A 133,767-nucleotide genomic window follows, 5' to 3' on the forward strand; every position below is an offset into this window, starting at 1 on the left:
AACGTGGCATGATTGTTGGTGCCAGAAGGGCTGGTCTGAGAATTTCAGAAACTGCTGATCTACTGGGATTTTCACGCACAACCATCTCTAGGGTTTACAGAGAATGGTCCGAAAAAGAAAAAAAATCCAGTGAGCGGCAGTTCTGTGGCCGGAAATGCCATGTTGATGCCAGAGGTCAGAGGAGAATGGGCAGACTGGTTCGAGCTGATAGAAAGGCAACAGTGACTCAAATTGCCACCCGTTACAACCAAGGTAGGCAGAAGAGCATCTCTGAACGCACAGTGCGTCGAACTTTGAGGCAGATGGGCTACAGCAGCAGAAGACCACACTGGGTACCACTCCTCTCAGCTAAGAACAGGAAACTGAGGCTACAATTTGCACAAGCTCATCGAAATTGGACAGTAGAAGATTGGAAAAACGTTGCCTGGTCTGATGAGTCTCGATTTCTGCTGCGACATTCGGATGGTAGGGTCAGAATTTGGCGTAAACAACATGAAAGCATGGATCCATCCTGCCTTGTATCAACGGTTCAGGCTGGTGGTGGTGGTGTCATGGTGTGGGGAATTTTTTCTGGGCACTCTTTGGGCCCCTTGGTACCAATTGAGCATCGTTGCAACGCCACAGCCTACCTGAGTATTGTTGCTGACCATGTCCATCCCTTTATGACCACAATGTACCCAACATCTGATGGCTACTTTCAGCAGGATAATGCGCCATGTCATAAAGCTCGAATCATCTCAGATTGGTTTCTTGAACATGACAATGAGTTTACTGTACTCAAATGGCCTCCTCAGTCACCAGATCTCAATCCAATAGAGCATCTTTGGGATGTGGTGGAACGGGAGATTCGCATCAGGGATGTGCAGCCGACAAATCTGCGCCAACTGTGTGATGCCATCATGTCAATATGGTCCAAAATCTCTGAGGAATGCTTCCAGCACCTTGTTGAATCTCTGCCACGAAGAATTGAGGCAGTTCTGAAGGCAAAAGGGGGTCCAACCCCTTACTAGCATGGTGTACCTAATAAAGTGGCCAGTGAGTGTATACATGTCAGTGACAAATACAATTAGTATAGTGTGTGTGCAAAATACTGGACATGTATTTAATTAATAAAAGATTATTTTATGGAAAAAAATGGCATGTCCATGTGCACACCTGCATTCCCATAAACTGTAATGCATTGTTTTGACACATTCCGTGAGCAAACGTGCGCATGAATTTTTTTTGACTCCTTTTTTGCGGACCCAAAAATGCAACATGTTGTGTCTGGCATGCCTAGACGCACACCTGGAAAAAATGCAAGCGCACGAAAGCGCAGACGAACACATGCAAACGCAAGACCATGCGTACGCCATGTTAAACATAGGTACGCATGACGCATGCGCACGGATGCGCACGATGCGCTGCGCACAAAAACACTAATGTGAAACCAGTCTAAGATGCACCAATTTCGGCACATAGCCTTTCTCTTCCCACTGCCCTGTAGCGGTGGCATATGGGGTAATAGTTGGGGGGGTTGATGTCACCTTTCAGATGACATCAATCCCCGAGGTTAGTAATGGAGAGGCGTCAATAAGACACCCCTATTACTAACCCAATAGTCAAATTGTAAAGAAAACACAGACACCCATTAAAAAATCCTTTAAATAAAATAAAGACACATACTACTTTATTATTCTTAATTAAACCATACTTACAACCACACCTAATCCATGCAAATCCCTCGATCTCCTGTAATAAATATAAAATAAAAAAGCAACAATATACCATACCTGTCCGTCGTTGTGTCCCACGCCATTATCCATATCTGGGGGATATACATTTTTCCTGACATTTTTCCACGGTACAGAGGTCATCACAGTTCAGACTATGAGGGAGCGCAGTGACGTCACCGCTAGTCACTGGGTCTGCGCTGGCAACATCTCCTCATTCACCAGTGTTTTTCAGCCGGGACGGTCGCTTCTTAGCACCGTCCAGGTTGAAAAATGTATATCCCATTAAACCTAAATTAAAAAAGTCAATTCTCACATCTGATAGATTAATCCTGTCTATAGAAGCCACTCTCAAAGCCCTCTAAATTAGTGTGTTTATAAGAGACAAAACCAACCAAACTAAAACTTCGATAAACCTCTATTAATGCGTTTCTGAATCCAGTCCATAAATGTGTACTATGAACTAGATCAAAACCACAAAAAGAGGACTTGAAAATCCTCCAAAAATCTATAAAAAGCACCAGGAAAAAGGTAGAGAGGCTTACCTGCCCAGGCCTCAAAACAAATGCACTATCAGGGTGCAGTGGACCCAATTAAAGCTGGCGGCTACACAGGTGCAGTAATACCGATGAGACAGCCAGCCTACAATCAGGGAGTGGCTGTTTGGTACACCAGTGGACAAATGCATTTGTTTTGAGGCATCTCTGCCTTTTTCCTGGTGTTTTTTACTATGAACTAGACCAACATAAACAGGGAACAATTTCCGAAAAACATACTGAGGGAACAGGTGTCACGTCCCCCTGTAAAACTTGGAGGCAATGAATTGCAGTCCTCTTAAAAGATAGTGTGATTCATGTCCTAATTTAAATGGATTTCCTTTTTCTTCAGTTCTGAGACTGTTTCCATGCTGGCTGAGATCATACAGCCTGTTTGTTCTCAGCTGCAACTGCTTACCCTTTATTCCCTCTATATATACTAGTCCCTGCCAGTGAAAGGTTTGTCTTCCTGTGCTGTGTGCTAAAGCTACCGTATATACTCGTGTATAAGCTGACCCGTGTATAAGCCGACCCCCCCTTAAATTTTGCCACAAAAAACTGGGAAAACTTATTGACTCACGTATAAGCCTAGGGTGGAAAATGCAGCAGCTACTGGTAAATTTCAAAAATAAAAATAGATACCAATAAAAGTAAAATTAATTAAGACACCAGTAGGTTAAATGTTTTTGAATATCCATATTGAATCAGGAGCCCCATATAATGTTCCATACAGTTCATGATGGGCCCCATAAGATGCTCCATGCAAAATACACCCCATATTATGCTGCACAAAGGTTAATAATGCCCCCATAAGATGTTCCATAGAATAATATGCCCCATATAATGCTCCATAAAGGTTATGGCCCCATAAGATGCTCCATAGATTATGCCCCATAAAATGCTCCATAGATTATGCCCCCATTAGATGCTTCATAGATTATGTCCCAATAAGATGCTCCATAGATTATGCCCCCATAAGATGCTCCATAGATTATGCCCCAATAAAATGCTCCATAGATTATGCCCCATATAATGCTCATGCTCCATAGATTATGCCCTCATATGCTGCTCCATAGAATATGCCCCCATATGCTGCTCCATAGATTATGCCCCCATATGCTGCCCCATAGAATATGCCCCCATATGCTGCTCCATAGACTATGCCCCATATGCTGCCCCATACACTATGCCCCTATATGCTGCCCCATAGGATATGCCCCCATATGCTGCCCCATAGAATATACTGCCCCATAGAATATGCCCCCATATGCTGCTCCATAGACTATGCCCCCATATGCTGCTCCATAGACTATGCCCCCATATGCTGCTCCATAGACTATGCCCCCATAAGCTGCCCCATAGAATATGCCCCCATATGCTTCTCCATAGAATATGCCCCCATAAGATGCGCCATATATTATGCCCCCATATGCTGCTGCAAAAAAAAATGCCATAGTCACCTCTCCTGCTCAGGACCCGGCACCTGAGATATTCACCTGTCTGGGTTCCATCGCTGCTCACCGCTGTCTACCGCTTCCTGTGTCAGTGACTGTTCATCCAGCAGAGGGCACAGCGCGCACTAACCACGTCACCGTGCCCTCTGCTGCCTATACGTCCCTGACACAGGAAGCAGCAGACAGCGGTGAGCAGCAATGGACCCCGAACAGGTGAATATCGCTATACTTACCCCCCTTCCTGGCACGGTCTCTGCAACCCCACTTCTCCATGGTCTCCCTTCCTGCTTTCAGCGGTCACGTGATACCGCTCATTACACTCATGAATATGCGCATATTCATGAGTTTAATGAGTGGTACCACGTGACTGCTGAAGGCAGGAAGGGAAACCGTGGGAGAAGCGGGGCGCTGTAGGGACCGCGCCAGGAGGGGGTAAGTATGATCTCTGACACCCCCGCTCCCCGCCGACTGCCAGGTATATGACTCGTGTATAAGCCGAGAGGTAGACTTTCAGCCCAAAAAAATGGGCTGAGAATCTCGGCTTATACACGAGTATATACGGTAAGTAGTTGAAGTTTGGAGTTGGAGTTGTAGTGTTCTGTAGTTTGCTGTTATACGTGTGTGTTATCTCCTATTCCCTTTTCCCATTCAGGTTATTCCTCCCTGTCCCTATCCTCCTCCTCCTTATTGTTGTTGGTTAGTGCTTTTGTATGACAGAGGTTTTCTGTTATCCCTGTCTTGTCTTTGTGTCTGGTTAACCTTTTTATTTCTGTCCAATGCCTCATGGGGTGTGGGAGGGGATAGAATAGGATTTTTACAGGAGCATCGTAAGGTCGGAGACTCGGGCCTCTTTACCTTTAAGTGTACCCCCGTGATAGGGATAGTTAAGATCCCCGTTTCAGGGATAGCTTGAGGGCCCTCTTCCTTACTGAATACCATCACAGCGTGACAACAGGCTTCTTGAAATCAGAAAACTCTTTTTCATTTTTGAAATTAAGGCTACTGTATGCACACGACCAATGTTGTTACCTCCCAAATGAATGATCAAAATATCTGGTTTGTCCTGCATTCACATACGCTCCCAAAGCACTTAACCTAAGTGGCTCCATCTTAACCCTCTAATACCCAACCACAGTACTCAAAATAATTCACCATCCAAAGACAAGTTCTCACTATAGGATCTGAAAGCAACTCATCTATGGGCCCAAAAAATGGAGTGTCTGATAATCCAGGCCACTTTCCTCTTCAAACCTGAAAAACAATCAAATAGACAAATTAAGTCTTATATGCAGCCAATAACATTTTGAACCCCATCTTCCAAAATCTTTTATAATCTTTGATAAACTAGTAGGAAAGAAAGGCAGCACTCATCAGATTCTTTGCAACGTCTGCCGGCGTCTCCCCATGGTTCCCATCCTCCCACCATGCGGAGGGTCTTTAAAATTGCTTATACAAGATTGTCCCAATGCTAACCCCAGTACCATCTGCTTTGCAGGCTTGGAAAAAGTTAAACATTCCAAACATGGGGGAGAATATAGCCGATTGTTATTAAAAAGGATAGCCAAATGGACCTGTCGATTATACATACAAAACATCGACAGTCAACAGGTCCTGTTGAAGCGCATTCAGCGCGAAATGGCTGTTGTCCGTCTATCGGCACATTGTTCCCGTGCCAATGCCTAAGCCTGATGTATTTGAAATAAAGTGATTTGATGAACGGTGAGTGCCATCCTAATTTTTCCTCTTTTCGTTATAAAGATTGCTGTTTTTTCAATATGGGATTGAGCACCCGTTCGAAGAGGATTTAAGGTGTTGCATGTATCTGTGGACCTCAGATTATACGTGCAAACTTCAGGGTAACTCTTTGTCATAACGGTGCCGGATATCTATTTTCTTCTTTTTTGTGGACGGATTCTAGATAAAGATGCCCCGATCCTTTACTGCTTAATGATAAGCTAGTAATGTCTGTGTTTTTCACTGTCGATGTTTTGTATGTATAATGATGTGTAAAAAGTTACCTCCCATAAAAGGAAGTCAAGACACGTCACTTTTAGTATGGACCCATAGAAGCACAATATAGCAGCGAAACGGCCATCGTCCACCTCCCCCCCCACACACACCTCCCTCATTTACCTGTATGACGCCGAAAATGTCCTAGAGTTTGGATTAAAGGACTTTTACTTCAAGGATCTGGTGAGTGCTGCCTTTCCTTCTTTCCTACTAATTTATTATGCATTCAAGTCTTGGCACATGTACCACTGTAATAAATCCAGCAGAAGTTGCTTCATACTGTTGAAAGGTATACGTATTGAAGCGTGACGATTGGTGCCTGAATACTTCTAGTCTCCATTCCTTTAATTTTATAGTCTTTTCCTTTACGGGGAATCTGTCACCAGGTTTGGTCGATACAAGTTACAGCCACTGCCTTTCAGGGCTTATGTACAGCATTCTATAATGCTGTATATCTGCCCCCAACCCGACCTGGAAGAGAAGAAAAATAGCTTTTATTATACTCACCTGTGGGGTGGTCCTGTCCGAGGGGTGTTGCAGGTCCGGGTCTGGCACCTCCCATCTTCATGTGATGCCGGCCTCCTACTTGCTTCGTGTCACGCTCCTGCGTGTTGAGGGCAGAGGAAAGTACTGCAGTGTACAGGTGCCGGGAAAGGTCAGCGAGCCCCAGCACCTGCGCGCTGCAGTACTACTTTGTTCTGCCCTCAACAGGGCAGATAAGTGCTCCTGTGCAGGAGCGCGATGCCGGGGAGCATGTGTGGTTAATGCAGGGTCGCGTCATCCACACGAAGCAAGGAGGAGGACGGCATTGCATGAAGATGGGAGGCACTGGACCAGGACCAGCAACACCTATCAGACCCGACCGCCCTGCAGGTGAGTATAATAAATATTATTTTTCTTCTCTTCCAGGTCGGGTTGGGGGCAGATATACAGCACTGTAGAATGCTGTAGATAAGCCCTAAAAAGTGATGGCCGTAACTTATATTGGCCAATCCTGGTGACAGGTTCCCTTTAAGCCTAGGCCAGAATTTTCCGTGGCAGTGACAATCCTAAACGAATGGGCTGAAAATCTCAAGTGATCCAAACGTAAATGTGCTAAGCAATTCTTAAGGACCTTAGTGAATTGATATGTAGTAAGAGGAAATCCGTACAAATGCACAAGGAATCTGGAAAACCAGGCTTACACTCTAAAAACCGTCTCATCTGAAACATAGGGCAATACTGACAGTCATTTAAAAGAACCAAAGGTCATTTACCCAACTGATTAGCTTTGGGTTGCTGATTCTAAAAACCACACAAGAATCAGACAACTGTACATCGATCAATATGTTGAACATCTTAACTTTGCTAGGGGAAACAAGCTCCCAGATTCTAAAAGCACAAAAGAAAATATAAGGAAAACTGTGCCAAACAACTGGCATTCATAAGCAGAGGTACACGCCATAGATGAAGCCTCCACCAAACACTGAACCAACGCAAAAGAGATAGGGCAGCAGTTATACACAAGAGAATTATCATTCCTAAAACCTTTAACCCCTTAACCCCCAGAGGTATTTTCGTTTTTCCCCATATTCTCAGGTATTTTCATTTTCCCCTTCTTCCTAGAGCCATAACTTTTTCTTTTCTGTCTATATGGCCATGTGAGGGCTTGTTTTTTTGTGGGATGAGTTGTACTTTTGAACAACACCATTGGTTTTACCATGTCGTGTACTAGAAAACGGGAAAAAAATTCCAAGTGCGGTGAAATTGCAAAAAAAGTGCAATTCCCCACTTGTTTTTTGCTTGGCTTTTTTACCATGTTCACTAAATGCTAAAACTGACCTGCCATTATGATTCTCCAGGTCATTACGAGTTCATAGACACCAAACATATCTAGGTTCTTTTTTATCTAAGTAGTGAAAAAAAATTCTAAACTTTGTTACAAAAAAAAATTGCACCATATTCCAACACATGTAGCGTCTCCATTTTTCGTGATCTTGGGTTGGGTGAGGGCTTATTTGTTGCGTGCCGAGCTGACATTTTTAATGATACCATTTTGATGTAGATACGATCTTTTGATCGTCCGTTATTGCATTTTAATTCAATGTCACGGCAACCAAAAAAATCAAATTCTGGCGTTTTGACTTTTATTATGCTACACCGTTTAGCGATCAGGTTAATCTTTTATTGATAGATCGGGCAATTCTGAATGCGGCGATACCAAATATGTGTGTTTGATTTTTTTATTGCTTTATTTTGAATGGGGCGAAAGGGGGGTGATTTGAACTTTCATATATTTTTTATATTTTTAAAAACATTTTCTTTTTACTTATGGCATGCTTCAATAGTCTCCATGGGAGACTAGAGGCTGCCATAACGCGATCGGCTCTGCCACATACAGGCGATGATCAGTTCACCTGTGTGCAGAATTACTCACTTGCTATGAGCGCCGACCACTGGCCGGCGCTCACAGCAAGCTGGCAGTGACAACCTAAGAGGTCTCCAGGAGACCTCTCGTTGTCATGTCAACCCACCGGTGACCCGCAATCACGTGAAGTGAGTCACCGGTGAGCGGATTTCCGGCGCGATTGCCGGGTTTGTTAAATGCCGCTGTCAGCGTTTGACAGCGGCATTTAACGGGTTAATAGCCGCGGATGGATCATGATTCCACCCACGGCTGCTCCAGGCACATGTCAGGAAAAGATGTGGGTTCACGGTCGGAGCCTACATCAAAGGAAGGGTGTCCGTCGTCAGCGTACTATTACGCCTGATGTCGGAAAGGGGTTGTTGTGTTGTTCATACAGTTCCTCTGTATAAACACACTACAGATGCATGTGCGGATTTTACCTGTGAATTTTCCGCATCTAATGCAGTTTCTATGGGGAAAATCTGCACATAAAACTCCACGTACCCACAAGAGAAATTGACATGCTGCGGATTTGAAACATGAACCGCGGGTCAGTTTACACAGTGTTAAGAATAATCACAGTGGGCAGGAGATCTCTGTAAATCCCATCCACTTTGCTGGAACTGTGAGACGCTGAAAAAATTAACAGTGTCAAAAACTCACCAAAAATCATCATGTTACACCACTGGTCACTCGTGTAATGTAATCTGTTCATTGATGCCATTCCTGCAGCTCCAACCTTTCCTAAATCCCAAGCAGATTACTGCTGATCATTTTCCTATCGGAGCAGGGCCGGTAGTTCCCTGTACTATAGATTTGTTTTTTATTCCATGCTTCAATTTCTGAAAATCATTCCTGATTTTTTCCAATTCCCCTTGTGGCAAAGTGAGTGTCATGTCCCACGACTTGGGAAATCATTTAATATTTGCATTGTTTGTGTTGCATCATCTGTTGCTAGGCAGAAGTTTGCCTTTCCCTGTATTTTGTTCCAACTCTCTCCCTGTAGTCCTGTGATGTATGTTTGTTCCCTCCTTCATTCTCCATTTTGTGATCGTCCCTCCATCTGTATGCATCCTGTTGCATTTCCTCTGAAGAATATTCCTTTTTACCTGCTGCTTTCATCATAATACAAGAATTTCAGTTAAAGCATCCCTCTTTTCCTGGAGTCTTCTTACATGAGATCGTGGCTGAGTTAAGCTGTCTGATTAATCGGTATGAACGTGAGTACAGGTCGATACGGAAGGGGCCCAGAAAGAGAGGTCTATCCAGGCACCATACATTCTACATATCCATGAGTCAGAATAGTAAAAAGGAATAACCTGCCTTCAGAGACAGTAACTCAAGGTCTGTGCTGAATCTCAGTGGAAAAGGACATTTTCCAGATAGACTGTAACCCAGTTCCAGCCAGACCCCAGCGCGCATAGAAGCCACACACTGCAGCTGAACAGAGAGGAATATAACTCCCATTATTACACAGGACCCTACAGCTGCTCCAGCATTAGATACAAAGTATCAACTCCGTGCAGAGTCTCTGTGTATGTCCTGTTGCTGAACAGTGAGAAGTATAACCCTCATCATCCACTCTTCCTGCCTGCAATCTAATCATGTCTGAAGCAAGGAATACAATGTCCCTACCAGACTTACAAGCACAGGAAAGAGACCTAGACCCCCATCCACCATCTAGCGAAAGGGGAAAACGTACAGTCAAACCCACATGGAAAGTCATGGAGAATTTAGAGACTGCAAAATGTGAATTATATAGTGATGTGTCTTCAGTATGGAAGAAAGTGCTGAGTCATATAGACACTGCATCAAGGCCTGCTTATCATGAGTTACCACCAGAGGGAGTTCTAGAACAATTATGCACAGCATACCAAATGTACATGCAGAAGAGTGACCAATATATTATTCTCCTGAAGAAACTGAATCTCCCAGAGACTTTAAACGAATTGCAAGGTTTCCAGCAGCTTAATTCTGAAAGAGACTGCACTGTACGTGACATTAAAGCCAAGATAGAGGCTAGAATCGCACGAACACCAGATGCATCAACTCGCTCATCCAAATCATGTAAGCACTCAAAACGTTCATCTAGGTCAAGTTCATCAAAATATTCTACTCTTACTGAGCAGCTTATAAGAGCACGTGCTAAGGCTGAAACTACTAAGGTACAAGCTGCCTTTGCACAAAAGAGAGCAGAAATGGATGCAGCTGCTGCACAAAAGAGCAGAAATGGATGCAGCTGCTGCACAAAAGAGAGCAGAAATGGATGCAGCTGCTGCACAAAAGAGAGCAGAAATGGATGCAGCTGCTGCACAAAATAGAGCAGAAATGGACGCTGAAGCGGCACGCATGGAAGCTCTAGAGAAGGAATGTGAGCATGCAACAGCCATGGCAGAATTAAAGGTACTCGAGCAGGCTATGAGTGGGAGTCAAAGAGACAGCGTCAGTTTGTGTGAAATGGAGGCAGAAGACCCTATTGAACGCACAAGAGACTATGTGCTAAGCCAAGATGGCGAACCGCAGATCATCACCAACACTTCTCCAGAGTACCAGGATGCCGATCCACTTACAGAATCCTGCATTCAAGGTCAGTACAATGCTCCCAAACTTGAACTTCCTTCATATTCCAGTATGCGCCAAAACCCTGCATCTCACCAAAATCCACAGGCTAATACCTACATGCAACCCAATATGCCGGCAGGTCATTATACCCTCGACAACCGCACAGTGCCACCTCCGCAGGTAGCAGAAACTATACCCACCAAACCAGTTGCTGGACTAAATGCATATGCCACTCCATACTTCCCCATGTTTCAAGGCCAAGACGTCTCCACCCCTATGTACAACACCGCTCAGCCTACAATTGTGCATCCTAAGTCAGAAAGAACAGACATGTCCGACTTCGCAAGGTACATGATTCGCCGTGAACTTACTAAAACCGGTCTCACAAGGTTCGACGACCAACCTGAAAATTACAGAGGTTGGAAAAGTGCCTTTAGAACCGTAACTAGTGACCTCGGCATCACTGCTGCGGAAGAGCTGGACCTGCTGATCAGATGGTTAGGACCACAATCCACAGAGCGTGTCAAGAGACTCAGGTCTGTACATATCAGTAATCCAACGGCTGGTCTCATTGCTGCATGGGAAAGACTAGAGAGAAACTTTGGCAGTCCAGAAGCCATAGAGGATGCACTCTTCAAGCGACTACAGAGTTTTCCAAAGATATCAAGCAAGGACAGTTCAAAGTTCCTAGAGCTCAGTGACCTGCTGTTAGAGCTCCAGCTGGCCAAGGCAGACACCCACCTACCTGGCCTCAGCTACCTGGACACTGCTCGTGGAGTAAACCCCATTATCTCCAAGCTACCATACAATGTACAAGAGAAGTGGACTGCAATAGGGTCAAAATACAAGAAAGACCATCAAGTGTCATTTCCTCCGTTCTCCTACTTCTGTGAGTTTATAAAAGACATTGCAGAGCGTAAGAACGACCCAAGCTTTTCCTACGGAGAATCCAGTGGCCCAGCTTCACCTAATTCTAAATACGTGAGCACACGCTCGAATGACCGAAACCGCAGGGGTCCAGTATCAGTGAAGAAGACGGATATTCTTACCAACATCAGCCCCAGGCAAGAACAAGGGTGAAAAGATAGAGAACCCAAATCGTGAGTGTCCCATCCACAAGAAGCCACATCCCTTAAAAAAGTGCATCGGCTTCAGGAAGAAACCGCTCCAAGAACGCAAGGAACTTCTAAAGAAGTTCGGGGTATGCTACAGATGTTGTGCTTCTACTGAACACCTTGCTAAAGACTGTAAAACTACAATTAAGTGTATGGAGTGTGACAGTGAGGATCACGTACAAGCACTCCACCCATACCGTCCTGACTCTACACGTACTCCTTCCCCCACCACGAGCCATGGCGGGGAGGACGCAGCTGAAACTGCAAGTCATACCACAATATCTTCTTCATGCACAGAAGTCTGCGGAGAAGGTCTCTGGGACAAGTCCTGTGCGAAGATTTGTCTGGTGAACGTATATCCCAACGGTCACCCAGAGAAAGCCGTGAAGGTGTACGTCCTCTTGGATGATCAGAGCAACCGATCACTTGCAAGGTCAGAACTCTTTGATATGTTTAACTTAAAGGGAAATGCTTACCCTTACACCTTAAGTACCTGCAGCCGTGTTACAGAAGTCTCTGGGAGAAGGGCCAGTGGTCTTATAGCGACATCCCTCGAAAACGCCGTAGAGATACCCTTACCTACACTTGTCGAGTGCAACCAGATTCCATCCAATCGAGAAGAGATCCCAACGCCAGAGGCTGCTCTTCATCACCCACATCTCAAGGGGATAGCAAACAAGATACCAGCCCTCAACAACAGCGCAGATATCCTGATTCTGCTTGGCAGAGACATTCTCCGGCTGCACAAGGTACGTCAGCAAATTAACGGACCACACGAAGCACCATTTGCCCAACGCTTTGATCTAGGCTGGGTAATTATAGGCGATGTTTGCATACACAAGATGATGAGACCTAATAACATCTCCTCTTACAAAACACACATCTTGCCAAATGGTCGCAGCACTCATTTTCAGCCATGCCCACATCATTACTGGGTGAAAGAGAAAGTGAGCAACACCAAGAGGCAACAGGAATCCTTCAACAACATGAACATGCTCCAGCCCTGGGATGAAAACCTCGGGTCAACAGTGTTCGATTCCACAAGTGAAGACAACAAGTTAGCACCCATAAGGGAAGATAAAGAATTCATAAAGGTTATGGACAAAGAATTTGTTCAAGATGACTCCAACAGTTGGGTAGCTCCTTTACCCTTTCGTTTCCCAAGAGCGAGGTTGCCAAACAACCTGCAGCAAGCAACTGCAAGGTTCTCATCCTTAAAACATACCCTAAAGAGGAAACCAGAGATGGAGAAGCATTTCATTGACTTTATGCAGAACATCTTTGACAAAGATCATGCTGAACCTGCGCCACCACTGAAGGAAGGAGAAGAATGTTGGTACCTTCCATCCTTTGGTGTCTATCACCCTCGCAAGCCTAACCAGATCAGAGTGGTGTTTGACTCCAGTGCTCAGTATGAAGGCCTCTCTCTCAACAACCTGCTACTAACTGGACCCAACCTGAACAACAGCCTCCTTGGAGTATTGATCCGCTTCAGACAAGAACCTGTTGCTATAATGGCCGACATCCAGCAGATGTTTCATTGCTTCATCATGAAGGAAGACAGCAGAAACTATCTTAGGTTCCTATGGCACAAAGACAACAATGTCAACAATCAAGTCATAGACTACTGGATGAAGGTCCATGTCTTCGGCAACAGTCCTTCACCTGCTGTGGCGATCTACGGACTGAGACGGACAGCCCAGGAAGGTGAGAGAGAGTACGGATCCGATGCTCGTCAATTCGTAGAGAAGAACTTCTATGTAGACGACGGGCTCAAGTCCTTGCCCACAAGTGAAGAGGCAATTGACCTACTCTCCAGGACACAGGAAATGCTATCCACATCAAACCTCAGACTCCACAAGATCATCTCTAACAGTCAAGAAGTAATGAGCGCGTTTCCATCTGAGGACCATGCCACGAACCTAAAGGACCTCAACCTAGGTTCTGATGTTCCTCCCACACAGCGCAGCCTTGGTCTACTGTGGGATATCAAACAGGACACCTTCACCTTCCAAGTGTCGCCCTGTGACAAACCCTTTACCAAACGAGGAGTCCTATCTGTCATAAACAGCATCTACGATCCTCTCGGGTTTGTAGCATCCATCACTATTCAAGGCAAGATACTGTTAAGACAGCTCACTGCCGAGAACACTGATTGGGACACCCCGCTTCCGACTCAGAAACAGCAAAGGTGGGAGACATGAAAGAAGTCCTTGAAGTTCTTAGAACAACTCCAAGTCCCACGTTGTTATTCTCCAATGATTCTTACCCCAGCTACACTTCTTACACAGAAGATTGGAGCTGCTACAGTTCCTTCCGGGAATTTCGATAACAAGGACATTTACAAACGTCAGTGGAAGCAAGTACAACACATAGCTAACGTGTTTTGGCACCGTTGGAAGACCGAATACTTGCACCTGCTTCAAAACCGTCACAAATGGCAGACACCCAGTCCCAATCTCCAAGAAGGAGACCTTGTCCTCTTAAAAGACAAAGAGGCACATCGTAACGACTGGCCAATGGGTCTTATCACCAAGGTCATGCCCAGCGAGGACGGAAAGACTCGTAAGACAGAAGTTAAGGTGACAAAAGGGGGCTCTACCCAAACCTTCTTCCGTCCGGTCACTGAACTCGTGCTGCTTCTACCAAAGGAGGACGTCACATGAACTGAACATTGCTCCTGGACGTTGCTCACGGCGGGGAGCATACCTACTCATTCCCCAGTTTTATTGAACATTGACATTCTCCATTGGATTGAACTTTGAACATTGCCATTGGATTGCTGGGTTGGTGGAAGAGTTGGCATGTTTGCGGCTTCCCCAATCCGAAGATGGGTTTAATAGACTTGGACTTATCTTCCGGTGTGATCTACGGGTCAACAACAACGAGTTGGACTTTAAAAATGTTTGATGTTTATTATTGCATACATGTTTTTCTCTTTTCTCTTGTTTTTCAGGTTCGAACGACTTCGAAGAATTACGGACATCGTGAAATCCAAGGATTTCAGACGGGGAGTGTCATGTCCCACGACTTGGGAAATCATTTAATATTTGCATTGTTTGTGTTGCATCAACTGTTGCTAGGCAGAAGTTTGCCTTTCCCTGTATTTTGTTCCAACTCTCTCCCTGTAGTCCTGTGATGTATGTTTGTTCCCTCCTTCATTCTCCATTTTGTGATCGTCCCTCCATCTGTATGCATCCTGTTGCATTTCCTCTGAAGAATATTCCTTTTTACCTGCTGCTTTCATCATAATACAAGAATTTCAGTTAAAGCATCCCTCTTTTCCTGGAGTCTTCTTACATGAGATCGTGGCTGAGTTAAGCTGTCTGATTAATCGGTATGAACGTGAATACAGGTCGATACGGAAGGGGCCCAGAAAGAGAGGTCTATCCAGGCACCATACGTTCTACATATCCATGAGTCAGAACAGTGAGACTGATTCTTAGCACAAACCTCTTCTAGTGTGATGATCTTGTGACAGGAAAGATTACAGTCTATGATCAATTTGCTTTGGAGCATCGTACGCCGTGCCTTACGTTAGTCACAGACAGGCCGGAAATGTGAAAAGTTGCTATTTTGAAAGTAAAAAAAACAAAACTATTAGTACTAATCTCCAAATGATAGCTCGGTCCTGGTCAATGGGCCACATGCCCTGATGAGGGGCCCAGCGACTCTTCCCCATCTTCATCACCGCTGTAGGAATGGTGGGCTGCAGGACACTACAGCCAGGGTCCCATCCCTTGCCTGCGGACATGTAGGGCATGGGAAAAGCGCGAGTCTGTCCGATTCCTGCCACTTTGGGAAAGTGGTAAAAGCTATAACCCATAAAATGGTTTAATCATAGAATCATAGAATCGTAGAGTTGGAAGGGACCTCCTGGGCCATCTGGTCCAACCCCCTGCTCAAAGCAGGATTTGCTAAATCATCCCAGTCAGATGTCTGTCCAGCCTCTGTTTGAAGACTTCCATTGAAGGAGAACTCACCACTTCTCGTGGCAGCCTGTTCCACTCATTGATCACTCTGTCAAAAAGTTTTTTCTAATATCTAATCTGTGTCTCTTCCCATTCAGTTTCATCCCATTGCTTCTAGTCTTTCCTTGTGCAAATGAGAATAAAGTTGATCCTTCTACAATGTGACAGCCCTTTAGATATTTGTAGACAGCTATTAAGTCTCCTCTCAGTCTTCTCTTTTGCAAACTAAACATTCCCAAATCCTGCAACCTTTCCTCATAAGACAGGGTTTGCAGACCGGTCACCATTCTGGTCGCTCTTTTCTGAACTTGCTCCACTTTGTTGATGTCTTTTTTAAAATGTGGTGCCCAAAACTGGACACAATATTCCAGATGAGGTCTGACCAAAGAGGAGTAGAGGGAAATAATGACTTCACGTGATCTAGACTGTATGCTTCTGTTAATACATCCTAGAATTGCATTTGCCTTTTTTGCTGCTGCATCACACTGTTGACTCATATTCAGTCTGTGATCTATTAGTATACCCAAGTCTTTTTCACATGTGCTGTCACTTAGCCCTATTCCTCCCATTCTATATATGCTTTTTTCATTTTTATTGCCCAGATGTAGTACTTTGCATTTCTCCCTGTTAAAAACCATTCTGTTAGTTGCTGCCCACTTCTCCAGTTTATTTAAATCTTTTTGAATCCTCTCTCTCTCTTCTCTAGTATTAGCTATCCCTCCTAGCTTTGTGTCATCAGCAAATTTAATCAGTTTACCCTCAATTCCTTCATCTAAATCGTTGATAAAGATGTTGAACAATACAGGGCCCAGGACAGAGCCCTGTGGTACCCCACTTGAGACATTCTTCCAACTGGATGTGCAGCCATTTACGACCACTCTTTGGGTCCGATCACTAAGCCAGTTATGAATCCACCTAACAGTTGCCTTGTCCATTCCATACTTAGTCATTTTTTCAATAAGGATTGTATGAGAGACTTTGTCAAATGCTTTGCTGAAGTCAAGATATACTATATCTACAGCATTTCCTTGATCCACCCAATCAGTGATACCGTCATAGAAGGAAATTAAGTTAGTCTGACATGACTTATTAGTTAGAAACCCATGCTGACTCTGTTTAATCACTTCATTCTTATCCAGGTATTGACATACATGTTGTTTAATAATTTGTTCAAAGATCTTTCCTGGTATAGAAGTCAGACTCACCGGCCTATAGTTGCCTGGGTCCACCTTCTTCCCCTTTTTGAAGATAGGAACAACATTTGCTCTTCTCCAGTCTTCTGGCACTTCTCCTGTTCTCCAAGAATTTTCAAAGATTATGGAGAGGGGTTCAAAAATTTCTTCTGCTATCTCCTTCAGTACTCTGGGGTGTAATTCATCTGGACCTGGAGACTTGAATTCATTTAGGTTAGCTAAGTGTTTCCTTACTATCTTTCTGTTTATAGATATCCTGGATTCTTCTATTCCCTTAATAGGACAGTGAATAACAGTTGATGTTGCATTTCCTTTCTGAGAGAAAACAGATGCAAAATAGGAATTTAAAAGTTCAGCCTTCTCAACATCCTGTCTTACCATTTCATCATTTTCATCCTGTAAAAATCCTATAGCATCTTTGACTTTTCTTTTACTTTTGACATATCCCCAAAATCCTTTATTATTGCTTTTGACATCTCTTGCAAGCCTCAGTTCATTTTCAGCTTTAGCTAATCTGATTTGTGCCCTGCAGGTTCTGCAGACAGCATTATATTCTTCTTTAGATATGCCTCCCTCTTTCCATTTTATAAACATTTTTTTCTTCCTTTTTAGCATGTGCTTAAGTTCTGTGTTCATCCATCCTGGTTTCCTTAAATGCTTCCTATTCTTCCCTCTTTTCGGAATTGTTAACAACTGTGCTTTGAGAATTTCATTTTTCAAGATTTCCCATCCTTCCTGGACATTTTTGTCTTTAAGGATATCCAGCCATTGGATCCCTCCAATTCTCTTTCTGAATCCCTTAAAATCTGCCTTTCTGAAATCTAACCTTGACGTCTGAGTCTTCACAGGTCTTCCGCCTCTAGTTATCCAAAATTCTAAAATAGCATGGTCGCTACCTCCTAGGGTCCCAGCCACTTTTACCTCCTCAACCATTTCCTCCCTGTTTATAAGGATTAGATCCAAGGTAGCAGTTCCCCTTGTTTTCTCCCCTACCTTTTGGAAGATAAAGTTGTCAGCAAGGGAGGATAAGAATTTCCTTGACCTGTTAGTTTTGCCTGAGAGAGATTCCCAACAAATGTCTGGATAGTTGAAATCTCCCATGACAACTATGTCATATTTTTTGGAGAACTTGGCCATCTGATGCATAAAGAGTTCATCTATATCTTCGGCTTGCACAGGCGGCCTGTAGTAAATGCCTACAATGGTGTCCTTTCCATTGTTCTGTCCTTGTATTCTTACCCAAACAGTTTCCACAGAACTCCCAGTCTCTGAAGCTTCAATCTCTGTGCAGATATACGCGTTTCTAACATACAATGCGACACCCCCTCCTCGTTTATCAAGTCTGTTTCTTGTAAATAAGTTGTATCCTTCTAGTCTTGTATTCCAATCATGTGTATTGTCCCACCAAGTTTCAGTGATTCCAATGACATCATATTTCTTTTCCTGTGTTAGTAGTTCCAATTCTCCTTGTTTGTTGCCCATGCTTTGTGCATTAGTATAGAAACATTTTAGTTTGTGATTGGTTTCTCTTTCTCCAATATTGTTATTAATTAGATTCTTTCGTCTTTGTTCTTCCTTTCCACTTCTATTAGCAGAGTTCTCAATAGCATTTGTCAGGTGTATGGCTTTTTCTGGTCTTTTGCTTCCCTTCCCATGTTGTTCTAGTTTAAAGCTCTCCTTACAAGTGTAGCAAGGCGACTTCCAAATACATGCTTTTCAGTCTTCGTAAGGTGCACCCCATCTCTAGCAAGTAGTCCATCGTATAAGTAGTTCACTCCGTGATCCAGAAATCCAAATCGTTGCTGACGGCACCATCGACGTAGCCAGTTGTTCACCTGCAGAATCTTATTCCACCTCCTTGTTCCATGGCCATCCACTGGGAGGATGGAAGAGAAGACCACCTGCGCTCCCAGTTCTTTCACTTTCTTGCCTAAGTCTTCAAAGTCTCTGCAGATGATTTCCAGGTCGTTTCTTGCGGTGTCATTTGTCCCCACATGTAGTAGCAGGAATGGGTAGTCATCTGTAGGTCTGAAGAGTCCTGATATCCTGTCAGACACATCTTTAATTTTTGCACCTGGAAGACAGCACATTTCTCTTGTAGTTATATCCGGTCTGCAGATAGCGGCCTCTGTTCCTCTCAACAGGGAATCCCCCATGACCACCACTCTCCGTTTCTTCTTCACAACATTTTTCTTTCTCCATCCAGGAGGACTCTGAAGGCGTACAAGGTTGCTGTTTGTTGGCAAAGTCTTATCCTGATGTATTTCTTCATCGTTTTCCTGCGTGAGAGCCTGGTACTGGTTCCTGAGCAGTATGGGTGCTGACTGCCTCCCGATCCTCCTGCTTCTCTGGGTCACATGTCTCCCTTCCTCTGTTTCTTCAGGTGCACTTCGAATTTCTTCTCTTCCTGTAACATGAAGAGATAATTCTGCTCTGTCCAAGAACTCTTCACCTTCCTTAATGATCTTCAACGTAGCTAACATCTCTTCGAGATTTTGCAACTTTTCCTCCAACAGGGACACAAGCTTGCATTTGTGGCATGTGAAGTTTGGCTTTTCCACTGGTAAATCTGTGAACATGTAGCAAGAAATGCAGCTCACCAAATGGCTCCTGGCCTCTTCCATATTGAGATTTCTTAAAAACGATGAAAGATGAGCCAAATCGGCGCGCGGTTTTTCCAATTTCCTCTTTTCAGCTGCAACGGCCAAAACCCAGTGATCGTTGAGCTCGCGGAGACTCTTCACTTATCCCAGAAGGCACTGGGAATATGCAAATGATCTCCTCAAGACTCTTCCCCTGGTTTATGATTAGACTGCGGTGAATTGTGTGTTCTGTAATATATAGGCCTGTGGACGTTTTACCATCAGTACATTAGTGGGTGCTCCTGTGTCGATAGCAGAGTTTTCTAGGGTATTATACAACATTTTTCACATCTACATCAATTTCCATCTACTTCGGCTCTTTGTGAATTAATTCTGCTGCAGTTCTAAAACTAAGGCTATGTTCACATTATATTTCTGTATGGCGTCTTGATTTTCCATCTAAAGAACTAAAAGGATGGAACCAAAGAGTGCAACAACACAAAGGTCAAGTGGACTTTTTTTTTTTTTTTTAGGGGGTGGGGGGTTGTTTACCATCTGCGTCCATTTTGTCAAGCAGGCAGAGAAATGTAGTAGACTTAATTTTTGGGACCATCTGAAGAAAGCACAAATGGATTCAACTTGAATTCCATTTGTTTAATTGCACTCTATGGCTCAGTCGGAATCCAATTTTTTGGGGGAGTTCATATGGAAGCTCTGCATAAATGTAGTGTGAACAGGGGCTCACATTGCTGTCAGAGCAGTACATAATTTTAAGCTAATTTCCCACCATTAGAAGTCATATATTAGGATACGCCATCACTTCCTCAATTGTTGGGAGATTTGCCCATCGAAACCCAAGTCAATTAATTCAAGACAGGAACGCAAGTGCTCATTAAAGTGTTTGCACCAAGATATCATGTTATCACCCATTCATAAGCTAGATGATTACTGGGGCCCCACCATTGGGACTCCCAATGATCCTGAGACTAGGGCTCTACGGAGTCCAGTCTGAATGGTGCTGAGATCAAGCATGGACACCACTGCTCCACTCATTGACTATGGGACTGCTGGAGATGCATAAATGGAGCAGTGCTGCACATGGTCAGGGCTCTCAGGAGCCCCATGCTATGGAGGATCTCAGCAATACATTGCTATCTTGTTGCAAACCTTTGCTGCTGCTCATTCACAGCCACATGCAGCCCCTATTACCTAAGGAGATGGAGATGAGTTGCCATTTCCTACATGGTGTGTGGTTGGGAGTCTTCCTGCACAGAAAAGATGTCAAAATCATTTTGGTTTCAGAATTAAAACACCTCCTCTGATAGACATGCTGTAGCATACTCTACCATAAGGAGATGGGAATATCCCTTTAAAGAGAGATCGCCTATCAACAGGATGGGTGATATATTCCTGATCTGTGTGGGTCTCACGGATGGTCCCCCACTCATCCCAAGTATGGGGCTCTGTAGATGTCTGACATTTGTACCACTACTCCTTTCATTGTCTACGATACAGCCGGAGACAGCTGATTACAGCACCCTATGCCCTGACTGACAGCAGCTCAGCATTAGGGCCGGCTGTCAGTCAGTGCCGGGTGCCAGTACAGATGCCACTCACTATGTACTGAGCGGAGACTGAAGCCGCGTCAGCCGCACTGCTGGGAAGAATAATGTTCATTTCCTCCCGGAAGCGGGGCTCTCAGTGCAGGCACCGGGCAGCTTCAGAACACAATATCTGCAGGTTAATGGTGATTTTTTTAACATAAAAGATTAACTTAAAAGGAGTTGTCCACCGCTTGGGACAGTTTTTGTTAAATTTAAACTCATGTATTTGGGGCTAATAGTTACTGTTACCAGACACAATTTATCACGGGACACAGCTTAATGAAACTTGTACAAAAGTTGTTGGCAGTTAAGGGGGTTTACCCACTAGATACATTCACCGCAGGATAAATATGATCGCTGGAGGTCCGTAAGCTGGCCTCCACCAATCCCCTATGTGATGTTGTACATGCTCAACCATTGCACCTGGGACAGCGATCTCCATAAGGTCGCGTTCACACGTTCAGTATTTGGTGAGTTTTTTACCTCAATATTTGTAAGTCAAAAGCAGTAGTGGAACAATCAGAGGAAAAGTCTAATAGAAACCTGTCACCACTTCTGGATTTATCACCCACTCCTGGTTTTGGCTTACACATACTGAGGTAAAAAACTCACCAAATACTCAACATGTGCAGTTGTGCACGTGTCCTTAGGTACTCTCCCACTGGACTGTGAGGATAAGCTCGCTGACAGATCCTCATTTAACTCATTCAATAGCCAGTGCAACACAAAGTAAGAAAAGCCTTTTAGTTAAACATTGTAATACGGAGCAACGTAAACCTTATTATATAACATCTTGAAATACAGTATATCCTGAAACCGTTCCTACATTCTACGTAGATGAACTGATAGAAAATAAGTTCTAAAATAAGGAATTTTCATGTTTCTTCTAGAAACTGTGTATGAGGAAGTCCATGTGCCAGTGCCTGTGGGAACACATATATACATTATATACATATCTGGACCTTTCCTACAACATTTTCTTCCACTGATGACTACCTACATTTGCTGACACATGACAGATTTATACTTTATCAGCAAGACCGACAAATCATCGCTTTCACAAGGCAAACTGAGCTCAAAAACAGACGCCAACTGTTCTATAACTGCAGCAAATTGGGAAATTGTGACTTTCACATCCAAATCTGTGAAAGGCTCAGAGTGTTTTGTATAAAGTGCTGTTCCGAGCCTTGTGGAGTCGGTAGAAGGATCTTACGCTCATCCCACCAAGATGGCACGACTGGTCCTATCCTTACTGATGGTGCTGATGACCTGCAGCACAATATCGTTCTCCTATCCCTCTGGGGCCCCAATATCTGCATGTGAGACAATGAAGCCTGGCCATAATGGTGTCTATCCACAGCCAAACCCTGCACCTTACACCATGAAAATCAACGCTAGCTCCTACCAATATGGCAGACCCATAGCATGTAAGAGTGCTGATCAATTACCCATTGTTACGCCCACAGGGCGTGAAGGTGTTTAGTGGACTCACTGGACCACTGATGGTGCAGTGGTAGTTGTATACCCAATACACAAGAGACAGGAGAGTGAGCTTCCAAAAACCAAGGATGTTTATTAACGGAAGCAAACGGAAAAGGTGCCTGAGGGAGCTGTGAGACAGGCGCCGGTCTCCCTGAGCAGCAGAGACCGGGCCTGCAGCTGAGGGCATGACACCCATTGCCGGAGTATTCAGAAGAAATGTAGTGTATGAGGCCAACTATGATAGAACATGTATGGGGCAGTATAGGACGGATATATGGCGCAGAGTCTGCACTACATGAACCTCATCGTGTCGTTTTCTAGGTTCAGCATAACGTATGATCACAGTCTTTTGGATGCTAATGTAATTTATTGGAGTAGACTGCACTTGACTTACAGAAAGAACCATAAAGATGAGGACTATGGGATGTCACCTTATAGAAATATCCATCTTTGTAGTCATTTGCCCCCAAAATAGGGCTGTTCCTGCACCATTTGCATTGATTTTTGCAAATCCTATTCAGGTATACAGAAAGTAGCAGAAATGTTTATGACAAACATATAAGGTTAAGTTCACATTTATACGGTGCTGTACTCCAAGCATTGCATAGGGGTATCCATCTACATTCCCCAAAAGGGGCATCCAGTGTAATCCCCAATGGAGCCATTCACTATGAGACTGACAGGTATTCTGTATTCCCGTCTTTCCTCCTTTCTGGCTCGGTCTCTCTTTTATGACCCCTTTGTGTTTGCCTAAAAAAAAAAAAGGAACCACCTGTTATTAGCACAAAGTGTCTCTTCTGCCTCATTATATTGAATAGCTGGACATACATTATATGTTTTAACGCAACCTAAGGGGGGAAAAGAATTTTACAGGAAGGAATAGAAATTGCCTCAATATGAAGGAAGTTATCATATTTACAACTGCAAAGAAGTGTCTCTGTATAAATATATTTATTGATGTAATAACAGAGAATTAGGGATAATATGCAGAAATTAGCCTGATTCTAATTTTGGGTACATCATTTTATTATTAGGCATAAGTGCTATGATTGGCGTTTATGCTACTGTAGCTTTGCCAGTAGGTGGAACTTGGGTGCGACCTAAATTAAAATATTCAGATTATGAAAGGGGTTATCCGGGACTTACTATGGGCATATGTACTAACAGACAGGTAGTTGGCAGAGAGCGGTCACAGATTCAGCAGCTTCCACTGACGTCACATCAACAGAACAGCAGTTTCACTTCCGCTCTGCTCTGTAGACAGGGCATGACTGCCGATGTCATGCTGATGGACAGCTGGCTCCCAACTGCCTAACTGCGGGGAGCTGGCTGGCAAGCAGCATGATGCTGGCAGTCACACCCTGTCTACAGAGCATCCTGAAAGAGGAAGACCTGCTCTATTAACCTGGAGCAGCTGAATTACCGCCAGGAGTGGTCAATGACCGTTATGTGGCAGTACAGCGTAGAACAGGGAGGAAGATGACAACTACTTGCTTGTTAGTTTTTAGGCCCAAAAATAATCCAGAATAAACTCTTTAAGCAAGATGTATCATTTATTGAAAGATGTTCATTAAGTATGGAGGTTCATTTGCAATTTTCTTAATGGAAAGTATTGTCTATTTGTAGTTCAAATATTGGGCCCGGCGTATAGAGGAATCTTACTGCAAGCCTGGACACATTCAAGCAATACGCTATACGGGACATGGCTTCAACCTCCAAGTAACACCAAGATATTGGCGGTAAAGTAATAGTTATGTAATCCTAACAGATTTAATCCTGGTCCATTTCACCTTCAGTGCAGTGTAACTGAGCCAAACCAAAGGCAGAATGGTAAGGATTATCCCTTATCCTTAAAGGGTCAGCAAAGTCTTTATTTAGAGCAATAAAACAATGGACACTTAGGCTGAGTGCAGACGTACTTTTTGGCCCTGCGGATTTTTCCGCGCAGAATGTAAGAAATCCGCAGGTCAAATGACCTGCATTTTTCCTGCGGATTTCTTCCATTTTTCCTGCGGTTTTCCACCCTGCGGATTTGGAGACGGGAGGTGGAAAACCGCACAAAAGTAGTAACATGCTGCGGATTTTGTACCGCGGGAAAAATCCGCAGCGTCTGCACAGCGGTTTTTTTTTTCCATTGATTTTAAGGCTACTGTACATCACAATGCGGATATGCAACATTTCTGCGCGGTAAAATCCGCTGCAGAACCGCAGCAAATCTGCATCGTGTGCACACAGCCTTACAGAAAATTTGAGGACTAGCGCAACAGTTTTGCATGGAAAAATAGAAGAGACAGCAATATTGCAGGTCTTAACCCCTTAATGACTGAGCCAATAACTCTGGAATGTTTCAACATAACTCAGTGATTTTGAGAATGATTTTTCAGGACGCATTGTACTTTGTGCTAGTAGTAGATTTAGGTTGATATTATTTGCATTGATATATGAAAATATCTGAAATTTGACAAAAATGTACACAATACATTTTCAACCTTTGAATGTTTATACCAATAATTCAGATATTCACACCACACAAAAAAGTTAAATAACATTTATGGTACCTTATGTCTGTTTTACATCAGCTCCATATGTCAAATATCTTTTCACTTTGTTAGGATGTTAGAAGGTTCAAAAATTTAGCAGTAATTTTTAATTTTTGCAATAAAATTTCCAAAATAAGTCTTTAGAAGTTTATTCCATTCTGAAGTGGCTTTGGGGGTCCTATATATTGGAAATCCCCTAAAAGTGAGACTATTTTAAAAACAGCATAGCTCAGTATATTCAAAACTGCTGTCACGTAGTTTATTAACCCTTCAAGTGTTTTTAAGGAATTACTGCAAAGTGGAATAACAAGAATGAAAAATGATATTTTTACTGCTAAAATGTTGCCAACATCTGAACAGGCCCGTATAGCTGGCAAACTCCACGCCATTACTCGGGTTTGGATTACCAAATCAACAATCAAGACCAGAAAAGATCTCGGGGTACTTATGGGGTTAAAGAAGGAGCCCCCATGCTCTGCTATCCTTTTAGATGCTGTTTTCAACCATTGCAATCTTGGCAATCCAACGATTTTGCAGCAAGTCGCCGTGTAGCTCAAATTTTCATGAGTTGTTTAAAGATGCAAATTTTTTATTAAGTGCAAGTCTCATCTTCAAGCATTAAACTGGGTTTACACTGAAAAAGTGCAACCCAATAATGTAGATTTTGATGTTTCCCGGTAGTCTCAGTTCACACGAGTGTAAAACGGAAAAAGAAACGGACAGTTTTTCATCTGTATTGTTTGTAATCCATGTTTATACATCAGCAGTAAATAAAATGTACAAGACCCAAAAGAGTTTCATATGTTAATAATGTAACATTACAATTGCATCCAATTTTTTTGCGCACCCATATAGACGAGTATCATCCGAAATATGGAAAAAACTAGTGAATGTTGGGATTGTTTTCACATGGACATTCCATCTGTGAAGGAAAAAAAAAGTAATCTGACCTATTGAATCACGTAGATCCTACTCCTGTCCATGGACAGTATTCGGACCGAAAACACGGCCATGTGAACATCGTCCTAACCTAATCTCACATTTTTAGGTCACGGTGACAGTCATATCGCACATAATAAGTATAACCGCTACTGATCATTATCACATCATGGGGAGAACTTAATTTTGGAAGCAAATTTGCCATTTAATATCTTTAAACAAAAAAAAAAATTGTTTGGGGTCCATGCGGTGGATTGCTTACAATAGTGAGTTTTCACATAGCCCCAAGTGTCATATCCCAGTGAGGATATATTGTCAGTCATATGGTTTATATGCAAGTCTTATTGTCGGACCTACTACATGTACTAAAAGTTAACATCTATTTTTTTTATTGCAGTGCCCTGAAAATCCGTTTGGTTCCATTACCCACTCAAACACCAACCTAAAAGACAAGCACACTACATATATCTGGATGCCCCCAAATTCATCTTGTTCACATAACCTGTTCTTCATGTAAGTAAGGAGCGCTGGAGGGCAGAATTAGGAGACTGATAATTGTATTACCTAGAAATCTTTTTTTATTAAGCACATGATCACTAATGGTGAGTGGAGTAAACTATTGACAGATTACATAGGAAAGGGTAAGAAATTGCTAACTTACCGATGACTTGTTATAAAACCGTAGATCTTGATGGAATAAGCAACGTTTTTGCTTTGAAGTGACAAGTATCACTTTATGCCACTGCCACATTGCAGCATAATGCAAGTCAATGAGTCGCATTACAACCCACAGGGCGCCGCATCTGCAAAAGGTCCATGTGAAATAAAATCAGAGCATACACTAGTCGGAAGCTGTTTTTCACAGATCCATTGTAATTATTGACAATCATATTTGCTGCAGATTTTCAGGGCAGATTTGTAGGTAGAAATACAGCACTAAAATACTACTGTATACCAGCTGAGTAGATGAGATTTACACAAATTATCTATACACTGTGGAACTATCTGCTGATAAGCGCTTAGACCCATAGGGAAAAAAAAGGCCCGGATTTACCCCTGTAAATATCAATTGACAGCAGCAAGATTGCATTTAACTCAATGTACTATGGCTGGTGTTGAGCAATAGATTTTGCAGGCGTTTGCTCCTTTGCGACCTGCCAGCATCCTCAGTTCCTCTTCTCTTTGTAGACCTGTTAACATTCGTCACATCACCCAAAAGACCCTGCTGGCAGGCAGTAGGAAGAAGGTCACAGTGTGCAGGTCCTGCTATCGCGGAGCACCAGCATGGCTGCTGGCCCACGTTCCTGCAAATTGTAACTGTGTAGCCAAGGCCTTGTGGAATATTCACAAGTTCTTCTAGAAAAGATGGGCTCCTGCTTTTATGTATTCTGCGAGCAGAACGTAGAGGAGGCCTCGTGTTCTTGGTTTGGTCATGAAGCAATAATGTGTTCATGTGGATATATGTATGCACCATCGATGGGACCACTATTGACTCATTTGGTCATAGATATTGGCATGTTGTTCAATGTCCGCATTGAACAAGAGATGAATGAAAACGTAACCCCTTAGGTGAAGTGATTTCTAATTGTAATACTATTGTAGCAAAACGTACATATAAATGATTATAGATGAATTATGACCAACTCATTTTTCATCAGAGCCACAATAGCAGAGGCATTTGACATCTATTGGCTCGGAGTAAAGCCCCCGTTACACACTGCGATATCGCTAGCAATATCGCTGTAAAGTCACCGATTTTGTGACATTGCAGCGATATCGCTGCATGTGATACTTACCTCCGACCGGCTCCCCCGCTGGTTATCGCTGATCGCGCGAGAAGCTCCTGGACCATTCCTCGTCTGCCACTTCCTGCTGGGGCTTCCTGTGGCGCCGACGAGCGACGCATGGAGCCGGGCGGGAGGACGCAGGATCGCCGCATCTGACAGGTAAGTAGCGATCCCCGTCCCCAGCGATGTCGCTGGTGAGATCTGCCTGAGTGGCAGGCTTGTACTATACTACACTGCTCAAAAAATAAAGGGAACACTTAAACAACAAAATATAACTCCAAGTAAATCAAACTTCTGTGAAATCAAACTGTCCACTTAGGAAGCAACACTGATTGACAATCAATTTCACATGCTGTTGTGCAAATGGAATAGACAACAGATGGAAATTATTGGCAATTACCAAGACACCCTCAATAAAGGAGTGGTTCTGCAGGTGGGGCCCACAGACCACATCTCAGTACCAATGCTTTCTGGCTGATGTTTTGGTGACTTTTGAATGTTGGTTGTGCTTTCACACTCGTGGTAGCACGAGACGGACTCTACAGCCCACACAAGTGGCTCAGGTAGTGCAGCTCATCCAGGATGGCACATCAATGCGAGCTGTGGCAAGGTTTGCTGTCTGTCAGCGTAGTGTCCAGAGGCGCTACCAGGAGACAGGCCAGTACACCAGGAGACGTGGAGTGGGCCGTAGGAGGGCAACAACCCAGCAGCAGGACCGCTACCTTCGCCTTTGTGCAAGGAGGAACACTGCCAGAGCCCTGCAAAATTACCTCGAGCAGGCCACAAATGTGCATGTGTCTGCACAAACAGTTAGAAACTGACTCCATGGGGATGGTCTGAGGGCCCGACCTCCACAGATGGGGGTTGTGCTCACAGCCCGACACCGTGCAGGGCCACAGAACACCAGGATTGGCAAATTCGCCACTGGCACCCTGTGCTCTTCACAGATGAAAGCAGGTTCACATTGAGCACATGTGACAGAGTCTGGAGGCACTGTGGAGAGCGATCTGCTGCCTGCAACATCCTTCAGCATGACCGGTTTGGCAGTGGGTCAGTAATGATGTGGGGTGGAATTTCTTTGGAGGGCCGCACAGCCCTCCATGTGCTCGCCAGAGGTAGCCTGACTGCCATTAGGTACCGAGATGAGATCCTCAGACCCCTTGTGAGACCATATGCTGGTGCGGTTGGCCCTGGGTTCCTCTTAATGCAGGACAATGCCAGACCTCATGTGGCTGGAGTGTGTCAGCAGTTCCTGCAAGATGAAAGCATTGAAGCTATGGACTGGCCCACCCGTTCCCCAGACCTGAATCCGATTCAGCACATCTGGGACATCATGTCTCGCTCCATACACCAATGTCACGTTGCACCACAGATTGTCCAGGAGCTGGCGGATGCTTTAGTCCAGGTCTGGGAGGCGATACCTCAGGAGACCATCCGCCTCATCAGGAGCATGCCCAGGCATTGTAGGAAGGTCATACAGGCACGAGGAGGTCACACACAATACTGAGCATCTTTTCCTCATCATGAGGCATTTCCACTGAAGTTGGATCAGCCTGTAATTTGATTTTCCACTTTGATTTTGAGTATCATTCCAAATCCAGACCTCCATGGGATATTCATTTTGATTTACATTGATAATTGTTGTTTTATTGTTCTGAACACATTCCACTATGCAATGAATAAAAATTTGCAACTGGATTATTTAATTCAGAGATATCTAGGATGTGGTATTTTAGTGTTCCCTTTATTTTTTTGAGCAGTGTATATATTGCAGTATATGGTAAAATCACTCATCTCCTATAAAGTCCAGCCTGTGCTTCATAAAAGAACCAAGATGGAAGCACATGGGGCCCTGTGAAAACCCTTGGCAACCCACTGAGGGATGATGGGTGTGGGAATTATTGCACCGTGCAATCACACTATTTAAATGCCACTGACAAAGATCTTTAAAATGGCTTCAAAGCAGCAATTGAAGTTTGCTCCAGTTGCTGCTTTTAGCAGTAGGTGCCAGCTGTATAATGCATCTGGCACCTGCCCTATATGGATTGAGCTCGGACTATAGAGCTGCTCTCAGCACAGGACATACTGGGACATCCTATGTCAGGAAGGGTTAAAACCAGTTTGACACAATCATAAGGGCACATTTCTGGACACATATTATAGCTGCAGATGGGTACAGCCATGTAGTAGCCTGACTGCTTTATAGGACAGGTCACTGACAGATTTTTCCCCTTTGTCTCTACTGTCACTTGCAGTTTCCCCACACAGGCATGGCACCGGTCTGGTATCAGCGACGTGTATCGTTAATTTTGGGGTGAGGAAGAGAAGCTCGTTGTCACATGACTAAGTGTGCAAATGAACTTCGCATATGAGTGAAGTGTCCATGTGATGACTACTGGAACCTGCAGAGCTGAATCCTGACATTGCAGCTTCTGAATTCTCACAATTAATGCACTGCACACTTTTAGGATTCTCCCATACCGGTGACAAGAGTACATGGTCATGTCAGCACAAGCATGTGATTAGTATACTTCTGGCCACATTCCACCTAGACGTGCCCAGCCTCGCTCCGTTCATTTTCATTGAGTGAGGCCACACATGTCTAGTCAGCATGTGACCGCATGTATGTAAATTACCGGCACAAGAGAATCCTAACAGCGTTCAGTGAGCAATGAGAGAATTCAGAAGTCTGCAGTCACATGGAATGTCTGCAGACTCAGCACAAACCTGGACAACCCCTTTAATGCTCCTAACAAATAAAAACATGAGAATTAGTCAGTATCACAAATAATATTTACATCCAGGTACTTTATAGATGATGTCGTCTCTGGAGTCGTTCTCCTTTTCTTCTTCTTGTCCAGACCCCATGATGAGTTTTCTCATCCACAGCCGTCTCTGCAGACTTCCATCTTCTCCGGTCTTCTGCAGCAAATCTCCACATGATCCCCTTAAAGATAGAAGTGTCATTATAATGCCCCTAAATACAAATATCTGCAATACACTGTCGCCTCACACTATTCCCCTTCCTCCTCATACTGTCTCCTCTAACATCCCACCTGTTCACCATACTGTCTCCTCATATATTTACCCCTTCACTCTCTATACTGTCTGCTCACACATATCCCTGACTCCCCATACTGTGTCTGCACACATCCCATCACCCTCACTCCCCATACTGTGTCCACTTACATTTTTCCCATCGCTACTCATACTGTATCCACATACATTTACCGGTTCGCACCCCTTACTGTCTGCACCCATCCCCCATACTGTGTCTGCACCCATCCCCCTCACTCACCCCCCATACTGTTTCCTCATACTTTTCATTGTGTCCTCAAATCTACCCACACATTAAGTACCCCCATCCCCATGCCAATTCCCCTCACACATTAAATAACCCCCCATCCCCACGCCAATTCCCCTCACACATAAAGTGCCCCCCTCCCTTAATCTTCGGTGATTCTTCAACTCCAGAGTGGAGCACACTTACCACCAGCGTCCTGGGCACCGGCGAGTGACGTCAGCAGCTTGATCACATGACCTGATCACGCTGCTGACGTTGCTCTGACCCGGGAGGTCAGAGCTTCAATTGTACTGGAGTTTGTATAGACGCCAGCACAATTGATCCCTGGGAGCCGGCACGTGCAGATTCTGTGTGCAAGCTGTCAGCCAGCGCAGAGATCTGCCGACTCCCAGGCCGGAGGACGGTAGAATGCTGCCGCCGGGGGGAGACAGTGCGGACCGCTGCATTAGTCAGCCCGACTGCGCCCCCCGCCGGCTGCGCCCGGGGCAAATGCCCCGGCTGCCCCCCCCCCGGATACGCCTCTGTGGACAGTCAGATCTTTGCTCAGAGAGAAAAAAAAAAAAAAAAAAAAAAAGAAGAAGGACATGCCATGTTTCACGCAAGTCATATAAACCATTTCAGAAGCACAACTGACAATTGCTGGCCTGTGACCATATCACCATTTAGCCCCCCGGTCTAATAAGCCAGTCATCTCGGACAGCTAAGAGTGCTGAGAGGAATGGATCATGGAAACATTTTATTATTACATGTAATAAATACAGGCCCATGAGAAATCAGCGGGAAACTTGGAATAGGTTTCTTGTGTATATGCATTTTATTGGAAGCAGGTATAAGATATCCACGGTTAACAAGTCATCTCAGTGGATATTCTCCAGACCCTGAAGAAAAAAAAACCAAACAAATGAAAGAACAAATGGTTAAACCACAATCCCATTTTAACAGGTTTGTAAAGTCTACAATGTATCTGCAGCTTCCTCTGTAATATATATATATATATATATATATATATATATATATATATATATATATATATATATATATATATTTCACTTATTTTAATATGTCAGTACAGTGTGAATGCTGCACCCTCAGGTTTTTCCCCCAATCAAAAATGGTGTTCACCAAGTCCCTCATGTTATTTATAGGCATTATTGCCTTTATTTACAGCAGGGAATATGCTCATTTTGTTTCTGTCTTGGGTTTTGTCTGTTTAATGGCCAGTGTGAATATGCTCCTATTTTGCATGCACACCAACTTATACTCCAGTTAGGTTTCTGCATTTAGTGCAGGAAAGGGTGCAGCCTCCCTTCCCTGAGCTGGACATTACTTTTATATAGTTTCCTATTTGCTGCATATCCATATTTGGGAACCGATCCTCCTCAGCCCTTATTCACACCGACATCACTATGGCACAGGATAAGGCTTTAATAGTAGAGGTTAGGACCATCCTGAATTTGGGTACACCTTGTCACAGTGGGATGGCTTTTATTATTATTTATATAACACCACTAATTCCATGGTGCTGTACATGAGAAGGGGGGGGGGTACATACAAAGTAAGCTTTTAAGCTTTTTTTTTAATCAAAAACGGTATTTACCAAGTGTCCTATTTACATATATGCACTATTGCTTTTACTTATGGCAGGGTAGATGTTCATTTTTTAGTCTTCCTTTGTTTTTTTTTGATGCACAAGAAAAACGGACAGTTTAATCAGTTTGGGTTTTTTTTTTTACTGATGTGCAAAAAAAAATAAAAAATTCAGCACCTTCTATCAGTGAAAGACAGCACACTGGTGGCATCCAAATGCACTGACCATAGACTTTCATTATGTATTTTGATCCAACACTCTAATCAATATCGGAAAGGTCTCTGCAATTTTGCACCCCGAAGAAAATAAACTGACATGTGAACAGCCCTATCCGCCATAGGTATGAGTGCGAAAACCTGGATAACACTCATAAGTGAAAACCTGACATGTGAATGAGCCACTAGACCCATGAACATAAAAAGCAGGTCACCTCAGGTGAACTCAATGGGAGACAGGGAAGCGTATGCAGTGCTGGGAGCACCTAGCCCCCTGATCGTGAAGTCACGTCTTAGTGGCATAATTCTAGGAGACCACCGCTCTCCCCTCCTGTGATATTTTATTGTTTCATCAGCTTTTAGAAACAGCCTATCGTAATTGCACCATTCAGATCCAGTCCCGGGACACAGTCCCGTCAATCCATTTGCTTAACACATGGACAGAAACTATTATAACTCGCTGCCCTCCCAGTCCCTGTGCATTAGGGATATAGACAATTGTCTTGTTTTTAACACACTTCTATATGCATTTTTTTTTTCTAAAAATCATTTTGTACAATTGGATTTCATACATCTCAGAGTTTGCCTTTTATAGCCTCTGTGCTGAAAAGTTTATAGCTGGCTTCACAATGATTTAACGGAGAATCCATCAGTGAACTTGTTCTGATGGGAGAGTTTATTACGCTTATCTTCCTATTTCTCAACTCCTTTCAGCTGTTTAATGATTACATGAAATTGACTCGAGTTGAACTTTTGGTGGCACCCAAAAAAAACAAAATATATATATATTCCATTGTGTCAACTGAAACAGACATCCCAAAGATAATTCTGAAACATAATGCAGGCCATTATCACCAATATTCCGACTAAAGTTGTTTTAAAACCGGGTTACGATATTACTTACTTTTGATTTATAGTAAAGCTGCTCCCCAGAAACCCTCTTGTCTCTTTGTAAAAGGTACCACTGGTAGGGGAGCCGGGCAATCCGCTTGTCCTGTGTACGGAAACAAGTGATACAAGAGAAATGTCTTACATGTACCTTTAACATAGGAAATATTGTAATACCTGCATTATAGAAATTGTAACTCAACGTGATCTCCATCTTGCATTGTGCCTGGAATAGGACACTTCAAAATGTAAAACTATGGCTCCATCCACACTGGAGAATACTCCAAACCTGCATGAATGAGATTTTTCCTCACCATCACATACACTATTTTTTAATTACTTGCTAAATGCAAATATTAAGGAGTTATAACAAAAAATAAAAAAAGTGCTTGTTATCTGAGGTTTGGATGCTATAAAAACAACAAATCATAGTCTCCTGCTGTCAAACTACTGGATCCAGCGCAAGCGGCTCTGTGGCCTGCAGAGAATTGCCGAAATACATCCAATAACATCAGGCTCAGATTTACCTGACTGTTGCAACCTATTACAAGCGGGGGTCAAGTGGCTGGTCGAATAGTGAGGAGATAGAAGCCTGATGCAGATCATAGAGCGGTGCACAATGGATCCATGAGGGTAACAGCAAGTGTTATTCATTTTCTTAACACCCCCCCAAAGATAGCAAGCATCTCTTGCCCGGACAACCCCTTTTAGCAACCTTCTAAATCTTTATTACGAATGCTTCTGCAGAATTTAAGACCTTTAGCTGAGTGACCTGCACCAAATTTGACAGAGCTCTACTGCTCGTCATGACACTGCTGCCCCCGTGCAAAAGCAAGTGTTTAACATATATATTTACAAATACCAATGTGAATTACATTGGTGTATCACTTATTCTTATTGAATGGGGGAAAAACACAATGGCTTTCCAAGTTTCTTCTAGTATTAGTCAGTGAAAAACGGACATCACACAGATGCAACTCGGATAGGTCCGGGTGCAGTCTTTTTTGTGAACTGATTCACTGAATGGTTAAGTTTGATCCAGAAATCGAATCGAAATCCGAGCTGTCCGTATGAAGGCTCAGACTACAATAGGTACCTTCGTATCATGCGAACAAGAAGAAAAACGGATAGAACAATACGCAGGGATGTATGGATGGGGCCGAAGAGACAGCAGCAGGGAGGGGAGAAGGTAGTGCACAGATCAGCCTGCAGAGGGGAGAAATCATCTTGTGACCAATCAAATGGTCTGAGGCGGTGGACACTTGGGAGGATTTGTTTTGCAGAGCTGCTCCAAAATCCTCTACAAAAAAAAACAAAAAAAACACCTCGAAAACTGTATTCATTCCTTTGAGAAACAAGGAGTTTCCTAGCTTTTTTTCTTTAACTGAAAAATTTCTAAAAACACCCGGTGGAAGTAAAACAAAAAAGAAAAGGTAACTTCTTTGAATCAGGTTGTGGAAGAATCTGCACCAAACTAGGCACAGTCCAATCAAAAAATAAAAAAAGACTTTCATAAATGCAGCATTTTCTTAAGCAGTCTCCATTTGAAAAACTTGAAGTTTTTGATCCCTTCAAAGAAAATCCATGTGAACACAGAACATAGCCCAATAGCACTAAGGATAAGGCTGTGTTCACACACAGCGTTTTTTTCGCGGTTTTTCCCGCGGATTTGCCAAAATATCCACGGGAAAAACCGCGAAAAAGCTTCCCATTCATTTCTATGCATTTTGCACTTTTTGTGCACATTGATGCGTTTTTTACCGTGAAAAAACTGCATCGCGGTAAAAAACGCAGCATGCTCATTAATTTTGCGTTTTTTTCCGCGTTTCTGGCTTTTTCCATGTCTAGAAACCACGCAAAAATCGCGGTAAAAACGTGCAAAGAAAAAGCGTGCGGTTTCTGGGAAGGGAGTCCTGTTTTTCAGCAGACAATTTCTGCTAGGTGTGCACTTAGCCTCAGGCAGCAGTTGCTCGCAGCCCAGGGGCTATAACCCTAAGGAGATGACCGAAATGAAAAGGAATCGGTGTCCAATGTCTCCCCGACACAGCTGACAGTGTTATACCTAAAGGGAATTGCCATCTATAGACGTCCTCACTGAAAAGGGTCTTACAGGGGTTGTCCAGGCTTGGGGTGCAAGTCTACAGTGCCAGTGTTGGGCAGTCATACGACTGCCGGTATGTGAAGTGAATACATTTCCGGACACCTTCCAACTAGACTGTATCCGGCCTCGCTCAGCAAGGCCATGCACGTCTAGTGGGCACATGACTGCAGTCGCAAGCCCGCCTGCAAATCCTGAGGATTCACAAGTCTGCAGTCACAGTAAAAGACTGCAGACTTGTACCCCAAGCCTGGACAACCAATTTAAAAGGGACCTGTCACCAGGGCAGACACTACTAAAGAGGTGTTAGGCCTGTTTCACACTTTCGTTTGTGACCATCAGTCAAGATCCGCCGATTTGAAAAAAAAAAAAGGATCCGCCATTTTTCTTGGCGGATCCGTTTTTTTCCTCATAGACTTGCATTGTTCCCACATGCTTTATGCATCCATTAGCCCTCTGTGTCTGTACTGTTACACACTTAACATTATGGCTGGTCCATACAATCAGGGCAACTGTTACCACCCACCTTTGGTGTCTACCTCTTTCCTCATAGACTGTAAGCTTGCGAGCAGGACCCTCTTTCCTCTTGGTATTTGTTATAATCTACTGTATGTGATTATTGTTATGCTGTAATGTCTATTGTCTGTACAAATCCCCTCTGAAATGTAAAGTGCTGCGGAATATGTCGGCGCTATAAAAATAAAATTTATTATTATTATTATTAACGGCGGAACTTGACGGATGGTCGTCCGTTCGATCCGCTTTTGTACGGATCCGCCAAGATTTTGGCGTCCGCTCAGCGGCCCGGACGGAGCTTGTAACATTTTTTGGTGTCCGGATCCGCTATTTCCGGCTTTAACCCGCATTTCTGTCTGGCTGCTGGATAAAAATTCTCTCTCGGACTGCTTGTCCACTACATCGCTGCTGCTGTTTTTTTTTCCTCTTTCTTTACAGGCGCGGTTCCTTTAAATTTTCCCCTTCGGCGGATCCGTCCATCCGCCGCTCCGATGCCATCCGTTCCTGTCAGTCCGCCTGCAGATCAGTTTTCCGCTATTTTGGTGGATTCAGACTGACAGGAAAAACTGAAGTGTGAAACAGGCCTTACCTGTTTAAAAAGGACTTGCTGATCAGTGGCGGTCAGACTACTAGGACTTGCACCGATCGGCAGAACACGCAACTATAACCTAATCACAAAACGACAACAGGTCGGACGCACGACCACTAGTGTATCCTCTGTGGGAAAAGGTCATAATGCGCAGCTCTGCGCCAAATTATTCCGTCTTCTACAGCTTGGGACCCGCACAGATCTGTATGCTGCCACCTGCCCAGAGAACAGGAGTGGTATGAGAACTGCAGCAAGCAGCTCAGTGACACAATGCTGGAATCAGGGTCTCTGGCTCTACATCCTGCTGCTCGCAGATTAGGGGGAAAACCTGGTGACACATCTGTTACGTGACGGATTCTCTCCAGATACATCTCACAGTACAGATGACGCCTCTGCGGTGAGAGAACGGTGATTGCTTGTCAGTAGGAGGATAGAATACAGCCGCAGCCTGGTGTGAACAGTGCTCAGCACTCACCTTGCCCCCGTTCGTCCAGCGGTTAATATATATGGTGGACAGCCCGGGTACCATGAGGCAGCCGGCCATAAGCGCTAGCCCGGGCAGAATTTCATACCACATGGCGCCGCTTCTCCGCTCTTCCAGGGAGAGTCACTGCCAGAAACAGGGAGCCAGCAGCTCAGGGTCACTGTGCTCGCCCAGCATGCACTGCGCTATAGTGATGTGTCGTTCGTGAACGATCCGATACAAAGAGCCGGCTCCCTGCTGTGAACGAAATGAGCCGACTCTGCAGGGTGAAGGAGCCGGGTTTTTTTTTGCTGGCGCCTGGAAGCAGTGAATCCTGACTGTGACTCATCTGGGGGAGGAGCAGTCAGGAGAGGAGGAGATGTGGATAAATGTAGTGACTTAACCCTTCAGTCCCAAATCTATCCTGCCAGTTCCTCCATGGCATATAGGCTGTGTGCACACGCTGCGGATTAGGTGCGGATTCATCCGCGCGGATTTTGTAAAATCCGCAGGTGAAACCGCAGGTCAAAAGACCTGCGGTTTTACCTGCGGATTGCTCTGCGGTTTTGTCCTGCGGTTTTTCATCTCAATAGAGGAGATGGCAAACCGCAGGGGAATCCGCAGAAAGAATTGACATGTCAATTCTTTCTGCGGATTGAAAACCGCAGATAATCCGCGCGGAAAATTCCGCACCGTCTGCACTGCGGTTTTTGATTCCCATAGGGAATCATGGTACTGTACACCGCAGCAAAAACTGCTGCTGGTCCGCAGCGGCCAAAACCGCTGCGGAACCGCAGCAAAATCCGCAGCGTGTGCACACAGCCTTATAGTGTGTGACTGTGTGTAAGAGGAGGGACGCAGCGCATTGTCATCATCATCTGCAATGACCTGTGCGTTACCTTTAGTCCCGAATAAAGCTCCACTTTCCTGGCCCCTCCTCCCTGGCGTATACATACAGTATATGGTGTGTGCAGGAGGAGAGGCTCCGCACATTGGTATATCATCATTTCATAGTGTTAGGCCGGGTTCACATTGCGTTAATGGCCCTGCGTTCAACGGGATCCGTTACATAGCGGCACTAACGCTGTAACGGATGAGGTAACGTCCCCAATGGCCGCAATGATACTAGCGCATCCAAAATCGGCCTGATGCGTTACTTCATGGCGCCCCCTGGAGCGCGGTCTGCAGCATTTGTGCCGCTATGTAACGATCCCGTTGATCGCAGGGCCAGGGGGATTCAGGACAACACTACAGGGAGGAGGATAGACGGCGGCAGTTGTTGCTGCGAACGGCTCACACTCACTTGTGAGAGACGCACGTGATTCTCCTGCAAGTCTCACGCATGGAAACCCGGCACTGCCACCAGCACTCGGACCGGCGCGTGCGGATACATGTATTTCTATGCAGCTGCACGCTCTGGTCCCAGTGTCTGCCGGGTTTCCATGCGTGAGACTCACACAAGAATTGTCCGAGTCTCTCGCTAGTGAGTGTGAGCCCTAAGGGTGGGGGAAGGAATATAAAGTGATTTTAGGCAAAACCTGTGGAGATCTCGTGCCAGCCCCAATCATTATATAGGGTTAAGCTGGTTTCACACTTGCATATTTTGGATGCACACGGATCTGTTTTCGTCTCCATTGACTTTCAGTGGTGACGGATGGGACTGTGCATCCAGGTGTCACCGTTTTCCCACAGATCCGCATGTCTGCATATTTTATCAGATGCACAAAAACGCAACTTGTTGCAGTTTTGTGTCATCTGAAAAACACACAGGCACAGGGAGACGCACGGATCCGCGGCTACACGTCTGGAATTAACATGGAGCTCTATGGAGCACGGATCCAGGACAACACGGATCCATGTGCTTCCGTGTGCAGGGATCCATTCTGCGGCACTGAGCATGCTTAGAAGCGAGGGATGTGCTGTATGGGACCAGTATGCAGGCATACTATAGACTATAGACAGCCCACCTCCCCACAGAATATAATGTAGTCCCTCCATATTATATAACACAGCCTCCCCTTATAGAATATAATGTAAAATGTACCCCCATGGTATATAACTGTAAAAAAATATATATATATATCTTCTTGCACGGTTGAGAATCAAAAGTAAAGGCAATGTTGAATTGAGGATAAAATAAATCTTGTTTTAATTATTCATTTCAAAAAGTGATTACAAAAATGAAGAAAAGTAAGTTCATGACATGCAGTAATTATTTGAAGAGAAAACGAGCATTATCTTACATATAGTCATGAGCAGCTGTCCGGGTGTTCGAGAGTCTCAAGGGATATGAGATCTCCTGAACAAGAGTTAGACCGGCTTTATATACTATAAACTACAACCACATATGGTGGCTTGCCACTATGTTCAGAAGTTCTTCCATATTAAGTGAACCGTAGTTATTTTAACAATATGCATACAGTTATTTATGCATTACCTTAGTCTGAGATATTTAAGCCTAAAGTCTGAGATCTTTAGAACCATTCATTATCTCTAAATAGTCACATTTTGACAGCTTTGACTATCTTGACCTATACATTTGACAAGAGAGACAGCTGTGTGAGCCAAGGAACTCAGAATAGCTCAGTCACACTCTAACGTAAGCAAAGCCTGTTAGCTAGATTCTGTATGAGAGAATTAATCCATATATTTTTTATTATAGAAATACTGATATTTTACAGTCCCCCCTGATTATGATTTGAGAAATATCATAATCAATCCTAACTCATTCTCTCACCATTCGTATCACATTCATTCTTTATTCTGAAAACCTTGTATCAACATCTGCCCTGAATGTCATCTGAATTTTCAAACCTATTGTAAAAACAAAAATTAGATCAGAGAGTTATATTTTTTCGTTTTAACATCTCTCTTAAAATATCATCTTCCTTTTTCATTTCTACCTTTATATTCTTATAAATTCTCCTAATTTTACACATAATAATTATTTGATATATTATACACAGCAAAACTATGATAAATAAAATAACGATCGGATTAGACAATACATTCCCTGCTGCCATTTTCGCTGAAGACTGTGACCAACTAGTTACAGATTTTCCTAAATTTCTCCACCAAGATGAGCCTGACATACTCGTCCATTCATGTTCAATATCATTTAGATTACCTTGTTCATGTCTAAATACAATTTCAGCTTCTTTTAATTGTTTTGTCAGCAGATTTAATAAACCCTTGTCTTTCTTTATTTCATTTGTCCACAAATCCCAAGGGAATTTATTAACTTGTGACAAATTGAACTGGATCGGAAGGATTTTCAGACGTCTTGAGCTTATTGACGTAATATTAATACTTCCTTCCTTCTTTGTGAGAGTTTTAACATTTCCCTCAATACAATATAAACCCATTGTCAGATTTTCGACATGTACACAAGATGAGAAGAATGCAGAAACTGCTTCTCTTCCTGACATGACTTGGAAACAAGTTTTGTTAGCGCTTACTGGTGTCACCAAGTCATGTATCGTGTGGACATTCTCAACTCTGGCATGACATGAGGTATGATTATGGAAACATGAATGATAAATGACTTTATCCTGTCCAGGTAGGCACATTACCTTGGAAACAAAATTTAAGCATGACGAAATGTCTAATTGTTCAATGTTTGTACCATCAAATGCAAAATCTGTGTACTGTAATTGATAATATAACAATTGTGTAGGGCTGACAGGAATCCCCAGAACACCTATAGGAACCAGGGTTTCTTCTCTTCCTGACACTGGAATCAGTGATGTTCCTACACAAATGTTCTGTTCACATCCTAACCACTTATTTACCCACAAATCTGTATGGTTTAACGCAAAGTTATATTCTATGGGCAAATTTCTTATTAGCCCTAAAGGGGTAATTCCACTTTGTAAGGCTTGTGCAATCATTTTCAGATTGGTGGAATATTCAATCTGAATTTCTAGACATGTTTTGGCCACTTGAGATTCCTGTTCACTTTCCATTAAAGCTAAAGTAGCATCCTGAAGATGTGATACAGAAGATCCCAATACAGTAGCAGTGTTCAAAACCATCTTTTCAAGGACTTGATTCAAGCTTTTCTGAATCTTTACCCCTTTTCCTCCAATATACCCAATATTTTCCAGATCTGATTTAAGTGTATGAATGTCCATAGTGTTAATTAAACTTCCTACTGTTCCTAATCCCCCCAAAATACCTTCTAACACTCCCCTCTTACTTCTAACCTGTGTTGAAGTTCTTTTCCCAAACCATTGTTCTATTCCCATCTCCATGTTAGTGAGATGTGGTTGACACTGGGGATATCTAGAAGAGATTTTCCAGTTAGACATGTTAAAGGTCCATACCATGGTCAGAAACACTCCATCTCGTAACAGAGGTTTAGTTTGGAACTGATTGATCTGAAAAGGAGTAGATGGTTGAAATCTTGTCTGTGTGCATACATTATCTACTGCTGACCATATATTTACCTTTACATCTCTACATTGTTTGTAGTTATACTTCGTTAAAATGCAACATTGGTAAAGTCCAGAATCCTTAGGAGATGGATTATCTACAGAAAAAATAAAATCCTTATTTAACCATCTCACGTTACCGGATTGACCTTTGTGTATAACATTTGTTGGACCATTTGAAAAACTTCCCAAAAATGATTTATCTTTGGTCCATATTAACAAAGATTCTGAAGGTAGCTCTAACCTCGTGCTGCATTTTAGTAATAAAGGAGACATATTTTCTTGACTATATACTGCTTGTGGTGTAACCCTCACTTCTGGAGTTATAGTATTTGAAACTGTAAAAACTACAGATACCTGTACTTGTACTGGTTCTCTGGTTATCTGAAAATTCCATGTTTTTACCCAATCCTCGTCTCCTTCTGTAATAGAAAGAAATGAAGGATCTAAAACTTTCCCAAATAGTTGTGTCCTTAACCAAGCATCTGTCTTGGATGTTTCAACTTTCCCTTTTGCGATCATATCATTTGTAATGTCTCCTGACCACACAGCTTTCTCTTCACCTCTTATCTCTATATTCCAGAATAACACATCTGTAGGACTACATTCCCATGTGCCTGTCTTATTATTGTGTATATAATCTCCTTGTAACTGTGTGAACTTCGTCTTAGGTCCTGTGGCTGCGTGTAATATTATGTCAGTGTCATGTATGAAGTGTAGCTCAATACAGCATTTTGCACCAAAACCCATGCAAATGTTTCCAGTAATATCTACTGAATCGTCCGGTATGTCCTCATCTATTAAGCTTTGTAGATTCGTTCCTCTTGGTTTCCTTGGATGTAAAGTTCCTTTGAAAAGTTCCTTCACTTCACTAGTATTTGTTCCATGGTGTGAAATATCTTCAGCGTAGATCACAGTTGAAACAGTACAAAACAGCAGAAATGTGATTCCCATCAGATAGTAGCTTTTCCTGGGAAATTTCTTTTTCTCCTGAAGGATTGGTGTTGAATCTCTTTCGTCAAAGACGTGGAGTTTCATATTCCAGTTCTTATTGGAATCCATTTCTTCCTAAAAGAAATGCAGTATCATTATTTTGCAATATACAGTTTGCATTGATCAACATGTACCCACAATTTTTGTTGTCTGCGGGTATTTTTAACCACCTTAGATGCTCGTTGCACAAGTATCATCACTTGTCCCATGGTTTCGATAATTTCAAAGGGACCTTCCCAATTACTTTCCCAAGGTCCATTCTTCCTGAAAGTTTTAATCATCACTAGAGCCCCTTTCTTGAATTTGGATACATATGGTGGCTCCATTCTCTGCATTCTTGATGCAGCATGTGGAAGAATCGTTTTCAAATTTTCCTGTAACAATTGCAACCATTTGGACCTTGCAACAGCATCTTTTTGTGGTGTAGACAAAAATGGTTCATGAGGAAAAATCAATGGCATTTTTCTTCCTGTCATCAGTTCAAAAGGAGTAAACTGAGTTGTGGCAGAGGTTGTTCCTCTTACACTCAACAGTACAAAAGGTACTGCATCAACCCAAGTATTGCCTTTGTCCAATAACATCTTGGCAATTCTGGATTTTATTGTTCTATTCATCCTTTCCACAATACCAGCAGACTGTGGATGGTAGGGTACATGAAACTGTTGTCGTACCCCTAGAATAGCACAAACGGCTTGCATGATTTTTCCTGTAAAGTGACTTCCTCGATCAGAGGTGATCATTCTTGGGATCCCCCAAGTACAAAAGACATGATTAACTAATGCTCTAGCTGTAGACAAAGCATCATCTTTCCTGACAGGTAAAATTTCAACCCACTTAGAAAAAACATCTACCACAACCAATGCATACCTGAGACCATTTTTACCTGATGGTAACGGTCCAATGTAGTCGATTTGCAACGTAGACCATGGACCATCTGCAGGTGCGATTCGGAGTAGTGGCGGTTTCTGTCCTTTTGGTCTTGGATTAATTTGGGCACAAATGAGACATGATTGAACAACACTTTGCACTGTCTCTTCCATCTTTTCCCAGTAAAATTTCTCTCTGAGAATGCCTAACAATTTTTGTTGGCCCAAATGACCCAAACTTTCATGATTGTATTTTGTGAACTCAACCTGTAGATGTCTTGGGACAACAGGACGCAACTCCCCGTTTAAGTCATGACACAAAACCCCGTTTTCACAAACAAAGGGAGGTTTTGGATCAACCCGGGAAGCAACAAGAGATGAGTCTTTTTCTTGTTCTTCCGCAAAAGAAGGGATATGCGTGTCTGTTCTTTGAACTGCTGAAACCTCGAGAGGTTCAGGTTCAAACACCTCTTCTCCTGTCAGGGCTGCCTCTTTGGCTAGCATATCTGCGGTTGCATTTCCAACAGATAATTCATCATCAGATTTTTTATGGGCCGGAACCTTGACAATAGCAAAACCATTAGGGTTTTTTGATGCTATCCTGAAAATTGTCTTCAGTGTGTCACTGTGAACAAGAGTCTTATTAGATGAATCTACATAGCCTCTTTTTTCCCAAACTGACAAGTAATCTGTCAGTGATCTTACAACATAAGAGCTATCGCTGTAGATCACAATGGGACACTGATCATCTGCTTCATTCAGCTGTAGTACCATTTTTACTGCTTCTAGCTCTGCTCTTTGAGCTGAAAAATGACTCGGTAATTTGTGCTTCACAACCTGTCCTCTTTTGGGATAAAAAATGGCATATCCTGAATAATAGTGCCCATCTGAATAGAATCTGGAACCATCTACAAAAATTGGTTCGTCTGTTACCTCTGCTTTCCGTCTGAAAAGTGATGGACTTGGATCCTGAAAAGACTGTAAACAATCATGAGTTTGTCCTTCATATTGCATCAGCTGAGGAAGAACATATTTGGCCTTGTAATCTACCTCAATTTGTTTGGGAGACAATGACAATAACCAATGAGCAAATCTCTGATGTGACACACCTGGGATATTATTCTCAAAGAGAAGTTTTAGTGTAGAGTGAGGAGTTTGCAAAATGATTTTGTTGAACCCGACAATATGTTCGGTTGCTTTGACTGCAAAGTACACACCTACCAAGTGTCTTGCACAGGTCTCAAAACCTTTTTCAACAGGTGAGAGAAGTTTTGAAAAATAGCCCAAAATTCTCCACTCTTCTCCCTGTAATTGCAGTAATACAGCAGAAACAGATGTTCCTGATGTATGCACTTGCAAAGCAAATGGAGCCGAAGGATCTACTGTGGACAAAGCAGGTGCATTTTGTAAATTCATTTTCAATTGTTCAAATGAGGTTTGCTGTTCATCACCCCAAGGACCAAAGTAATCACTGTTTTCACCTTTCAAAAGATCATATAAAGATCTGGCCTTATCTGCAAAATTCTCAATGAAATCCCTTGAATAATTCATAAGACCTAAAAAATGTCTCAATGCCTTGTGTGATGTCGGAATTGGTAGGGAAGCAATTGCCTCAATTCTTTCCTGCAGTGGCTGTCTTTTTCCTGGACTCAACAGCACTCCTAAAAATCTGACCTCAGTCTGCATCAATTTGACCTTTTTGGTGTTCAATTTCAACCCTGCATCATGCAGCAACTCAAACAATTCTGTCAGAAGAGAAACATGTGTCTCTTTATCCTCTGTAGACAATAAAATATCATCCACATATTGCAGAATGCAATCAGGCCTCGAAAATCTGGATAATACCTTTGCCAATGCCTGATGAAAAACACTAGGTGACAAATGTGCTCCTTGAGGTAACCTGCAAAACAGATATTGCTCGTCCAAGAAAGTAAATGCAAACTTATACTGACAACTCTTTTCAAGAGGTATACTGAAAAAACCATTGCTAATGTCCAGTACAGAGAAGTATTTGGCCTTTGCATTTAACCTTGCCATCATGTCATGAGTATCTGCCACAATTGGTGCGACATTGGGTGTATGCTTATTGAACATCCGTAAATCCAATATCATTCGATAAGAACCATCAGATTTCAAAACACACCACAAAGGATTGTTACTTACAGAATTAGCCTTTCGGATAACACCTTGATCTAACAATTCCTGTATGATCTTTGACATAGAGTCAATTGATTCTGGAGGCAATTTATACTGACGCTGTGGCGGGGGATCACGCCCCTCTACATTCACGATAACGTCTTTCATTGTTCCAACCTGATTCCTGAACTGAGCCCAAAGAGAAGGAAAAAGCTGTACAATTTCTGTCAATACCTTGTCATCATTAGTGTCAGGCCACAAATGGTCAGATGACACCACATCATTCAAGCAAATACTTCCAACATGGCTATAATCATTAGGATCAATGACTACCGGTTTACAACCATTGGAATCTTTCCAGATCACTTGATTTCCTAGGTCAACTACCCATCCGAATTTCTGCATAAAATCTGTGCCAAGTATATTTTCAGAATCACGACAATACCAGATGTCAATTTCTGTTTTGAAAGAACTAGGTATTTCCAAAATCACATTGGGAACTAAGGTCGCTTTAGTTCCACCTTTTCCACTGAAACCGACAATTGTACAAACTGGTGAATCTGGGTTTAGCTTCAAATCAAGGTTTGTAACACTTAACTGAGCTCCTGTGTCAATAAGAAATACAACATTCTGGCCTGCTAAACTTACTTTGATAAATGGTCTTCCACAGTCATCCAATGTAACTCGAGTCACAAATTCCAATGGATGTGGTACAGGAATAGTCTGTGATTGTCAGAAAGATGAAGGAGATGGGAGAAGACCAGTGTCCTTTTTAAAAGACCTTGGAATTCTATCCCTTGACTCTGTTTCCTTTACTGTCATTTCTCTGATCTGTCTGATTAATGGTGCATATGGTGACTGTGTTTGTCTGTTGGCAGTATGAGCAGGTGCAGATAATTGTAATGCAGGTGCGGAAGGTGTGTTGTATGATTTTGGCATGAGTCCGTTTTCCCTTCCAAGCTTACCTGTTCCTTGTGTACCCATCTCTGATTCTGCTCTCAAAAATTTCCTGCACTGCCACTTCAAGTGTCCAGGTATACCACAAAAATAACAATGGATATTGTTCCTTTGTGTAGTATTTTTACCTCTATGCTCAATGTAATCCCTGCTCTTGGAGAATACTGTGGCTCTAGGTTTCAGTTGACTGTCTTCCTTCTCATGAACTACCGCTATTTTAGCCTTGACCTGATTTTGTTTCATGGATCTCCTTATTCTGTCAATAAAAACTGTTGCTTCTTGCAATGATGGCTGAGTGTTAGCCAATTGCACTGAGGCAGGATCTAAGTACTTGAACTTCTTTACAAAAAATTTGATCATGGATGCTGGCTCTTCGTGAGGCCTGAGATCCATTACCATCCTATAGGCCTGTTCAAACTTTACCAAAAAAGAGAATGGGTCTTCAGAAATATTTGTTTGTAAACTCCCTAAAATATCAACTGTAGGCATGTCTTCTCCAGTTGTAAACAATACTAATTGTCTAAGTCTGTCTTCTTTTGTACTATGTGCCATTTCATTCTCATCATTTAATCTGGGTGTGGTCTGTAATCTTTTTCCCATATGTGAAGGTAACCAAACTTTGAATATTTTATTCTTTTGCTCATCATTCAGATTGTATTTGTCTGTGTTTGATTCAAAAGTGTCCGCATTATAAAAGGCATCCATTTTATCATTGTAATTTGGAATGTCTTTTACAATTTTCATTAGCTGATCGTGTATTTTCAGATTAATGCGTGCTGCTCTGTCATGTAATTTTTTCCGTTGTAATTCTACTGCCTCTAATTCCTCTACTGAAGCATCTGGATCCTGCATGTTTGGTACAAATGATGACGCAGCATCGTCCTCCTGTTTACCTGTTGATCTTGTGTTAACAGAAACCCTCTTTATATCTTGTCGTAATTTAGACAATAACTCTGTCCTGGTATCTATTTGATCTTCCAATTGTTCTATATGTTCTGACAAAATCAAACAATTTGGACAATCAAAGTAATCCCCGTCAGACTCTTGTGTGTCACCTGGTGTGTCAGTGTGATTAATGTCTTGTGTGACAATGCATGTTTTATAGGTGTTAGGTTCAGTTTTCTCAAAGACTAGGCTATTATACACATGAACTAGCTGCATAACATTTTGAAATTTCCTTTGTAATTTTCTAACTGAGAAAAACCTTTTGTCAATTTTAACATTTTCTGCCTCACATTGATTATACAAACTAGACCATAATTGGGCATCCGTATGATTATGAACAAACTTGAAATCTATGTTACTTTTCTTAGCATAATCATGTATAAAATCCATTATATTTTTTCTCACCTATTGAGAGTCTTTCCCGTCAATGGATGGTCCTCTGTGTCCTTATGCAATCCTCAGATCTCCGTCTGGATGAGACGCATGCAGCTCTTTACGATCCTCACCCGTCGTCTTCAGGTTCAGTGTGATCTTTGTGCCGTGAAATAGTAGAATTCCTGAGGAAGCTTGTACAACAGGTGGTTTTTTAGCAGAGTTCGTGCTCCCCCCTTGTACAATCGAGGAAGGAATGCCAACCAAAATTAGCACAAAAGATCAGGCTGGCTACGGCTCGCCAAAATGTAAAAAAATATATATATATATCTTCTTGCACGGTTGAGAATCAAAAGTAAAGGCAATGTTGAATTGAGGATAAAATAAATCTTGTTTTAATTATTCATTTCAAAAAGTGATTACAAAAATGAAGAAAAGTAAGTTCATGACATGCAGTAATTATTTGAAGAGAAAACGAGCATTATCTTACATATAGTCATGAGCAGCTGTCCGGGTGTTCGAGAGTCTCAAGGGATATGAGATCTCCTGAACAAGAGTTAGACCGGCTTTATATACTATAAACTACAACCACATATGGTGGCTTGCCACTATGTTCAGAAGTTCTTCCATATTAAGTGAACCGTAGTTATTTTAACAATATGCATACAGTTATTTATGCATTACCTTAGTCTGAGATATTTAAGCCTAAAGTCTGAGATCTTTAGAACCATTCATTATCTCTAAATAGTCACATTTTGACAGCTTTGACTATCTTGACCTATACATTTGACAAGAGAGACAGCTGTGTGAGCCAAGGAACTCAGAATAGCTCAGTCACACTCTAACGTAAGCAAAGCCTGTTAGCTAGATTCTGTATGAGAGAATTAATCCATATATTTTTTATTATAGAAATACTGATATTTTACAATAACACAGCCACATAGTGTATAGCCCAGCAACACATGGTATACAACCCACCATGGTATATAGCCCACCATGGTATAATACTGTCCAGCATGGTATATGCCCGCCCAGAATGGTATAATACAACCCAGCATGGTATAATACAGCCCAGCATGTTATATATCCCACAGCATGGTATAATACAGTCCAGCATGGTATATGCCCCCCCAGAATGGTATAATACAACCCAGCATGGTATAATACAGCCCAGCATGGTATATATCCCACAGCATGGTATAATACAGCCCAGCATGGTATATAGCCCCCCCAGCATGGTACAATACAGCCCAGCATGGTATATAGCCCCCCAGCATGGTATAATACAGCCCAGCATGGTATATAGCACCCCCAGCATGGTACAATACAGCCCAGCATAGTATATAGCCCCCCAGCATGGTATAATACAGCCCAGCATGGTATATAGCCCCCCAGCATGGTATAATACAGCCCAGCATGGTATATAGCCCCCCAGCATGGTATAATACAGCCCAGCATGGTATATAGCCCCCCCAGCATGGTATAATACAGCCCAGCATGGTATATAGCCCACCTAGCATGGTATAATACAGCCCAGCATGGTATATAGCCCCTCCAGCATGGTATAATACAGCCCAGCATGGCATATAGCCCCCCAGCATGGCATAATACAGCCCAGCATGGTATAATACAGCTCAGCATGGTATATAGCCCCCCCAGCATGGTATGATACAGCCCAGCATGGTATATAGTCCCCCCCAGCATGGTATAATACAGCCCAGCATGGTAAATAGCCCCCCCAGCATGGTATAATACAGCCCAGCATGGTATAGAGCCCCCCGAGCATGGTATAATACAGCACAGCTTGGTATATAGCCCCCCAGCATGGTATAATACAGCCCAGCATGGTATATATCCCCCCCAGCATGGTATAATACAGCTCAGCATGGTATATAGCCCCCCCAGCATGGTATGATACAGCCCAGCATGGTATATAGTCCCCCCCAGCATGGTATGATATAGCCCAGCATAGTATATAGCCCCCCCCAGCATGGTATAATACAGCCCAGCGTGGTATATAGCTCCCCCAGCATGGTATAATACAGCACAGCTTGGTATATAGCCCCCTAGCATGGTATGATACAGCCCAGCATGGTATATATCCCCCCCAGCATGGTATAATACAGCCCAGCATGGTATATAGCCCCCCAGCATGGTATAATACAGCCCAGCATGGTATATAGCCCCTCCAGCATGGTATAATACAGCCCAGCATGGCATATAGCCCCCCAGCATGGCATAATACAGCCCAGCATGGTATAATACAGCCCAGCATGGTATATAGCCCCCCAGCATGGTATGATACAGCCCAGCATGGTATATAGTCCCCCCCAGCATGGTATGATACAGCCCAGCATGGTATATAGCCCCCCAGCATGGTATAATACAGCCCAGCATGGTATAATACTTCCCAGCATGGTATATAGCCCCCCCAGCATGGTATAATACAGCCCAGCATGGTATATAGCCCCTCAGCATGGTATAATACAGCCCAGCATGGTATATAGCCCCCCCAGCATGGTATAATACAGCCCAGCATGCTATATAGCCCCCCAACATGGTATAATACAGCCCAGCATGGTATATAACCCCCCCAGCATGGTATGATACATCCCAGCATGGTATGATACAGCCCAGCATGGTATATAGCCCCCCAGCATGGTATAATACAGCCCAGCATGGTATATAGCCCCCCCAGCATGGTATGATACAGCCCAGCATGGTATGATACAGCCCAGCATGGTATATAGCCCCCCAGCATGGTATAATACAGCCCAGCATGGTATATAGCCCCCCAGCATCATATAATACAGCCCAGCATGGTATATAGCCCCCCAGCATGGTATATAGCCCCCCAGCATGGTATACAGCCCCCCCCAGCATGGTATAATACAGCCCAGCATGGTATATAGCCCCCCAGCATGGTATAATACAGCCCAGCATGGTATATAGCCCCCCAGCATGGTATAATGCAGCCCAGCATGGTATATAGCCCCCCCAGCATGGTATAATACAGCCCAGCATGGTATATAGCCCCCCCAGCATAGTATAATAACAATGGCGGATCTTAATAGGGGCGGATGGGGCGGTCGCCCCGGGCCCAAGGTTTTTTTGGGGGCCCAGGGGCAAGGGCAGGGGCGGGCTGGGCCGGGTGGCAGAGAGGCAAATGCCACCCGGACCGCTCCCCCAGCACCTGTACAGGGCCGGCCGTGCCCTGCGCTGTGACGCCGCCGGCAGCAGACAGCCGCCCGCGTCACATTCTATGAGGGGTCGGGAGCTGTGCACGGCCGTCACCTTGACGGCTGCTCAGCTCCGGCTCCCTCCGGCTGTACTTCCGGGTCAGATGTCGGGCGTGCGCGATGACGTCATCGTGCACGCGCCGACATGTCCCGGAGGATGCTGAAAGCAGAGGCGCTGCTGGGGAGCGAGCCGGCTGTGAGGTAAGTATGGGGAACTTTTTTTATTTTTTTTTATTTATAAAATGAATTAAATTGGGGAGGGGGTGAGTGGGGGCTGTACACAATGAAGGGGGGTGACTGGGGCCTGTATATGATGACGGGGGGGTGACTGGGGGCTGTATATGATGAAGGGGGGTGAGTGGGGGCTGTATATGATGAAGGGGGGTGACTGGGGGCTGTATATGATGAAGGGGGGTGACTGGGGGCTGTATATGATGAAGGGGGGTGACTGGGGGCTGTATATGATGAAGGGGGGGTGACTGGGGGCTGTATATGATGAAGGGGGGGTGACTGGGGGCTGTATATGATGACGGGGGGGTGACTGGGGGCTGTATATGATGAAGGGGGGTGACTGGGGTTGTACAGGATGAAGGGGGTGAGTGGGGGCTTCACAGGATGAAGGGGGGATGAGTGGGGGCTTCACATGATGAAGGGGGGTGAGTGGGGCTGCATATGATGAAGAGGGGTGAGTGGAGCTGCACATGATGAAGTGGGGGGTGAGTGGGGCTGCACATGATGAAGTGGGGGATAAGTGGGGATGTACATGATGAATTAAGGGGTAAGTGGGACTGCACATGATGAATTAAGGGGTAAGTGGGACTGCACATGATGAATTGGGGGTAAGGGGAACTGCACATGATGAATTAAGGGGTAAGTGGGACTGAACATGATGAATTGGGGGTAAGAGGGACTGAACATGATGAATTGGGGGTAAGGGGGACTGCACATGAATTGGGGGTAAGGGGCAATGCACATGAAGTGGGGGTAAGGGGGACTGCACATGATGTGGGGGTAAAATTAACTGCACATGATGATGGGGGAGTGGGGCTGCACATGAAGTTGGGGGGGAAGGGGACTGCACATGATGAAATGGAAGGGAGGATAAGGGGCTGCAAATGATGAAGCGGCACTGCAGATGAAGTGAGTGGGTGATAGGGGACTGCAATGGATGAAGTAAGGGGACTTCAAATTAAAGTGGGGACATTAAAGTGGATCCCCTATGGCCAGGATCACGTTGGGCGATTTTGTGCGTATTGGCCGTAGGCCTACAGCTTATGTGCAACGTCTTTTTAGGCCATGTCCACACGTGGTGGAATGGTGGCGGGTTTTCCGTATGGACCCGCAGCAAACCAAGTGCTGCGGTCCGTACGGCTGTCAATTCCCGCACGGGGACCGCAGCGCTCAGGTGGGAAGGGGGGTACAGGGGCCCAGGTTTTATGAACAGCCCCGGGCCCATAGTCCACTTAATCCGCCACTATACAGACCAGCATGGTATATAGCCCCCCAGCATGGTATGATACAGCCCAGCATGGTATAATACAGCACAGCTTGGTATATAGCCCCCCAGCATGGTATATAACCCCCCCAGCATGGTATATAGCCCCCCCAGCATGGTATGATACAGCCCAGCATGGTATATAGCCCCCCCAGCATGGTATAATACAGCACAGCTTGGTATATAGCCCCCCAGCATGGTATATAGCCCCCCCAGCATGGTATATAGCCCCCCCAGCATGGTATGATACAGCCCAGCATGGTATATAGCCCCCCCAGCATGGTATGATACAGCCCACTAGTGTTTTGGTACGGTGCGTTGTGATGTGTAGCAATCCTGATGCATCCTGACCCAGATTAGATTCCTATACTTAACATAGGGACGCAGGACCTGCGTTTGCATCAGGATCAGGATGCATCAGGTGCACCAACACATATCACAGCACTTACTAATTCACAAAGGACATTAAGAAAAAATGCCACAATACATGGTAAGACTACAACCGAGGTGGAGCCGGGGCCTGATCACAAGAGCTGACAATCTGAGGAAGCAGCAATGCTGAATAACAGTCTACACTGCGTCCCTATGTATATAGGGATCTAATCTGGATCAGGATGCATCAGGATTGCTACACATCACAACGCACCGTACCAAAACACTAGTGAGTTGTATCATACCATGCTGGGGGGGCTATATACCATGCTGGGGGGGCTACATACCAACCTGGGGGGCTATATACCAAGCTGGGGGGCTATATACCAAGCTGTGCTGTATTATACCATACTGGGGGGGCTATATACCATGCTGGGCTGTATTATACCATGCTGGGGAAGCTATATACCATGCTGGGCTGTATTATACCATGCTGAGGGGCTATATACCATGCTGGGCTGTATTATACCATGCTGGGGGGGCTATATACCATGCTGGGCTGTATTATACCATGCTGGGGAGCTATATACCATGCTGGGGGGCTATATACCATGCTGGGCTGTATTATACCATGCTGGGGGGCTATATACCATGCTGGGCTGTATTATACCATGCTGGGGGGGTTATATACCATGCTGGGCTGTATTACACCATGCTGGGGGGCTAAATACCATGCTGGGCTGTATTACACCATGCTGGGGGGCTATATACCTTGCTGGGCTGTATTATACCATGCTGGGGGGGATATATACCATGCTGGGCTGTATTATACCATGCTGGGGAAGCTATATACCATGCTGGGCTGTATTATACCATGCTGGGGGGGCTATATACCATGCTGGGCTGTATTATACCATTTTGGGGGGCTATATATCATGCTGGGCTGTATTATACCATGCTGGGGGGCTATATACCATGCTGGGCTGTATTATACCATGCTGAGGGGCTATATACCATGCTGGGCTGTATTATACCATGCTGGGGGGGCTATATATCATGCTGGGCTGTATTATACCATGCTGGGGGGCTATATACCATGCTGGGCTGTATTATACCATGCTGGGGGGGCTATATACCAAGCTGGGGGGTTATATACCAAGCTGTGCTGTATTATACCATGCTGGGGGGGCTATATACCATGCTGGGCTGTATTATACCATGCTGGGGAAGCTATATATCATGCTGGGCTGTATTATACCATGCTGGGGGGCTATATACCATTGCTGGGCTGTATTATACCATGCTAGGGGGGGCTATATACCCTGCTGGGCTGTATCATACCATGCTGGGGGGGCTATATACCATGCTGGGCTGTATTATACCATGCTGGGGGGGGCTATATACCATGCTGGGCTGTATTATACCATGCTGGGGGGATATATACCATGCTGGGCTGTATTGTACCATGCTGGGGGGGCTATATACCATGCTGGGCTGTATTATACCATGCTGGGGGGCTATATACCATGCCGGGCTGTATTATACCATGCTGGGGGGGCTATATACCATGCTGGGCTGTATTATACCATGCTGGGTTGTATTATACCATTCTGGGGGGGCCATATACCATGCTGGGCTGTATTATACCATGCTGGGGGGCTATATACCATGCTGGGCTGTATTATACCATGCTGGGGGGCTATATACCATGCTGGGCTGTATTATACCATGCTGGGGGGGGCTATATACCATGCTGGGCTGTATTATACCATGCTGGGTTGTATTATACCATTCTGGGGGGGCCATATACCATGCTGAACTGTATTATACCATGGTGGGCTATATACCATGGTGGGTTGTATAACATGTGTTGCTGGGCTATACACTATGCGGCTGTGTTATATACAATGGGGGTACATTTTACATTATATTCTATAAGGGGAGGCTGTGTTATATAATATGGGGGGGCTACATTATATTCTATGGGGAGGTGGGCTGTATTATATTCTATTTGGGGCTACATTATATTCTATAGGGGGGCTGTATTATATTTATTATATTCTATGGGGGCTGCATTATATTCTATGGAGGGGCTACATTATACTATATAAGGGGCTGCATTATATCCTATGAGGGGGTTGCCATATATTCTATGGAAGGGCTGCATTATACTATATGGGGGTGTACTGCATTATATTCTATGAAGGGTTACATTATATTCTATACGGATATTATATCCAGCCCTGCATAGACTCAATATTAGATAACGAATAACTTTGTTGCCCTATGAAGGGGGGGGGGGCACTACAGTCTATGTCCGCCCCTGCACTAGTGTGAATGCAGCCCCACTCATGCAGCCCCTAACCAGGAGCCCCATACATGCTCCCAATACATTTTATTATCATTACTACACTGTAACACAGGGCACAAGCCCTTCTAGTGAGGCGGGAAAGATCCCTGTATGACAGAGCAGCATGCGGACATAGTCTATAGTATGCCTGCATACTGGTCCCATACAGCACATCCCTCGCTTCTAAGCATGCTCAGTGCCGCAGAATGGATCCCTGCACACGGAAGCACATGGATCCGTGTTGTCCTGGATCCGTGCTCCATAGAGCTCCATGTTAATTCCAGACGTGTAGCCGCGGATCCGTGCGTCTCCCTGTGCCTGTGTGCTTTTCAGATGACACAAAACTGCAACAAGTTGCGTTTTTGTGCATCTGATAAAATATGCAGACACACGGATCTGTGGGAAAACGGTGACATCTGGATGCACACGCAAGTCCCATCCGTCACCACTGAAAGTCAATGGAGACGAAAACGGATCCATGTGCATCCAAAATATGCAAGTGTGAGACCAGCTTAACCCTATATAATGATTGGGGCTGGCACGAGATCTCCACAGGTTTTACCTAAAATCACTTTATATTCCTTCCCCCACCCTTAGGGCTCACACTCACTAGCGAGAGACTCGGACAATTCTTGTGTGAGTCTCACGCATGGAAACCCGGCACTGCTGCCGGCACTGGGACCAGAGCGTGCAGCTGCATAGAAATACATGTATCCGCACGCGCCGGTCCGAGTGCTGGTGGCAGTGCCGGGTTTCCATGCGTGAGACTTGCAGGAGAATCACGTGCGTCTCTCACAAGTGAGTGTGAGCCGTTCGCAGCAACAACTGCCGCCGTCTATCCTCCTCCCTGTAGTGTTGTCCTGAATCCCCCTGGCCCTGCGATCAACGGGATCGTTACATAGCGGCACAAATGCTGCAGACCGCGCTCCAGGGGGCGCCATGAAGTAACGCATCAGGCCGATTTTGGATGCGTTAGCAGCATTGCGGCCAATGGGGACGTTACCTCATCCGTTACAGCGTTAGTGCCGCTATGTAACAGATCCCATTGAACGCAGGGCCATTAACGCAATGTGAACCCGGCCTAACACTATGAAATGATGATATACCAATGTGCGGAGCCTCTCCTCCTGCACACACCATATACTGTATGTATACGCCAGGGAGGAGGGGCCAGGAAAGTGGAGCTTTATTCGGGACTAAAGGTAACGCACAGGTCATTGCAGATCATGATGACAATGCGCTGCGTCCCTCCTCTTACACACAGTCACACACTATATATGCCATGGAGGAACTGGCAGGATAGATTTGGGACTGAAGGGTTAACTCACTACATTTATCCACATCTCCTCCCCCCAGATGAGTCACAGTCAGGATTCACCGCTTACAGACGCTGGAAAAAAACCCAAAACGGCTCATTCACCCTGCAGAGCCGGCTCATTTCGTTCACAGCAGGGAGCCGGCTCTTTGTATCGGATCGTTCACGAACGACACATCACTAGTCGGCTAGTTGACTGTGTGGCCGTTAGCGTTGGTGTCCGCCTGTACGAATAGGAGCATGAAGGAGGACAAGGAGAACACGAAGCCCAGGGAGAAGAGAGGGGAGCAGGAAGAAGGAGACCGGCCCGAGAGGGGGAAGGAGAAGAAGGAGGTCATGAGCAAGGTGAGGACGAGGCCTCCTGCACACATGGAGCCATAGTGTCACTTGTCAGCAGGGTACATCTGTCACCCGTGACCCTGCGGGCTGTGTGTGTGCAGCAGTGGGTCTGTGTATATAGTATGTAGGCCGTGCGCGCGCAGTCGTTGGGGAGCCTGCGGGCCGTGCGCGCGCAGTCGTTGGGGAGCCTGCGGGCCGTGCGCGCGCAGTCGTTGGGGAGCCTGCGGGCCGTGCGCGCGCAGTCGTTGGGGAGCCTGGGGGCCGTGCGCGCGCAGTCGTTGGGGAGCCTGGGGGCCGTGCGCGCGCAGTCGTTGGGGAGCCTGGGGGCCGTGCGCGCGCAGTCGTTGGGGAGCCTGCGGGCCGTGCGCGCGCAGTCGTTGGGGAGCCTGCGGGCCGTGCGCGCGCAGTCGTTGGGGAGCCTGCGGGCCGTGCGCGCAGTCGCCGGGGAGCCTGCGGGCGCGCAGTCGCCGGGGAGCCTGCGGGCCGTGCCCACAGTCGTTGGGGAGCCTGTGGGTGCGCAGTCGTTGGGGAGCCTGCAGGCCGTGTGCGCGCAGTCGTTGGGGAGCCTGCGGGCCGTGTACGTGTGTTGTAATTGGCAAGCACCCCCCACCCGTGGGTGGGTATTGCGCATATTAAGAGCATTGCTTGCCTATAGATGCTACTGCGCATGCACCAGCGCCATTTTTTTTGGAGCAAAAAAAAAATGTGCAGGAACTTTTGTGTATCCATGGTTATGACCACTAGCAACTAATGAACTGTCACTTTATCAGTGGATGTAACCATGCGAATGTATCCTACATTTCTAATTGGAGGTATTTGTAATATTATTATTACGCCCACTGCATATTGGGATAGGATCTTGGCGATGGGAATATATATTGGAGGGAAGCATGGTGGGCGCTGTGTACCACTGCTAATATGGTGTGATACTTTCTATTTACTCCCTTTTAAGTCAGTAAAATGTTGGAAAGGCCGTTCTTACCTTATTGCTTATGAATAGCATGTACCATAATATTTAGACTATTATGACTAGAGGCACCAGGGTCCCTTTGGCTTTTTTCTTGCACAGCCTCGCTCCTAACAGCTGCTGTACCCCCTTTCATTCTGAAGGTATTTGCCTCCTAGTAAGTGGAGCAGGAAGTGATAGCATTGCCAATGAAATTCTTATTGTGGAAAGGCCATGTTGATCAGTTTCAGCATGGGCCATTTACCTCCATTGCTGACCAGGCACGTTTTTTTTCTTGATACATGCAGTCTAAAGAGTTGTGAAGTGGTTTTTTTTTTTTTTAATTTAGATGTTCAAGTAATTTTTGCATCTTTTTTCTTGATTATGTAGAGTTTCATTTTTATTCGCAGTGCATGGAGTGGCATAGCACCTCTCCTGAGCATGACAGCGTGGGGTATTTCTATGTAGCTATCGCGCTCAGGTCTGTCAGTCTGAGGATTCCAATGCGATCCTTGCATGAGAAATACTGCCGTCTGTCTGCCGTGTGTTCAGTGGCAGAGGGGGCACATATGGTAATAAACCCTCTGTGCCTTCTCTATGGGGACTGCAGCTGGCTCGATGGTCGTGTGTGGCTGTGGTCCAATGCAGTGACATTTTAGAACATCACTGCAGCCGGAGTGCCTGGGTGTTTATAGTCTATAGGCAGTTGGGAAGCTGGTAAAATAAAATAAGCATTATTTTTCAGATATTTTAATAGTCTTCTTCGGTTTGTTGGAGGGCTAAGGATTGTCCTACGTCACAAATAAAGCTTTATTTACCTAGAAGTTTTTGTTTTTAAAGGTTGTGATCCGTCGTTTGCCTCCAAGTCTTACCAAAGAACAGCTGGAAGAGCATCTTCAGCCTCTGCCAGAACATGATTATTTTGAGTTTTTTGCAAATGACACCAGGTAATCCTCATTAATTTCAGCACAGTGGTCTCTGCTTATCTGTAAATCTTCACCTTTGCAGACTATTCCTTTTTGTAACTTGTAGTTCTGTCTAATTCTGATGTCGTCTTGTTCCTTAGCTTATTTCCTCATATGTTCTCACGGGCATATATCAATTTCAAAAGTCCAGATGACATCATGTTATTCAGAGATCGCTTCGATGGTTATGTGTTCATTGATCATAGAGGTATGTTGTTTATGTTATCTCCGCTGACTTTAGTATTCGAGAAGATCAACAATTCAATGAGGGTTTGTAGCACTCAGGCTCCCAGTCAAAACCTATCATGACACACAGAAGGTTTATTAGGAGAATAATATTAAACGTCATATGCGTCTCACCCGTACTTATATTGTTTAACTGCCGCATCATTCGCTAAAAATTATTACAGGACACCCTACTCTCCCGTGTCTTCATCCTGAAGAGGAATGCTTTGAAGCTTCGTGTAAGCGTTCACATTGCTGCTTAATAGAGCTCCATGGGAACAATGCAAGCAACTGCTGTCTTGCTCTTGAGAGTAAACCGAGAACTGTGTGCCAGCAGCAGTGTATGGACTCAGTAATACAACTTTGTGTCCATACATTGCTCTGCGAAGAGTGAAAGTAAGCTCCCCCAGACCTACTATTGATGCCTCACATCACTGTTCGTGTAGCTCATGCAAGATCTGTGCACTTCTGGACTTGGACCTTTACCGATCAGCAAAACTATACAACGCATGCAATATATAAAATAATTTTATTTGTAAAATAATAGTTACATTTTAAGTGAGTTTGCCTTCAGATAGAATATAAATTGGGTCTTAATGGAAACTTTAATTGTATTCCTTTTTATCATAGGTCAAGAATACCCAGCTATTGTGGAATTTGCACCTTTTCAAAAAGTGGCAAAAAGGAAAAGCAAGAAGAAGGATTCGAAGACTGGGACTATTGATGATGGTAAGCATGAGTGATATCAACCTATAAAAAAAAATCTCTGCATTATTTCCCCTTTTTACCACTTTTTAAGGACTTTAACTATAATTAAATCAGGTTTTACAATTTAGTTTCTGTATTTTTTACATTCAGATATTCAGTGTTTTCGAATGGAAAGTTGTCTAAAATTTTGTACATAACTTTCTGTGAGAGTTGAAATCATGGTGGCGCAAATGAATATACTAAAAACCTTTTTGGTTCATCATGGCAGGGCTAAATGCTATGTAAACTGTAAGGAGGGCTTCATCATAAGTGGCTCAGGCTGCTGCTACCACTCCCTCATCCTTTACATTGCAGTTCTGCTTGTTCAGATTGGCTGCTTTGTTTCAAAGGGCTTTCTACTACCGATTACCCCTCTTAAAGGGAACCTATGAGCAGGATTGTGTTCAGTAACCTACAGACAGTGTCAAATTGGCGCCGTTATACTCTTTAGGCTGGAGTCACACTAAACGATAAAAAAATCGGTCCAATTTTGACGGACCGAAATCGCACAAAGGTTTCTTCACCAGGGATCCGTCTGTCAGCCGAATTTCATGTGATGATGCGATTTTACTCGCATCTAAGCATCCGTCTGGCGAGATTTTCTCGCAGGCTAGCAAAATGGACATATAATGGAGCCCAATGACAGGTTTTCCAACACAAACTAAAGAATAGATCTAGACACATAGAATATATGAATATATATACATATGTGTCATATAGACACATTTATTTTTATATATATATATATATATATATATATATACACATATATATTTCTAATTCATGCAGTTCTTCATAGCAGAATAGCCGCTGAAACATTTGCCGGCTTTTGGAAAATCATTCTCCTACCCGACATGAAATGACACATGGTTTACATACAGTTAACCATTTCATTTTATGTTTTTTTTTTTTTTTAGATTTCTATCACTAGTAATTAGATGAGGGTTTGTGGGTTAAATTTTTATATATATAAAATGTGTGTGTGTGTATGTATGTATGTGTATATATATATATATATATATATATATATATATATATATATATATAGTGTGTGTGTGTGTCTAGATCTATTCTTTCGTTTCTGTATTTAACCGGTCTCTGTGATTTTACTGTATTGTAAAAAGAATTGCCGGCTTTTGGTAAAGGACACCGGGTGCGATTTTATAGCAAGTCACACATCTGGTCCGTTTGTCATCCGATTTTTTTTCTCGCCCCCATAGACTTGCATTGGCGAGTCCGATCCGAAAATCGGTGACAATAGCGGCATGCTGCGATTGTCTCAGTCCGAGGAACGGATCCAACAAAAAAAGCATGATGGGAGCAGCACCATAGAATAACATTGGGACGAATGCAATGAGATTTTTTTATCGCATTGCGTTTGTCCGATTTAATCGCTAGTGTGACTCCGGCCTTAAAATGATACCTTGGCTGATGCTGATGAAATCCGTATTGTGGTTGTTGTTTAATCTTTATTTTCAGTTTTGAGTTAATGAGATTCTCGTGCTTTGGGGTGGCCTGGAGGGGGGGTCTTTACAGTGCTCAGCTTTTATATTCATCATTATGGGCTTATGTCGGGTCACTGATACTTCAGTGACCTGCCCCCTATTTTACATACTGCATAGACTACCCCACCAAAAAAAACAAACAAACAAACAAAAAAAAAACATAAAATCATATTCATCAGGCAGTCGGCAGGTGGATAATATGGCCTTTTTTATGTTAGTTAGAAATATAGTTGGAATAATATACTTTTGTTTATCGCCTTATTGGGGGACACAGATTACCATGGGTGTATGCTGCTGCTGCTAGGAGGCTGACACTATGCAAAAAACAAGAAAATCGGCTCCTCCCCGGCAGTATACACCCACCGACCGTTATCAAGTACCTCAGTTTGTGCTTAGTGTCTGTAGGAGGCGGACCGGGATCTCCCCAGATCCGCAACTAACCATTTTCTTTTAGGTTTTGTGTGTGTATTAATCTTTTCCCATTTATTTTCCAGATTCTACACCGGGAAACAGGGGGTAAATGTTCACCCTGCTTTCCCATATCATGCAGCTGAGCGAGCAATGTGGTGTTACCCACATCGCAACTCTCAGGACCGCAGGCAGGACCCTTCCCCTATCACCCTCGGGTGTTACGGGCTGACTTCAGGTGGCGGGTCCTAGCCAATTTCCCTCCTCACCCCTCTCCCGGGACAGGGCTGAGAGGAAGACGGCGGTCACCGGCGGTGACTATCCCTTGCAGGCAGAAAGGTTTGGCGCTGTCTTCTGCACTATTCAGAGAGAGTGCGGGGCAGAGGACTTTCATTCCCAACGGCACCCCCTCATCTCGGGCCCCTGTGGTCATCCTCTTCAGGAAGCATGTGGACATCAGGTAAGCAGCCAAAAGGGCTACCATCAGTCCCATGCACGCTCCTTACAGTCTGGTAGCAGAGTCTCCTTTGAATTTCCCGCCCATTCTCTGCAGCCGCGCGCCTCTCTGCAGCCGCGCGCCTCTCTGCAGCCGCGCGCCTCTCTGCAGCCGCGCGCCTCTCTGCAGCCGCGCGCCTCTCTGCAGCCGCGCGCCTCTCTGCAGCCGCGCGCCTCTCTGCAGCCGCGAGCCTCTCTGCAGCCGCGAGCCTCTCTGCAGCCGCGAGCCTCTCTGCAGCCGCGAGCCTCTCTGCTCCCACGCCGGGTGCCCGTCCCTGAAGCAGCAGGCAGCGGGGCCTCTCTCCCTTACCTCCCTCATCCACCGCGGCGTCACGGGCACATCGCGCCAGGATCAGGGCTGCGGGGGCAGAAACCGGCGCGGCGGTGATTTTACTTTCACTTTCTGTTCTGCTCCGGTGCGCGCCCACTGCAGAGCGCGCACTTTGTTGGCGCCATTCCTCAGCCCGTCACAGGAATGCACTCTGTTCATGGATCCTCTCTCTCCTTATGACCCCCCCCCCCCCCCCACAGGTCTCAGCCAATCGCGCAGCGCTGCCGCCCATCTGCAAGGTCCTGCGCCTCCCTGATTCCTCGTGTGACATACGCCAGGGATCTCAGCTTGGGGGACTCTTCTGCTGTTCTGCTGCACATCAGATAACGGTGCTGGTGAGTAGGCTCTTATTTTTTATTTTTTTTATTTATTTTTTTTTCTGAGCCCCTAATTTTAGCCCCCGCGGCAGTACTCCCTATTCAGATACTGGCCGCAGTAATCCTGCAGTCCTTGCATATGTCCTACTGTGCAGGGGCTCCTTACCCTAGACCCACCGCTACCCACTACGCCTGCGCACACTGCAAAAAGTGGGCGTCAAGGCAGTAGTCTCCCTTCTGCCCGTCCTGCAGTCCTTCCGCGATGTCTGCCCCACCGGAGCACCCAGAGTCCCGGGATGAGCGCACCCCCCCCCCTCCTCCAGAGTGGGCTGCTGCAATGTCTCTCAGTCTCTGGTCCAGGTCTCGGAACGTCTTACGCAACTATCTTCAACCACCTGTGCTCCGACCGCCTCTCACGGTGAGTCGTCTGCACCTGACCGCGACCTCCACAGGGACAGGACGGGTAGGATTGCTAGGAAGTGCGTTTATCTCTAGCTCGTCTTCCTGCTCGCAAGGTCCGTTTTCTCCACCCAGGCTGCTTTCCTCGTCTCCCTCGTCAAAACGACGGGATCTGACTCAGACGCAGATAACATGTCCAAGTCTCAGGACATGGTGGATAGTCTCATATCGGCCATTTTCAAAACGCTCGAAATAAAGGAAGATAAAGCTCCTCTTCAGGACGGCTCTGTCCCCTTTAAACAAGGGAAACCTTCCTCCCGAACCTTTCCTAACCACAAGGAGTTCGAGACCACTTTATCCAAACACTGGGAGCCCCCTGAGAAGCGCTTCTCAGGCCGCAGGTACTTAGACGTCCTGTATCCATTCGATGCAGACCTTCTTACAAAATGGACGAAAGCTCCCGAAGTGGACCCACCAGTTTCTCGTCTATCCTCTTTGAAGCATCAGGTGCCTCTTTCTGCCCTATTTTTTGCTTCTGCCTGGGTGGCAAAAGTCATTTCAGCTTTGGCAAAAATTCTTCGCAGGGGCATTCTGTCGGCTGCCTCATAGGACGAGTTGGCAGATCTGGCAGACCAAATTAAATATGCGGGTAAATACCTTTTGGCCGCCGCCTTACAGGCGGCCGGGTGTGTAGCAAGAGCTAACAGCAACATAGTAGCTATACGCCGTATTCTTTGGTTGAAGTATTGGAGTGCGGTTACCACCTCCAAGAAGTCGCTCACTAACCTGGCATCTCACGGCTCTAGGCTCTTTGTCGCCATGCTGGAACAGAATAATCTCCGATACCACGGGGAGTTTCCCTCCAGGTCCTCAGGCTCCCGTTTCGGTAGATTTTCCTCAAAGTGACGGGTCACCCCCACCTGGAAATTCTTCCATGGTGGGAGGCAGACTTTCCTCTTTCAAGGACGCATGGCCGTCTGTTGTCGACGTCACTTGGGTCAGGGAAGTCATCATGTCCGGATACAAATCAAATTCCCCCCCCCCCCCCCCCCCCAAACTGGCGCTTCTTCCTGTCGCGATCACCAAGACAGCGGTCCCAAATTCCAGGGTTTCTTCAAGCTGTTTTCCTCCCTTATCTCCGCCGGAGTTACCGTTCCCGTTTTTTCAAACGAACGGTTTTCAGGGTTCTACTCAAATCTTTTTGTAGTTCCCAAAAATAAAAGACATCTCCCTTCGTCCAATCTTGGACCTCCAGTTGCTCAACCACCACATAAGGATCCTCCACTTCAAGATGAAGTCCCTGCACTCGGTGATAGCCTCAATGGAACCCGGGGAGTTTCTCTGTTCTGTGGACATACAGGATGCATATCTTCACATTTCTGTGTGTTTGCGATTCAGGAGAACCACTATCAGCTCACGGCCCCCCCCTCCGGCCTAGCTTCCGCTCCCCGGGTATTTATGAAGGTGAGGGCAACAGTCATGGCTATTCTTCGCTCCAGGGGGATTCTCATCATCCCTTATCTGGACGACCTCTTGATCTAAGGCTCGTCCCGCCAGGACTATCTTCAGAGTCTTCAGATAACCCTGAATACTTTCGGCCGCCTCGGATGGATAGTCAACAAAGAGAAGTCTATCCTGCATCCTGCTCAGCGTCTGACCTTTCTGGGCATGGAATTCGACACGTATCGATCCCGGGTGTTTCTTCCGAAGGACAAATTTTCGGCTCTTTGCAAGGGAAAATCCGATCCATAAAACGCTCAGAACCCATTCCCCTTCGGTCCTGCATGAGGGTCCTGGGGAAGATGATAGTGCGAAAGGCAATGCTTCCATGGAAACTATTTCACACTCGCCCTCTCCAGCAGTTCATCCTTTCACTCTGGGACAAGACCTCACTTTCTCTGGACCTTCCCATTCTCCTTCCACTCAGAGTAAGGCAATTGCTGACTTGGTGGACATTGCCGGCATCAGTTCTCCAGGGAAGGTCCTTTCTTCTGCCTCAGTGGCAAGTCATCATCACCGATGCCAGTCTTCTAGGATGGGGGGCGGTTTTCCAGCGGAAAACGGCCCAAGGGCGCTGGAACACCCAGGAGACTCTTCTTCCCATCAGCCTTCTGGAAATCAGAGCAATTTTTCTTGCTCTCCTCCGTTGGCAGCCTCTCCTCGTAGGCAAACCAGTCCGATTTCAATCAGACAACACCACGGCCGTGGTGTACATAAACCTCCAGGGCGGTACTCAGAGCAAGCAGGTAATGTCAGAAGTGGCAAAGATACTGCGTTGGGCAGAGCGTCACGTTCCGGCGATCTTCGCCGTTCACATTCCAGGGGTGGAAAATTGGGCAGCCGACTTTCTGAGTCGTCAAGGCCTAGCATCCGGCGAATGGGTTCTTCATCCCACAGTCTTCAATCAGATATTCCAGCGCTGGAGCTCGCCGGATGTCGATCTCATGGCATCTCGGATGAACCACAAAGTTCCGCGCTTCGTAACCAGGTCCAGGGACCCTCTAGCCGTCGCTTGCGACGCCCTAGTAATTCCGTGGTCCCAGTTCCATCTTTCTTATCTGTTTCCGCCTCTTGCCTTGATCCCTCGAGTGGTCAAAAAGATGAAATCGGAAATCGTGCCAGTGATTCTAGTGGCGCCAGACTGACCGAGACAGCCTTAGTACGCGGAACTGGTGAACATGCTCGCGGATGTTCCCTGGAGGCTTCCAGACCGTCCGGATCTTCTCTCGCAAGGCCCCCTTTACCACGATAATTCTCAGTCTCTGAGTTTAACGGCATGGCCATTGAGGCCGCAATCCTGAGAGAATCAGGTTTGTCCAACCAGGTGATCCAGACTATGATCAGGGCCAGAAAGCCGGCCTCTTCCCGCATTTACCATAGGTACTGGAAGGCTTTTTTCCCTTTGTGTGACAGTAAAAAAAAAAAAAAAAAAAAAGTCTTTCTGATGTCCTTTTCTATTCCATCCATACTTGAGTTCCTCCAGTCTGGTTTGGATGCGGATCTGTCCCTCAGTACCCTCAAGGGCCAGGTCTCCGCTCTATCTATCCTCTTCCAAACAGAGCTCGATTCCTTGTCGCAGGATAAAACCTTTCTCCAAGGGGTCGCCCACATGGCTCCTCCTCATCTTTCGCCGATAGAACCGTAGGACCTCAATCTCGTTCTTAGCGCTCTTCAAGAGGCGCCGTTCGAGCCTATCCAGGACATTCCGTTATCCTTTCTCTCATGGAGGGTAATTTTCTTGATTGCCATTACATCCATCAGAAGAGTTTCTGAGTTGGCGGCCTTGTCATGTCGTTCCCCTTATCTGGTTCTCCACCAGGTTAAGGTCGTCCTCAGGCCCGTTCCTTCTTTTCTTCCAAAGGTGGTATCCTCTTTCCACATTACTGAGGATATCGTCCTCCCATCTTTTTGTCCCGCTCCTTCTCACCCTCTTGAGAAGTCTCTCTACAAACTAGATGTAGTTCGAGACTTGCGGGTCTATCTCGCCAGGACTGCTTCACTTCGCCAGTCCAATTCCTTGCTGGTCATTTCTGAAGGTCGCCAGAAAGGGCTTCCGGCATCCAAATCCACGATCGCTCACTGGATTCGTTCTACCATTCTGGAAGCGTTCCGACTTCAGGAAAAACGGCCCCCTCCGGGAGTGAGGGCTCACTCCACCCGGACTGTGGCAGCTTCGTGGGCCGTTTGACACCAGGCTTCGGCCTTGCAAATTTGCAGGGCCGCGACCTGGTCGTCTTTGCACACGTTTGCGAGGTTCTACAGGGTTCATACCCAGGCCTCGTCTGATGCAGTCGTTCGTAGGAAGGTCCTGCAGGCGGCCGTGGCGCACCGGCCGACCTAAGCCCTTCCTGTTCTTTCATTCCTTATTGCTGTTCCCGCCCTTGGGACTGCTTTGGAACGTCCCATGGTAATCTGTGTCCCCCAATAAGGCGATAAAGAAAGATTTTTGGTTCTTACCGTAAAATCTCTTTCTTGGAGCCTTCATTGGGGGACACAGCACCCTCCCTGTTTAAGTTGTACCGTGTTGGGTTTTTGAGCCCCTTGTTGGGTTGGTACATACGTTTAAAGTTGCCTGGCTTCTCCTACTGCTTTTTCACCAACTGAGGTACTTGGTAAATGTCGTTGGGTGTATACTGCCGGGGAGGAGCCAATTTTCTTGTTTTTTGCATAGTGTCAGCCTCCTAGCAGCAGCAGCAGCATACACCCATGGTAATCTGTGTCCCCCAATGAAGGCTCCAAGAAAGAGATTTTACGGTAAGAACCAAAAATCTATCTATCTTAATCAAAATGGCAGCTGCGCCTGAGCAATAGCATCTATCGCGTTCCTATAGATGCGATGGCGCCAGCACTCTTTTGGTAGAGGAAAAACAAATTTGGCTGCGCAGGCATCAACAGCACCATCTTGATGGAGGCTAATTTTTTCTTCCTGCACCAAAATGGCGCTTGCACAGTAGCATCTATTGGAACGCGATAGAAGCTACTGCGCGGCACCATTTTTTTTTTTTTTTTTTTTTTTTTTTTTTACAACAAAACTGTATTTCTTAATAACATGAAAAGAGCCTTATTATCCACCTCATCAGGCTGCAGCGCGGGCGCCTGCCTGATGAATGTGAATCTTTTTTTTTTTTTTAAAACCATAATTCTATATAGTATCTAAAATAGAGGGGGGGCAGGTCATTTGAGGGATCAGTGACCTGTCATAAGCCCACACAGATGCATATATAAGCAGAGCACCACATGAAGCCCCACAGGCCGCCTGGAGAGCGAGAATCTCATTAACTGAAAATAAAGATTACACAACATCCACAAAATGGATTTCATCAACCAAGGTATCATGTTAATCAGTATAACAGCACCAACCTGACAGTGTCTGTAGGTTACTGTGCACAATCCTGCTGACAGGTTCACTTTAAAGGTAATCTGTCACCCTGTTTTTTGACTATCAGCTGCCGGCATTGACATCAGGGGCTTATCTACAGCATTCTGTAATGCTGTAGATAAGCCCCCGATGTAACCTGAAAGAGAAGAAAACACGTGTTATTATACTCACCGGAGGACCGGAGGGGGCGGTCCGGTCCAATGGGTGTCGCGGTCCTGTCCAGCGCCTCCCATCTTCATACGATGCTGTCCTCTTCTTCCCTTCCTGTAGGAGCGCAGGCGCACTGCTCTGCCCTGTTGAGGGCAGAGCAGAATACTGCAGTGTGCAGGCGCCGGACCTCTCCCGACGCTGCTCACTGCAGGTTACATCGGGGGCTTATCTACAGCATTACAGAATGCTATAGATAAGCCCCTGATGTCAGTGCCGGCAGCTGAAAGGCCAAAAAAAGGGTGACCGATTCCCTTTAAATAGTATGTATCGCAGTGTAAAATAAAAATAAGACACTCTCCTCCTGCACCACCTCTGATCCAGAAATTTCCCCGCCAGGTCTCCCAGGACTTGCGTGCAGGGAGTTGTAACGGTGGCTGCTTGCTACACAATGTGCGGCTGTGATGACTCGCAAGCACAACACACAAACTATAGAGCTGGCTGTCAACCAGTGTGCTGGGGAGTGATTACAGTCAGGTTCATTGTGTACTGATCAGTGACTAAATAAAACTTGAATTTCCCCTTTTAGCCACTGTTCCACGATTTAAACACTATATACTTGCAGGTTGACCCCATGTCTACATAAATAGTCTTTCTGGTAGTGACCGGTTCTATTCAAAGTTTGGATTAAATGTATTTTACTGTACCCATTGTAAAATATTTTACTCTGTCGCCTAATTGGGGGACACAGAACCTTGGGTGTTATGCTGCTGTCCACTAGGAGGCGACACTATGCATAATCTGAAAAAGATTAACTTTGGCTCCTCCTCTGCAGTATACACCCCTGGACGGCGTCAGCCTTCTCCAGTTTTTGCTTAGTGTCGCAAGGAGGCACACCTTTTTTTCTTCCGTTTTTTTTTTTTTTTTTTTTCCTTTTTTTCACGGGAAATACAGATGAAGAAAAGTGGGTCTCCAGCGAGACTCCCGGCATGGCTCCCTCCTCGGTCCCCTATTAGGGGTACCCGGTTGAGGTCGAGGAGGTTTTTCCCCATGTCGCTCCCTCCCCAGTCCCTCGGGTCCTGGTTCGAGGTCGAGACCCCCCTCCTTCCCCAACCCCATTAAGGGTCTGGGTTGAGGCGAGGATGAAGACCCCCTGACGGTGACAGACGCACCCTCCCTAATCCCCCGCAGGGGGTATTAGGTTGAGACGCCTCAGGTAGGGTCGGAGATCATGCAGCATTTCGCAGCTTCCAGGGACCCCAGGCTGGCTGAGGGATCCTGTTGGGGCCGGGGGAGGGTGCGGACTGGATGGCACAGCAGAGACAGGGCTTTTCTGCGTCCCTGTCTCTGCAACAGCAGCGGCTCCATAGCGCTTCAGGGGCCCCCCATACAAAAACCGCTACCCCTGCTACCCCCACCGCTATCCAGTCGACCATTCTGGGGGGGTCTGGTGCAAATCCGCCCCCCCCCGGACTACCGCGCCGCTCTGGAGCCCTCCTGGGCATCAGGCTTCTAATTTAGGCCGCGGCTTTGGCCTAGCTGAAGCCGCCGCCTTTTCCCCGCCCCCCGGATGACCAAAATGACACACTGGAGTGTCATAGAAGGTGCGGATTGATGCAGAAAGGGGGCGTTTTTACACAGCCCAGCGCGCCCTTTTCAGCTCTCCGCCCCCTCCTCCCTCTCCTCAGAGCCCCGGTGGCCATTTTTTCTGGATGAGATCCAGGAGAGGAGCATCACAGCGGTCTCCGGGGGGCACAGAACTGGGATCTGTCGGCGCTGGACCTAGGGGCACACCGGTGGGGTAAGCTCACAGCTGGGTTCTCATTACTCAGCTGTGAATCCATACTTCCTATAAGGCTTTCTGTGGGTTCCCTCTGCGTAGCCACCCCTGTACGATCCCTTATAGCCAGCCTCTGTGCACTATGCCGGGCTCAAGGAAGAGAACCAGGCAGGAATGTTTCTATGCATTCTGTACAGCCTGCAAAGCCACGCTCCCTAGTGGCAGCACGTATCCGCACTGCCGGGACTGCATCCAAAACTCTGGGTCAGAACCCCAGGGAGTCCCTACTGACGCTTCAGTGTCACAGGCCACGCTGGAATGGGCAACTCAGATGTTTCAGTCTATGTCACAGTCCATAGACAACCTAACTGCTACATTACTGCAAGCTCTGCAGAGTCGGGCCCCGGCTATGGACGGTACACAGCAAACGGACAGCTTGTCTCAGGAACATGCTGCTTCCGACTCTCACAGACGTAAGCGGACCCACAGGTCTCGATCACCTGAGTCGCACTATAGCACAAGGTCGTCCCCCTCTAGGGAGAGACAGCGTCATTCCAGGTCTCCTGGGCAGTCCCCTGCCACACACAGACAGTGCAATTTACCACAGGGATCCCCCACCACAGAAGACCCCCGCCCCAGGTCGCCCTCCAGGGATCACCTTAGCGAGGCACAGGATTCGGAGGGTATCTGTGACTCCGACTCAGATAATGAAACGGTCAGGTCCGTGGTACCTTCTCCCCCTAGCAATACAGCGCTAGTTGAGGACATAATTTCTGCCATTCATCGGGTGCTAAAAATTCCAAAGTCGCCCCCGGAAGTCCCAGAACAGAGGATTTGCTTCGAAAGTGTTCAAAAACCACCTATGGTCTTCCCTAATCACGATGAGTTTGAGAAAATACTTACCAAACAGTTTGCGCAGCCTGACAAAAAATTCGCTAATCGCAAATATTTGGAAGTGAAGTACCCCTTCCCACAGAAAGACACCAAACAATGGACAGATCCACCTGAAGTGGACCCTCCGGTTTCTAGGCTAGCAGCGCAGACTTTACTCTCTCTGCCGGATAGCTCAACCCTCAGGGACGCAGCAGACCGGCAAGTAGAACGCATGACTCGTTCTATTTTCGAAGCGGCAGGCGCCTCTCTGGGCCCTGCGTTTGCTTCAGTTTGGGCAGCCAAGGCCATCCTGGCTTGGGCCAAAAAACTACAGGAGGGTCTTCAGGCTTCAAATCCTGAACTCTCGGACCAAGCGGTCCAGATGGCAGTGGTAGCAGACTACATAATTCATGCAGCCCTGGATTCCGCCAGAGGTGTAGCGGGAATAGCATCAAACGCCATCACGATCCGACGCATCCTCTGGCTGCGAGAATGGAAAGCGGATGCGGCCTCAAAGAAGTCCCTCACGAGACTTCCGTATTTTACTGGAAGACTTTTCGGCGAAAAGTTGGACACCATGATAGCCAATGCCACTGGGGGTAAGAGTATCTCTCTCCCTCAACTAAAACCGAAACGCACGTTTAAACGAAGAAACCAGACGCGATTCCGATCCTTTCGGAATTCCTCGGGCTGGTCCGTTTCGCGCCCAGTGCAAAACCGCAACCGTTCTCCACGCAGAGACAACCCACGGACGCAGCAGCGACCGGACAGGGCTTGGCAGTCGAAAGCAGGCCAAGCGAAACCCAAGGGAGGAAAACCTCAGAACTTCACTTCATCATGACTCGAGACCTCCGGAAGACACCCCACCAGTAGGCGGCCGACTTTTACTCTTTCAGCAAGTCTGGCTGCCTATTACAGAAGACAGGTGGGTCAGGGAAATAGTGTCTTCCGGATACAAGATAGAGTTCACTTCCGTTCCACCGAACCGGTTCTTCCTTTCTGTTCCTCCAACACCACCAGAAAAGGCTCGTGTTTTCCACCAAGCGGTTTCCTCTCTCCTTCAATCAGGAGTTGTGGTGCCGGTTCCCACGAACGAGAGATTCCGAGGATTCTACTCAAATTTGTTCGTAGTCCCCAAGAAAGGAGGCGGCGTCCGACCCATACTGGACCTAAAACAGCTCAACAATTACGTACGGGTCCGTCATTTCCGCATGGAGTCCCTCCGGTCCATCATTGCATCCATGGAGCAGGGAGAATACCTCGCCTCCATAGACATACAGGATGCGTATCTCCACATACCAATTGCTCCCGCCCACCAAAGGTTTCTCAGGTTCGCGGTCAACCAAAACCACTACCAGTTTGTCGCCCTTCCGTTCGGACTCGCCACGGCTCCAAGAACGTTCACCAAAGTCATGGCGGCCACCATGGACGTCCTGCACTCAAGAGGCATCCTAGTCGTCCCGTACCTGGACGACCTCCTCGTCAAGTCTCCCACTTTCAAAGACTGCGAGGTCAGTGTCCCAATCACTCTAGACACTCTGAGTCGCCTGGGATGGCTAGTCAACCTACAGAAATCGTCGACCATCCCAACTCGGACTCTAACATTCCTGGGAATGGTATTCGACACCGCCAGGGGCCTGGTGCTCCTTCCCAAGGACAAGACACTGGCCATCCGTCTGGGAGTTCGCACACTCCTTCGCAGTCCTCCTCGATCTGTCCGGTTTGCCATGAGAATCCTCGGCAGGATGGCAGCAGCAATAGAGGCAGTGCCATTTGCCCAGTTTCACCTCAGGGTCCTTCAACTAGCCATACTCAGATCTTGGGACAGGAACCCTCTCTCCCTCGACAGGGAGTTCAGGTTGACGTCATCAACCAGGAGGTCCCTGCATTGGTGGCTCAAACCAAACTCGCTTACACGAGGGAAGCCATTCCTCTCAGGACAATGGAAGATCCTGACTACCGATGCAAGCCTGACAGGCTGGGGGGCGGTGCACCTACATCACAGGGCACAGGGCAAGTGGTCACCGAGGGAAGTGACATTGCCTATCAATGTTCTGGAAATCAGGGCCATTCTCTTGGCACTGAGAGCATTTCATCACTTGCTTGCAGCCTCGCACATACGGATACAGTCGGACAATGCCACGGCTGTGGCATACGTGAACCACCAAGGCGGGACCCGCAGCGCCCAGGCGATGAGAGAAGTGGCTCATATCCTCCGCTGGGCGGAAGACACAAGGTCGGTACTTTCTGCAGTACACATTCCAGGTGTAGAAAACTGGGAAGCCGACTTCCTCAGCAGGCAAGGAATGGACTCGGGGGAGTGGTTTCTCCATCCCGAGATTTTTTACCAGATCTGTCAACGCTGGGGAACCCCGGATGTGGACCTAATGGCATCCCATCTCAATACCAAGGTTCCCAATTTCATGGCCAGGACACACGACCCGCGGTCGCTCGGAGTGGATGCCCTGGTCCAGGACTGGTCCCAGTTCCGACTCCTGTACATTTTTCCACCCCTCCCCCTAATCGCCAGGGTCGTGAGGAAGATCAAGCAAGAGGGAGTTCCGACCATCCTCATCGCGCCAGACTGGCCCAGACGTACTTGGTACGCCGACATCGTCCAACTTATGGCAGACGCCCCCTGGCGTCTACCCGACCGTCACGACCTTCTGTCTCAAGGTCCGTTCTTCCACCAGAATTCAGGGGCTCTCAATTTGACGGCATGGCCCTTGAAACCTGGATTCTAACCCAGGCAGGTTTTTCACCGGCAGTCATTGCAACTATGATCAGGGCAAGGAAGCCTGCCTCCGCCAAGCTCTATTATCGTACCTGTAGAGCTTTCTTTTCTTGGTGCGAATCTCATGGACAAGTCCCACTCCCTTATTCCCTCCCGAAGGTACTAGGTTTTCTTCAATCGGGCCTAGATGCCAAGCTATCCTTAAGTTCGCTTAAGAGTCAGGTGTCGGCGCTTTGTCCTTTTTCAAAAGCGCATTGCTATTAAACCGCAAGTAAGGACTTTCATCCAGGGAGTTTCCCGATTGGTTCCTCCCTACAAACGTCCGCTGGATACGTGGGACCTCAATCTGGTCCTGACAGCATTGCAAGCTCCACCCTTCGAACCTCTTGGAGGAGTTCCACTCTCCATTCTGTCTCAGAAAGTGGTTTTTCTAGTGGCGATCACCTCGTTACGCAGAGTGTCGGAATTGTCAGCACTTTCCTGCAGACAGCCTTTCCTAGCCTTTCACCAGGACAAGGTGGTTCTCCGCACGGTACCATCCTTCCTTTCGAAGGTTGTGTCCAACTTTCACCTTAATGAAGAGATTTCACTGCCTTCCCTTTGCCCGGTTCCGGTTCATAGAGAGGAGAAGACTCTGCATACGCTTGACCTCGTCGGAGCATTGCGGATTTACGTGTCCAGGACTGCACCTTTCCGGAAATCTGATTCCCTCTTCATTCTTCCGGAAGGTAGTCGCAAGGGGTTGCCGGCTTCCAAGGCTACCCTTGCCAGGTGGATCAAGTCCACCATACATGAGGCCTACCGACTTAACAGTTCCCCTCTTCCGGCCGGTATCACGGCACACTCTACACGGGCAGTAGGGGCCTCCTGGGCCATTCGGCATCAGGCTTCGGCACAACAAGTGTGCAAGGCGGCCACTTGGACTAGCCTACACACGTTTACGAAACACTACAGTGTTCATACCCAGTCCTCAGCGGATGCGAGCCTGGGTAGACTGGTTCTGCAGGCGGCAGTACCCCAAGTCTAGGGGACTGTCAGCACAATATTCGTCCACTGCTTCCCACCCAGGGACTGCTTTGGGACGTCCCAAGGTTCTGTGTCCCCCAATTAGGCGACAGAGTAAAGGAGATTTTTGTGTACTCACCGTAAAATCTCTTTCTCTTGTTTCCTGTTGAGTTCTCATATTGTTCTTTGAGCTCGTACATAGTAGCCTTCTCACAGGCATGGTTATGTTATTTGGTTACGTTCCTCCTTATGCTTTGGCACAAAACTGGAGAAGGCTGACGCCGTCCAGGGGTGTATACTGCAGAGGAGGAGCCAAAGTTAATCTTTTTCAGATTATGCATAGTGTCGCCTCCTAGTGGACAGCAGCATAACACCCAAGGTTCTGTGTCCCCCAATTAAAGGCTAAGAGAAAGAGATTTTACGGTGAGTACACAAAAATCTCCTTTTTGGTGTAATTTATGTATTTTTCCGTTTCTCCTTTTTTTTTCTTTTTTTTAGATCCAGAATACAGAAAGTTCTTGGATTCATACAGTATTGATGAAAAGAAGCTTACTTCCACCCCAGAGACACTGTTGGAAGAAATAGAGGCGAAAAACAAAGAAATGATAGGTAATCCCAAATATGGGCTCATTCAAGAACCCATTTCACTTGCGCAGGAGTCAACTTAATACTGGCATGGCTCTGAATATTAAAGGGAATGTAACATCAAAATATTACTTATTGTTTACATTAGCTTTTCGTGTTAAATGTATTTTTAACAATATTTGACAATTTGTGTTTTTCTATACCAAAATCTTTATTAAAAGTGAGAAATGTTGCAATTTTCACACTAACCACTGCGGTTCTATTAGGCTATGTGCACACGTAGCGTTTTAAAACGCTTACTACAAACCGGACTCCTTCCCAGAAATCGCGCGGTTTTTTCCTGCGCGATTTCACCACGATTTTACCGCGATTATGATCGCGATTTTCGCGTGCGATATTCAAGCACTTTCCAAGCGATTTGAAGCATCGCTTGGAAAGTGATTGACAGGTTGGTCACACTCGTCAAACATAGTGTTTGACAAGTGTGACCAGGTTTTTACTATTGAGGCCGCCTATGCGGCATCAATAGTAAAAGATAGGATGTTAAAATGCTAAAAAAAAAATAAAAAATCGGGGTATATTTACCTTCCGGCGTCCCGCGCTGCATTCCCGGGCCTCAGCGTTCCCAGTAATGCCTTGCGAGACCTGTGATGAGGTAGTCTCGCGTTGCTATAGCGATCTCGCGAGACCACGTCATTACAGGGCCTTGCCGCAAGGCATTACTGGGAACGCTAGGCCGGGAATGCAGCGCGGGACACCGGAAGGTAAATATACCCCGATTTTTTTATTTTTTATTCTTTTTTTACAGGGGTATGGTACCCAGGGCCTGGAGGACAGTCTCCTCTCCTCCACACCGTGGGTACCAACCGCACATGAGATGCATAACTTCCCACATGGTGGGCATAGCCACATGCGGGAAGTAAGCGATTCTCATGCATTCCTATGGGTGCGGAATCGCGGCAATTCTTTGCGATTCCGCACAAAGAATGAGCATGCTGCGATTTTTTCCGCGATGCGATTCCGCCGCGGAAAAAAGCGCAGCATTAGCACAGCATGTGCGGAATGCCATTGGAATGCATGGGGGGCGTTCTGTACACGATTTTTAAGCGTTTTCGCGCCGAAAATCGCGGCAAAAATGCTTAAAAATCGCTACGTGTGCACACAGCCTAAGACTGTAATTTCTTTTATGTTGCATAGGCTATTGTGAAGGTAAGAGGCGTAAAGTCAGCTGTGACATCCCCTATAGTGAATGCTGAATCCTGTGTAAGGCTACATTCACACGTTGAGTAGGTGGTCAGTACTTTACATCAGTATCTGTAAGCCAAAACCAGAAGTGGGACAAACAGAAGGAAAAGTATAATAGAAACCCGTCACCACTCCTGGATTTATCACCCACTCCTGGTTTTGGCTTACAGATACTGAGGTAAAATACTGACCAAATACTGAACGTGGCCTTGTAGAGCTGCTAACTGGCATTGTAATCCTGCCTCTTAGGACCGGATGTATGACCCTAAAATAGCCCCAGTGGCCAGTGTGAAAATTGCAACATGGCTCATTTTAGTTTTTTAAAATAAAGATCGAGCAGTTAAAAAAAAAAAATAAATACATGTATCACAAGAACCTGATTTAAACCATAAGTCATTTTCTGAGGACACATTCCATTTAAAGAGGCTTATCCAGCTAGATAAAAATTGATTTTGATGTAAGGGGCTCAATTGTTAAGTAGGTTGGTAAGTTGTATTAATTTTTAACACATCTAAAGTGCATAATATGTAGTTGCCCAGGCCCTTGAGGCACATAATAATAAGCACATTACCCAAATCGTACGGATTCCCAGACTGTTACACTGGAAATATTTTGACAACTAATACTCTTCACTTTTTTATACAGCTAAGAAGACAACTCCACTGTTAAGCTTCTTAAAAAATAGACAGGTAAGAATTTAATCTTCCTTTTGATTTTCACAATTTTTCTGATAATGATTCAATTGTATATTTTTAAACTTTTTTTCATTCTATATTGGAGCAGGTTAGAAAGAAAGGCTTTAGGGGCAAGAAATCGTTTATTACGGTATTATGTTAGTAGTTTCATGTGGGTTTGGCGGTATTGACTTCCTCAAATTGTGCCGCTAGCTGAACACATTACTGCTACATGCAGAAAAGATGGTGTATTCTAACCAGAAGTGCCGTGAAATGGTTTGCTTGGTTCTAATCTTCAAATTTGGGACATTTTCCCTTTCCTATGCTAGTTTCTGAAAATGTACAATTTGTTTTTCTCTGATTTGAGTAGGTGGAGTTTCTTGTGCAATAAACCAACTGGGTCCTTCAGCCCATACTGAGTGTAAACTAAGGAATTAAGATGCTCTGTGCACCCGAGAGGTGGACAAGAGGCTCAGTGCTACGATCCACCCACTGATTTTGCATGCTCCTTCCTTTACTGGTAATTGACTTTCTCTGCTGACAGTGCTAGCTTCAGGCAAGCCAGCGCTGTTAGTCACCAGTGACAAGCGAGGCATGCAAAACAAAGGAGCAGAATGGTGCACTGAGCTTTTCGCCCACTCCAAGTGTGCAATGATCCTCCTAACTAGCATATTACATTTTCTTATCTGCAGAATGGAGGCAGTGATTAGAGCACTATCTGTGCAGGTTTTTTTTTGTTTTCCTGTGGTGGGGTACTATGTGCTGAGTTTATGCTGAGTGACTCCCTTTAAGGCCTGTTTCACGCATCCGTTATTTGCCATCAGTCAAAATCTGCCAATTTTTTTAAAAAAACAGATCCGCCAAAAAAGGGGCGGATCCGTTTTTTTCCCCATAGACTTACATTATTGGCGGATCTTGACTGACAGTCGTCCGTCCTACCCGTTTTTGTACGGATCCGCCAAGATTTTAGCGGCTCCCAGGCGGATGAGACGGACCCTGCAACGTTTTTTCTCTCTGACGGACCGTCAGTTTGAACCGCGCATGCCCGGAATCATAGCCCCGGGAAGCATTTTAACCCGTTACTGCCGTCCCGGGAGCCGCTAAAATCTCTCTCTCACCATCGCTCCCGCCGTCTCCTCACCCGAGCTCCGACCATCGCTCCCGCCGTCTCCTCACCCGAGCTCCGACCATCGCTCCCGCCGTCTCCTCACCCGAGCTCCGACCATCGCTCCCGCCGTCTCCTCACCCGAGCTCCGACCATCGCTCCCGCCGTCTCCTCACCCGAGCTCCGACCATCGCTCCCGCCGTCTCCTCACCCGAGCTCCGACCATCGCTCCCGCCGTCTCCTCACCCGAGCTCCGACCATCGCTCCCGCCGTCTCCTCACCCGAGCTCCGACCATCGCTCCCGCCGTCTCCTCACCCGAGCTCCGACCATCGCTCCCGCCGTCTCCTCACCCGAGCTCCGACCATCGCTCCCGCCGTCTCCTCACCCGAGCTCCGACCTCCCGCGACATTGCGAGCTCCCCCCAGCACATGTCTTCCTGCGACCCCGCTCTCTTCTCGCGGTCCCCCCGGCACTTGTCTTCCCCCGGCACACCGGCTGTCCTTTTTTTTTTTTTTTTTTTTTTTTTTTGAGCGCGGTTCCTTTTACATTCCTAGATCGGCAGATCCAGTCATATCAATGGTCCGGTGGCACCCGTTGGTGTCTCGACGGACACGGATCCGTCCTCCGCCTTTTTGGCGGATAGCAACTGACAGGTAAAAACGTATGTGTGAAACAGGCCTAAGCCAATCAGACTGCTTCTTGTTTTCACTCATTTTTTTTTTCCCTCTCACTAAATCAAAGAGTGAAAAGCTGCAGCATCATCTCCCTCTTCGTACCTGACTTTTAATTACTGGGCAGATAATTTTCCAAAACTAAGTCATTAAGCCTGCAGGCAAGGAAAGGATGGCTGCAGACTTTTTATGCTTGACTTTTCAGAGAATAAGAGATGAAAAGCGTGAAGAGAGAAGGAGGAGAGAACTTGAACGTAAAAGATTGCGTGAAGAAGAAAGGAGGAAGTGGAAAGAGGATGAGAGAAGAAAAAGAAAAGAAGTAGAAAAACAAAAGAAATGTGAAAAGACTCCAGAGAAAGAAACTGAAAGAGGAAAGGATGAGCCTAAAATTAAGGTACTTAGAATTACACTTGGGAATCTGATTTACTTTTTAGGTGACTTGAAAAAAACAAAACAAAACTGCTAATTAATTTGTAACCTGCACAAAAGAGTCAAGATCCTGCAATCATTAAACCGTAGTCAGACAACCCATTTCTCCTTCGTCTCATTGGGGGACACAGGTACTGTGGGTGTATGCTACTGCCACCTGGAGGCTGACACTCCTCCGCCGCCGCATACACCCTCGCCCCGATTATGGGCAGAACTCAGTTTTTTGCTTAGTGTCTTTGGAGGCACACGGGTCTGGTTTTCTCCAGACTTCTTTTTTCCCATGAAGATAAGACAGGGGCGACGGATCCTATTGAAAGGGTCCGATCTCCCCAAACCATCAACGGGCAAGCACGTGTGGAGTATCGTCTCTACATATCCTTTCCTGCACCGAGGGACGTATCTGGGTTTTTTCCCCAGACTTCTATTTTTGTTTTTTATTTTATGAAGATAAGACGGGCAACAGATCCTATTGAAAGGGTCCGATTTCCCCAAACCAACAACGGGCGAGCACGTGCGAGTGTCCCTCCACGTATTCTCTCCCGCGACGTGGGACACAATGCCGGACTTAGCCCTGTCCACCCCTAGGTATAGAAACCATGGTCTTGTACAGAGGCACAAGATTAGTCTGTGCGGCCCCCACTGCTCCACCAACGCTAGACGGCGGTGCGGCAAGGCGGCGGACGGTCACTCTCCTCACCCCCTGAAGGGGTTAGACTGAGTTAGGGTCCCTGCACTGTCCAGAAATTAACCCCATCCCCTCTACCTGATATGCTAGATCCGGAGTCAGGTATGGAGAGCTGGGGAGGATCCTGCGGCAGCGTCCCGGAGAATCATTGAAGCTCCAGGCGTCTTAGGAAGGGTAGAGCAATCCTCCTTCCGCCAGGCGTATCGCCGGGTTCCGGCGGTAGGGAGAGCGCGCCCCCCCCCGGCATGAAAAAGTCCCGCCCCCGGGCTAGGGCGGGCGCCGAACAAATTGAGCCCCTGGCTTCATTGCAGGGTAGGCCGCGACCGGGAGAGGAACGTCCCGGCCTACCCAGAGGGAAGAAACGCAGCGCAGAGGCAGCGGCAGGAGCACATGGGGACACAGGACGGGTTAAGTGGACCCCGACCCTGGAGGCACGCTACGGCCGATTAAAGGTGGTGTTTTCCTCCTTCTCCCTTCCCCGCAACCCTCATATAAATCAAGCCTGGCAGCAATATGTCCGGAAAAGATAAATCGCACACGTTCCTGTATGCCGCATCTATTTCTTGTGGGGTTAGGTTTCCACGAGCACAGAGCCAAAAATTATGCGAAGCCTGTGACTCCGAGCGCGCCCAGGAGTCTCCCCCGCGACAGAGCCCAGGGGGCCAGATCCCCCGGAATGGGCCTTATCGCTTTCCTGATCCATGGCATCTCTGACAAGGGCGATCGAGACCATTCAAGCCCCAGATAGGGGCAGAGATGGCGGCTCGCCTGTCTGGGAGGGATCATCCACCTCACAAGAGCCTACGGCCTGCAGGGGCCGCACTAACTCTAGACAGGCGCATAGGAAAAGAACCCACACGGTGTCTCTGGGCCCATCCGGTGCTTCGGCATTCGTGAGTGCGGCGTCTCGTTCACCGTCACCACTATCCGGGAGCGAGCAGAGTTCAGATTATGACGCTGATAAGCCCCTGGACCTAGATACTCCAGGGTGTCGGGAGACGTTGGACAGTCTCATTGAAGCTGTCAATCAGACTTTGGGTATCGAGGATGATGTCTCTCTGGCCTCAGGTCATAAAGTGTCCTTTAAGAGGGCCAAGCGACCGCATAGAGTATTTGGCACTCACCCAGAGTTCGAGGACATAGTGCAGCGTCACAGGGAACGACCGGACAGGCGTTTTTCGGGCCAGAAAACGCTGGAAGCAAGAGCTCTGTAAGAAATGGATAGAATCCCCAGTGGTGGATCCGCCAGTGTCACGCTAGGCCTCGAAACCTTTATCGGTACCTAGTGTTTCTTCCATTAAAGACCCCACGGATCGGCTCATAGAGAGTTTGGCCCGCTCGGTTTGAGGCATCAGGTTCAGCGCTCTCTCCCTCATTCGCGGCAACGTGGGTAGCCAAGGCCATGATGTCATGGTCAGAATCATTAAATAAAGCCTTGCAGGATAGGGACCTGCCGACGGAGGTATCAGATATAGCGAGTCAGATCGCGATGGCAGGTGATTACCTGATCAATGCTTCCTTAGATGCTGCTAATTGCGCGGCACTAGCAGCGGCAAACGCAATCGCCATTAGGAGGGCTCCATGGTTAAGGATGTGGCGGGCCGATTCGATTTCCAAAAAATCCTTGACGTCCCTGCCTTTTCAAGGTATCCGCCTATTTGGGGAGAAATTTGTCCAACTCATCTCTGATGCTACAGGGGGAAAAAGCAGTTTTCTCCCACAGCAGAAAATCAAGCCGCCGTTTCGTCAGCCTCAGGCCCGGTTTCGGGCATTTCGTAACCCCGGGTGGATGGCAGCGGCCAGTTCCGCCGCTCCAGTTCGCTACAACCAAGACATGGATCGACAGGTCACATATAGAGCCAACCTGCTGGGCAAGGTGCGGGCTCGCCAGCCCAGATCAAGGTGAGCCAGTTCCCAAAGACCCTCAGCTAAATGATTCGGGGCAACAGTTACCCGAAAACGACACGGTGGGCAGTCGTCTACTTCGGTTCTGCCACGTCTGGGTCGCGGTAGCACGCGACGCATGGGTGGCGGAATTAGTGTCGTCCGGGTACAAGATAGAATTTGTCAAGTATCCCCCAAAACGATTTTTTTCTTTCCAGGCTTCCCAAAGTGGAAGCCCGGGCAGAGGCATTACTGGGAGCCATCAAGGTACTCCAGCGCAACGGAGTCATTATTCCCGTACCAGAGTGCGAGAGGACTCAGGGTTTTTACTCCAATCTGTTCGCGGTCCCCAAAAGGGACGGGACAGTCAGGCCGGTACTGGACCTAAAGCTCCTGAACAAGTTCATCAGGATCAAACATTTTCGAATGGAATCTCTCCGTTCGGTTATATCGGCAATGGAGCAGGGGGAATACTTGGCCTCAATAGACGTCCAGGATGCCTATCTGCACGTCTCTATTTTTCCTCCACATCAGAAGTTCCTACGTTTTGCCATCGATGGTCGGCATTTCCAGTTTGTAGCACTGCCCTCCGGGCTGGCTACCGCCCCCCAGGGTGTTTACAAAGGTAATGGCAGTCATGGCCGTTCTACATTCTCGGGGCATAGTTGTCTTGCCGTACTTAGACGACCTCTTGGTGAAGGGCCCGTCATTTCGGGCATGCGAAGAGAATGTCAGCATCACGCTGGATACCCTATCCCGCCTAGGTTGGTTGGTCAACGGGAAGAAGTCATCCCTTGTCCCAGCCCATAAGATTTCTTTCTTAGGGATGATTTTTGACACCTCCCGAGGGTTGGTAATTCTCCCTCAGGACAAGGCTCTAGCTCTCCGGCAGGGAGTCCGGAAACTGCAGCAGCCAGTCCCTCACACCATTCGGGTTAAGAAGGGGGTGCTAGGGAAGATGGTGGCGGCAATGGAAGCGATTCCGTTTGCCCAATTTCATCTTCACCCCTTACAGCACGCCCTCTTGTCAGCCTGGGACAAGAGCCCATTCACGCTCAATCATCGGTGCCGGTTGTCCTTGCAGGTCAGACAGTCTTTACAGTGGTGGACGAGCAGTTCCTCCCTTCATCAGGGAAAGCCTTTCCACCCAGATCAATGGTTGGTGGTCACAACCGACGCGAGCCTCCTCGGCTGGGGAGCAGTTATTCGTCACCACACAATTCAGGGGCAATGGTCACGACAGGAGGCACGCCTCCAGATCAACTTGTTGGAGATTCGAGCAGTGCGGCTGGGCCGAGAGGAACCACTCGGTAATTTCAGCAGTCCACATACCGGGCGTGGAAAATTGGGCGGCGGACTTCCTCAGCTGGCAGGGTGTCGTGTCCGGGGAATGGGCCCTGCAACCCGAGGTCTTCCAGCAGATTTGCCAACGGTGGGGAACACCGGATGTGGATCTGATGTCTTACAGGGTGAACGCTAAATTGCCCGTTTTTGTCGCGCGGTTCCGGGACCCACGAGCGATCGCGGTGGATGCGTTGGTTCTACCATGGAACCAGTTTTGCCTTCCATACTTGTTTCCCCCGCTGCCACTACTTCCGAGGGTTGTCAAAAAGATCAAGACAGAAGGGGTTCCAGCGATTCCGCTGGCCCCGTCGGGCTTGGTACTCAGATCTAGTGCAGCTGCTCACCGACGTCCCATGGCGACTACCAGAGCGCTCAGATCCACTGTCCCAGGGACCGATCTTCCACCCGAACTCAGGGGCCCTGTGTTTGACAGCGTGGCCGTTGAATCTTTGATTCTGACCCAGGCGGGGTTTGGGCGTGAAGTGGTCGCTACAATGGTTAGCGCCCGGAAGCCTACCTCGGCAAAGATTTACCATCACACTTGGAAGGTCTTTAGTTGGTGTCAAGATCGCGGGGTTGCTCCACTAATTTTTTTCTATTCCCAACATCTTGGCTTTTCTTCAGTCAGGCCTAGACTCAGGGTTGGCCCCGAGTTCCCTTAGGAGACAGATATAGGCCTTGTCTGTCCTCTTCCAGCGAAAAATCGCTACTAATATACAGGTGAAGACGTTCATCCAGGGGGTCTCACATTTGGTACCCCCCTATAGAGCGCCCCTTGACTCCTGGGACCTTAACTTTGTCCTGAGTGTGCTGCAGGAAGCTCCGTTTGAGCCATTGCGAGACATTTCGTTGTCATACCTTTCCAGGAAGGTGGTATTCTTGGTAGCCATAACTTCCATTAGGCGGGTCTCGGAGTTGGCGGCCCTATGGCCTCTTTCATACTTCAGTTTTTTGTGTCAGTTAAAATCCGCCAAAAAGGTGGAAAAGCGGATCCGTTCCTAAGTGATGTAACGGAAATTTAAAGGAACCGCTGGGGGAGAGAGAGAATTTGTTTCCTCCGCCAGGATTTCAGGGTTAATTTTCTCCCTGACTTCCTTTCTCCGGGCATGCGCAATGGAAAATGCGGATCCAACAACAAAAAAAAGTTGCAGGGTCCGTCCAGGCATGCCGGCGGACGAAAAAATTGTGACGGATCCTCACAAAAACGGATCCAACGGATGGCCATCCGTCAAGATCCGCCCGTAATGCAACTCAATGGAGAAAAAAACGGATCCTCAAAAAAAATAAATGGCGGATCCGGTTTTTTCAAAACCTGGCTGATTTTGACTGATGGTCAAAAACAGAAGTGTGAAAGAGGCCTATCTTGTAGAGCACCGTTTCTCACCTTCTACAAGGCTAAGGCAGTTCTCAGGCCAGCTCCCCCCTTTCTGCCGAAGGTCGTGTCCTCATTTCACATTAATGAGGACATTATTCTGCCTTCATTTTGTCCAGCGCCAGTACATCATGTCGTAAAAGCGCTTCACACATTAGACCTAGTGAGAGCTCTCAGAAGGTACGTGTCGCGGAGGGCACCCTTTCGCCAGACGGACACGCTGTTCGTGCTCCCCGAAGGGCGCAGGAAGGGACTCGCAGCCTCAAAGTCGACCATAGCCAGATGGATCCGTCTAACTATTCAGGAGGCCTACCGTATTAGAGGCACTCCGATTCCAGCAGGGATCAGGGCGCATTCTACTCGGGCAGTGGGCGCCTCTTGGGCGCTTCGGCACCAGGCTTCGGCGGAGCCGGTATGCAAGGCAGCGACTCGGGCTTCGGCAGATACGAGCCTGGGTAGAAGAGTTCTCCAAGCAGCAGTGGCGCTCCTTTAGACAAGAGGTGCATGTGGCTTGGATCGGTGAGTCAATCTGCCACCCAGGGACTGCTTTAGGACGTCCCACAGTACCTGTGTCCCCCAATGAGACGAAGGAGAAACATGGATTTTTGTGAGTACTCACCGTAAAATCCTTTTCTCCGAGACGCTCATTGGGGGACACAGCACCCACCCTATTAGCCAGATTGGTCTTTATTTAATCAATATATTTTCTCGTTGAGATTAGGGTGGTCCATTTTCAGACAGATTGTGTTCTGCATTAAGGCTGATTTGTTTTGTGTTCTCCTACTGCTGTTGCACTAAACTGAGTCCTGCCCGTAATCGGGGCGAGGGTGTATGCGACGGAGGAGGAGCTAACCTTTTTTTGTTCACTTAGTGTCAGCCTCCAGGTGGCAGTAGCATACACCCACAGTACCTGTGTCCCCCAATGAGCGTCTCGGAGAAAAGGATTTTACGGTGAGTACTCACAAAAATCCATGTTTTTAATGGTCCCAGTATGCTGCATTAAAAACAAAAAATATATATTTCTCTATCGCTTCGTTGGGTGACACAGGAATCCATGGGTGTATGCGGTTGCCTCTAGGAGGCATATAATACACTGCTGATTTTGCACTTTTCCCACTTAAAAAAACAAACAAAAAAAAAAACAGAAAATCACATTGTGTAATTGTTACAGAATTAAATTGCATTCTATTGATTGCCCTACCAACCAGTAAGAATTCTGACTCTCACAGACATGTTATTTTTTCTTTAAGAAGCCCTCCTACTCTGCACTCATTATGTCATGCCGCGTGCGTCGCATGATCCCCAGAGCCGAGTCCCTGCGGCCGCTTCGGGGGCTACTATCATGCCTGTCATGCCGCATGATCCCCGGAGCCGGGTCCCCGTGTCCGCTTTGGGGGGCTCCCCACAAGTGCACACGCGTGTCTCGCCCTGTGGCTGTACGCTGTAGCGAGTGCGCACATGCTTCTCACCTTTTGGCTGCACGCTTTTGCTGGTGCGCACATGCGCCTCCTGTTCTGGATCCTTTTGGCTGACGCCTGTGCCCGTCGCCTATGCGTGCCTTTCTCTGCCTGCAGCTGTTCCGCTCTATGGACCTGACCTAGCAGTCCTCTCTATGGTCCTGGAGGATCCGACCCAGAAGTTCTCTCTATGGTCCTGGAGGACCTGATCCAGCAATCCTTTCTATGGTCTTGGAGGACTCGACCTGGAAATCCTCTCTATGGTCCCAGAGGACCTGATCCAGCAATCCTCTCTATGGTCTTGGAGGACTCGACCTGGAAATCCTCTCTATGGTCCTGGAGGACCTGATCCAGCAATCCTCTCTATGGTCCTTGAGGACCTGACTTAGCAGTCCTCTCTATGGTCCTGGAGGACCCGACCCAGAAGTCCTCTATGTTTCTGGAGGACCTGACCCAGAAGTCCAGGTGCTTGTGCACTATATCGGACTGCCTCTTCCTATGGGAGGGGCCTGATTATCGTGTTGTGAACCCTGTAGGTCTGCGTGGTCCCTGCTCGGTCGCTTTCTGTATTCAGCGCCCCTGCACCCTGCTCTGTTGTGCTTCTTCGCACATGCACTGTGCTTGTACTTTCTCGTGTCCTGTATCTTTCCTTTTCCTTCGTTCTTTCACTCTGTCATGTCTTGTCTCCTTTTCCAGGTTCATGTCTGGCCGTGCTCTTTAGCACATTCTCTGTCTTTCCTCTTTATGCTCCCTTGCACAAGCTCTGCTTTCCTATACCCTTCCTCCTTGTGCTCTCTTGCACAAGCTCTGCTTTACTATTCTCTTCCTTATTACGCTTTCTTCCTTGATCTGGCTCTGGGCTCTAGCATACGCTCCGCTTCTCTTTCTTGTACCCGGCTCTGTACTTCAGCCTACGTTCCGCTCCTAGCTCTGTACTTAGTCTGTACCCTGCCTTGCCCTGTCTTGTTTCTTCGCGTGCCCTTTGCACGCGCCTGGTCTTAGCCGTGCCTGCCTCTGTCGTGCCCGCCAGCTTGTGCCTCAGCCGTGCCCTGACGACCAGTGTCCTAGCTGGTTCCGCCTGCCTGTGCCTCAGCCGGACCAGCCAGCCAGTGCTCCAGTCGTACCCTCCGTGCTTCCTTGCACACACGCTGTTGCTGCACTCTGCTCTTTGTTTCTTAGCACTCCCTGCCTGTACTTTGTACTCTGCTCTTTGTCTTGTACCTTGTACTATGTCTTTACCCAGCTCTGGCACACGCTCCACTTTTTCCTTCTACCCGACTCTGTGCCTCAGCATATAATCTGCTCTCTGCCTGCACTCCACTCTGCTCTTTGTCCTGTACCTAGTACTTTGTCTTTTCCTGGCTCTGTGCTCTGGCATACGCTCCGCTTTTTCCTTGTGCCTGGCTCTGTGCCTCAGCATACGTTCCGCTCCCTGCCTGTACCCTGCTTACTGTCTTGTACTTTGTGTTCTTTGTCTTTACCTTTCCTTGAACCTCGGACCTGGCGTGTTTCCTAAACACGTACTATGCCTTGAACCCTGTCGTGCCTCCTAGCACATGCAGGCCCTTGCCTTGAACCCTGGCATGCTTCCTAGCACGCGCAGGACCTTGCCTTGGACATCGGCGTGTCTCCTAACAAGCACCATGCCTGGAACCTCGGACCATGGCGTGTTTCCTAAACACGTACTACACCTTGTGCTGTGGCGTTCCCACCTGCACGCGCCCTGCTTTGCTTCGTAACCACCGTGACCACGCTTTGTACTTGCTCCATGTCTTGTACCTGGTGAAACCTTGTGACCACTCATTGCACCTGCTTGTACCCTGCTGTTGGACACTCATGCTAGTGTCTCCTGTGAGCCGGCCATCTGGTCCAGCAGTCGTGGTGGCTCACCCCCTTGGGCTTGCCTGGACACTCCCTGTATAGGGGGTGGTCCTCGCTAGGCCAGCTCGCCCTTGGTGGGTGGGTGCCACGACCCAGAGGGTACACTCCAAGAGTTTCCTGCACACCATGTCTCGTCACGCCACGAGACGTCTAAGACACCTGCATTAATTGCACCTATTTGAACTTGTTACCTGTATAAAAGACACCTGTCCATACACAATCAATCACACTCCAACCTCTCCACCATGGCCAACACCAAAGAGCTGTTTAAGGACACCAGGGACAAAATTGTAGACCTGCGTAAGGCTGGGATGACGTACAGAAGAATAAGCAACCAGATTGGTGAGAAGGCAACAACTGTTGGCACAATTATTAGAATATTAAAGAAACAAAAGGTGACTGTCAATCTTCCTCGGTCTGGGGCTCCATGCGAGATCTCTCCTTGTGGGGTAAGGATGATTCTGAGAAAGGTCAGGAATCAGCTCAGAACTACATGGGAGGATCTGGTCAATGACTTTACCATTAGTGACACACTATGCCGTCATGGATTAAAATCCTGCAGGGCACGCAAGGTCCCTCTGCTTACGCCAGCACATGTCCAGGCTCGTTTGAAGTTCGACAGTGACCAGAGGAGGCATGGGAGAATGTCATGTGGTCAGATGAGACTAAAATAGAACTTTATGGTATCCACTCCACTTTCTGTGTTTGGAGGAAGAAGGGTGAGTACAACCCAAGAACACTGTCCCAATCGTGAAGAATGGTGGAGGAAATATCATGCTTTGTGGTGCTTTTCTGCAAAGTGGACAGGATGACTGCACCATATTGAAGGGAGGATGAATGGTGTCATGTATCATGAGATTTTGGCCAACAACCTCCTTCCATCAGTAAGAGCATTGAAGATGGGTCGTGGCTGGGTCTTCCAGCATGACATTGACCCGAAACACACAGCAAGGGCAACTAAGGAGTGGCTCAGGAAGAAAAATTTCAAGGTCCTGGAGTGGCCTAGCCTGAGGGAGCTGAAACTCAATGTTGCCCAGTGAGAGCCCGAAACCTGAAAGATCTGGAGTTGTGAGCCAAAATCCCTGCTGCAGTGTGTGCAAACTTGGTCAAAAACTACAGGAAATGTCTGACCTCTGTGATTGGAAACAAAGGTTTCTGTACCAAATATTAAATTTTGTTTTTCTATTGTATCAAATACTTATTTCTTGTAATAAACTGCAAATTTATTATGTAAAATCAGACAATGTGATTTTCTCATTTTTATTTTTAGTCCTTGTCTCTCACAGTTGACTTGTTACCTACGATAAAAATTACAGACCTCTCCATTCTTCATAGGTGGGAAAACCTGCAAATTTGGCAGTGTATCAAATATTTATTTTTCACACTCACTCTCTCACTCTTACTTGTTCCCTGGACAGCAACAGAAAAGAGCTTCTTCCACTCAAATATGTAAAATTACAGCTCATCAAGAGCTGAGAATGGAGGAGCTGTGCTAGTGTGGGAGGCAAGATAACTAGCATTGAGTTGTTTCCAACCTCTTTTTAAGATTATTGCAAGTAACTAGTAAGCTTATCTTGCAAGATAAAGTGAATTATCTGATATGTTCGGGACTTGAACATTTTTGTAACGAGGTCGGTGAATTTATAAAATTTACTGAAATTTACTGTCAATAAGCCACAGATTTCTTTTTTTTTTTTTTTTTTTACCTTTTTAAGCCTATGTCCACTTTTACAACTATTATCTTTTTCCTTCTGTGCATTTAAAAACAAAAAAATGCTACACTTTGTAAAATTATACTTTTATATTGTGTTGCCAGTAACTATATGCAGAACTATATGGTAGCAAACAACCTATCAACCATTTTTAGGCTGATATTGTACTTGTGCAAATCATCTTAATATTGGATGACATATTCATCAACCATTCCAATATTTATCTGGATACATTTTGGCACCAGTCTTGAACCTTGCTGCAAGGTTCCTAATGTTTGGGCTGTAACCGCTGCCCACTCCCTGCTGGTATAGTGTTGCTGGTTTTGCTTGGTGTTAATATTGATGTTAGTTGTGGTTACTGACATTTTGATTTTGTTGACTCCGTAGCTTCTTAAAAAGCCTGAGAAAGATGATGAACGAGAACCAGAAAAAAAGTTTAAACCCAGAAAGCTGGAGAAGGAGAGTGTGAGAGAAGAGCGTGTGTCAACACCCAAGAGATCAGATACAGAAGCTGGAGAGGAAAAGCTGAAACGGTAAGGTATTCTCTTCTTGCCATTGGTTTTCACCATCTCGTGTACTGGAAAACGGGGAAAAACAATTCTAAGTGCGATGAAAATGCGCTGAAGTATTTTTTTATTTTTTTTTTTTCCACCATGTTCACTAAATGCTAAAACTGACCTGCCATTATGATTCTCCAGGTCACTGTGAGTTTGTAGATACCAAACATGTCTAGGTTGTTTTTTATTTAAATGGTGAAAAAAATCCAAAGTTTGTCCAAAGAAAAAAAAATTGCCACGTTCCAAGACTGGGTCTCCATTTGTCATGATCTGGGTGAGGGCTTATTTTTTGTGTGCTGAGCTGACGTTTTTATTGATAACATTTTGGGGTACATACGATGTTTTGATTGTTATTACATTTTATTGCAGTGTTGCAACGACACACAAAAAAAAAAATTTGCTTCTGGCTTTTTTTTTTCTTGTCAAGACGTTTACTTATTCAGATTAATTCTTTTTATATCTTGATAGATCGGGCGATTCTGAAAGTGGTGATACCAAATTTGTGTATTTTCTTTAAATTGTTTTATTTTCTTTTATCTATTTTAACTTCAATAGCCCTGCTATGTTAACAAAAATGCTCATCTGCTATGAGCATCGGCCAGAGATTGACAGTGGCATTTAACTAAATAACAGCCACGGGTGGATCGCGATTCGACTTGTGGCTGTTAGGGGCACATGACAGCTGATCAGATCAGTTGTCATGTGCCGGAAAAGGTGCGGACTTGGCGCCGGAGCCCACACCCAAGAGGAGAAGGCGACCTATGATGTACACGTCATAGGTCGTTCAGCGGTTAAAGGGAATTTGTTATTTCCTGGATGCTTTTAAGCTAATACTATGAGTATGCAGATAATAGAATGGTTAAAATATTCTTACCTGTATGCCTCATAACTGTGGCCAAGTTGTGGATAAAGAGTTTTAATGTGTTATATTAATATTTCTTCCAGGTTCCGGAACATGTGGAACCTGGAAGAAATCTCTGCCTCCTGACTTTATTATAATGGCACCCTTCTCCCATGCACATACCACTCCCCTGTGACGTGCAGTTGTGGCACCGTAATCACGAGCCTGCACAAACGCTGTTCTGGGTACCTTCTCTGCCCTTCTATGGGCAGTGTCTTCATCCTGCTTCTGCGCAATAGCAGAAACTCGCTACTTATTGCTGCTTAACTGACAGGTCACTGTCACTGACCTGCCTCTTACTTTAAATATTGCAGTTTTTATATTGTGGGGTTTAGAAAAATAAAAACAACTTGCCTCGAGCAAAACTGCAACGGCATCTATCACTTACTGATCGATGCTACTGTGCATAAGCTGCCACCATCTTGCTGGAGCCTAAAATTTTTTTGCCCCAACAAAATGGCGCCAGGACATGTGCAGTAGCATCTATTGGCAAGTGATGCTCTCAGTCTGCACAAGCACTGCCCACCAGTGGGCGAGGCTTGCAGATAGATGCTACTGTACATAGGTAAAAAAAATAAAATTCAAAGCCAACAATATAAACTGCTTTATTTAAAATAGGAGGCAGTTCATTGAGGGATAAATGACCTGTTAGTTAAGCCACATTCATGAAGATGAGGTCAGAGAGCACCAAATAAATCCCCGCCCCAAAGCACGAGCATATCATTAACTGAAAACTACAAACACAGATTAAACGGCAACCACAAGACAGATTTCATCAACCCAGGTATCATTTTAATCAGTATAACAGCGCCAATGTATATATACAGTGGGTGTGGAAAGTATTCAGACCCCTTTAAAGTTTTTCACTCTGTTTCATTGCAGCCATTTGGTCAACTCAAAAAAGTACATTTTTTTCCCTTTAATGTACACTCTTCACCCCATCTTGACTGAATAAAACCAGAAATGTAGAAATGTTTGCAAATTTTATTAAAAAAGAAAAACTGAAATATCACCTGGTCATAAGTATTCAGACCCTTTGCTCGGTATTGAGTAGAAGCACCCTTTTGAGCTAGTACAGCCATAAGTCATCTTGGGAATGATGCCACAAGTTTTTCACACCTGGATTTGGGGATCCTCTGCCATTCCTCCTTGCAGATCCTCTCCAGTTCCGTCAGGCTGGATGGTTAACGTTGGTGGACAGCCATTTTCAGGTCTCTCCAGAGATGCTCAATTGGGTTTATGTCAGGGCTCTGGCTGGGCCAGACAAGAGTGGTCAGAGTTGTTCTGAAGCCACTCCTTTGTTATTTTAGTCAAGATGGGGTGCAGTGTACATTAATGAGGAAAAAATAACTTTTTTAAATTTACCAAATGGCTGCACTGAAACGAAGAGTGAAAAATTTAAAGGGGTCTGAATACTTTCCATACCCACTGTAGGTTATTGTGCAAAATGCTGCTGGCAGGTTCACTTTAAATATCTAATCACAACTAAATGGAAAGACCCTAACCTTCCCAATATACCAGAAATAATAGAATTTCGATACACAACATATTTGAATACAATATTGCAATAAGGAATAAACAAACTTAACAGATATTTGTCAAGATGGAGCTTACGGATTAATAAGTTTACTCCAAAACTAAGTATAAATGATTCCATTGATTAAAACTAATTAAACTGGTTTAATGTTAATGTATAATCATATTTTCTTATGCTGATGGCTTCAAATTATGTAAATTGTTTCCTGCATTTCCCCATATCTTCAATCATATTTTTTTCTCCTACGTTTCCCCAGTCTTACCTTATATATTTCCTTACTATAATATAAATCAACAAAAATATTTGAAAACAATACTGTTCCCTAACGGAGAGTTACAGCATGCCAATAATACTAATTCCAGGCGGTTTGTCAGCTCTTACGTGGTGCCAGTAGGCAGCTTATTGATTCCCTGCATGTTATACGCACGTGTGAACATTCACTTAGTAGTTCATGTGTATTAATGACATTCTTTTTGTTGTTTGCGAGCATTATAGATTATACCTGGTGCTCGAAATTGGTAAACATAAGTGGCCTAATGTGTTTCTTGAAAGTATTTAAAAGGGTAATTTCTTCTCCAAAATGCATCAAAAGTGCTTTTATGTGAAGTTTTGTGCGCTCCTCTTGCAGATGTGAAGATGACTATGTGAAGGATTATAGAGACAAGGATTACAGAGATAAAGATTTTGATCTAGAGCGACGTCCAAGGGAAAAGGAGAAACTGCGATATCATGAAGATGATCGTCGTAAGCAGAGAGATCGATATGAGAAAGAGCGAAGTTTCCGAAGACGTGATGATGACTTCAGGAGAGAACGAGAAGTAGTAAGAGAGAGAGTAAGGAAGCAGGATTTTAGCGACTCTCAGTCGACCGCTGATAAAACTGAACGTCCATCACGAGAAGAAAAAAAAGAAGATATGGCCAAAAGAGATCGAATAAGAAACAAGGTGGGACTGGTGGACTTGTTTCTCATTAGTGGGTGGGAAGGACAAGATTTGTGCAGAAACTATACAGCAGCGTCATTCGTTGCTTGTGGATTATCCTCTTTAAAGGGAATCTGCTTTTTGCAATGTAATCTGAGAGCAGGAAGATGTCGGGGCAGAGAACCGGATTCCAGTTATGTTTCAGCTTGCTAGGCTGCTTGCTGTCAATCACTGTTTTATAGGCTGCAGATCTACCACTTCTCTGGATACTGAGTTCTTTGTAGCCTCTCCCACACAACTGATATGAAAATGTGTGTGTGTGTGTGTATACACTGTGCATAGGCAGAAAGCTGTTAATCGTGGGGAGTGCTACACAGAGCAGGACTATATGACACAACATGACTAGTCCTATAGTGATAATCTCCTGATGATAAAACACTGATCTTATTGAACAGCAACACGCCGTCTAGTAAATGACACATCACCAGAATTAGCATATATGCCCTTACATCATGCTGTTCTTAGGTTACATAGCTAATATCTGCTGACAGATTACCTTTAACCATTGCGATCATATTTTTTATGTATTGCAATATTATGTATTATTAATAATAAATATTTATTATTATTATTGTATTTATTTTTTTAAAGGATCGCCCAGCAATGCAGTTATATCAACCCGGGACGAGAAGCAGGAGCAGATTAACACAGTGTGATGAGAGTCCAGCCAAATCCAGCGATCAGACCACTGAGAAGAAGCAGGAAAGTGAAACCAATGATACACGAATAGGCGAGTAAGGAGCTGGAAGACTTGGAGTGTCCTGCCCGTTGTGACAACCAAAGAAAAAAAAAAACTCTGCAATCCAGAAGTGCCTTCACAGAGAAGGAATCAGGAACAGGCAGGAACAGTGTGTGGAGGAGAGGCATAGAGGCGCCTGTGAGGTGTGCATTTTGCAGAGTTTGGCTCAGGATCCATAATGGGATCAGATGGCAACCTGCTGGTGGAAAGTTTAGTATATTGTGCTGTAGTGGTAATGGTGTGAGAACAGAGAGGGAAAATCTCAAGTTTACAATCTCTTGTCTTGTGGCCTTAATGAAACCTGAGTCCTCCATTCCGGTATTGGCAGAGGTCTATGACAGAACAGTATTTTTCATTGTTCGGCTCGGTGTTATATGGGCTGTTTCCATAAAGCTTGTCCTGTTTTTCAGTTTTGCTGTGTAAGCGTTAATACAGATTTAGCTTTTTATTCCTTTCTCTTACATTGGATATTCTGGAGACCAGAATGATCGCTGCTGTAAAATACTGACAAGACTCAGAAAAATGCTGTAGTTTTTGGTTTCCCTAATTATTTTCATACTGGAGATCTTTATTACTTGCAAAGAGAGAGGTCTGCTTTGGCGTATTCACAGGCACGTGGCAGCTTATTTTATCACGCCAGGATCATATAAAGTGTTAACTATCTATCTTAAATGTTACCTATATAATTTCTTAATGTTTTTTCTAGGAAAAATAAAAAAGATTTTGAATCTAAAACTTTGCTTTATTCATTTTTCCTTTCTGCAGTGCACAAGAATGTAACATGGTAAATTGCATCAGGCAGAATAATTTTAGATATAAAACTGTAAAGCTTCATCACCCACTATTCTTAGCAGGTTGTAATCTCTCAGGATTTAAAAATGATATACCATAGGAAGATTTCTTTAACCCCTTCACCCCCAAGGGTGGTTTGCACGTTCATGACCGGGCCAATTTTTACAATTCTGACCACTGTCCCTTTATGAGGTCATAACTCTGGAACGCTTCCATGGATCCCGGTGATTCTGACATTGTTTTCCCGTGACATATTGTACTTCATGGTAGTGGTAAAACTTCATTCAAATAACTTGCGTTTATTTGTGAAAAAAACGGAAATTTGGCAAAAATTTTGAAAATTTCGCAATTTTCCAACTTTGAATTTTTATGCCCTTAAATCACAGAGATACGGCACACAAAAAACTTGATAACTAACATTTCCCACATGTTTACTTTACATCAGCACAATTTTGGAACCAAAATTTTTTTTCGTTAGGAAGTTATAAGGGTTAAAAGTTGACCAGCGATTTCTCATTTTTACAACACCATTTTATTTTTAGGACCACATCACATTTGAAGCCACTTTGAGGGGTCTATATGATAGAAAATACCCAAAAGTGACACCATTCTAAAAACTGCACCCCTTAAGGTGCTCAAAACCACATTCAAGAAGTTTATTAACCCTTTAGGTGCGTCACAGGAATTTTTTTGAATATTTAAAAAAAAAATGAACATCTAACTTTTTTTCACAAAAAAAATACTTCAGGTTCAATTTTTTTTATTTTACCAAGGGTAACAGGAGAAATTGGACTGCAAAAGTTATTGTGCAATTTGTCCTGAGTACGCTGATACCTGATTTGTGGGGGGGAACGACTGTTTCGGCGCATGGCAGAGCTCAGAATGGAAGGAGCGCCGTTTGACTTTTTCAATGCAAAATTGGCTGGAATTCAGATCGGACGCCATGTCACGTTTGGAGAGTCCCTGATGTACCTAAACAGTGGAAACCCCCTACAAGTGACCCCATTTTGGAAACTAGACCCCCCCAAGGAACTTATCTAGATATGTGGTGAGAACTTTGAACCCACAAGGACTTTACAGAAGTTTATAACGTACAGCGGTACAATTAAAAAATCATATTTTACCCTTCGCCACGACAGCACCCACTGGAGGTATCGGATCCGCCCCATTTGGAACAGGAAACCCTACAGGAAAGATAAAAGGGGGCGGTCCGCCTTTTCTCCTCAGTTTTGGTTTCCTGTTCCAAACGGAGCCACGATATCCTTCAGGAAGGATTACCTGGGCCAGGCATGCCGCCTGTGCAGTCTCCATGGGAACGGCAGGGGCTGCGGTCCGGAGGCAGCGTCGGGGGAGATTCCGCTAGATGGCTCCCCCCTTGTCTGGTGAACGAAGGGTGATGACGGGTCCGGGGAGGGCCGCCCCGTCTCAACCAGGAGAGCGCCGGTAGGCACCGGGACGCACCGCTACTTGGAGAAGAAGAAGAAGAAGAAGAAGAAGAACAACCGGGGCGGGATGGCTGAGAGCGCGTCGGGGCATGCGCGCGGTGATCCCAGGGAGGAGGAGCAACTGCCGGGGGGACGACAGGAAGGGGAAAAAAAAAAAAAAAGGGGCAGATTATTTAAACAGCGGTGCAGCTGAGCGGCGATGCAGCAATGTCGTCCCCAACGGAAGCACACGCTCCAGCGGGGGATTCTGCAGGAGGTAGCTCCACCAGGGACCGCAACACCGGCCGCAGGAGAATCAGGGCCTTGGACGGGATCTCAGCCATCTGATCCGGTAATATAAGGCTTCACTGGGTGAGTGTGCAAAGTATATACTCTGCCTACTAAGCTGAAAGAAAAGGAGAGCGTTCCTGGTAATACCGGCAATTAAGGCCCTAATAAAAAGGGAATGGGAAAAACATGACCAAAGAAGTTTTCTCCCATCAGCCTCAAAAAGAAAGTATCCATTTAGCGATGAGGAGCTATTAAAATGGACCAAAGTGCCAAAAGTGGATGCCGTTATATCCTCTACCTCGAGACAATCGGCTATTCCAGTAGAGGACGCAGGCTTGTTGGCAGACCCGTTAGACCGCAAGGCAGAATCATCGTTGAAGAGATCTTGGGAATCTACCACGGGTATTTTTAAGCCAGCGGTAGCCAGCACATGCACCACTAGATCTATGCTCGTGTGGTTGGATCAGCTGGATCAACAAATCAAGCAAAAGGTGTCCAGAGAAAAATTACGGGCCGCTATCCCATTAATTAGAGGGGCAGCTGCCTTTATGGCTGATGCGTCAGCGGACACTCTACGGCTGGCAGCAAGATCAGCAGCTCTGGTGAACAACGCCAGAAGGGCGTTGTGGATGAAGAGCTGGAACGGGGACGCGCAATCAAAGGCTAAGATTTGTGCAACCCCGTGTGAGGGTGAGTTTCTCTTCGGGAAATCCCTAGACGAGATACTCGCCAAAGCAAAGGAGAGGAAGAAGGCGTTCCCTGACTCTTCTATCCCTTTCTATAGGAGAACCTTTAAGAGGCGACCGTTTGGAAGAAGGAGGCAAACGGAAAGATCAAATAGATGGGCTGCAAAAGAAGAGAAACAAAAGGGTACCATGTTCAGGGGACGAAGGGAAAATAGAAATTAAAAAATCAGACCCACCTGTAGGGGGTAGATTACGGTTCTTTTATCCAAAATGGGAACAAATATCCTCAAACCCATGGATTTTGAGTATTATTAAAGAAGGAATGAAAATAGAATTCCTTCAAAACCCTTATGATTTCTTTATCCTAACCCGCCGTAACTCTATGGCCCAACAAAAGGCCCTCGAAGAAGAAATTCGGAGCCTACTATGCAAGGGGGTTTTAGTAGAGGTCCCAGAGGGACAGGAAGGTAGAGGCTTCTACTCTCCCTTATTTTTAATTTCCAAACCAGATGGTACGTTTAGAACAATTATTAATTTAAGGAAGCTTAATACGTTTATAAAAAATTATAAGTTTAAGATGGAATCAATCAGATCCACCATAAAGCTTCTCTTTCCAAATTGTGTGATGGCGGGAATTGACTTAAAAGATGCTTACTATCATCTTCCTATCCATAATAGATACCAAAAATATCTAAGGGTCGCAGTGGTGTTCGATGGCAAGGTCCGTCATTTTCAATACACAGCCATGCCTTTCGGCCTCTCAACAGCGCCAAGAATCTTCACCAAGGTGATGGCAGAGGTGATGGCCTATGTTCGTCAAAAAGATACTTTAATCGTACCTTACTTAGACGACTTCCTAATAATCGGGAACTTGGATACCCAATGTACCGAAAGAGTGGCTGATGCAATCTCATCTTTGCAGGACCTAGGCTGGATCATCAATATACAGAAGTCCAGGCTCGTTCCGCAATCCCTCCAGATGTTTTTGGGGTTCCAATTGAACTCCATAACCCAGAAATGTCTACTTCCTCAGGTAAAGATTACACTAACAAAAGAGAAAGTAGAGGCAGCCATAGATAGACCACGCATGTCTCTGAGAGGGGCAATGTCGCTATTGGGGTCGCTAGATTCCTGTGCCCCTGCAGTCCGGTGGGCCCATTATCATGTCCGCACACTTCAGCATCAGATCCTCCAGGAGGAGAGGCGACATGGTGGTCACCTCGAGAGCAAGATAACTCTAACGCAGGAGGTCTTGACTTCTCTGGAATGGTGGTTAGATGATGACCATCTATCCTCAGGAGTCCCATGGGTCATAGTACCATCTGGTATCCTAACCACCGACGCTAGCCCCCAAGGCTGGGGAGCCCATATGGGGGATAGCTTTTGTCAAGGAAGATGGAATAGAGAGGAAAGAGAATACTCGTCTAATTTAAAAGAACTGACAGCAGTATACTATGCTCTACATCATTTCCTTCCACAGCTCCAACAGAAACATGTCAGGATCCTGTCGGACAACACCACCACAGTGGCCTACATAAACAGACAAGGAGGTACTCGATCAGAGACTGATGTCTTCTGCGGCAAGAATCTTAGGCTTAGCCGAAAGCAATTTGTTGTCCCTCTCAGCTCTTCATATCAGAGGAGAGGACAACCAAGAAGCAGATTTCTTAAGCCGACACACACTTCGGCAAGGGGAGTGGTGCCTCAATCACCAAATCTTCCAGAACATAGTAGCTCTATGGGGGCATCCTCAAGTGGACCTCTTCGCCACAAGGGAAAACAGACAAACAAAGACCTTTGCTTCCCTGTCTCCAGCAGATCACCCAGACATACTGGATGCCCTCCAGGCCTCATGGAGATTCAAGCTGGCATACGCCTTCCCTCCATTGATTCTCCTGCCACAAGTGATTCGGAAAATCAGAGAGGAAAAGGCGAGAGTAATCCTGATAGCACCTTTCTGGCCCAAGAGACCGTGGTTCTCGTGGCTACGAATTATGTCAGTGACAGATCCTTGGGTTCTCCCCTCAAACCCCAACCTACTCTCCCAAGGCCCTTTCTTCCACCCTCAAGTGGACAACTTACACTTGACGGCGTGGAACTTGAAAGGCACCTATTAAGATCAAGAGGGTTTTCGCAATCATTAATTACTACCCTCCTGCAGAGCAGGAAGCAGTCCACAACCCAAATTTATAAAAGAATATGGAAGAAATTCCTACAGTTTCATACAGCAGAAGTCCCGATAGTTCCTATCTTAGAGTTCCTACAAAAAGGGAAGGAATTGGGCTTGTCAGTAAACACACTGAAAGTACAGGTGTCTGTGTTGGGGGCGCTGTATGGCCATAATATAGCAGGGAATAAGTGGATATCACGATTCATTATGGCATGTGAAAGAATAATTCCGGTTCACATACCCACAATCCCTACATGGGACTTAAACTTGGTGTTAGACGCCCTGACAAGAACCTTTTGAACCGATAGATACGATATCCCTTAAATATTTATCATTTAAGACGGCCCTCTTGGTAGCAATGACATCCGCTAGGAGAGTGGGTGATATCCAGGCCCTGTCCATAGATCCACCCTTTTTGCAGGTATATCGGGATAGATTAATATTAAAGCCAGACCCCTCATACCTGCCTAAGGTATCAACAAAGTACCATAGGTCTCAGGAGATACTCCTCCCAACCTTCTTTGAAGATCCCTCCACTCCGGAAGAGCAGAAATTCCACACTTTGGACGTCAGAAGAACTGTCCTAAAGTATATTGAAAGGTCCGAGAGCTGGAGGCAGTGTAGGGCTCTCTTCATTTCTTTTCAGGGCCATAAAAAAGGGTATGGAGTCACAAAGAGCACCATTTCCCGATGGATCAGGGATGCCATTCGTTTAGCCTACTCGGCAAAAAATGAAGAACCTCCGGGAAACATCAGAGCACATTCCACCAGAGCAATGGCGGCCTCCTGGGCGGAGAGGGGAGACGTTCCAATTGAAACCATATGTAAGGCGGCAATTTGGTCATCCCCTTCTACCTTCTATAGACACTATAGACTTGACCTTTCGTCTACTTCTGACCTAAGCTTTGGCAGGACTGTCCTTGGCACGGTGGTCCCACCCAGGTGATGGTCTCTGGAATCTCTCCAGTGGGTGCTGTCGTGGCGAAGGGTAAAAAGCCGGATTACTTACCGGTAATGCTCTTTTAATGAGTCCACGACAGCACCCGCTCACTTCCCTCCCTGCTAGAAATATCAATATTAAAAGTATATCTGCTAAAGTTGGATAAGTAAAGTTATAAGTACAAGACATTGCCTAATCCTTGGCGGTCCTCCTGGTACTCTGAAATGCAAAACTGAGGAGGAAAGGCGGACCGCCCCCTTTTATCTTTCCTGTAGGGTTTCCTGTTCCAAATGGGGCGGATCCGATACCTCCAGTGGGTGCTGTCGTGGACTCATTAAAAGAGCATTACAGGGAAGTAATCCGGCTTTTTTTCCACAAAAATGATCTTTTCACCCCAATTTTTATTTTCCCAAGGGTAACAGGACCCTAAAAGTTATTGTGCAATTTGTCCTGAGTACGCTGATACCCCACATGTGGGGGTAAACCACTATTTGCGCGCATGGCAGAGCTTGGAAGGGAAGCAGCCACATTTGACGTTTTTGGCTGGAATTGAGATCAGACGCCATGTCGCGATTGGAAAACCCCTGATGTACCAAAACAGTGGAAACCCCCCACAAATGACACCATTTTGGAAACTAGACCCCCTAAGGAACTTATCTAGATGTGTGGTGAGAACTTTGAACCCCCAAGGGCTTCACAGAAGTTTATAACATACAGCCGTACAATTAAAAAAATATTTTTTCCACAAAAATGATCTTTTCACCCTCAATTGTTATTTTTCCAAGGGTAACAGGACCCTAAAAGTTATTGTGCAATTTGTCCTGAGTGCGCTGATACCCCACATGTGGGGGTAAACCACTATTTGGGAGCATGGCAGAGTTCGGAAGGAAAGCAGCGCCATTTGACGTTTTTGGCTGGAATTGAGATCGGACACCATGTCGCGATTGGAAAACCCCTGATGTACCAAAACAGTGGAAACCCCCCACAAATGACACCATTTTGGAAACTAGACCCCCTAAGGAACTTATCTAGATGTGTGGTGAGAACTTTGAACCCCCAAGGGCTTCACAGAAGTTTATAACATAAAGCCGTACAATTAAAAAATCATATTTTTTCCACAAAAATGATCTTTTCACCCTCAATTCTTATTTTTCCAAGGGTAACAGCACCCTAAAAGTTATTGTGCAATTTGTCCTGAGTACGCTGATACCCCACATGTGGGGGTAAACCACTATTTGGGCGCATGGCAGAGCTCGGAAGGGAAGCAGCGCCATTTGATGTTTTTGGCTGGAATTGAGATCGGACACCATGTCGCGATTGGAAAACCCCTGATGTACCTAAACAGTGGAAACCCCCCACAAACGACACCATTTTGTAAACTAGACCCCCCAAGGAACTTATCTAGATGTGTGGTGAGCACTTTGAACCCCCCAGTGCTTCACAGAAGTTTATAACGCCCGGGCGTGAAAATAAAAAATTCGTATTTTTTCCACAAACATGATCTTTTAGTCACCATTTTTTTTATTTTCCCAAGGGTAACAGGAGAAACTGGACCTCAAAAGTTGTTGTCCAATTTGTCCTGAGTATGCTGATACCCCATATGTGGGAGAAAACTACTGTATGGGCACACGTCGGGGCTCGGAAGGGAAGTAGTGACGTTTTGGAATGCAGACATTGATGGAATGGTCTGCGGGTGTCATGTTGCCTTTGGAGAGCCCCTAATGTACCTAAACAGTGGAAACCCCCCACAAATGACCCCATTTTGAAAACTAGACCCCCTAAGGAACTTATCTAGATGTGAGGTGAGCACTTTGAACCCCCAAGTGCTTCACAGAAGTTTATAACGCTCGGACGTGAAAATAAAAAAATCATTTTTTTCCACAAAAATGATATTTTTGCCCCCAATTTTTTATTTTCCTAAGGGTAACAGGAGAAATTGGACCCCAAAAATTATTTTGCAATTTGTCCTGAGTAGGCTGATACCCTACATGTGGGGGTAAAACACTGTTTGGGCGCATGGCAGAGCTTGGAAGGGAAGGAGCACCATTTGACTTTTTCAACTCAGAATTGGCTGCAATTGAGATCAGAAGCAATGTTGAATTTGGAGAGCCCGTGATGTGCCCAAACAGTGGAAACCCCCAATTCTAACTCCAACCCGAACCTCAACACACCCCTAACCCTAATCTCAGCCCTAACCCTAGCCCTAACCCTAGCCCTAACCCTAATGGAAAAATGGAAATAAATACATTTTTTTTTTTTTAATTATTTTTCCCTAACTAAGGGGGTGATAGCGGGGGGTTTGATTTACTATTTATGGCGGTTTTTATGTTTGGCAGCTGTCGCACGCTAAAAGACGCTTTTTATTGTAAAAATAGTTTTTGCATCACCACATATTGAGAGCTATAATTTTGCCGTATTTTGACCCACCGAGTCATGTGAGGTCTTATTTTTTGCGGGACGAGTTGACGTTTTTATTGGTACCATTTTCGGGCACGTGACATTTTTTGATCGCTTTTTATTCCGATTTTTGGGATGCAGAATGAACAAAAACCAGCGTTTCATGAATTTCTTTTGGGGGTACGTTTACACCGTTCCGCGTGTGGTAAAATTGATAAAGCGGTTTTATTCTTCGGGTCAGTACGGTTACAGCGATACCTCATTTAGGTCGTTTTTTTATGTTTTGTCGGTTTTATGCAATGAAAACTATTTTATATAAAAAATAATTATTTTTGCATTGCTTTTTTCTGCAAGCTATAACTTTTTTATTTTTTCGCTGATGATGCTGTGTGGTGGCTCGTTTTTGGCGGGACAAGATGACGTTTTCAGCGGTACCATGGATATTTATATGCGTCTTTTTGATCACGCGTTATTACACTTTTTGTTTGGCGGTATGATAATAAATCATTATTTTTTGCTTCGTTTTTTATTTTTTAAGGGGTTCGCTAAAGGGGTTAACTAATGGGACAGTTTTATAGGGTGGGTCGTTACGGACGCGGCGATACCTAATGTGTACTTTTATTGTTTTTTTTTTTTTATTTCCAAAAAATGGATTTATTTGGGGGGAATATTTTTTTTTTTTTTTTTAATTATTTTAACACTTTTTTTTTTTTAACTTTATTAAATAGTCCCAGGTGGGACATCACTGTCCTGTGACAGATCGCTGATCTGTCACATCACAGATCACTGTGACAGATCAGCAATCTGTCACAGGCATTGAAGAAGACTTCCTCTTGCCTGCGCTTTGCAGGCACTGAGGAAGCCAGCTTCCTGAAGGCCCCCGTCGCCATCTTGGATTCGGGGGCCTGCAGGAAAGGAGCCCCCCGCAGCAGCGCTGCACATTGCGCTGCCGTGGGGGGCTCAGGGAAGCACGGAGGGAGCCCCCTCCCTGCCGATGCTTCCCTTTAACCCCCGGTACACCGCGATCGTGTTTGATCGCGGTGTGCAAGGGGTTAACGTGTTGGGGGCGGTCCGTGACCGCCCCTGACACATTGTGCCGGGTGTCAGCTGTGATAATCAGCTGACACCCGGCCGCGATCAGCGGCGCTCGCCACGTGGGCGCCGCTGATCGCGGTAGACGTACTATCCCGTCCATGGGCATAGGGGCCCGGGTCCCATGGACGGGATAGTACGTCTGATGTCAGAAAGGGGTTAAAACAAACTAACCACTGAGGGCGTCCTACCTCATCCCAAATATCACATGTGGCTTAACGGGAACCTGTCACCTGTTTTGGCCACTATAAGATGCGGCCACTGCATTTCAGGGCTTATCTACAGCATTCTATAATGCTGTAGATAATCCCCTAGTCCAACCTGAAAGATAAGGAAAAAAAAGGCGGTCCGGTCCGATGGGTGTCGCAGGTCCAGATCCGGCACCTCACATCTTCCTGCAATGCCGCCCTCCTGTTGCTTCATCGCTTCCCGGCATCGCACTCTTGCACAGGCGTACTTATCTGCCTTGGTGAGGGCAGAGCAAAATCCTGCAAAGTGCAGGCACTGGGCTTCTCTGACCTTTCCCAGCGCCTGCGCACTGCAGTAATTTTCTCTTCCCTCAATAGGGCAGATAAGTACGCCTGCGCAGGAGCGTGATGCTGGGAAGCGATGAAGCAACAGGAGGGCGGCATCACAAGAAGATGGGAGGTGACAGACCTGGACCTGCAACACCCATCGGACCAGACCGCCCTTATTTTTCTTATCTTTCATTTCGGATCGAGGGCTTATCTACAGCATTATAGAATGCTATAGATAAGCCCTGAAAGGCAGTGGCCGTATCTTATATTGGCCAAAACTGCTGACAGGTTCCCTTTAAACGCCATCTTGTGTATCATCACCATGGCAATGTATATTATATGATAACGTCTGGTATTCTTAGCAGATAATTTCCCACATATTAAATGGTTATTCATAACCTTCTTGCCAAGAGACCTCATATCCATCCCTGAACGTTGGTATAAATCGTTTCCGTCTCTTTACCTGTGTGTGGCTAGTGGTGTGCATCATATCCAAATGTGGCAACACCCTCATGTATTCAAAGGATCTCATTGGAGATTTGAATCCCTACAACGTCCTGTCCTGGGGCGAAGTCAAAGTAACGCTTAACAGGCACACATCACCATATGTCCAAGATCACCATGGAGAGCTGGCTCCCATCAGCGTCACATCCGGGGGCAGGGCCAGAGCGCCGCTCCATTTTCATGTCCAAATCGTCCGGAGACACCTCTATTGCATGCCAGAGATATAAACGGCTGAGGAGAAAAAATAGCACAAAACAGGGACTTTTCCGTTCGTAATTACTAAAAATGATATCAATATATGCTGACCTGATCCTATGTTGTATGGCTGCCGCAGATCCATTAGTGATTGCACCAGAGAAATATGTAACAAATGGAAGATTTGTGGTCTGTATACGTGCTGCCAGGTAATGAAGAAACATCAAATGGCGGAGACAATGCAAAAAAAAGGTACTTTTTTTATTTCTCTACGCGTTTCAAAGTGTAGCCCACTTCTTCAGGAAACAAAAGCCATGTGCATATACAGGGTTCACAAAGGTTTATATAGAGGGACTTCTTAGGGAAAATAAAAAACTAACACAAATGACAGTGTGATGTATCAGAGTTCATAGGGTAGACACATGATGCGGTTCAAGTGAGTAAAAAAAAATAAAATGTGTAAGAATGAATGATCGGCTAGACATATAGAAATGGAGGTAATTAAAAACATGGCATATCATTATTATTATTATTTATTGTTATAGCGCCATTTATTCCATGGCGCTTTACATGTGAGGGGGGTATACATAAAAACAAGTACAATAATCTTAAACAATACAAGTCATAACTGGTACAGGAGGAGAGAGGACCCTGCCCGCGAGGGCTCACAATCTTCAAGGGATGGGTGATAATACAGTAGGCGAGGGTAGAGCTGGTCGTGCAGCGGTTTGGTCGATCGGTGGTTACTGCAGGTTATAGGCTTGTCGGAAGAGGTGGGTCTTCAGGCTCTTTTTGAAGGTTTCGATGGTAGGTGAGAGTCTGATATGTTGTGGTAGAGAGTTCCAGAGTAGGGGATATATCATAAAATATATCACGTCCACAGGAGAATTATTCCCGAAGATTTTGTTGATTGCAACACAAGCTTTGCAATCTGTTTATTGGAATTTGAATGGAAATTGCAATACATAGGTCGTACAACCCAGGCCATACATAATAGGATGAATGGACATAGGCATAACATCAGCAATGGAATCACATGGAACCACATCGTCTTTCAAGACACTTTTCACCTGAACATAATAAGGATCATACTAAGTTGAAATTAACGGTATTAGGACATGTATCAGAGGACACACCAAACACACTACAAAGACTCATCGTTAGGGAGTCCTATTGGATCTTCAAACGTTGTACACTCAAACCAGGGGTTAAAATGAGTGTATAGATAACACTAAGGGACCATTGTGAATATACATCAGGATGTTTTTCTTGTCTCCTTTTAAGGGGCAAAAATACAATTTGTCAATTTTAATGTAAACTATTATGTTTGGTGTATAATAATGTATTAGTTTTCTAGCTGGGACAGGTCCAAAACGCATAGCAAGTCATCCTTCCAGTGGTTTTCCGTCTATTAACTCCTCGGCAGCGCTATTTCAACCACCCTCCATTTGACAAAAGGTCAAATGGAGTTTCCCATCTTTATAATTGTATTGGATCTGTGAAAAACACATGACCTATGGAGTGTATTGTGTATTTGATCCGTTATTATGCACCCATTGACTTATAATGGGGGAATCTGATTTGCAGTAGCACCAAATGCGATTTAATACACGCAGATCATTGGTTCATTTGTAAAAACGTTCACGTGAACTCTCCCATTGACTTACATTGGGAAGTGTGCTTTCTTTATGCCATCAGTTTTGCACATAGACATGTAATATGTTTGAACAAGCCCTTGGTTGCTGTAAGTTCTCAGGCAGGTTCACAGAGTTACCAGAAGTAAAAAAAAACAAACAATCCTACTGACCTAACTATAAATTATCCACAAATCCTCTAAGACCACATTCACATTGCGATATTTGATGAGTACTTGTGAGCCAAAACCAGAAGTGGAGCAGAGAAAAGAATAAGGCTGGAGTCACACTCAACGTATAAAAAAAAAGATCCGATTTTCTCGGCCGAGAATCGCAGGAGTGTTCTCCGTATGTAATCCGTTTGCAATGCAATGATGCGATTTCCTCGCATCTAGTATCCGTGTGACATCCGTATGCAATGCGATTCTAACATGAGCTATTACATACAGCCGTTCTCTGTGATTGACACATCATTTTCAAAGGAAATATTCTTCAAAACACACTAGATAGATTAAAAGCCGGCAAATGATCTGCCATGTACAGTATAATTACAGAGTGACAGGTTAGAGTAGAATAGATATATACACGTAGAATAGGTGTGTATAAAGGGTAGGAAAAAAATATTTTTTTTTTCAGCTCACCCATTCAGAGGATCCTCTATGGCAACGTGTATATTTCAGAGCAGTCTGCTGGAAAACAAGACGGTAGGCATGGGCATCACAGCGTGATTAATCCTTGTAAAACGCTCTTCTGTGCAGTCCTCAGTAGGGAAACCAGTTATTCTGCAGACCCTGGAGTTGTCCCCTCAGTGTAGAGATGGTCTCCTGGCTGCTTGTAACCCAGCGTAGCTTGGTTGGGATTACCGTATTCCTGAGAGATGGAAGGAAATGCTCCATGCAACGTCGTCCAGCTTTGCTCATTATTTGCCTTGTTCTGAAGAAAACCTATGGGTCCACACCCAGCACATGGAGCTGCCCAGGCAGGAATATGGAATAATAAATGGTGGATCCAGCGCTCGAAAAAGCAAGTGCTTCTTTATTGTAAAATTTCATGATGATCCATGAGTAAGCTCTATGCCGAAATGTGTAGGATCATCTATGCTACATGCGGCTAACTAATGTTATCTCTGGCCGTCTGCACGCTTGAATTTTTTAAAATGTGTTCAAAATAACAAAAGATTTCTGAAATTTTGAAATAAAAAAACACTCGCTTTTTTGAGCGCTGGATCCACCATTTTTTAGTGTATATACAGGGTGGGCCATTTATAAGGTTAGACCTGGGTGGGTCATTTATATGGATACACCTAAATAAAATGGGAATGGTTGGTATTATCAACTTCCTGTTTGTGGCACATTAGTATATGGGAGGGGGGAAACTTTTCAAGATGGGTGGGGACCATGGTGGCCATTTTGAAATCGAAATCTGCCCACCCAGGTGTATCCATATAAATGGCCGACCCTGTATATATATCTTATATATACTTACCTTGTAATGTCTTTACATCCTGTTCCGTCCAGATGTGTCCGGATCCCAGAATTCCAAGTGGCGGAAGTTCACCGACCGCCATATTGGGACACCCAAGCGATGGGTGTCTCAATATGGAAACTGCTGGTGGTACCAACCTATTGCGCGGTACTACCAGCGGAACACCGTCACACCCCACACACACACACTCTGTATAAGCTGTACGCAGCTTCTTGTGCGGTACCACAAGAGTGTGGATAGGTGGGTGAGCAAATGGGAGGGAGAGACTCTCAACGCTGCAAAGCCTGCCCCCATCGTGACATTACCACCCTCCCGATGCGATAACATCAAGCCTCCATCTAGTATATATATGTCTTTATAATTCATAGCCAATTAGAAGAATAGCCGGTAGCCGGTAATTCATTTGTTGGCTTTTGTAAAATCACAGCAGGAGCCAACAGGATAGGAGAGATGGATTACATACAGTAAATACATATAGAATAGGTAGATATATACATGTCAGTAACAAATACAATTAGTATAGTGTGTGTGCAAAATTCTGGACATGTATTTAATGAATAAAAGATTGTGTGGGGTCCCCCTATAATTAATAGCCAGCAATGGCTACGCAGACCGCTGAGGGCTGATGTTAATAGCCTAAGAAGGGACCATGGATCCTGGTCCCCCATCGCTAAAACATCAGCTCTCAGCCACCCTAGAAAAGGCGCCTCTCTAAGAGGCGCCAATTCTGGCACATAGCCTTTCTCTTCCCACTGCCCTGTAGTAGTGGTATATGGGGTAATAGTTGGGGGCTGATGTCACCTTTCACGGTGCATTTTTGTGATGCTACATTTGTGTCTTGTGCATGCTGATAAAGTTTAGTGCATAAAAAACTCATTTTTAATCAGGTTTTGGCACAAAGAACGCTGCAAAACCTGATACCTGCACTTTTTTCATACGGATTTTCAGCGTTTTTTCACAACCCATTACTTTCAATGAGTGAGAATCGCTGAAAAAAAAAACACAAATAAGTGACATGCTGTATTGTGCAAAAAACCATGCAAAGCACAAAATCCTGAAGACAAAACAACCAATGTGGGCATGAGAGAAATCTCCTAGGCTTTGCTGGTGCTGTAAAAAGCAGCTGAAAATTAGCATAAAAATGCTGAAAAAACTCCATGTGTGAACATAGCCTAATAATGCAATGAAAAAACTCAAGTAACCGAATTTAAGTAATAAGTGCAGAAAATGTGTAGCTTCAAAAACTCATCGTGGTAACGTAGCTTTTCCTCTGATTATTCCACCCCAGTTTTGGCATACAAATACTGAGGTAAAATACTGACCGTGTGAACGCGGCCTTAGAAGAATCTGTTGCAAGTTCCCTTATTTTGGAAGGAAGAAAAAGCGCAGAGTGCGGATTTAGTTTTCAATTAAAATGACTGCCTCCAAACTGAAAACTAAAATGGCCCGGTTATAGGCGATGGCATGTCTGCGGCCCTCTATTTTTCTGCACCTATAGGGATAGTGTGTTAGGTGGAAAGTAGATGGAATATAGATATACGCCTTCTTAATATACCATGATTTACTGGAACATTACTGGCTGTACTGGTTATACTGGTGACCTTTTATTAAATATTTCCTAATTTTTTCCTTTTTCCTACGAAGAAACAGCTGAGAAAAGCCCTCCTGCAATTTGTCCTCCGACCGATAGGTGGAGCCCTGCTTTTGCTGCTGGTGTTTGGAGAGCGTCTATCAGTATGTCGCCGCTAACCTCTGCCCTCTGACTTCCGGCTTCCTCTTTCCCACCCGCCATTGTGGAGATAGGGTCGTAGCTATTCGCCATGGTGAGTGAATCCCATGTCATCCTTCTCAGCGGCGCCTTATCTCTGGCCCGGGGCGCGCTGTGTAGCGGCGGAGACCCGGGGCCGTGGTCTGCTGTGTGTATTGGGCCGGAGAAGGGGGAAGTTTCTTGAAACGCCGGGGTCTAATAGCTGCAAGTGCCGTTGATGAGACTCGTTATCGGGCCGGTGAGGTGCCGGGCAGTGTCTGCATTAGTCATGCCTGAGAATAGTGGCGGGAGCTCTCCTCACAGCTCCATTATCACTGACCGCTCACGGTGTGTATGTAATAGCGCCATAACCTGCGCCTGTAACAACTGATGTGTGGTGGCCGGGTACAGAGCGCAGTGGCGGACTGGGGTCTCTGCCTCTATGGGGCCGATAGGGGGTGGGGGGATTTCTCTGCCTGTATGGGGCCGATAGTGGCAGGAGGGGGGGGGGATTTCTCTGCCTCTATGGGGCCGATAGGGGGTGGGGGGATTTCTCTGCCTGTATGGGGCCGATAGTGGCAGGAGGGGGGGGGGGATTTCTCTGCCTGTATGGGGCCGATAGTGGCAGGAGGGGGGGGGGATTTCTCTGCCTGTATGGGGCCGATAGTGGCAGGAGGGGGGGGGGATTTCTCTGCCTGTATGGGGCCGATAGTGGCAGGAGGGGGGGGGGGATTTCTCTGCCTCTATGGGGCCGATAGGGGGTGGGGGGATTTCTCTGCCTGTATGGGGCCGATAGTGGCAGGAGGGTGGGGGGATTTCTCTGCCTGTATGGGGCCGATAGTGGCGGGGGGGGGGATTTATCTGCCTGTATGGGGCCGATAGTGGCGGGGGGGGGGATTTATCTGCCTGTATGGGGCCGATAGTGGCGGGGGGGGGGGATTTCTCTGCCTGTATGGGGCCGATAGTGACGGGGGGGGGGATTTCTCTGCCTGTATGGGGCCGATAGTGACGGGGGGGGGGATTTCTCTGCCTGTATGGGGCCGATAGTGGCAGGAGGGGGGGGGATTTATCTGCCTGTATGGGGCCGATAGTGGCGGGGGGGGGGATTTATCTGCCTGTATGGGGCCGATAGTGGCGGGGGGGGGGGGGATTTCTCTGCCTGTATGGGGCCGATAGTGACGGGGGGGGGGGGGATTTCTCTGCCTGTATGGGGCCAATAGTAGCGGGAGGGGGGGGGGGTATTCTCTGCCTGTATGGGGCCGATAGGGGGTGGGGGGATTTCTCTGCCTGTATGGGGCCGATAGGGGGTGGGGGGATTTCTCTGCCTGTATGGGGCCGATAGTGGCAGGAGGGTGGGGGGATTTCTCTGCCTGTATGGGGCCGATAGGGGGTGGGGGGATTTCTCTGCCTGTATGGGGCCGATAGTGGCGGGGGGGGGATTTATCTGCCTGTATGGGGCCGATAGTGGCGGGGGGGGGGATTTATCTGCCTGTATGGGGCCGATAGTGGCGGGGGGGGGGGGATTTCTCTGCCTGTATGGGGCCGATAGTGACGGGGGGGGGGATTTCTCTGCCTGTATGGGGCCGATAGTGGCAGGAGGGGGGGGGATTTCTCTGCCTGTATGGGGCCGATAGTGGCGGGGGGGGGATTTATCTGCCTGTATGGGGCCGATAGTGGCGGGGGGGGGGGATTTCTCTGCCTGTATGGGGCCGATAGTGACGGGGGGGGGGGGATTTCTCTGCCTGTATGGGGCCGATAGTGGCAGGAGGGGGGGGGGGATTTCTCTGCCTCTATGGGGCCGATAGGGGGTGGGGGGATTTCTCTGCCTGTATGGGGCCGATAGTGGCAGGAGGGGGGGGGATTTCTCTGCCTCTATGGGGCCGATAGTGACGGGGGGGGATTTCTCTGCCTGTATGGGGCCGATAGTGGCGGGGGGGGGGATTTCTCTGCCTGTATGGGGCCGATAGTGGCGGGGGGGGGATTTCTCTGCCTGTATGGGGCCGATAGTGACGGGGGGGGGATTTCTCTGCCTGTATGGGGCCGATAGTGGCAGGAGGGGGGGGGATTTCTCTGCCTGTATGGGGCCGATAGTGACGGGGGGGGGATTTCTCTGCCTGTATGGGGCCGATAGTGGCAGGAGGGGGGGGGATTTCTCTGCCTCTATGGGGCCGATAGTGACGGGGGGGGGGATTTCTCTGCCTGTATGGGGCCGATAGTGGCGGGGGGGGGGGATTTCTCTGCCTCTATGGGGCCGATAGTGGCGGGGGGGGGGGGATTTCTCTGCCTCTATGGAGCCTGTAGGGGGGGGGGGATATCTCTGCCTGTATGGAGCCGGTAGTGGCGGGGGGGGGGGATTTCTCTGCCTGTATGGAGCTGGTAGTGGCGGGGGGGGGGGGGGGGAGATATATCTGCCTGTATGGGGTCGGTATTGGCGAGGGGGATTTCTCTGCCTGTATGGGGCCGGTAGTGGCAGGAGGGGGGCTCTCCCTGTATGGGGTCGGTATTGGCGAGGGGGATTTCTCTGCCTGTATGGGGCCGCTAATGGGGGGGGGGTGTCTGTATGGAGCTGGTTATAGGGGGGTCTCTGTATGGGTCTTTATACTAGTCTAATTGGTGTGAAGCTACTGGTAGGTTATTTGTAGGTATAATGTAGGCCATGCCACTAGTGACAAAAACACTGGATTTTTCAGATGTGTGCATGGAAATTCTACATCAAATACAGTAGAGGGGACGTGATGGGATTTTAAAGGGTTTGTGCAGAATATCTATATTGATCTATCCTCAGTGCTGCTATAGCATACTCAGATGCTGGAGCATTGTGAGGTCAGGGTGACTGTAGGATGACTGTGCTGTACCATTAGGTATTGTTAGGGTGTTTTGATAGCAGCTCTATTGTCACTAAAAGGTGGGTGTATTTAGTTTTTTTTTTTTCCAAAAAGGGGTTTTCTCATTTTAAAGTGAACCTGTCACCAGAAATAACATTGTTAATCAGCATGTTAACAGCGTTATGTTGCCGGTGCCTGACTGCAGCGGGGATAAACTGAACTTTATTCTCCCCACTAGTATTCGGTATTCAGTCATGGATGGGGCGGGCACGCTGCGTCTGTTCAGTCACTGCTCTTGAGTATACAGTGTGACTGCTGTAACTGCCCCCGGCCCTGACTGACAGCTGGCCTCAATGTAGAGCCCATGTCAGTCACGGTTGGGGTGCGGTTACAGCGATCACTGTATACTCAGAGCAGTGACTGAACCCACAGCGCCTCCATGACTGAATGCCGAATGCTGGTGAGGAGCGTAAAATTCATTTTCTCCCTGCTCCATTCCGCTGTGTGCATGCGCTGGACCGCGTATAACCTGTATATTAACAGCATTATTTCTGGTGACGGGTTCCCTTTTAAATGGGTAAAATTACATAGTGCTTGTGAAAACAAGCTACTGCGTAATTTATATGCATATAAAAATCCTCACTTTTCTAAAGCATGTTGTGATTTTTAAAGGGGTTCTCCCAAGAAGGAAGTAAAATGGCACTTGCCAAGTAGTTCAAACTGCAGCACATCTTAGTGACTTTTCAGGACATGCTACAGTCTGAAGACACACAGATCCTGAGAACAGTGTGGACAGAAGACCACAATCATATCGTTAGCTGCCAGAGATGGGCTGTGACAACAGAAGAAATAAATCTCAACAGATTGAGCATTCCAGCATAAGCTCCTCTATCTGTTGAGACTCAGGTCTTGGGAGTTGTTTCTTCAGACTTCAGCCCCTCCTGACATGTGACTAGGATGGGCTACAGTTTGAAATAAATGATGGGTGTCATTTTATTATATTGTTGGAGAACCCCTTTAGCTTTTTTTTTTACTACTTGTTGCCGGTTGCCACTGCAGTCAGATCTATGAGTGCAGTGCTAGTGAGCTTTATTCTATAGCGCTTGTAAGCGTTACTGTTATGAAGTTGGTCAGGTACAGTACAGCTGTGATCCTCCATCTTCTCAGATGCCACAAAATGTCATTTACTCTTTAAAGCAACACTCGGTTTTATCTATTATTCCCTGTGGCTGTGCCCTACCTGAGGTTCTTTCATGCCTTTGTTGGGACTTTAGGGTGTGTGCACATGCTGCGGAATTTTCCGCGTGGATTTGTGTAAACCTGCAGGTAAAATCGCAGGTCAAAAGACCTGCGGTTTGACACCTGCCATGGAGCAGGTGCCAAACCGCAGCGGAATCCGCACAAAGAAGTGACATGCTGTGGATTTGAAACCGCAACAAATCCGCACGGAAAATTCCGCACCGTGTGCACTGCGGATTTCATTTCCCATTGATTATAATGGTACTGTAAGCTGCGGAGATCCGCAGTACCAAATCCGCTGCGGATCCGCAGCTTGTGCACACACCCTTAATGTTATAGTAGGAATACTTTATTCCTTAAGGAGGAATGCATCTATACTGTGGTCCATGGGGCAGATGGCTGGTACAGTGTAGATGCACTCTAGGAGATATGTTCCAAAAGCTAATGTGTATTTTATTTTTTTTTTCCTCAGTCGTCCCACAAGACCTTCAGAATTAAGAGGTTTCTTGCCAAAAAGCAGAAGCAGAACAGACCAATCCCACAGTGGATTAGAATGAAGACTGGCAATAAGATCAGGTATGTCTAAAGCTCATCAGACCTCGAGTGTTACATAATGTCACTTGCTTAAAGGGAATCTTTCGCCACATTTGACCGATCTAAACTATTAAAGAGGTTTTCCATTACTATTTTACCCCCCTTTCATGTCTTAATTCCTAACTTAACACTTCTAATACACCTATTATCATCCTGCTCCTGTAAGCTCATCTCTGGGTCATATATCCTTCTGTTTTTGATTCTGACTCTGCTACTTCCGATATAAGGACCAGAATTGGACAAACAGAGCAGGGCACGTAACTGGCAGGGGAGGGGATACGTCTTGGTGCGTGTCAGCTGTTTGCGCGCGAATGCTCAGATCAGACTTCACTGTCCTCTCTGCCTGATTGCTGCTTTGAAATGACATCCCTTCAGCTGACAAGCCCAGCTATGTGCTGAGCATTAGAAAGTACATTGAGGGGCTTGTCAGCTGAAGGGACTGCACGTCAAAGCAGCATTCAGGCAGAGGAGAGTGGAGCCTGATGTGAGCTTGATCATGTGTGGTGCTATCTGACTCTGCCAATGCTTTGAAATGCCGTGCCTTCTGCTGACAAGCCCTGTGATATGCTGTACTTTAAAACAAGCAGCACATTGCGGCGCTTGTCAGCTGAAAGGACAGCACTTTGAAGCAGAGAGGAGAGTGAAGTCTTATCTGAGCATGATTGATCAAACTGCTGTCACTCGCAGAGATGTAGCCCCCTCCATCACCTGTGACGTGCTCTGCTTTGTTCATCCGATTCCAGTCCCCAGATTGGAAGTAGCAAAGCCATAATCAAAATGGAGTCTGCAATTTGTAAAAATGAGTGATGAGACAACCAAATGGGCTCGATCACTTGTGAGGACATAAGTGTCACCAGGTCATGCATACAAAAATGGGTCTCCAGTATGTTACAAAATGATGCCAATGAAAACTACTACTTATCACCTAAAAATAAACCCATCCACAGTTCTGCTGACAGAAAATGTAAAACTTGCTATCAGAATCTAACACAATAACAAATACGTGTTTATTGTACAAAAGTCATAAAACATAAAGCCATATAAATCTACCATCGCCATAATCGCTAATACTGGATTTGTGCAGCACGGTGATGGACTTATGCTGAATTCTGGTTTTTCTATAGAGCTGTGCATATTTTTTTCATCTAGGGCTAAGTGTACTCTTGTACTGGTGCCTTCATTAGGCTTCATTGCAAGTTCTGTTTTTGTATTGAAGTTCCTATAAAGCAACATAGAAACTGAACGCAGAAAACTGTGTAAATGCAACCTAATGTCCATCCAAAATGTCAAATATTCGTTCCTAAAATCTGCATTTAAAGAGTAACCATCTTTAATTTTTTTTATTCATATATTAATAGTACACATGAAAATAAGACCCTTGAATGAATGATCAGTCCTGGCGTAGAAAGGAGCAGATTTCTCTGTTAAAAATAAGCAACTTTGTAATATATCTTAGGTGTACAATTGGTTTATGAAATAAAAATGAAAAGTCAATCTTTAAAGAAAGTCTGTTCATACACACAAAGGATATGAACTTTTCTAAAGCTATTGTATGTCCTTGAGACTGGTTTTACGCATCTGTGGTTTTTTGCTATCCAAGTACAGTGCTCAATGGTTGACGTCAACTCGAAAACTGGTGGCTGGTCCGTGCATCGCAATCATTACTTGGACTGGGAAACACGGATAATGATACGTGAAACCAGCCTCACATTACTGCTGTTAGCCTAACTGTGTGAACAGACACAGGATAGGGAGGAACCAATGCAGGTTGCAATTACAGTGCTTCATTGTGGTGGGAGTGCTGTCATTATCCTGCAGAAATTAATGATGTCAGTTCATTGCTGGTTTTTCCTTCATCCAAGGAGAATCCTTCAAGGCTGACGGCTACATATTGCTACATGCTGTAGATTTATTATGAATAAGGCACATTTGGTGATGTGGTAGTAAAATACATATTGTAATCACAGGTACAACTCCAAGAGGAGACACTGGAGAAGGACCAAGCTCGGCCTGTAAAGAAGACAGACCAACACTCTGGGGTCCTTGTGAAGACCTGATAGCATCTTATTATACAGCTATCATTTTGTTAGAAGTATCTATGTGCTTTTGAATAAATGAAAACATAAGCATCTGTATTTATCTGGTACTGATATGTTGGACCAATGCTGGCAATAAACTGATGAGGTCAGATCGGAGAACTCAGCCTTTACATGGGACATGTAATTCATTTCAATTTCTATTTTCTTTAATTTTTGTAATTTATGGACCCATAGAAACATTCTGTAAAAATTGACTTTGGCCAATATTCGTTTTTCGCTTTAGTCCTCCCCACCCTACACACAGGCAATTGTTCCAAGAGTTGTAACTTTTTTTTTCTACATGGCTGTATCAGGACTTGGTTTTCTTTTTGCTTTGCAAGCTGTAGGTTTGTATGACACTTCATTTTACCATTTGATGTACTGGAAAATGGGGGGGGGGGTACAAATGCAGTGAGATTGCGGGGGTAATGCAATACCTTAGTGTTGCAGTGCATGCATGTGTGTGTGTGTGTATAATATAAATATATCTATCCCTCTCATATGAAGGTCAACCACTAACTGGATTTCAACAGACCACCATGAAGGCAGCCATGAGAGGCCTTCAGTAGACCCTCTAGCTTTCCTGGCAACTAGGGATGAGCGAGTATATTCGTTGCTCGGGTGATCGGAGATTTAGTTTCTGTCGCCATAGCTGCATGATTTGCGGCTGCTAGACAGCCTGAATACATGTGGGGATTGCATGTTTGTTCGAAAATCCCCACATGTATTGAGGCTGTCTAGCAGCCACAAATCATGCAGCTACGGCGACAAACTAAATCTCCGAGCACAACCCAATACTTGCAGATCACCCGAGCATGCTCGAAATCTCGAGTAAAGAGTATACTCGCTCATCACTACTGGCGACCCATTGGCACTACACAATCATGGGTGGGGTATTATGATGGGTGTGGGTTGGGTCCAAGATTCCGTGGTTTTTAAGGAGTTGCGGACAGCGGGCAGAGTTCATCTCTAATAGAACAAAGTCCAGCTCACCGTAGCAGACATCCTGAAAGGCTCGGAGCACGGAAACGTTTTGCCAGGGCTTGAAGCAATCAAAAGAATGGAGGATCCACCTCAACGAGGTAATGAAAAAAAACTTTTTCTTTATTTGCTGAAGAATGTGCTCAGTAGAGGATAAAAACATCAGAGAAAACAGTAGATAAAATGCGATAACGATGGTGTGCGTAGTCACCAGAAACGCGTTGATATCGAATTTTAAGTACTGTTTATGCTGATGTTTTTATCCTCTACTGAGCACGTTTTTCAGTGAATAAAGAAAAAGTTTTTTTCTATACCTCGTTGAGCTGGATCCTCCATTCTTTTGAGAGTTCATCTCTACATGCTGCTATATGCTTGTCATTTGTGGAGTGAACTTTGTTTCTTGAGCCTGCTTTGTTGACCTGAACGCTCCCTAACATAAGCCCTAGTTGCAGTTCATTAAGTGTCCAGGCAGCTACCAGTATACATGTAACATACTAAATAGAATAAAGCATGATAGATATAGTAGACCCTTCAAGGGGCAGCAGACACCCCATAAGAAGTGCCGCTGTCATCACTCCTGAGCCTTGAGCATTGTGACTGCTGCTGGGACACCAGGGGTAGCCAACTGGTACACTTGGCTGCAGTGGAACAGCAAGGGACTGGACAGTGAAGCACCTTTTGACAGGAATGATGCAGATTGTGTGAGAGACCATCCACCATCGGCACATGCCAACTCGAATTGTTTTCGGTGTATGGGAGTCTGGCAAGTGTGATTCTTTTGAGGATACCTGCATTTTTTTGTGAACAGACATCCATTGTTTACAGCAGTACACTACTGTAGGGACCAGTAAACAGGAACAAGAAATACTGTACAGGTACATGTTGACTCCCAGAGGAAAAAAAATTTTGAGTACAAGAAAGGAATCATGGAGGACGCCAAGGGCAAAAATGTAACTGTTTTTTGCAAAGAGAAGATGTTTGATGTCTGTCTGGTCCAAATATGGTGAGCAGAGTATGATCACCTCAGTCAACAAGTGTACAAGGGAAATGCTAAGAAGGGTAAGTGCATCTGGTCAAAATTCATTATTTCTGGCGTTAGAAGACATGATCTATGAATGTGTTGCTGACAGGAGAGCAAATGATTTGGTTGTGCACAGTGCTGATATTCAAGAACTTAAAATGGCACCACAAATATCCCCAAAAGATTTCAAAGCGTCACCTTACTGTCTACAACACTGTTTTCGAGTTAAGCACATTGCCTCTTCAAAGAAGGACTAGAGCGCAAATGCCACCTATTAGAAGCCGCAATCCTAACAATATCAACCTTTTAACGAGCCTTGGCACATGACTTTGGATAAGAAGCAAACCAGAATCTCGGATTCAGAAGAAGCAATTTGCATAAATCAGCACTTGCATTCAAGTCCTTTGGTTTATGGCATGGACTCTTCTAAATACCACCTTTCCAGAACATTTGCTATGGATGAAACTGCAGTGCTTTTAGGCTTAGGACAATTGATCAGCAGGGTGCCTCCTTAGTTTTAAGTTTCCTCCACTGGTTATGAATGTCATGTGTTATCTATATTTTGACAATACATCTGGATTGAACTAAAGCCCCACCTCTAATTACTAAGGACAAGAAGAAGATTCAACGTGTTTCAGGTATTTATATTCTTGAAATCTAAAAAGCCTGGTGCACTCAAGCAGTTCTAGGCCTTGTTTTGTGAGGTGGCCAAAGAGGCCTGCTAGTCAGATTCAGCCAGTACACACCATTCTAAAGACAGGAAGAACCACCTTCATGATAGAAAAATAGATCAAATAATGACTCCCGCAGGAATGACTGCCTATTTCCCGACTCTTGATACTGCAATAAATGAGCAATGGGAGGAAAAGTTGTGCATGGAAATTAATACGTTGAAAGTAGAATGGAGAGAAATCTGTGTTGCAACTTTGTGAAGCCTAGACTGCAAGAGGTTGTGACTTGGGTGAAGAATTCATGGGAGAAAATCGCAGATTGGCAACACAACAATGTGCTACAAGCAGGCTATATGGACAAGAGGTGCTCATTTAAGGAAAGTGGAATTGCTAGAAGTGAGCAATTAGGGCCAATGATTCTAAGGGCAATAGTCACAAGAAATTGACTATGCAATTGAAGGTTTGGAGAGTTATGATGTTCCAGAAGATGACATGATCGTGTTTGAATAATTTTTTTTTTTTTCATGAATACCGGTTAATGTAACGTAGATTGTTGTACATGGAAGAATGAAATGGGATCTTAAGAATATTCCTCTTTATGAATCGGGAGCGCCAGTCGAGAGGCATACTTTTTTGTGAAACATGTCACAAATCCTAATCCAGAGTCTCCTGGAGTAAGATTTGTGATGTACCGAACGCTACCACTCCATGAATTTGACGAGCAGTGGTCGCTATGCCCACTTTCTTGGAACTAGGCAAAAATGACATGAGAATGCCAAAAGCCACATAATGTTAGCGCAGCTGCCGGTTGTGCCAAAATTGTGTTTTTTTCCAAAGCTTTTTACGCCACAATATTGATATAGAAGCTTTGATGAATTGGGTCCTGTTTATGTATAGTGGAGTATCACAGGCATTTCCTATTTATGCCTCAAGAGGCAAAAAATAGGAAAGGCAGAAACCTTGCTGTGTTCGAATACACTTAGCTTTTATTTAGACCTCTGCTTTGGATACTCTGTACTCACTGATAAGGTAGAAAATTGCACTAAATTAATCCCTTCCTTACATTGGATGTACTATTCCATCCATGTGACCTGGGACCTAAAGGTACTGTCACACTTTAGCGATGCACCAGCGATCCCGAAAACGATACGACCCGGTCAGGATCGCTGGTGCATCGCTAAGTGGTCGCTAGTGAGCTGCCAAACAGGCAGATCTCACCAGTGACATGGCAGTCGCTACTTACCTGTCAGACGAGGCGATGAAGACGTCCTCCTGCCCGTGTCGCTTGTCGCCACAGCAGGAAGCTGACGAGAAACGGCCCAGGCCGTTCTCGCGCGATCAGCGATAACCAGCGGGGGAGCCGGTCGGAGGCAAGTATCGCTAGCAATATCGCTGCTGCGTCACAAAACCAGTGACGTTATAGCGATATTGCTAGCGATATCGCTTAGTGTGACGGGCCCTTTTGTCCCAAGGACGGAATAGTACGTCCAGCGCGATCAGCGGCCGGGTGTCAGCTGATTATCACAGCTGACACCCAGCACTGTGCCAGGGGCGGTCACGGACCGCCCCCAGCCCATTAACCCCCGGCACACTGCGATCAAACATGATCGCAGTGTACCGGGGGCACAGTGAAGAATCGCGCATGTTGGGGGCTCCCTGCGTGCTTCCCTGTGACCCTCGGAGCAGCGCAATGTGCTGGCGCTGCTCCGAGGTTCTCCCTGCAGGCCCCCGGATCCAATATGGCCACGGGGTCCTGCAGGGAGGTGGCTTCCTCAGTGCCTGCTGAGAACAGGCGCTGCGAAAGCATGCAGCAGTGCTTGTCAGATCGTTGGACAATATAATGAAGTAACAAAAAAACAAGTGTAAACATAATTTTTACAAAACTCCTAAATAAAAAAAATTCCCCTATTTTTTGTAAATAAAAAAAAAATAAAAGTACACATTTAGTATCGCCGCATCCATAACGACCCGCCCTATAAAACTGTCCCACTATTTAACCCCTTTAGTGAACCCCTTCAAAAAAAAACAATGCTTTATCATCATACCACCGAACAAAAAGTGCAATAACGCGCGATCAAAAAGATGTATATAAATAACCATGGTACCGCTGAAAACGTCATCTTGTCCCGTAAAAAACGAGCCGCCATACAGCATCATCAGCGAAAAAGTTAAAAAGTTATAGCTCGCAGAATAAAGCGATGCAAAAATAATTATTTTTATATAAAATTGTCTTTATTGTATGAAAGCGCGAAAACATAAAAAAATTATATAAATGAGGGATCGCTGTAATCGTACTGACCCGAAGAATAAAACCACTTGCGGAACAGTGTAAACGCACCCCCCAAAAGAAATTCATGAAATGCTGGTTTTTGTTCATTCTGCGTCCCAAAAATCGGAATAAAAAGCGATCAAAAAATGTCATGTGGCCGAAAATGGTACCAATAAAAATGTCAATCGTCCCGCAAAAAATAAGACCTCATATGACTCGGGTTAAAATATGGAAAAATTATAGCTCTCAAAATGTGATGATGCAAAATCTATTTGTTTGGCATCATGTTTCTGCGTCTGCTCTACAGGAATCCAGAGCCTCACATTCTGCGGTCTCCTGCTGTCTATCTACTGCAGAGGAGATTACTTCTCATACTGGGCATGCTCATGAGAGGATCTCCCATTGGAGATCGGGAGTCATGTGCCCAGGTCCTGCTCCATATCTCATTGGTCCATCTCTGAGATCTGGAAGGTCCCGCACGGCTATAAAAAGCGCGCATGACCGTTCGGCCATACGCTAGTATAGACTATACTTGCTATGTGTGAATGGTGACGGATGTATGATTCTGGTGCCTGACTCATTTGAAACCCCTTCCCTCTGATATTACGCATGTGGATAGGGAATTAGTTCAGCAGTCAGCGCCAGTCAGTGGCAAGCCTTAGGCCACTGCACACCGCACCTCTGCGCTAGCGTCCGACATTGTGCTTTCTTTGTAGCTGTGTCGTCCTGCGGCAGTGTCCTACGCCGCGTTGCAGTTGCAGCCCTTCTTGGCGCTCGGAGTAGCGACGCCGCACACACGGTAGGTCTAGACGGACGCAGCTCCTCTGTCTTAGGTCCTGCTCCTGTGACCTGATACCGTGTGTGCATTTACCTGAGGCCTGTGATACTAACAGGCTCAGTGTTTTCGTATGTTTATGTTGCAGCGCCTCTGTGTGTGAACAGAGTCCACTTTGCGCACTTCGGGTGAAGTCTAACCCGTGCGCGTTATACCGCCATATTGCTTGTCTGTCATTACCTATAAACCAGGGACCCATACAACAATTTATGGATATAGATATGCATAAAAACTAAACCTTTAATGAAGCCTAAATAGTAGACAATACAACCACACAAATACAAACAACTGTGTCACCAATTGTACCCTACTATGGGGTCCTGATATCAAAGCTGCCTAACAACGGAGGTTGGCACCCTAAACACAATCGAGATTGGCGCCCCTGTTCCACGGCGGCTGTACCCTAAAACTCCTAGATGGCCATGAATATGTGCCACAAATGGTCAATCAATTATTCAGAAAAGGAGTGTACAGGGGTTGCCAAGTAGGTAGCTGAGTAGGCAACAATAGAAAAAGTGCAAAAATAGTGCAACGAAGACAAGACAAAAAGTGACAAGTGCATTTAGAGTATCTCACTATCTGTCCCCTATATCTGAATACCTTCCGATCAGCGGAATGGCGCCCCCGCTCCACGACGGCTCACCCTGGGAATACCCTGATATAACCTTAGATACAACATCGGGTAGCAAAACCATACATATGGAAGGGCAAGTGACACAGCATCTATCTACCTCCTGATGATCCTTTTGGGAGAAACGCGTTGAGGTTTTTGCCTATCTTGCATCAAAACTCTGAGTATCCCTCTATTTGTTATCAACAATGTTTTTTATATTGATGTTATAAGGATCACTTGTCAACTATTTAGGCTTCATTAAAGGTTTAGTTTTTATGCATATCTACATCCATAAATTGTTGTAAGGGTCCCTGGTTTATACAAGTAAAGCGGTTTGACCTTACTGAGGTTAATTTGTTTTGAAAATTTACTCTGTCATTACCTAGCAGCAGTGTAACATCTACTGCACGGTGGACCCCGAGCGGCAAACGCACTTTTTTATTTTTATTTAGTGCGTTCCGCCGTTCCTAACACTATTTTTACAATAAAAAGCGTCTTTTAGCGTGTGACAGCTGCCAAACATAAAAACCCGCCATAAATAGTAAATCAAACCCCCCGTTATCACCCCCTTAGTTAGGGAAAATTAAGAAATTTCCATTAGGGTTAGGGCTGAGATTAGAGTTAGGGACGTATTGGGGTTAGGGTTGGAGTTAGAATTGGGGGGGTTTCCACTGTTTAGGCACATCACGGGCTCTCCAAATGAAACATGGCGTCTGATCCCAATTCCGGCCAATTCTGCGTTGACAAAATCAAACGGTGCTCCTTCCCTTCCAAGCTCTGCCATGCACCCAAACAGTGGTTTACCCCCACATATGGGGTATCAGCGTACTCAGGACAAATTGCACAACAACTTTGGGGGTGCAATTTTTCCTGTTACCCTTGGGAAAATAAAAAATTGGGGGGCAAAAATATAATTTTTGTGGAAAAAATATTTTTATTTTTATGGCTCTACGTTAAAAAACTTCTGTGAAGCACTTTGGGGTTCAAAGTGCTCACCACACATCTAGATAAGTTCCTTGGGGGGTCTAGTTTCCAAAATGGGGTCACTTGTGGGGGGTTTCAACAGTTTAGGCACATCAGGGGCTCTCCAAAGGCAACATGACACCCGCAAACCATTCCATCAAAGTCTGCATTCCAAAACGTCACTACTTCCCTTCTGAGCCCCGACGTGTGCCCATACAGTAGTTTTCTCCCACATATGGTATATCAGCTCACTCAGAACAAATTGGACAACAACTTTTGGGGTCCAATTTCTCCTGTTACCCTTAGGAAAATAAAAAAATTGGGGACAAAAAGATCATGTTTGTGGAAAAAATATGATTTTTTTATTTTCACGTCCGGGTGCTATAAACTTCTGTAAAACACTTGGGGGTTCAAAGTGCTCACCACACATCTAGATAAGTTCCTTGGGGGGTCTAGTTTCCAAAATGGGGTAATTTGTGGGGGGTTTCCACTGTTTAGGCACATCAGGGGCTCTCCAAATGCGACATGGCGTCCGATCTCAATTCCAGCCAAAAAAGTAATTTGTCATTTTTAATTTTACGGCTGTACGTTATAAACTTATGTGAAGCCCTTGGGGTTTCAAAGTTCTCACCACACATCTAGATAAGTTCCTTGGGGGGTCTAGTTTCCAAAATGGTGTCATTTGTTGGGGGTTTCCACTGTTTAGGCACATAAGGGGCTCTCCAAACGCGACATGGCATCCGATCTCAATTCCAGCCAATTTTGAGTTGAAAAAGTCAAACGGCACTCCTTCCCTTCTAAACTCTGCCATGCGCCAAAACAGTGGTTCCCCCCACATATCAGGTATCAGCGCACTCAGGACAATTTGCAGTCCACTTTCTCCTGTTACCCTTGGTAAAATAAAAAAAAAATTGGACCTGAAGTAATTTTTGTGTGAAAAAAAGCTAAATGTTCATTTTTTTAAACATTCAAAAAATTCCTATGAAGCACCTGAAGGGTTAAAAATTCAAATTTGGAAAACTGCAAAATTTTCACCAAATTTCCACCAAATTTCCATTTTTTTTCACAAATAAACGCAAGTTATATGAATGAAATTTTACCACTAACATGAATTACAATATGTCACGAAAACTCAATGTCAGAATCACCTGGATCCATGGAAGCGTTCCACAGTTATTACCTCATAAATGGACAGTGGTCAGAATTGTAAAAATTGGCCCAGTCATTAACGTGCAAACCACCCTTGGGGGTAAAGGGGTTAAGCAGAGTGACACAATAAAATTGTGCAGGTGACATTCCTATGATTTTTGTGGCATTACTGATTGATTTTTACCTGTCACATTGGCATCTCACAGGCCTTCTCAGCACGACCCTGTTCACTATTCTGCTTCCCCAGTGTCAGACCATCTCCCTGAGCTGCCTTTTGCTCACTGCAAGCTCTGCTCCTAGAGAATCTCCACCTTACTATATGATGGCGAAGCCAGATCCTACAGGAATTTAACGCTACGGTGTCCTGCACTGTATGCCTTCCCCAGCCTATCACTAGGCAGTAACGGGTTTAGTAGGCAGCACCTTCCACCATTCCTTGCCCAGTCCTTGGTTCCCAGTTGGTTGTCTCTGGTTCCTGTGGGTGCATGTTTGTTCTGTTCCTCCTGTTATTGATCCGGCTTGTATATTCATCCAGTTTGACCTCTGAGCTCCTGACCTCGGCGTTAGGCCGGGGTCACACTTGCGAGAAAGTGGCACGAGTCTCGCATCTCAATACCCGGCACTGCTGCCGGCACTCGGGGCCAGAGTGTGCGGCTGCATGTATTTCTATGCAGCTGAGCGCTCCTGTCCCGAGTGCCGGCCGCAGTTCTGGGTATTGAGATGCGAGACTCATGCCAGTTTCTCGCAAGTGTGACCCCGGCCTTATACTCTGATCCTGTGCTGCCTGCCCTGACCATGGATTTTCTGACCATGTCTTTGCCTTTGTCCCCCTGTAACATGTGCCTGTGTCTCTGACCCTCTGGTCAGCTGCTGGAGTCCTGGGGACTGCCCTTTCAGTGGTACCTGGTGACCAAGCCTATCCTCTCCATCAGAGGCTCTCATGAATCCCAGGTAATCACTTAGTTACGCCCCTCCAGGGTAACCCCGGCCTGTAGCTCAGTGGCATGACACTCACCCACCAGTGTTACATTACCTTGTTACAAATTTTGGTGTATGCTACATTTGTGCTAAATTTTGTGACTTACTGTTTTATCCGTCTCAACTTTTAGCACAATGGGTGGGCTTTAATGTAGAGGACGGGTCTACTGTCGATCAACATTTACTATAATGCAAGAAATTGGTAAATGTAAAGATTATCAATTTCTGGTGCACAGACAGGCAATGATGTGATGACTGGCATATGAAATGTCAGTGTTGCTAAATTTCACCCAATGTGCTCGGCCGAGGAAACATAGTGCAGCAGCTGAAAGACATTTCTTTTGAAATCAGAAGATATCCAGCAGTGCCATCAGCTCAGAACTGACAGCATCCGATGGAACCCAGCTAGACATATCTAGTGTTCGGAGAAGTTTGGCCAAAAGTGGTCTTGAACGCTGCTCTGATTGGTCTCCAGCAGTTTCTGACCCGCTGGATCACTCCAGTGTTTGCTGGGAGATCCGAAAGTCACTACTCAGTCAGTATGTGAGCAGAACGAGCCCAAAACAAGGTTCCCATAGACTTAAAATTGAGAGCTCATGACCATTGCCACTGACGTACGTACGGTCAGTCAGAAGTTGTGCTCAGGAGATGGTGGATTGGGAGCGGAACAGCTTCGGGAAGAACTGAAGACCATAGCTGGTAAGGATAATACTAGGTACTGGGAACTTAATTAGTATTAGAGATGAGCTAATCTGTTCGGCTCCCTCCGTATTCGGCAAGCTATAGCGCTTACCGAATAAGCTGCAGATGGAACCCAGCTTTCTGGAGCGTTCCTGCTAGTCAGCTGTTCGCCGCCGCAGCTGCATGTGTCGCGGCTGCGTGACAGTCACAATGCATGCATGAAAGCCTATGTGTTGGGCTCTCCATGCATGTGTTGCGACACATGCAGCTGCGGCGCCGGACAGCTGATTAGGAGGAGGAGCGCCCCAGGTAGCCGGGTTCACTCTGCAGCTTATTCGGTAAGCGTTATAGCTATTCGGATAAGGAAGGAGCCAAACAAATTCGCACATCTCTAATTAGTATCAGCACTCCAGTGCTGAACTAATAATGATTAAAAAAAAAAAAAAAAAAAAAGAGCTGGAGTGGCGCGTTAACCCCAGCTATACTACATCTGTATGTGCAGTCAAAATCAGTAAACCTGGACAACAGGTCTAAGAAGGCAGAAGTCCTATACTAAAATCTCAAATCATGGACTTTAATAAAGTTTGCATCATTTCGCTCTGCAAATACGGAAGTCATTGTGAGTGGTGCATGCCAGAAACCACAGCACGTTGTGTAAACTTTCCATTACACACAGAGAAGGTTATGGTTGAAATATGTGGGACCGTGGAGAGAGAGAAAAATCTAGTTCAACAATTAGTAAAATGAAGTCTCTACACAGAGACCTTCCTTACAGAAAGACTGATGCCCCAACAATAGGTTAAAATCTTTGGTTAGAGTTCACATTATGTCCATTCCCTCTTTTCTTATTTCTCTGGGGCAATTGCAATATTGATAATGATTTTTTTTCTGCGGAGGAGGAAGGTTGGTGGTGAGCATAATTGTATGTTCCTCAATTCTTTATGCCATTTTGGTCAACTCAAGCTGCAGAAATCTCATCCACAATGCTGGTACTGTGCATAAATCTGCAGTGAAAATTCTGATAATTCAGCGCATGTCACTGCCCTTAAGGTGCTCCTACTCCCCTCTCCTCAGAGCGTGCATGTGTTTTCAGTAGGGAGAGGGAAGTAAGTTGCTGCCGGACACCTGTGGCCACTTACCTACCATGAGAATAAGAAGATTGGTCATGTTGAAATTCGGCAGCTCCGTGGATGTTGACCCGTTAGGAATTCTTTGAGGAGTGTTACTTACATCATAGTGTTGGTCCCCCTTTAAATCTAATATCATAATCTAAGCATTTGCACATTTTTTGTGGTTTTTATGTTAAACAAGGAAGTTTTCAGCATTTCCTATTCAGGATGTGCCAACACCCTAGTATCATAGAGGATGTGCTACTTTACATGATAAACAGACTTTACAGCTGGAGACATTACATTCTCATGTCATTACTGAATTGCTGTTAGCAACCTACGACGTCCTCAGCACGGAGACTATTTGGATCCTTAGTACAAAGCCGTACAGTCCCTGTGCACCGCTGTGTAGGCTTTGATGGGCTTAATGTATACGGAGATATTCTACTCTAGAAGCAAAATCCTTGGAAAAGCGTCTGGTTGTCAGTAACGCGGACTATAACATGCAGTAAGGACTACTAGGTGGGCACAGCATATCACATAATAAACAGAACCATAAACCAAGAAAAATCACAGAAAAAAAAACAGCCTTACCAACACCAGGTCAGCTTATCAATGCACTAGCAGGATGCAGCTGGTAATTTATATAGTGTTGGACAGCCCGCCTGATCTAACAGTAGGGGCGTCATCAGTAGGCTGTAGGCCAGACCCTGTGCATCACACCTACCTACCTGTGTGACTGGTAGACAAGCCTCCTCTATGTGCATTTTTAATACTTGGTAACCACCCCCTCCATGAATTGGTAGGTTTGTGAGTGGTTGTTTCATCAGCATTTTGCCCCTGTGCTGCCCCCCGCCTTTATCATGGGGGTCGCCTTCATCCTGCTAGTGCATTGGTAATCTGACCTAAAGTTGGTAATGTTTTTTCTGATTTTTCTTGAATTTATGTTCTTTTGTGAGCCACACCATAAAACCATCCAAAGAGAGAATGTTACATATACATTAAGAGCCGAACATCCAGTATAAAGAAAAATAATTAATACTTTATAGACATAGAAAGACATATAAAAACAATTTAAAAAATCAAGACGTATAGGTCTTTGTCCCAGCAAAAGACTGCTGGCAAAAGACTTCCCAACACACAATACCGATTCTATGTTAAAGGCAATCTGTCAGTAGGATTTTGCCATTTAATCAGAGAGTGGTATGATGTAGGGGCATAGAGCATGATTTAGGGTATGTGCACACATAGTTTTTTGTCTCTGTGGATTTTGTAGAGAAAACCGCAGGTAAATCCGCAGGACAGAGTCCTGCGGTTTATCTGCGGTTTTGCCCTGCGGTTTTACACCTCATAATGGATGAGGTGTAAAACTGCAGCGTTTCTGCACCAAACAATTGACATGCTGCATTTTGAAAACCGCAGCAAAACCGCGCGGAAAAAAACGCAGCATGTGCACAGCTTTTTTTATTTCCATAGGAAATAAAGGTACTGTACAACGCAGCAGAATCTGCTGCGTTTCTGCAGAGCCAAAACCGCTGCGGAAACCGCAAAGTGTGCACATACCCTAAAGGGATGTTTCACTTATTAGGCTGACGCTGACTGCTGTAGTTTCAATCAGGCTGTGGAGTTGGTGACCCAAACCTCCGACTCCTAAATTTCCCTGACTCTGGCCCCACAGCACCGGTCACTACTGAGGATGTACATAAAGTGCAGCACAGATTCATCTCATCTACAACCCCACAGCAATGTCACTACTGAGCATGTACATAAAGTGCAGCACAGATTCATCTCATCTACATCTCCACAGCACTGGTCACTACTGAGCATGTACATAAAGTGCAGCACAGATTCATCTCATCTATGACTCCACAGCACTGGTCACTACTGAGCATGTACATAAAGTGCAGCACAGAATCATCTCATCTACGACCCCACAGCACTGGTCACTACTGAGCATGTACATAAAGTGCAGCACAGATTCATCTCATCTATGACTCCACAGCACCGGTCACTACTGAGCATGTACATAGAGTGCAGCACAGATTCATCTCATCTATGACTCCACAGCACTGGTCACTACTGAGCATGTACATAAAGTGCAGCACAGATTCATCTCATCTATGACTCCACAGCACTGGTCACTACTGAGCATGTACATAAAGTGCAGCACAGATTCATCTCATCTACATCTCCACAGCACTGGTCACTACTGAGCATGTACATAAAGTGCAGCACAGATTCATCTCATCTATGACTCCACAGCACTGGTCACTACTGAGCATGTACATAGTGCAGCACAGATTCATCTCATCTATGACTCCACAGCACTGGTCACTACTGAGCATGTACATAAAGTGCAGCACAGATTCATCTCATCTATGACCCCACAGCACTGGTCACTACGGAGCATGTACATAAAGTGCAGCACAGATTCATCTCATCTACAACCCCACAGCACTGTCACTACTGAGCATGTACATAAAGTGCAGCACAGATTCATCTCATCTACATCTCCACAGCACTGGTCACTACTGAGCATGTACATAAAGTGCAGCACAGATTCATCTCATCTATGACTCCACAGCACTGGTTACTACTGAGCATGTACATAAAGTGCAGCACAGATTCATCTCATCTATGACTCCACAGCACCGGTCACTACTGAGCATGTACATAGAGTGCAGCACAGATTCATCTCATCTATGACTCCACAGCACTGGTCACTACTGAGCATGTACATAGTGCAGCACAGATTCATCTCATCTATGACTCCACAGCACTGGTCACTACTGAGCATGTACATAGTGCAGCACAGATTCATCTCATCTATGACTCCACAGCACTGGTCACTACTGAGCATGTACATAAAGTGTAGCACAGATTCATCTCATCTACGACTCCACAGCACTGGTCACTACTGAGCATGTACATAAAGTGCAGCACAGATTCATCTCAACTACAACCCCACAGCACTGGTCACTACTGAGCATGCACATAAAGTGCAGCACAGATTCATCTCATCTACAACCCCACAGCACTGGTCACTACTGAGCATGTACATAAAGTGCAGCACAGATTCATCTCATCTATGACTCCACAGCACTGGTCACTACAGAGCATGTACATAGAGTGCAGCACAGATTCATCTAATCTACGACTCCACAGCACTGGTCACTACTGAGCATGTACATAAAGTGTAGCACAGATTCATCTCATCTACGACTCCACAGCACTGGTCACTACTGAGCATGTACATAAAGTGTAGCACAGATTCATCTCATCTATGACTCCACAGCACTGGTCACTACTGAGCATGTGCATAAAGTGTAGCACAGATTCATCTCATCTACGACTCCACAGCACTGGTCACTACAGAGCATGTACATAAAGTGCAGCACAGATTCATCTCATCTACGACTCCACAGCACTGGTCACTACTGAGCATGTACATAAAGTGCAGCACAGATTCATCTCATCTATGACTCCACAGCACTGGTCACTACTGAGCATGTACATAAAGTGTAGCACAGATTCATCTCATCTATGACTCCACAGCACTGGTCACTACTGAGCATGTACATAAAGTGCAGCACAGATTCATCTCATCTACGACTCCACAGCACTGGTCACTACTGAGCATGTACATAAAGTGCAGCACAGATTCATCTCAACTACAACCCCACAGCACTGGTCAGTACTGAGCATGTACATAAAGTGCAGCACAGATTCATCTCATCTATGACTCCACAGCACTGGTCACTACTGAGCATGTACATAAAGTGTAGCACAGATTCATCTCATCTATGACTCCACAGCTCTGGTCACTACTGAGCATGTACATAAAGTGCAGCACAGATTCATCTCATCTATGACTCCACAGCACTGGTCACTACTGAGCATGTACATAAAGTGCAGCACAGATTTATCTCATCTATGACTCCACAGCACTGGTCACTACTGAGCATGTACATAAAGAGCAGCACAGATTCATCTCAACTATGGCTCAACAGCACTGGTCACTACTGAGCATGTACATAAAGAGCAGCACAGATTCATCTCATCTACGACCCCACAGCACTGGTCACTACTGAGCATGTACATAAAGTGCAGCACAGATTCATCTCATCTATGACTCCACAGCACTGGTCACTACTGAGCATGTACATAAAGTGCAGCACAGATTCATCTCAACTATGGCTCAACAGCACTGGTCACTACTGAGCATGTACATAAAGAGCAGCTCAGATTCATCTCATCTACGACCCCACAGCACTGGTCACTACTGAGCATGTACATAAAGTGCAGCACAGATTCATCTAATCTATGACTCCACAGCACCGGTCACTACTGAGCATGTACATAAAGTGCAGCACAGATTCATCTCATCTATGACTCCACAGCACCGGTCACTACTGAGCATGTACATAAAGTGCAGCACAGATTCATCTCATCTACGACTCCACAGCACTGGTCACTACTGAGCATGTACATAAAGTGCAGCACAGATTCATCTCATCTATGACTCCACAGCACTGGTCACTACTGAGCATGTACATAAAGTGTAGCACAGATTCATCTCATCTACGACTCCACAGCACTGGTCACTACTGAGCATGTACATAAAGTGCAGCACAGATTCATCTCAACTACAACCCCACAGCACTGGTCACTACTGAGCATGCACATAAAGTGCAGCACAGATTCATCTCATCTACAACCCCACAGCACTGGTCACTACTGAGCATGTACATAAAGTGCAGCACAGATTCATCTCATCTATGACTCCACAGCACTGGTCACTACAGAGCATGTACATAGAGTGCAGCACAGATTCATCTAATCTACGACTCCACAGCACTGGTCACTACTGAGCATGTACATAAAGTGTAGCACAGATTCATCTCATCTACGACTCCACAGCACTGGTCACTACTGAGCATGTACATAAAGTGTAGCACAGATTCATCTCATCTACGACTCCACAGCACTGGTCACTACTGAGCATGTACATAAAGTGTAGCACAG

At 45.7% G+C, this 133,767-nt stretch overlaps 4 protein-coding genes, 1 long non-coding RNA gene and 1 other non-coding gene across 6 annotated transcripts; 4 read left to right on the top strand and 2 right to left on the bottom strand.

Moving 5' to 3' along the window:
* Positions 1-22,353: 22,353 nt before the first annotated feature.
* Positions 22,354-26,769, top strand: LOC141073634 (putative defense protein 3). The gene is made up of 3 exons (XM_073560947.1): positions 22,354-22,552; positions 24,234-24,346; positions 26,484-26,769. The coding sequence occupies exons 1-3, from the start codon at positions 22,354-22,356 to the stop codon at positions 26,601-26,603; spliced, it is 432 nt and encodes a 143-aa protein (XP_073417048.1). The 3' UTR covers positions 26,604-26,769.
* LOC141073635 (uncharacterized) lies at positions 22,683-31,230 on the bottom strand. The gene is made up of 3 exons (XR_012227025.1): positions 30,672-31,230; positions 26,748-26,889; positions 22,683-23,357 (listed from the first exon to the last, which is right to left on the bottom strand). It is a non-coding gene; the product is annotated as an uncharacterized lncRNA (long non-coding RNA).
* Positions 31,231-31,898: 668 nt separating this feature from the next.
* NDUFA1 (NADH:ubiquinone oxidoreductase subunit A1) lies at positions 31,899-37,769 on the bottom strand. Its single transcript, XM_073560946.1, has 3 exons — positions 37,547-37,769; positions 33,885-33,974; positions 31,899-32,055 (listed from the first exon to the last, which is right to left on the bottom strand). The coding sequence occupies exons 1-3, from the start codon at positions 37,646-37,648 to the stop codon at positions 32,035-32,037; spliced, it is 213 nt and encodes a 70-aa protein (XP_073417047.1). The 5' UTR covers positions 37,649-37,769; the 3' UTR covers positions 31,899-32,034.
* A 19,251-nt stretch (positions 37,770-57,020) lies between these two features.
* Positions 57,021-95,596, top strand: UPF3B (UPF3B regulator of nonsense mediated mRNA decay). Its single transcript, XM_073560949.1, has 10 exons — positions 57,021-57,352; positions 59,133-59,239; positions 59,359-59,465; positions 60,113-60,211; positions 75,601-75,711; positions 77,578-77,621; positions 79,589-79,777; positions 90,535-90,680; positions 93,771-94,086; positions 94,714-95,596. Exons 1-10 carry the CDS (start codon positions 57,248-57,250, stop codon positions 94,858-94,860), a joined length of 1,371 nt encoding a protein of 456 aa, XP_073417050.1. The 5' UTR covers positions 57,021-57,247; the 3' UTR covers positions 94,861-95,596.
* Positions 95,597-110,655: 15,059 nt separating this feature from the next.
* On the top strand, positions 110,656-117,603 carry RPL39 (ribosomal protein L39). Its single transcript, XM_073560948.1, has 3 exons — positions 110,656-110,812; positions 115,273-115,376; positions 117,362-117,603. Exons 1-3 carry the CDS (start codon positions 110,810-110,812, stop codon positions 117,408-117,410), a joined length of 156 nt encoding a protein of 51 aa, XP_073417049.1. The 5' UTR covers positions 110,656-110,809; the 3' UTR covers positions 117,411-117,603.
* LOC141073658 (small nucleolar RNA SNORA69) lies at positions 117,155-117,286 on the top strand. Its single transcript, XR_012227033.1, has one exon. It is a non-coding gene; the product is annotated as a small nucleolar RNA SNORA69 (small nucleolar RNA).
* Positions 117,604-133,767: the final 16,164 nt, after the last annotated feature.

This window comes from Dendrobates tinctorius, unplaced genomic scaffold (genome assembly GCF_039654945.1).
Source record: "Dendrobates tinctorius isolate UK_male_01 unplaced genomic scaffold, ASM3965494v1 ptg000309l, whole genome shotgun sequence".
Classification (NCBI taxonomy): domain Eukaryota; kingdom Metazoa; phylum Chordata; class Amphibia; order Anura; family Dendrobatidae; genus Dendrobates; species Dendrobates tinctorius.

Bases quoted from the DNA above. Each gene is read 5' to 3' on its own strand.
- RPL39 (XM_073560948.1), top strand. The intron at 115,377-117,361 runs GTATGTCTAAAG...TTGTAATCACAG, and splicing joins AAGACTGGCAATAAGATCAG to GTACAACTCCAAGAGGAGAC.
- UPF3B (XM_073560949.1), top strand. From the start codon at position 57,248: ATGAAGGAGGACAAGGAGAACACGAAGCCCAGGGAGAAGAGAGGGGAG. The intron at 60,212-75,600 runs GTAAGCATGAGT...TCTTTTTTTTAG, and splicing joins GACTGGGACTATTGATGATG to ATCCAGAATACAGAAAGTTC. The intron at 94,087-94,713 runs GTGGGACTGGTG...ATTTTTTTAAAG, and splicing joins GAGATCGAATAAGAAACAAG to GATCGCCCAGCAATGCAGTT.
- LOC141073634 (XM_073560947.1), top strand. From the start codon at position 22,354: ATGGCACGACTGGTCCTATCCTTACTGATGGTGCTGATGACCTGCAGC. The intron at 22,553-24,233 runs GTAAGAGTGCTG...GTCTATTTGTAG, and splicing joins ATATGGCAGACCCATAGCAT to TTCAAATATTGGGCCCGGCG. The intron at 24,347-26,483 runs GTAAAGTAATAG...TTTTTATTGCAG, and splicing joins GTAACACCAAGATATTGGCG to TGCCCTGAAAATCCGTTTGG.
- NDUFA1 (XM_073560946.1), bottom strand. From the start codon at position 37,648: ATGTGGTATGAAATTCTGCCCGGGCTAGCGCTTATGGCCGGCTGCCTC. The intron at 33,975-37,546 runs GTGAGTGCTGAG...TTCCGTACACAG, and splicing joins GCTGGACGAACGGGGGCAAG to GACAAGCGGATTGCCCGGCT. The intron at 32,056-33,884 runs GTAAGTAATATC...TTTTTTCTTCAG, and splicing joins AGCTTTACTATAAATCAAAA to GGTCTGGAGAATATCCACTG.